This window comes from Magnolia sinica, chromosome 4 (genome assembly GCF_029962835.1).
Source record: "Magnolia sinica isolate HGM2019 chromosome 4, MsV1, whole genome shotgun sequence".
NCBI lineage: Eukaryota > Viridiplantae > Streptophyta > Magnoliopsida > Magnoliales > Magnoliaceae > Magnolia > Magnolia sinica.
Window position 1 is genome coordinate 35349962 of NC_080576.1, and position 144179 is coordinate 35494140.

General features: G+C 42.1%; 3 protein-coding genes across 6 annotated transcripts; 1 reads left to right on the forward strand and 2 right to left on the reverse strand.

Annotated features, from left to right (window-relative positions):
- Positions 1-57972: 57972 nt before the first annotated feature.
- Positions 57973-94345, forward strand: LOC131243007 (nascent polypeptide-associated complex subunit beta-like). Its single transcript, XM_058242050.1, has 6 exons — positions 57973-58092; positions 75428-75495; positions 80962-81110; positions 81196-81252; positions 81537-81575; positions 93910-94345. The coding sequence occupies exons 2-6, from the start codon at positions 75428-75430 to the stop codon at positions 94074-94076; spliced, it is 480 nt and encodes a 159-aa protein (XP_058098033.1). The 5' UTR covers positions 57973-58092; the 3' UTR covers positions 94077-94345.
- LOC131244111 (uncharacterized) lies at positions 62677-63609 on the reverse strand. Its single transcript, XM_058243768.1, has one exon. The coding sequence runs from the start codon at positions 63607-63609 to the stop codon at positions 62677-62679; it is 933 nt and encodes a 310-aa protein (XP_058099751.1).
- A 1214-nt stretch (positions 94346-95559) lies between the features above and the next one.
- On the reverse strand, positions 95560-105416 carry LOC131243008 (uncharacterized). 4 transcript variants are annotated; one of them, XM_058242052.1, is made up of 9 exons: positions 105152-105416; positions 104886-104944; positions 101287-101360; positions 101099-101155; positions 98417-98515; positions 98240-98333; positions 97657-97837; positions 95886-95966; positions 95560-95809 (listed from the first exon to the last, which is right to left on the reverse strand). In XM_058242052.1, the coding sequence occupies exons 4-8, from the start codon at positions 101117-101119 to the stop codon at positions 95891-95893; spliced, it is 471 nt and encodes a 156-aa protein (XP_058098035.1). In that variant the 5' UTR covers positions 101120-101155; positions 101287-101360; positions 104886-104944; positions 105152-105416; the 3' UTR covers positions 95560-95809; positions 95886-95890. The 4 variants fall into 4 exon arrangements, with proteins under 4 accessions (XP_058098035.1, XP_058098034.1, XP_058098037.1 ...); XM_058242051.1 differs by lacking the exon at positions 104886-104944; XM_058242054.1 differs by lacking the exon at positions 104886-104944 and having other exon boundaries at positions 95886-95906; positions 105152-105415.
- Positions 105417-144179: the final 38763 nt, after the last annotated feature.

Genomic DNA, 144179 nt, shown 5'->3' on the forward strand with positions numbered 1-144179 from the left:
TCCTGCTACTACTATGCTATGGCTGTTTCCTGGCGTCACCTGCACACATCAATCGTGCATAAGCTTACCGAAAGCTTAGAGGGTGGTGTAAGTGTGTGCGCAATATAAGCGTGCTCAGAATACAAGATCAGAGTAATGCGAAATCACGCTGATGAGTACATGAATGCAATCAGTCGTACCAAGCTATGTGGTGCAAGATAAGAATGCTATCGGTCATAACACGGCCATGCGATGCGAGATGCAACTCAAGCATACCAATCCTCATCATATATCAGTACAGTTCTCATTCTGGATAATCACCGGGGTTTAGTACACTCCAAGTGGCACTGTCGCTCTCCTAGCCACACAGTCCAAGTGAGTGTAAGAAACCTCACTATCCGCCTAGCCAATAGTCTGTTAATACCTATCCGGCATATCGATAGTAGACCTATTCACGAGCTGGTCAAACTCAGCCTAGTATTACCCCCACCCTCGAGCGAGTAAGGCCACACCCCTTTCCAATCGACCACGACACAGTGGGAGATGCGGCCTCCTGGTATTCGGCCCTCGTGCGCTCATATATCCACTCGGTCTCGATGTTGGAGTCATCCTCTGGTACCATTAGGTTAAGGGATTTTCACCCAGGGACATCTATGGCGCCTCGATGCTTAGTAATAATATTTTCGGTATCCAATCGAGCCACCCACGATGTGTCTATGGAGGCTATGGCCCTGATGTCACTAGGGCATACAGTAATCACAATCACACTAATGCAAGTGCATGAATCATACTATCAGACATGCAACAATCCTGCGCATACCGAGCACTCATGTGGGGCAACTCCACCTGTCAGGGAGCCCATAAACTATCTGCCCGAAGGCATATGCTATGATCAGTCACTTCTCATATCAGGCATACATATGATGCATATGATCATGAATCATGGATCTATACTATACATGTTATGTGGTGATGGGCTCCGATCAAAATGAAGATGGGCCTAGACGGCCTATATGATACAGGTATGGGCCTATTAATGGGTCCTAGGGAGAGAGTGATAATGCGGACATTTAACCAACATCATCCTTACAATGTGGACATCAAACCATCATTGCTCCCAAGGTATAACCCATTATAAAATTAACATATATATCATGGTAGGCCTCAACCCAAGGGCCCAAATACATCAAATGGGAGTCAAATCATGGACTCATATATCTCAAGTGGGCCTTAGTGGGCGGGCCATAAATACATTAAGATGGGCCCCATCAATGGCCTTAAAATAATCTCCAAAATGGTTAGACGGTTGGGATGAAACTCATGCATCATGGTAGGTCCCATAGGGATGGAAGGCATAGACAAATCACATACTCCATGGTGGAGTTCCACACTGATGAAGGGTGTGGACACGATACATACATAAGTGGGTTCTAAGTAGGACCCACCATAATGTTTATTTTCCACCCAACCTAGGGCCCAACATAATGTTTATTTTCAATCCAACTGTTCATAAGGCCACGTGGACCAAGGTAGGACCCACTGTAATTTTTATTTGCAATCCAATCTATTCATAAGGTCACGTGGACCTTAGGTAGGGCCCACTGTAATATTTATTTGCAATCCAATCTATTCATACAGTCACGTGGACCTTGGGTAGGGCCCACTGTAATATTTATTTGTAATCCAATCTATTCATAAGGTCACGTGGACCTGGGTAGGGCCCACTGTAATATTTATTTATCATACAACTTGTTTTAAGGTCACGTGGACCTGGGGGTGGGCCTGGGGCCCACCGTAATGTGGTTCACAAATCTAGTCCACCCATTATGTGTGTCCCACTTGACTGAGGGTTCAGACCAAGTTTCAGCCGCATCCAAATTTCAGGTAGGCCCCACCGAGTGATTTTATATGTTTTACGCATTTCCTCACATGATTTTAAATGGTATGGCCCACCTGAGTTCCGTATACGGCTGATTTTTGGCAAGGGGGCCACTACCCTAAGGGCCCACCCAATGCACAGCATTGATGTTTGAAACGCATCACGGTGGGGCCCACAGCTGGGGCCGTGAGGCCAACTCGTCCGTCCGCCCGCCCGGCCACTGACAGCGGCAGCAGTAGGCGCTGCTGCCTTACTTCATTTTCTTTTTTTTTAAACGGTAGTTTCGGTGGTTTTTGGTAGGTGGGGCCCGTCTCAGACAAATCTAACCTGGCCATTGGATTTTATGGCTCGATAAAAACGGATCGAGCCCAATATTGGATGGGTTTTGGCATACCGAAACTCAGGCAGTATTTTAATGGTGAAAATTCTATTACCCAAACTATGGCCCGCCAGGAAGACAAATCAGCCTCATGTTTCGACTCAACACCTAAAATGATCTGGGAGACGGGATAGACGGCTTGGATTAAGTACATACATCAAGGTGGTGCCTATATGGGCGCTCCACCCCAACTTTAAAAAGGAACCCATTTTTGTTGGCTGTTAGTACATGCCCATGTCAGTACACGCACTCCATGTTAGCCACTGTCTAGTGTCGAGGATGTTGGACGGCATGGATACACAACATTGTGGTGGGTCCCACGTGGACATGGCCCACACATCAAGGTGGGTCCCACATGAACGCGGCCCACCGGTTGGATCAACATGATATTTGTGTCTTCCTTCATCTTGGCCGTCTAACGGACCCACTACAAGGTGGGCCTCACGATCGGGCGGCCAAGATCGCCTTGCATATGGTGGCCACAAGACATCACACCCAAGAAGGAGAGAGAGAGAGAGAGAGAGAAAGAGAAAAATGAGCGGTGTAGATGGAGGGACCCCTCCACTATGGGTCCCTCATATGATTACAACACATACATCAAATTGGGTCCCACATAAATCATGAAATCAACGGTAGAAACTCAAGGATCACCCACCTCTAGGCCTTCTCCTTGCTTCCTTGGTCTTCTAGGCTCCTTATCTTCACTTTTGATGGTGGTAGATGATGAATGAACGGTTGAGATGGGAGATGAGAAGGTAGGGAAAGTGGGCCACACTTGGCATTTGGGAGGGAGAAGCTTGGACGTGTGAGAGTTGTTGCTTGGAGAGATTTTTTAGAAAATGAGGAAGAGAGAGAAGTGATGGGTGAAAAGGATGGGTGAGGTGTGATGGGTGATGGGTGGAGTGATGGGTTGTAAAAAAGGGATGGGTGGAGATTAGGTAGCTTGTGTAAGAGAGAGGTAAGGATAGGGTATGGGTTGCTTGTACTTGACCTGATGTGTGATGTGTACTTGATTGATGGGATTGATTGATTGATTGATGTGATAGGTCATAGAGATTCTCTCGGAATTCGTACGCTCGGCGTTTTCTTTGAATTGAACGTGGGCCTACATCTTCTACCCTGGGTATCAGTTCGGTGCGCGAGTCGCGGCGTTGGAACCGCGGCTACGGCGCTGTCGCCAAGTTAAAGGATTCAGTTTGAGCCGACTTCGGTAAGCGGGACTCGGCTTAGGATCGCGCGCAAACGTCTAATACGGGTCGAGGATTGCCAAAATTCGACCGGAAGGATCGCGGAAGCTAATGGAACGGTACGGACTAGGACATGGGTCTTACAATATAGGCTGTCCATCTATATGGGACCCACCATAATGCATGTGTTACATCCAAACCATCCAACCATGTTGGGAAGCTCATTTTAAGGCTTGAGTTCAAAAATGAGGCAGATCTAGGATTAGGTGGACCACACTATCAGAAACAGTGGGTTTGAACGTCCACCATTAAAACCCCTTTCAGGTCAGTGTGACCTTTTAATCAGATTGGATAGGAAATAAATGTTATCGTGAGCCTTGGGAATTTTAATGGTGGATATCACTATCACCACTTATCTTTAGGTATGGCCCATTTGATATACATGGGGCCCAATTGGTGTGGCCCATTTGATATACATATGGCCCAAGTGATGTGGCCCACTTGTCATATTTATGAGGCCATTGTTGAGGCCCACCTTGATGTGTATGAGGCCATTGTTGAGGCCCACCTTGATACGAATGTAAGGCCCATATTATGAGGCCCATTGTGATGTATTTAAGGCCCATAGGTTATGGCCCATTGCAATGTACATAAGGTCCATTGGTGCGGCCCATTAGTGCAGCCCACATGATCAATATAAGGCCCATGTGATGCGGCCCATTTGATGTATCTAAGGCCCATGGGTCGAGGCCCAACGGGATGTCCTGAGGGTCTATTACAATGTGTGATTCCCATGGTTTGTGTAATAATGTTTTATGGCGGGCCATGCCTTGGGAGCAATGTTGATTTGACGTCCACATTGTAAATATAATGTTAGTTAAATGTCTGCATTACGACTCTCCTTAGGACCCATTGATAGGCCCATACTTGTTGAATGTTCATCACCTTATAACACTCTTAGTGTAATTTCATGACTCATGCCATATGCATCATATGTATGCTTGATATGAAGAATGTTTGATCATAGCATAAGCCGTTAGGCTGAGACATTTATGGGACTCCTTATGAGATGGAGTGCCCCACATGAGCACGTGGTACGCGCAAGATTGCTGCATGACTGACGGTGTGACTCATGCATTTCGTATTGTGTGTCATGATCACTGCACACCCTAGCGACATTAGGATCGTGGCCTCCACAGGCACATCGTGGATGGTCGTATCGGATACCAAAAATATTGGCTCTAGCATTGTGGGCACTTAGGATGACCTTGGGTGAAAATCCCAGAACCTTTTTGGTACCAAGAAATGCTCTAACATCTAGATCGAATGGATACACGAGTGCCCGAGTGCCGAATACCAGTAGGCCGCATCTCCCACTATGTCGTGGTCGGTTGAAAGGGAGTGTGGCCTTATCTGCCGAAGTAAGGGAGCTATAAGCTAGGCTGAGTTTGACCAGCTCGCAAATGAGTCCGTTATTGACGAGCTAGGTAGGTATTGGTAGACTACTGGTCAGGCGAATAGTGTCGTCTCTTCGACTTGCTTGGTTATGCAGCTAGGGAAGAGGCAGTCAGTGTGAAGTGTATTAGACCTCAGTGATATCCAGAGAGGAAGTGTACTGATGAGGACTGGCATGCTTGCTTTGCATCTTGCATATGACATTTGGCTACATAGGCCTCGCACCGCATGGCCTTAGTATGGCCGATAGCATTCATGTCTTGCATCACATAACTTTGGTACAACTGATAGCATTCATGGACTTACCGCATATTTTCGCATTACTCTGATACTATGTACTTAGCGCTTACCTTGCGCGCACACTTACACCACCCTCTAAGCTTTTGTAAGCTTATGCACGATAGATGTGTGCAGGTGACGATAGGACGCAGTTGAGCTGGGGCAAGAGCGTGTGGCAGAGCTTCTGGAGATTTTATTATATACATGTATATCATTTTCAGTATTGTACTCAAATGATTATATTAGTAGATATGTGGTGATGATGTTGTCCTTGTGACTTGGTTATGCTTGTGGTTATGCTCCATTACAAAAAAAAATCATACTGAAAATCCTCTTTGTAGGATCGCAGGATCGGAATCGGGCATATGAGTGCCGGGATCCGAGAATGGGGCACTACAGAGGCTGTCGGCGCCAAATTCGGCGATCAGAAATTTTATGAGCTTGTTTTCTGAGTATGGGGCATGACAGTGAATCGATTGAAAACCATTGTAAAGGTTGATGGTGAACCTATAGAAAACCATTGAGATAGTGAAATATGAAAAACTCGAGTTTGAGTTCGTCATCCGGGAGTAAAGTAGGGATCTAGCTGAACCATTATATATCGTTATTTTTTCAATTGTTATTATGTATGCATTTTTTTTATGCTTGTGATTGGATTTATTTAATTCATATGGATGCATGAATAGATTATATGTTAGGAGTTTAATTCATTACACACACTAGATATATCTATCTCAACCCATAGACTACTTGCTTAATTTGTTATATCTCTATAGTCTATGATCTTGGACCCACTTAATTATATTAATTGCCAAATAATTGTAAATTGTCTTATTCACCCCATAAGACTTAACCATAATTCTAAGCTACGTAAGCTTATGTATCGCGGTATTCATATTAAATAACTGTAAATTTTCAATTAGTATTAAAGTGGGTTACACTTTAAGGACTTAACCATTTAGAGTTTGATATGTATGAGCTTTCTAATAATGTTTAACAATGAGGGGAGTTTCGTCTCACAACCACCATACTTTAATGAGTCTAATTATGCCTATTGGAAGGCTAGAATGAGGATATTCTTGAGATTCTTTCACCCTATGGTTTGGAAAATTATAGGCCTTGATGGCATTTACTGGTGTAACAAATTATACTAGACGATATCACCATCACCACTCCCAAAGATAAATCCAAATGGAGTGTTGATAAGAGAGATAGATATAGCTATGATGTCAAAGCTCTTAATGCGATTTATTATGACGTTTCCCCTAATGAATTTAACTGAATATGTACATGTGAGACTAGGAAGCAAGCGTGGGACATTTTGAAAACTACCCACGAAGGAAGTAACACAGTAAAGCGCTCCAAAATTCTGCTCTTAACCACCCAATTCGAAAGATTTACTCGCAAGATAACCTTTATAGAAGAGTGTAGAGACAGATAACATGAAAGTAGAAAAACTTATAGGTTCTGTAACAACCTTTTTTTTTAACGGTGGGTATTCCAAGTCCCATTGTTTCCTTTGGTTTGGCCCACTTGAACTTTGGATCGGCCCCATTTTTAGACTTATACCTTAATGTGGTTGGGTAAAATCGATGGATAACTTGGATTTATCATATCACCTCTATGGGGCCCACTGTGCTAAAAAACAAAATTAGTGACGTGCTACACATCACCCCATGAACTTAATCTCCTCTCCCTAACACTCTCTCTCACTCTCTTTCCTTCTTCTCCGCGATATAGTTACCGACGTGAACCCATCTGTACATGCATGTCATCATCAAGGTGGGGCCCACTTCTCAATCTAAATCATTCAATGGACTAGTCCCTCAAGTAACCCTAGCCCTTGATATCTTTTGCCTAAAAACCTTTGATGTGGCCCACTAGAGATTCGGATCTTCTTCGTTTCTTAAGCTCACAATCTATCCTTATCTTGCAAAACTGATGAACGACTTAGATCTCTCTCACCTTCACTAGAGGACTCCGCCTAGCCTATCCATTAAAGCTGAAAACTCGAGCATTCGACGCAAGTTCCATTCGAAGAGGAAAATCCTTCCATTTTCGCAGGCACGACTTTCCGTTTTCTCCCTAATAGCTTTTAATCTTCACCGTTCACAACCTTGAATTTAACCTACACCTAATGGTTCGTGATCCTCCAGCACTCCTCATTAACAAGCAACCAATCACTCTGTTCGATTCTCTGTTATCTTCTTTGTTATCTCGCAAAGAATGTGTAACAACCGAAACCCATGTATGTGTAAACCCACCAGCAAAACTAGCTTAGACCTTCGATCTTTGGGGCCCACAAGTTTCCAACAACCAATCCTCATCATCCACAAAGATCATAATGAAAGAAAAGGCATCGATCTAAAACCTACCATTAACGGACAATCATCTTCCACACCAAGAACCCACCACCAGCGGTTCTTTGTTAAGCTTCATTTTAGCATCCAAATCATCACGCCAGGCCCACCTTATTTGAATATGATCATCATATCCATCAGATCAATTTGTTGTTGGAGATAGACGATTCAAAAGTGCAACTCAGTTTCTTACGCGAGCCATCAAAGACTCATGTTACCACCCAACTCCAAAAACTTATAGCACCTGCGTGCATCCATTCAGGTCCTTTAGTAAGTCAAAGAAATAGAGAAAGAGAGAGAATGTAGAGAGAAAAAGAATAGGAACTAGGAAGTGAAATAGAGAAAGAGAGAGATTGATTCTAGCCAGCGAATCACTGACTAGTCGCCACCAATTTGTGAACTTGTAGCGTCCATTCCTAGAAATCAAGAAGGAAGAAGATCATATAAGAAGAGGAAGAAAGAAGGAAGAAGATGAGAAGAGACCAGAGAAAGAGAATTACGAGTAGGAAAAAGAAGGTGAAAGAACGAGAAGGAAGAAAGAAGAATCCTACCGAGTCGACCCGCTGATCCTCTAAACTGATTGTTTTCAAGTCTCATTTGGACCTTCCATATTTGTCAGGTACCAGGAAGTCCCTTGTCTAATCATTGAATTAGAAATAAACCATAGTAGTAGTTTTGATTGTATTGACTCACTGAGTTGAATTAATGAGCCAACGTGTAGTTTTTGCCGAAGACTTTAAAGATAATGGATATGTAATCAATAAGTACGGTTTTGCATGTAGATCTAATCGATTCATGTCAAAAAAGTTACCGAGTAACTTAAGTATAACCGAGTTGAACTATGTATAACTAGAATTGACCTTAGAGCATACGCATGTACTTCTAGCGATAGATCGAACCATTCGGCATCAAACCAAGTAGGTGATCTTCCCAGTTGAAAACCCTACGTTAGTATAGTTCCATTTCTTTTGATTATGTATTACATATTGTGGATTTAAATTATATAATTAATCGTTATGCATTGTAGATCAAATCAACTTGATTATTGTTACTTATAGTGGATGGAAATTATTTATTTGTCTATGTACCGTAGGTGGAATTCTTTTGTTTTTGTTGTGTTGTAAGGTGAATTTATTTGATTATTTCTACTTGTTATTTTGTTACGGGTGCTCTGCCCTAAAATGATCATTACATTATTTTGTTATGGGTGTTATGCCTAGGGTCATTTCCAAAAGAATCAGCACGATTGGTTTACCTAGGGTCATTCCTGAAAGGATCGACATGGGTGCTCTGTCTTGAGTATTTATCCTAAAAGTTTATTCATGGGTACTCTACCTAGGTTCATTCCCAAAAATGTTAACATTGATGCTCTGCCGATGGTCATTCCCGAAAGGGACAAACATACACGGGTACTCTGCCCTATATTGAACAAAAAAAGGATCGTGAATGATTGTCTTATCTTACTTTGTTCTATATTGTTACTATTGCCATGTGAAATCCCAATTCAATACTTTCAATCGATCTTGTTTAATTTATTACATTGGCACTAACATAGAATTTTTAATTTTGGAAATGATGTGACCATATGAGGCATCGTTCTCACACCCACGTAGATTGTTTTACAGGGTTTGTGTATGAAGAGCTAGTGGGGAAATATTGAAGACTTTCTTCTTATTCATTCGAAGAATAATTAAAATTTAATGTATTTTATTTTAATGTAATTAAGACTTGATGATAATTTAGTGAAACATTTGTTAATGGAAATGATATTAGTTTATCCCTTCTTAATTGCTCTGTTTGCCTTGAAAATGTGTGAAAATTTGGTGAGTTGCGATGTATATTCTATTTAAATAAAGCTTATAGTCTTGGAATTTGGATTCAGGCTTGGCCTACTTGAGTACCGAATATCGAGGTGTGACAGGTTTCCTACAAACATATGAACTGCACTTTAGAGAAACTCCCTTTAAAAAGAAATACAATGTCCTAAAATCTTCACATAGGCATAAGAAGAAGGAATCTGAAGATGATAGTGATGATAAAAATGAAGACGAAGAAATGACCTCAATCATTAAAGAATTTATGAGGTTCTTCAAGAAAAATAGATGAAAAAGTTGTGACATAAATGGTAAATCGGTTGAACCCAAGCACATAAGTAAATCTTTTAAGAAATCAAGAGATGTCAGAAGTTACAACTGTGAAGGTTATGATCATGTTGCCTTTGAATGTACTAGAAAATCAAGATCCAAATTGGAGGCTATGCCTGCAACATAGGATGATTCTAAGGAGTTCAAATCAAATTATGAGGACTCCCATAGTGATGAAGACCTAAGATCTCTACAAGTTCGATGGCCTCCACCACTACTTCTCTCCCTAAAGACTTAGGAGGAGATTCCGACCATAACACCTCGGAAGAAGAAAAAGAGATATCTTATGAAGAAGAAGAAGAAGAAGAAAATGGAGATGTCGGTTTGTAAGAAGCATATGACCAGCTATACACTAAGAGTTTGAAAATTAATAAAAAGTTAGGTCAGGTTAAGGAAGAAATGAATCAATTGATTGACCAACTTTTACAAGTAAAATCTGAAAATTTCTCCCTAACTCAAGCAAAGAAAAATCTTAACTCTGATCTTGATGAGACTTTGGGGAGTTATATAGGTCTTGAATTTGAACTTGAACAATTAAATCTGAAAATAAAGACCTAAGACTAAAAGTTAGCTAAATTAAATCTTCTCTTACTAAGTTTAAGGTTATTCAAGGAGGATATCAATTAGGAGAATCTTTTAAGTAAGGGTAAACAACCTGGAGATAAGAGAGGTCTTGAATTTGATAGTCACGCCTTTGTAACAACCTCTACCCTTTTAATGAGAAAAAATGACTCAATAGATTCTGGAAGTAGATCCTGAGCGTCTCTTATGTGCCACAATTATGAGGATGTTGGCTATATGAAATTTGAATGTTTAATCTCTAAGGGCATGCAATCCACCTTAATCCCAAGCTAAGTAGGAAAATTTGTAGTGATTGGGAAGATTGCACAACCAATGAAGAGTCTGAAATTACACGTGATATGCGTGGAAGCTTGGCAGAGCTATAGAATGATGGCTATGTCCTAGAGGGGGTCATTAGGACCAAATAAAATTTTAACCAATTAACATACAATTGCCTATTTAAATTAATATATCAATTAAACTAAGAAAATTAACTTTAAGGCTTCCAAGCCAATAGAGCTTCCAATCACATAGACTACAAAAGATATGTTAATCAGGCAACTAGTCTAACTATGATAGTGTACATGTGTGTGTGGAATATGCTAACTATCAACTCCTAACATTCATCTACTCATGCATACATATAATTCATCAATTAATCACATAAGTATAATTAAATAAGTAGTCAAAGATAATTTCAGACATAAGCATGTACAGTGGTTCGGTTTTTCTACTCCACTCCTAGCGAACGCACTCAGCTCATGAATGTACCAGATTTCACTATCGGAGATTTTAAATCGGGTTCACCTCTAAACTTTACAAGCATACACTCCCGTTAGAGGCCTACAAAAGGACTTACCCACGTACCCACCCATATTGGTGAACTACGTAAGGACTTACCATGCACACATCCGTGTTGGTTATGAGGCCCGTATCATAGTCCGTACCGTTCCGTAGGCTTCCACCGTCATTTCGGTCGAATTTCAACAACCCTCGACCTGTATCTGATGTTTGTGCGCGATCCTAAGTCAAGTCTTGCATATCAGAGTCGACTCGACTCGAAACTTGTACTCTAGCGACCGCGCCGTCATCACAGTTCCAACGCCATGACTCGTGCACCGATCCGATAACCAGGCTAGAAGAAATGGGCCTGCGTTCATTTCGAAGAAATGTCGCGCGTTACGAATTTAGAGAGAATCTCTGCAATATGTCACATCCATCAAGTCAAGTACACTACCATGCCACCTCACCCTACAACAAGTACAACACCCATCCCTCTTTTTTTCCACAAGTCAACTCTCTCTCCCCTACTCATCCCTCTTTTACAAAATTTCAAACCAAACCTTACTTATCCATCTCTTTTCCTTACAACCACCACTCCATCCATCCCTTCATCCATTATTTCTCTCTCTCCATTATTTCTATCTCTCTCCCTCATTTTCTCAAAACACTCTCCCAAGCAACAAAAATTCCATACGCCCAAGCCTCCCCAAACTTTTCCAAAACAACAAGTGTGGCCCACTTTTCCTACCCTCTCATCTCTCATCCCCACCATCAAAACTCCATCAACCACCATCAAAAGTGAAGGCAAGGAGCATAGGAGTCCAAGGGATCAAAGAGGAGTGCAATAGGTGGGTGATCTAACCGTCAATTTTGTTATTTGAGGGCCCACATATGGTGGGACCCATCTTGATGTATGCTTTGTATTTAGGGAGGGCCCATAGTGGCGGGGTCCCTCCCCTTCTCACCTATCTTTTTCTCTCTCTTTTGTAATGGGCGTGGCCCACTAGATCCACACCGATCGTGGACCCACCATGATGGATGTATTTTATCGATGTCGTCCATCTGTTTTATCCAGGCCATCCAGTGGGCCTGGATGATGAGAAAACACAAATATCAGACCCATCAGGTGGGCCACGTTCATGTGGGACCCACCTTGATGAAACATGGGTCACGTACCTATGGGACCCACCTTAATGCTTGTGTTATATCCATGTCGTCCAGCGTCCCTGGACGCTGGACAAGGTGCGGCTAACATGGAGTGCGTGTAATGACATGGGTGTGTACTAATAAGCTAACAACAAAAATAAAATAAAATAATATAATATATATTTATATATATTTGAGCTTTTGAGGTGGGCTACTCATGCAGGCACCACCCTAATGTACAAATTTAATCCACACCGTCCATCCCATTCCCCAGTTCATTTTAGGCGTTGAGCCGAAAAATGAAGTTAATCCGGATATCTGGCGGGTCGTATCCTAGAAGACAGTATTTTAACTGTTAAAATCCCCTCTGACGTTTCTACTTACCAAAACATGCTGCATATTGAGCTTGTTTGGTCGGTCTTGAGCCATGGAGTCCAATGGGTAGAGTGGATCCACCTGATGCAGGCCCCACGTGGGAAAAACCATCAGATAACATAAAAACAAATATATATAAGGGGGCAGCAGGCGCCGCTGCTGCTCGTCTGAAGGACGCTATAGTAGCATCCTGCTGCTGCGTGTGGATAGGAGGATGGGCAGGGGGTCCCAACCATGGGCCCCACCGTGATGTGGGTTGAACATTAACTCCGTGCATTTGGTAGGTCCCCTTTGGGACAGTGGGCCCCCCAAAAATCAGTTGTATGCTTAATTCAAGTAACCCACATGGCAGGAAATAGTGGCGAATGAGCGTATGCAATTGGAACCCTTTTTTGGGTGTCCCAGAAGTTTAGATCATTATGAAATTTGTTTTCCTCTTCATCCAGGGTTTGTGTGACCTTATCAATGGTTTGGATGGCAGATAACCATTATGGTGGGCCCCGCATGGGACCCACTAATGTAAGTGTTCTACCCACACCTTCCATGGGAGTGGGACTACTGGTATACCTCACTCTAGCTGATATGCAGCTGCTGTAGTGGCACCACCAAGTTTTGTGGGTCCCATCTACTTCATCTACGTCGTCCATCCATCTATGGGACCCACCATGATGCATGTGTGCATCTAAGCCGTCCAAACATTTTGAAAGCTTATTTTATGGCATGAGCTAAAGGATGAGACAGATCCATAGTTCAAGTGGACCCCCACCATCGAAAAATGTGGACAGTGATGTCCACCGTTCAAACTTCTAAGGGCCACATCAGTTTCTAATTAAGCTTATATTTTTATTTTCACTTCATCTATCACTATGATAACGTATGAATAGGTTGGATTTCAAATACATCACGGCGGGCCACATCGTGATGTGACCAGCCCTTTGATCAGGTGGACCACACCACAGAAATAGTGGAGGATTGAACGTCGATCATTTACACCCATGTGGGTCACAAAAGTCCTGGATCAATGGGGAATTGTCCCCCCTCTTAATCTAGGTCTTTAGGACCTTATGATTAGATTGGTTGGAAAATAAATTTTATAGTGGGCCTTGTGAATTGTTTTAACAGTGAAAATTATTACCTCCATTATCACTTGAGGTATGGTCTAAATGATCCTTCAATATGACTCATTTTTGAAAATTTATGAGGCCCGTTGTTGAGGCCCACCTTAATATATATGAGGCCCATGTTATGAGGCCCATTGTGATGTATGCAAGGCCCATGGGTTATGGCCCATTGCAATGTATGTAAGGCCCAATTGGTTCGGCCTATTCGATATAAATATGAGGCCCATGTGATTAGGCCCATCTTGATGTATGTGTCCTATATCCGCCCCCGTCCATCTGTTTAAGGCATGGCCCACCCCACACGTGTGGCACGTGTGGGAGTGGGACCCAACTTGATGTATTTATTTTATATCCACACCGTCCGTGCATGGACGTGCTGTGGGACCCCACCATTATATATGTGTTTTATTCAAGTATTTCGTCCATCCTGGATGGGTGGGGCCCATATTGATGTGCCTTGTATCCCCACCGTTCATTTGGACGGTGCTGAGTAGGGGGGCCCACCTCGATGGCATATGTATATTCACACCATCCATGCCTTTGATAGTGGTGGGGACCACCATGATGTATGTCTTATCCCTACTATCCATCCATGGAATGCACCATGGGGTATCTGTTTTATCATCGCCGTGTTGTATGTATTGTATATCTATGCCGGACCAGGTGATGCGGCCCACCTTAATGTATTTGGTAGCCCATTTGAGAGGCTCACTTTAATATACATGTGGCCGATCAAGATGTATCTTTGACCCATGAGCAGGTCCCACCTGTTGCGTATTTGAAGCCAGTGGGTCATGGCCCATTGTGATATGTTTTCGGCTCATATGTCGTGGCCATTTTGATGTATTTTCGGCCCATATGTTGTGGCCCATTGTGATGTGTTTCTAGCTGATATGTCGAGCCCATTGTGATGTATTTCCGGCCCATATGTTGTGGCCCATTGTGATATACTTTCGGCCCATTATGATGTATTTATGGCCCATCTGCCAAGGCCCATTGTGACGGATTCGAGGCCCATGGGTAAGGCCCATTGTGATATATTCGTGGCCTATAGGCAGGGCCCATTGTGATAGGTATTAAGCCCATGTTGCGTGGTCCATTTGTTGTATACTAGGCCCTTGTGTGAGGCCATGGGTCCTCTTTATGTTTAGCTCTATGTGGGCCACTCCTTGGGAGCAATGATGGTTAAATGGCCACATTGTTGGGCAATGATGGTTTAATATCCACATTGTGATCTTTCCTTAAGCCTTGTTTGACCGATTTCGATTGTTGAGGCCAATTATCAATGCTGGTTATCAATATCGATTATGAGTATATGACAGCATAGCATCATGATACATGCCCATACGCATCATCTGCATGTTTGTTATGAGATGTGGTTGACCATTGCATATGTCATTGGGCAGGTTGTTATGAAACTCCCTAATAGACGGAGATTGTCTCACATGAGTGCACGGTATGTGTAGGATTGATGCATGACTAGATTATATGACTCATGCATCTGACATTGTGTGTTGTGAATGTTGTATGCCTTAGCAACATCAGAATCGTAGCCTCCACAGGCATATCGTGGATAGCCAAATGGGACACCGAAAATATGTTATTAGCATCGAGCTGCTATAAATGGCCCTGAGTGAAAATTTCTAAACCCTCTTGGTACCAGAGGATGCCCTAACGTTGAGACCGAGTGGATATATATGAGCACATGAGGGCCGTATACCAGTAGGTCGCGTCTCCCACTATGTCGTGGTCGGTTGGGAGGGGGTGTGGCCATACCCGCCTGAGGGAGTAGGCATAGCTAGGCTGAGTTTGACCAGCTCGTGAATAGATCCGCTATCGACGTGCCGGGTAGAAATTGGCCGACTACTGGTCAGGCGGATAGTGAGGTCTTTTTCACTTACCCAGTTATACGCTTGATGGGGCTGCAAGCTGGTGTAGAGTGTGCTAGACCTCGATGATAATTTCAGAGATAAACAGTACTGATATGTGAACTCATTGAGCAGAAGTTGCATACTCATTCATTCATTCACTATCTGCTCGGGCTGGTGATGCATAACTATTTATTACATGTACATTCGCAATGGCCAAGATTTCGGTTGGGGCACGCGACTAACTTGAGATCAGGAGTTTACCATATTGAGACTGACTATCCAAATTAGGTATGGGACTAGTTTGGATAGAAGTCCCTTGTGATGGACCCCATAGCCTGCGATGCTACGTACTATCATCCCGACTTCACACTCCAGCATAGTTATACCATTCGCACAATATATTGCATTACATCCATTGCATATGGCATTTTGGGTTACTCTATGTCTGTATTTATATGACCTAGATAAGGCTGATGGTATTCGTAGCTCTCTTGAATTGCATATTTCATTGCATCCTCGATATCTGATATCTGATTCATTATTTTTCTGCATTACATATCCGATTTACATTACTTTCTCAGTATATGATATTGACTTATTATGTCTTTTCATCACATATCCTGGATGAGGTTGATGATATTCTTATGAACTTGCAGTATTTCCGCTTACTCTGATATCGTAAGATTCATGCCAGTAATTCTGATATTTTATGATTAAGGCGTTGTATTGAATGCTTGACACTTATCTTGTACACACACTTACACCACCCTCTAAGCTTTCTATAAGCTTATGCACGATAGATGCGTGCAGGTGATGTTAGGTTGCAGCAGCGTGGAGCTTGGAGCATGCAGCGACCTTCTGGAGAGTTTATTATATGCATGTATTTCCTTTTTAGTACTATACTCAAATGATTATATTAGTGGATATGTAATGATGATGTTGCTTTTGTGATTTGGGTAACTTATGGTTATGCCTCTTACGAGATAAATGCACGTTGAAAAAAAAAATCCTCCGTGTAGGATCCTAAGATCGAAACCTGGCATTTAGGTGATGGGAGCCGAGAATAGGGTACTACGGAAGTTATCAGCACCGGATTCAGTAATCGGAATTCCTGAGAATCCGATTTTTTGGTTTGGGGCATGACATTGGTGGCCTACACAAGGACTTACCCATGTATACACCCGAGTCGATGACCTACATAAGGACTTACACACGTACTCACCGTGTTGGTGGCGGTACAGTCCTACACAATAACCTACGCAAGTTTGGGTTACAAACTCTATACTCAATCCTATACAAGGAAGGAATGTGTGGACTCTTATAATTTAACAACCTACTTGTCGGATTGAGTCCCTTTTATAGCACCTTCTCAGGTTGCTGAATTGTTGCTCTCCCATGCTTCAATTAGATACCCTTGTGCTCTCTCGATTGTTGATGTCGATATTTTTTCAAGGCTCCAACTCTAAGATTAAATGCATGCAATGCTCCTTTGAAGTGACCAAAATGATGAGAGTTGGGTAAAATCTCCTACAACTAATAGAAAGTTGAACTCCTAAGGGATTCTCCTTAATGGACACTCTAAATGTTAATAGACACTAGGATTTGTCAATAGAATCGGTGTCTAAATACTAGAGAATGCTCGAGATCATGATATTCTTGTAGAGGAGTATGGAATGCTCATTAGAGTAAATAATCACTAAGAAGAAAGCATAAATCTCATTGGAATTGAGCCTAAGAGGTTTGGTAGAGCTTAGAATGCATCAGGGTCTCTAAAATGCCAAAATGTCAAAGTTGAACTATCGGGTCTAGAACTCAGCTAGACGTGTTTTGGATCATAGAACAAAGAAGAAAATAAAAGAGAGAGAGGAGAAAAGAAGAAGAAAGGAAAGAGAAGGAAGAAGCTACATGATCGAGTCAACTCGCCGAGTCGACCCAATACCTGATTGCATTCGAGCATACTTCGAGACTACAGCATACCCCATGCACATCACTGATAAAGTCAACCTCTCCCTTCACCTATGATTTGAAATGTAAACCCTAGATATCTCTTCTTATGCCATGACTCGGTGAGTCAACATGCAGATGAAGTCACATTCAAGTCTAGAATATCAAAAACCCTAGAATAAGTGGTGTAAAAAGCATATGTGATTTCATGTAGAGAAGCCCGCCAATTCGCATTAAAACCTACCAAATCACCTCTTGTATAGCTGAGTCCAAGTGAGTTTAAGAGGATTCAAACTCCAATCGAGTGTGCGTACTTTTCAGCAATAGATCAAACCCTTGTGCACTTTCTTAGGTAACTGATCTTTTACCTACTTTGTAAATTCTATGTTTATACATGTACGCTAAGCTTAGTTTATTATTAATTTTCTCATATGATGCTTAGTATTTCATTGATTCCAATTTATGCTTAACTTGTTGATTTAATTTTAAATTTTTTTCTTTTAAATTTGTGGCGAATGCAAGCTTACTTTTATTTACATGCTTAACTTGTGAAAAATCAATTATCGATTACTATGACTGTTAGATTATGTTACTTCATCGTATATTGTACTTAAACGGAAAATTAAATTGAATCATGGGTGCTCTACCGTAAGTCATTCTTGAAATGCTCATCACAACACCTATGCTTTGCCCTAGGTTAATCCCTAAAAACATGGGTGCTTTTCCTTGGGTTAATATTTAAAAGGCTCAACACAGGTGCCCTGTCTTGGGTCATTCCCTTAAAGAATCAATACATGGGTCTCTTCCTTGGGTCATTTCCTTAAAGAATCAATACATGGGTGATTTACCTTGGATTTCTCCAAAAATGATCATGTAAGAAATTATTATTAATTTGATTCATCATTTCTATGAAATTTCAAATGTTAAATACCTATGTGATTTAATGTCTCGATACATATGCTTTCATTTAAGTTTATTAATTTAATACGATGAGCTTATGTATGTATGAACTTAAAAATTCCAAATCTTGGATTAAAATGATCCCACTACGTCGTTGTGCTCTTCCCATTTAATTAACTATTTCAGGTACCGAGTTGAAGATCTACGAGTATAAAAGACTCCTCCATTAGTTCTTTAAATGTATTAGGCTAGTTTTATCTTCTATTATTAATGAAATAGAGACATTTGTATGTTAGTTATTAAATTCTTCAACACATTAGGGTAGCTTGATTTCCACTTGTTGATGCATCAGAAAACCATGGATATATACTTGGTATGTGAATGTTATTTTGGATTGAAATTATTTATTCTATTCTTACTTTTATCTGAAAATATTACTTAATATCAAAATAAAATAATTCACGGGCTTGCAATTCAGGTTTCAAGTAGCTTACTTGAATACCTGGATTTCCAGGTGTGACAATTACACTACTGAAAAAAGAAGAGGTCTTCCTTGTGATCCAGTGTTCGGTGTAAATAGAAAGTAATTACACTACTTGTAGTCTAAGTTCGTCTAGTCTAGCAGTATAGACGGATGAGATTATACTAGTCCTAGTCTAAGACTGGTCAAACATAGCAGTGTAGACAATTTGTGTTAAGCTAAGATAAAATAAGATAAAAGATAAAATTGATATGCAGCATTGTACTGTAGATTTGATATGTGTTGGGTTGGCGAGGGCCCAAAGCTCTTCGATCTTCTTTCTATGTATAGATTCTTGAAGTCAGTTGCAATGAGAGATCTTTGTAGCCATTTCTCTAGTTCGTTGATATGGAGATAACCGTTTGGACCAATAGACAGTCATGGACTATCAAACAATGATACATAAGTTGTTAGTCATGGGTTGGCCATTGTTACGTGCACGTTGTATCCTTGATATGTGGACGAGAGTTTCTCTTGAGCCGCTACGTGTGGTGATAGTTATCTGCTTCTCTACACAAATGTGAATAATACGTTATAATATTATGCCAAGTTAGACGAGAGTATCTCTTGGGCCGCTACGTGTGGTGATAGTTATCTGCTTCTCTGTATGAATGTGAATAATGCGCTGTAATATTAGGCGAGGTCAGCCCAATCACTACTTCGTGCCTTAAATGTCTTTGGTTGTAGGGATCATGCAACCCACCATGGTGGATCAGCCAAACTTGTCGCTGGTCGTAACCGTATTTCGGTCGAAACTCAACCTTGGTCATGAGGCCTTTATGGTGAACGACTAGCTTTTCCACATGTACTGGATGTACAACATGGTATCATTGTTGTAGCCAGTTGGCCTTTTTTACAGGCTACTCATGAATTTTCAAATTCTAATTTCTCTCGGTCGTCAAAGCGTTGGAAGAGATCTACAATTTTCCTCTCGTAGATATCTTGCTACCATGTGGCATCATCTAAGTCGTTGGGACTGAAGCGGTTAGATCTAACATGTAAATAGATATTGGTCCTCAATGTGGTGGGCCATAAATGTGATACAAGTATAAATGTAATGTACATGAAAGCCCTCTTCACTATATATCCCGTACTATTAGTTTGCGCGAAACAATGGGGCCATGCCTTCTCATCGTGTCTCTCCTTCAACAAATCTACATCCACGTGTCCTCGGCAATAGGGCATCTTACTCGGACCTAACGATGAGCACCACATGCTCCACCTATCCTTAGCAATAGGGTTCCTCAATGAGAATCAACACACGTCATCCTACTCGGCCTGACAATGAAGGGACGCATTTGTATGTCGCACTAGATGTCAACCCTATTTGGTCTCACATTAGGTATGCTCGTCACACCTCTCTCCACCGGTCCTCAGTAGTGGAGACTATTGTACAACTAGAATGCTCACCTAGGCTCGGACCCGACAATGAAGGACCCAATGCTAGGTATAATAACCACGATCAATCACAAGGTCTCACATATCCAACAATCATGACCAATCACAAGGTCTCAAGTATCCAGCAACCATGTAATCCAACCACCCCAAACTTTGCTCTAAATGCTCATGCATGAGTCATCATGGTGCATGGGTTTAAGATGTGTTCAATTTATGTCAAGTTCTCATATGATTCAATAATCAAAGATAATCAAAGTCAAAATATGGCATACTTGCATGGTGTCTATTTAGGCAATTACAATATGAATCTAATGGTATCAATTCACAATATTCATGAATATATGTGTCTGTACACTAAATTGTTTGCTAAAGTCTACCACGTCTCACTAGACCTCTTTAATGCAAGAGTCAATTAGTATGCTACAAAGGAATTTCAATAGAGTACTCGAACTAGGCTACTCGTACGCTAAATCGGTGTACATCGCATGAGTCAAATGTGTTATATAAGTATGCCCAAACAACGGTATGCATGCATATACTTGAACATGGGTTCTTGTGCACACCATATAGTGCACATCACATAAGTTAAGTATGCGTGTTTTCCTACATGTGCAAGCATCATCTCTAAGCATCATTGACTAAGTTCGGATGGACCTGTTTAGCCCTTAGTGCGTGCTTGAGTATGTTAGCCTAGGCTTAACAATCACAAAGTCAAGCCACTAATCTACGTGCCGTCCTCGTGGTTAATTGTCAATCTTAAGGGTCATTTGGCATCATGGATTTGGGAGGGTTTAAGGGGATTTCAAATCCCCTGGTATGTTTGGCACCATAAAGTAAATGGGGGTTTCAAACCCCTACAAAGAGAGAGTTTGAAATCAACAGTGATAGCTTGGATTACATCTAAAATCCTTCCAAGAGTTGCATGTGTAACACATGTGTCACAAGACTATTAATCTATTAGGCACATGGCCCACTAATGCTATCCCAAAACAATTAGATTATCAATTGCATCACTATAATTACATTGTGATGATTTGTGCCGTCCAAACATTATCCATGTAAATCAATGGTTAAAAATCGTTGTTAGTCAGTTGGATGTGATCTTGTGCTTGTGGCCCATCGAAGACTTTGAATTTCATCATTTTCAAGCAAAATATATATTACAACGGGCATGTTACAGACATACATACACTAATCAGAGATATTAGAGTTGATTTAGTAGTTAAATTCAAACCCCAGTAAACATACTACACATAGCTACTTTTGAATTAGAGGGGATTCTAAAGGATTCCAAATCCAGGGGGTTCCAAATCCAAGTGGTTCCAAATCCACACTCCCAAACAGGCCCTTAATTATCACTAAAAACATGGCTTCCAGCTTACCGGCCTCAACTGGTGGGCCTCACGGCCTAATGGGCCTCACAAAATGGGTGACGTGAAAGAAATCACATACAACCTGTGGCTCCACCCTGTGTGGATAAAACACATACATAACGGTGGGTCCGTTGCACGCATAAACACATACATCATGGTGGGCCCCACACTAGTGGCTGAACTGAGCGGATAAAACATATACAGCACAGCAAGCCCACTGAAAGCTCTTCAACGGCAGATAAACTTGTGGTGGACCCCTGAAAGTTCTTCAACGGTATGCATTCAATCTCTACTGTTTGTGGTGGGGCCCTGTTGAATTTTGAGTCTGCCTCACGTGTGGCTCCCCTACCCACGTGCAGCTCAATGAAGCCTTAACAACAGGTTTGATGGCTGATAAACGTACGTCACGGTGGACCCCTGGAAGGTTTCAACGGTAAGCATTCAATCTCCACTATTTTCGGTGGTGGGGCCCAGTTGAGTTTTGAATCTACCTCACGTGTGGGCCCTACCCACGTGAGGACCTACATGATCCGTGGGCAGGCCAAATGGTACTGCATAAACATTACAGGGCCCCACAGGATCATTTCAACAGTAGGTGGTAAGTCACCACCGGCCGTTTCCAATGGTGGGGCCCACAAAGCTTTTGGATCAAGGTGATATTTACGTTTTCACTTCAGTCCGGCCCAAATGGCCTCATGAACTGGTTGGATGGCAGGTATCAATCAGGGTGGGGCCCACAACAGCTTTTAACGGTGGACAACAACGACCGCTGTCTGCTGTAGTGGAGTCCAGTAAAGCTTTGCATCTGTGATCTGGTTCCTGCGCCCACACCCAGAAAGGATCTGGAAAAAGGATGCACGGTGTGGATATAATACATAGTTCACAGTAGGTCCCACCCACTGGATGGACGGCGTGAATATAATCCACATACATCACAGTGGGTCCCACCCACTGGATTGACAATGTGAATAAAACGCATGCATCACAGGGGGGGAACACATGTTTAATGGTGGGTCCTGCATAGAGATTTTCAACAGTGGACGCTCCAACACCACTGATTCCTACGGTGTCATCCATTCAAGCTTTGGGTTGGCCTCAATTTTAGGCCCTTGCCATATTCCCATCCGTCATAATTAGGAAATGGATGGTGTGGATATAGCATATGCGATACGGTGGCTCGATTAGAATTGGCTAGTAGGTTGCGGTATTTTTAACTCAATCAGCTTCGTTGCCACTACATGCCCTCCGTTTTCTCTTCTCTTTCTTTTCTTTCATTTGCTTGTCTTTTCTTTTCTTTCTTTTCTTCCTTTTTCTCTCTCTCTCTCTCTTTTTATTTTTTCCCTCTCTTTTCTCTCCTTTTTTGTTAAAGGGTTGAGAGTGAGAGAGATGTCAACATTGATCCATGTAGATCAATGATTATTGTGCAGGGATTTGTGTGTACATATGCGATGCACATATATGAGAGTAGGTACATGTGTGGGTTAGTGCACTTGTGCCAATAGTTCATCATATGCAAAAAGTACATATGAATAATAAATGTTCAACTCCAAGTATGTATATAAAAAATCAAGCCACGGTACATGTTTGCAAAAGAAAATTCACATTTAATATCAAAGTTTCAAGTACATCTTTAGCACTATACAAAAGAAAGGAAATGATTGCTAGAAACCTACTCCTTATCATCTCATTGATAATGTGTGGTGTCAGCATGTCGCTACCCACAAATCAAAAGCCTTGAGGGCATGTTTGGCCGGACCGATCCCATGGGATTAGGAGGGATGGAATGGATTTTAAGGTAATGATAGTGGTGTCAGTGGATGTCTGGTTATTCCATGGAATTGTACAGAGTCCAGGATGAGATCCATGGGTGTTTGGCCAGGAGGTGGGATTTGGTGTAGTCCATGAATTTCATTGGTCACCTGTTTGGAAAGGCATTGCATTGGTGTAATCCCATGCCTCTTCCATGTTTCATGCAACAGCCATCCGACTGCAGCCATCCACTTCCGGCCATTTTAGGTGGCCCCACTAACTACAGTGTATACGGTCCCACATTGTATAACAAGGGCTATAGATCAAACCCTGCGATCTGTTATGACTGATGGGGTAAGTTCTTGATCCACTTTATATAAGGTTCATAAGAGTTGTAAATCTAAAATGATCTCACACATTGTTCGCAAGAAATAGATCACGCCAAATTCAATAGCAGCATTGTGCCAAAATTTACCCACGTTGTCTATCCACAGGTTACCAATACGCCGAATCTACTACAACATTGTAGCAGTCGAATCCCATAGTGTTGAACCGAGTCTATCCATATCACGCTTGGGCAAACTGTGAGGTGGGGTTAGATGGTGACCCACTCATATCTAAGTCAATACGATGAAAGTGCTCTGGTTTGTCAATTAGCGTAAGTGTTAAGTCAGCAAGTCAAGTGAGCCCTACAGGAATATCATTCAAGCACCTGCCTCAACTGGATGTGTGCTACGAACTAGTTAAAGGTAAATTAAACCTCACATCCCATGTCCCAAAAACACCCAGGTATATAAAAACCTTAAAATGTGTAGAACAACATGGGTGTTTGAGTATGAGAACTTATCTTGCAAAACAAAAAAATGTCTAAGTTTTCAACCTTTCTCGATATATCGACATCACATCGATGTGATCGAACACCTGTTATCGATGTCCTCAGAAAGTACTCGATATCATCGAATTAAGGACATCTTGTGTCCAGCAACCAACTTGATCCTGGACAACATTCTCAATGAATCGATGGACTCTTTGATATCATCGAAATTCAAATACTAATAACATCGAGACAACTCAATATAATCAAATTCTGGCTAGTTTATGTCCAGCGTGCTGATAAAGCAAATCTCATATTTATCGATAACTCAAAGCAAGCCTCGATTCCATCGAAAATCAAATTCCGATGATATCGAGGGTCCTCCGATTTTATCGAATTAGGACTAAACTAGTCCAGCAAGCTCAATAGGAAAATCCTCTAGAAATGATCGAGGAATCAATGATGTCTCGATATGATTGTATTTAAATATCGATGAAATCGATATATGCTCGATATCATCGAAATGGATCAAAGATTGTCTATCAAGCTCTTTCAAAAATTATGTGGAAATGATCGATGTATCAAACAGATTGTCGATGAAATTGGAATTCAAACTCCGATGACATCGACGCTAGATCGATGGCATCGACCCTCCGGCAAAAAGTTTCAAGTATATATTTCAATGGAGTTTGTATCATCGAACCTTGCTTTGGTAGCATTAAAAGTATACGTTCGATGATATCGAACTCTGTCAGAATCTGACATCTTTATTACTGTTAGAACTTTTTGTCTATTTAAGGAGAGCTTGTTCTTAGTTGTTGCATTAAGAAAAGGAGAGAGCTTTGAGAGAGTAACTATATATCATTTAATCTAAGTCCTTTTTCTCATGGGAGTTCATTCCTCAATCCACCCTCTTCATTGACATTCAATAAAGTGGATTGGTGAATGAACTTCTGCATTCAAGGATCTTCCAGCTACCACCTTAATGGCAAATCATTGAGCTGGGATCCCTTGAATGCTGAAAATCTTAGAATTACTCTGTCTCTTCAATGATTATCATTTAATAGAGTAATTACCAACATAACCTTAACCCAACCCGTCACCATACATCGGAGCATCATCAATATTGCGGATCAAGGGAGCTAAAGATTCTTTGTCATCAAAGGAGGAGATCTTCATCAACGTGCTTAATAGAGCTCATCTACTTATTTGTAAGTCATTAGAGTCCAGAGACCCTACTGATCATTCTTTTGTGTAGGATTGGATCAGGTGATTCTCACCCTTTTCAAGTCCTCATAAGAGGCCTTCGACGAGAGAGTACGTATGGGTGCTGTGTGTTGACCCTTGCTCTTGTAAAGCATAAACTTAGGTTCTTAGTGTAGGTCCTTAGCTTGTGTAGCCTAAAACTTAGGTGTTGTGTGTTGACCTTTACTCTTGTGTAAGGCATAAACTCTAGATCTTTAGTGTAGGTCCTTGGTCTATGTGGCCTAAAACTTTGGTGCTATGTGTTGACTTTTGCTCTTGTGTACGGCATAAACTCTGGGTTCCTTGTGTGGATCATTTGCTCGTGTGTAGAGCATAAAACCCGGGTGCTGTATGTTGACCCTTGATCCTGTGTGGGGCATAAACTTGTGTCTCATGGAGACATGCCTAAGTTCCTTGTGTAGGTCCTAGAGTCGACCTTGTGTAGGTTGTGAAGGTTAGAGGTGAACTTGATTTAAAACCTCCTTTAGTGAGATCCGGTACACTCAAGGGTTGAGTGCGTCCGCCGGAAGTGGAGTAGGCATGTAGCCGAACCACTATAAACAACTGTGTTTGGGATTGATATTTTCACCTTACTAATTGTGTTTACTTTGAATGTTCTCATAAAGCATGCTAACATGATTATTTAGAATTGATAAGAATCACATCCCACACACACACACAGTCACATCGTTCATTCATCATAGACTAAGATTGCATACTATTTAAATACTGAATAGTCCTATGATTGAATCCTCTATTTGGTTTGGAAGCCATTAGAGTTAAATTGGGGTCATCTTGATAGTTGTTTGTTAAATCAGGATTCTGATAATGGGATTTTGAATCATCATATAATTTTATAAAGTCCTATTCACCCCCCTCTAGGACACTTTGACCTATTCCTACTTCTACTAAAGCGATCATTACCGCAATTTCATACGACCCGTAGCCAGTTTCAACCACAAAATGAGGGAAGATTTGTCTCCTCCTGTTTTACACATTCTAGGCTCACTTTTTAACTTATTTCATTGGAGCAAACAGAAGTAAAAAATGGCAAACAACATGAAGCATCATGTATTGCAGATCCTGAAATAAGTGTTAGTGGAGTTCGCAACGATGACTACATTGTTCATCAGAGAATAAACTAAAGTCTAATAATGATATACAGGACGAGGAACATAATCACGATTCCTATAATAAATGCAGCTACTCTCTCACCAATGGACATCTCGGTGTCATCCGTCGAAGTAGCCCGAGAAACCATGGCCCGTGATGTCTGTTGGGTTGACAACCAAGATGTTTTCCTTGTGTCAAGATGGTCAGAAGAGCTGGATACACATCCATTATATGTGGCACGTCCTAGAGCTGGTTGGGCAATTGTTTTGCCATAGTGACTTTCCCAAAAAGAAGACGCTTCTTTCCAGTTTTTAAAGGCTCGATGTCTACTCCCGCTGTAGCCTTCCACTTCTAATCTGGCCTCCTCCCAAAAGAGATATATTCCTGGTTGGCGACCAACGAGTACAACGTAGTATTTCTCTTTCCACATCTATAAATACAAGTAGAACAAACTCAGATAAGCATGAAGATATGCAATTCATAAAATAGAAAGCGTTATAGTATTTCATGTAAATTAGGAACTAAAACAAATTCAAACAGATATATTTGAGTACGATCAAATGAAGCGTTACTGGATCCAAGAGGTGTCATCAGTGTGTATATGCTAATTTGTTGAACAGTTATGATTATGTACCCTTGGAGTGGTGGATAGTAGCAGAACATCAAATTTATCAATTAACCATGATGTCCTTCGGCAATATCCAAATTACCAATCTGATCTGGGCATATTAATATAACTAAGATATGAATCTATAATAACAGAGATCATATTCCCCAACATATCTAACTTAAATAGTTTAATACATAATGTCTATTAAATTAAACATGTGACGAGGATGGTGGTGAATTAGGACTGTCTGAGTGAAAAGGCTATCCTCTTCATGTCAATAGTTCGTCCCTGCCTTCATCCAACTTGTTTCATCTAATATGCGAGACAATCAGAAAATTTTAAAAAAAAATTAAATATCGATGTTGAACAGGAAATAACCGAAAGCAACCGATGTTCAAATTAGAAACATGCAAAATCGATACACCTCCTTTCATTTAAGAAACCATTTCTATCTTCCTGTGATTCCAACATGCAGCTGAGAATCCACACTGTCCATATCAAAACTATTCGTACACCCACACAACACTCAAACCCATTAATGGCAACTCGAAGGTACTATTTTAACAAAATCCATCATACCCAAATGAAGGCAAACAATCGGACTTACCTACGATTACCGGAGCTTTCAACCTCCTCGCCGGTAGGGTAGAAGAAGATCAACCAAACTAGTCATGATGGGTTGAGGAGCTCAGAGAAACTATCTGCAACATCCCACCTTCTTCAATAGTCCTTAAATGGAGAACGCCTCCACTTCTGTCATAATGGAAATCCATCAGATGATGCTGCTGAGATGGCCGCCTATAAGACCCGATCATAGTCCGTACTGTTTCGTAGACTCTCGCGATCTTACCCGTCGAATTTTGACAACCTGCAACCTATAATCAACGTTTTGTAACGTCCTGGAAATCGGGGGTCGCGCATCCGCTCAACTCTCGAGTTCCCGAGAGTCACTATTAACAGATTTTCATTAATATGCATTTAATCTGTTTAGGTTGCGCAGCCTAAAATTCTCTGAACATGAAACATGAACATGTAAGTCTGCTGAAATGAAAGAGGTCTGACATATATATATATATACACAAATCCAAAACATAAATGGGTCGCACAAGGCGTTGCCCAACCCAAACATCAAAAGAATACTATGCCCTAAAAGAATAAGGCCGAGCCCACTGCCCAGCCATCCCAATCACGCTGATCAAGCTGGCGGAGAACCCTCCATCAGCTGGAAGTATGATAGCCCGTCCTCCTCGTCCAGGCTCGGCTCGCCAGGCTCCTCCAGTCCCGAGTCACCTGCATCTATGAAAGGGTCTGGTTGGTGTTTTGTAACACCGTCCCAGAGTGGGAGTGAGTGATCAACTCAGTGGGTGCTATTAGCCTTAAGTTATAACAGGCATCAATTATAATAAGAATTTAATGAAAAGCAATCAATCATAAATATCTATCTAGTCTTGTTAATGCGCATGCACACAGGATGATATGTTGTATGCCCTCACCACAACGCTCCCTCATGCGACACCATCTAACGATCGCCAATGCCAACACTCCCTCAGTGCGACCTCGACTGCCGAGTTGCCAACCTAGCTAATGTCATGCAATGATGATGTTAACCGCGTTCTTAGTTAAGTCCATTCATCCAGCAGATTTGAGAATCTGATACACCCCACGTATCAAATGCTCTGAACTAGTTGCCGTCAGTCCCTGGTAACGGCGCTAAAAACTTGTTCACTCCCCAAGTATAGGGTTGTGATGTAGTAATAAACTCGGTAAGCCCGAGGTCGAATCCACAGGGACTGAAACTTGTACGTTTCTTGAAACTAACTAGACTAAAATGTGATCTAAACCAAATAGAATTTAAGAAATAATTGTGGAATAATTATCTAAAACTTTAAGGAATTCAGAGGAAAGAAACTAGGGATTCAGAGGATCCACTTGTAGAGATCAGGGAGAACTTATGCGTGCTTCAGAAATCATGGAAATTAACTAGACTTCCTTTGATATAGTTTTCAAGAGGTGAAAGGTATATGAATTAGAATGGATTCCATCACCAAGCCATGCCCAGGAGACAAAGTAAACAACAGAATTAAACTAATTACCAACCAACCAACAATGTATGAGGATCAGGAAGGGTACTGTCATCCTACCATGCCCATGGGACAATGATGAACAACAAGGGTTCCTGACTTCATAAACATAAAAAGGGAAAAGAAATACTCAAAGCCATTGCAAACCCATTGTAATTTCAGTCACAACAGACCATAAAAGACTAAGAAAAATATTCCTTTAATAATCAATTATATCAAATTCAGTTTATGAATTAAAGGCACACAGTAAAATCTCCCATCTCGCTACAGGCTTCACCTCTTAGCCCTAGCTAAGAGCCACACATGAATGCGTTAAATTCAAAATCAACAACAGAAGAAGGAGAAAGGAAAAAGGAAAACAACCAGGTCCAGGTCCAGCCCAAGCCTTCAGCAGCCCCTCCTTCTAATGCTTCCTCCACATGTTCATCTCCAAAATCGAGCTCACGTGCTGCCAAGATCATGCCAAATTCCACGTTCCAAGCCCCAAACCTGTGCTCATGTTGCAGCAGCAAAACCACCTTCCTCTCCCATGGCCTCCAAACTGTTACAGCAGCAAACCACCTCCCGTTACACCAGAAAATCCCTTCAATCGTCCAAAAACGAGAGCTGCCCGGTTCCTCTTTCTGTTTTCCCTTATATCCTGGTCCCCTGCGAATCAAAGACTTCATGCCCAAGTCTGAGTTGTTGCGTAGGGAGAGAAGGATAGCTATTTACGCAGCCGCGTTCGCGTTCGCAGTGAAAACGCAAAATATCTTGCGTTTGGGTTGTATTTATGGCGCGATATCAAATTATCCGTCATTTCTGAGATCTTAGCTAGAATATTGGCCTCCCTGTTGACACATTGGACGGTATGGATCACTCAAATTATTGATGACCGTGGCCCACTATCCCCCGCTCATTCTTTAGTGTGTTTGCGGGAAAAGGGTCGATTCCGCTTCGTAATCGAGTTGGTGGGGCCCACTTTGATTTTCTTTTGAGAAATCCACTCTGTCCACCGAGTTTTTCGTGAAAAACCGGTAGATCAGAATCGGTTCTGGGTCTGTTTCAGTGTGGCCCATGTTATCTTTCAAGTCACCATCCATTTTCTGTTTGGACGATCAAAAACAATCTCCGATTATATTGTAAAATTTATCCACCTAGGCCTGAGTGGCATGGGCCATATGAATCTCATGGACGGTCCGGATTGGACCTTTTATGCATGGTGGTGGCCCACTGACGTCGACCGCAACTTCCTTGTTGAGAAGCAGGAAATCGGGTCAGCGTCTGCTGACCCGTCTCCCGATTCCAATGCGGCGTGGGCGCTGATGTGCATGATGTACATGCATCACGTACAGGGTCCACTGCGATGATTTTTCCCAATCCACTCCATCCATTCGTTTTGCCTCCCTACCTAAGAGGTTGATACCAAAATTGAAGCATATCCTGTTATCAAGTGGGCCCTAAATTGGAGTTTAATGGGCTGATCTATCCGTTAAGCCACTTTTATTGGGATCTGAGGGTTGAAATTTGATGTGTACGGTTAATTCATGGTCCTCAGGCCACGTATGAAGTTTCGAACTGATCAGATGGTGGGAACCCTATGATCTTGCATTTTGGACGTCTTTTAGGCCTGTTTAAAATGAGTGGCTGGAATTTATCTGATCTCTGACGTGTAAATCCTCGATTGTGGTCCCATGGGGCCCTGTCCAATGCCTTGGTGATGCCTGAGCTTTAAATCCATGCTTTTAGCATCCTTTCCAGTCCGTGCTCATAAATACGCTTTGCATCACAAACACGATTAAATCGGGCCATTAAACGGTATCATGCTTGTAAATCCATGCAATAACTGGGTCTGATATGCAATATTTGACCCTCAACACCGAGGCCCCGCGGTCCGCGATCCCATGGGTTCCTCATCCCCGACTTCAAGCACATGAGGAGTGCCAAGAGAAAGGGATCACTCGCGGTCACTATGGGGAGGCGCGGTACCCCAGCGTAGGCCGACAGCTCAGACATAGTGTCCCATTCCACCATGCCCGGCTCACGAGGCTGTGGACCAATTTCAAGTGGGTTATTAATGAGCTACAACGGTTGTAGGGTGTCCCAGGTTCCATACAAGTGTGAGCAAAGAGGGTTAACAATCATGGTTGGTCTGACAGTAGGCTAGGCCGCACGAGTCCAGGCAAGTATATGGCGGAACGACACCGGGTGCAAGCAACCCATGTAGTCTAACTACAGTCGCCCACACGCACTCGCCCAAATCCATGGGTTTAGCCTCAAGGCGGTCCTACCAACGGGACTGCCTTAACACTCCTTGGTTTCTTGACCAACCTTAGGGTTTGGATGGTGGTCCACAACATGTCAACAGACAGGGTTATCAACTAGCAAAATCATCATCCTGTTCTCACACCTCAACATATAATTCAGATTCCTCTATTATGCAAGCTAACACAATTTATGAGTAACGGTGCATGTGTGTTGTGCGTGTTGGTGAGGAAGTTGCTCACTTCCTACAACTCATAGAAACAATTACATGGGAATTAATAAGGCACGCATACTATAGGGCATCATCATGTGAGCAATCCGACAAGTCATCAACAAGCGATCATCAAATTTACACCAAGTCATGTAAGAAGCAAGAATAGCACCATGTGAGGAAATCAAATTGAACATACAATTCTATACCACTCTAAATAGACATAAATTCCTAGGTTTTCTCTATGCTCTCTAAATGCATCAACCAAGCAAGCAAAATCATTAAACTCATATTGAAATTGGTGTTTGGCCACCTAGGAGTAATAGTCCGCACCTATGGTTCGTTGGAGATCCGGAAAACGCCCTAGGAAGGAGGGCTTTCGGGTCGATCGGCCGGAATCCCTAAACCAAGCTCTTGCATGTTAGAATTCCAAACCAAACCCACCTTCCTACATAGATTTCATGAAGAATATATGAGAACCTTACCTAGGCAACCCACAGTCGGTCGTTGAAGTCAAGGAGGAGAGTTTCTCCTTGTAAGAGAGGTAAGGTGTTGGAAGGGTTGGCTCTCTTGGGGCCCCACTTTGATCTAGGGTCCACCTTGGATCTCCTCCTCCTCTCTTTCTCCTCTTTACTCTCCTTCACTCTCCTTCTCTCTTAGTGGTTGTAGCAAATGAGAGAGAGAGTTATGAGAGATAGGGTTTATCCCCTAGACTTGGGCCCTTTGGCCTTGAGTTTCCCCAAATTCCCAAAATAGCCTAATAGGTCTCCTTTTTCAAGTTAGAGTGGCCCTAACACTCCCTTGGCCACCAAATTCGGCGAGTAGGTGCCCTATGGCCCGATTAGGGCCCGTGTAAAATTTGGGAACGAACGGATGGACGATTGTGGGGTTTGAGTCAACAGTTCTGATCCTTAAATGGCCCTGAGGGGTCCATTCTGGTGATTGGAGTGATTCTGGTAGTCCTCTGGCTATGAAATTTCTAGGATAGGTGCTTCATGGCCCGATAAAGGGCCACGCAAAATTTGGGGACGATCGGACTTAGGGTTTAGTCGTATGGGTCCGATTTGTTATCGACGGTCACCAACCCACGATCGGGCCCCAGAGTTGGTGGACGGGTGTAGGAAAATCCATTGGACCTCCACCGTCAATATGGAAGAGATCCGATGGTTGGATAGCATGAAATCTCGGTTTCATTTGCAAGCGCCAGATTTTGGTCCTGGCATGGGTGGGGTGCATTTAATTAGTGCCAGATCCCACTTCTGGGTGTTCGCTGGGTCTGCGATCCGCAATGGTCCACAAGCCCAGTGAGTTCTATGGTTCCCTAAATTTTTAGATTTTTCTGACCTTCCGACGTCGCGGTATAGCCCGTACGGGCTGTTGCTCAGTGTAAATGGTCATCCGGCTTGGCGGCCCACACCTGGTCTTGTCATAGCCTGTCTGGTTCATTCAAATAGGCTAATCCTAGGTTAATTAGCTTATGGTACCCCCCCACGAATGTTTTAAACGTTCGATCCTGCGAAAGATCCTATGTGGACGCCCCAGGACACTGTACCGATTGGACGAGTTGTTACACGTTTGCGCACGATCCTAAGTCATATCCTATAGATTTGAGTTAGCTTAATCCGAGACTTGTACCATTGTGACAGCACCGTCGCCGCGGTTCCAACGTGGCATCGTGCATATCGATCCGATACCTTGACCAAGAGATGTGGGCCCGCGTTCAGTTCGAGGAAAACACCGCAAGTTTATAATCCCAAAAGAATCTCTACAACATATCCCATCAATCAATCACCTCATGTCAAGTACAAGAGCAACCCATGCTTTCTTTCTCCACAAGTCAAGCAACCTACCCCAAAAGTCAACAAGTCTCTCAACTCACCCATCACTCACCTCACATCCATCACCCATCACTCTCTCTCCTTACAACCCTCTCTCTCTCATTTCTCAAACACATTTTCCAAGCAAGGAAAAGTGATGGACATCCAAGCTTTCCCAAGAGAGAAAAGTGTTGTGTGGCCCACCTCCTCTCCCAAAATCATTCATCCTAGCCATTCATTTCTCATCATCTTCCATCAAAGTGAAGCACAAGGAACTTGGCATTCTATCGAACCAAGAAGATCGAACGATGGGTGCTTTATAGGCTAGAATTTCATGTTTTGATGATGGGCCAAGTGAGGCCTAACGATTGATGGTATGGATCTCATTTTGGACCCTAGGTGTGGCCGATGGCCCACCTTGATTCTCATGATCATTCCATGATGGGGCCATTCTCCATGGACCCCATCATGATGCTTATTTTTCCTTGCATGAATAGATGTCATCTAGACCTTCCATTTCGGTCAAGAAGGAATCTCCACCGTTGATCTTTGATTTGGAGGGCCCGCATGTATTGGGACCCACTTGATGTATGATTGAATGTAAGGGACGGCTCATAGTGGTGGAGCCCTCCATCACACATGTCCCTCTCTCTTTCTCTCTCTCTTTCCCTCTCTTTTTCATTTTTTTATATGTATGATAACATGGCCGTGTGCCCACTTGGATGGACCCCACCTTGGTGTACGTCTTATCCACACCATCCATGCATTTGGTGGCCCACCTTGTACATGTGTTATGCCCAGGGACGCTGGATGTGAATTGAAAACAAAAAAAAAAAAAAATCAGTTTAATTCAAAAGGTTTTGGGTGAGCCACTTGTGTAAGCCCCACCTTGATGTATGAACCTTATCCACGCCATCCATTCCCTTCCTTAGCTCGTTTTAGGCATTAAGCCAAAAAATGGAGCCAATCCGTTTATCTACCAGGCCATTTATTAGAAAACAGTGTTTTCTACTGTTGAAACCCACTCTGATGTTTTTATACACCAAAACATGCTCAATATTAGGCTTGATGGATCTGTTATGAACTGTAGAATCCAATGCATGAGGTGGATTCTTCTGGTGTGGGCCCCACCTGTGAAAAACCACAAAAAAACTTTTTTTAAAAAAATATAAGGCAACAACAGCTGCTGCTGCTGCTGCTGTCCATCAGAGGACGCCAGCAGCGTCCTACTGCGTAAGCGAGACGGGCAAGGACGTGGGTCCTATGTTTAGGCCCCACCGTGATGTGTGATGTACATCCACACCATGCATTAGGTGGGCCCCCTTCTAGCAGTGGGCCAACCCTAAAATCAGCCATATTTGGAACTCAGGTGGCCCACGTCACTGGAAATAGTGAGGGATCAAATGTCGGCCATTGAAATCCATTTAGATTTCACAGAAGCTTTAGATCATTATAAAATTTGTTTTTCCTCTACATCCAAGTCTGCGTGACCTTATGAACAGATTGGATGGCAGACAAATGTTATGGTGGGCCCTAAGTGGGACCCACAACGATGTATGTGTTTTATTCACACCGTCCACTGCCGTGGACGGTGGAACCTAGCATGGTGTATATGTTCTTTCCACACCGTTCACACCACTGGACGGTGGGACCCCCAAGGATGTATGTGTTCTCTCCACACCGTCCATCCTTATGGGACCCACCATGATGCATGTGTTGCATCCAAGTCGTCCAACATTTAGAAAGATAATTTGAAGGCTTGAGACTAAAAAAAATAAGACAGATCTATTTATCAAGTGGACCACACTCAGAGTGAGGATCGAACGTCAACTGTTAAAATCCCTCGGGAGTGCAGAAGTTCTGGGTCAATAGGAAATTTTTCTTCCTCTTAATTCAGGTCTGTGTGACCTTATGATCAGATTGGATGGGAAATATATATTATGGTGGGCCTTGGAAATTTTAATGGTGGAAATCATTATCACCACTTATATTTGGGTGTGGCCCATTTGATATACATATGGGGCCCATTGGTGTGGCCCATTTGATGCACATATGGCCCAGGTGATGTGGCCCACTTGCCATATAAGAGCCCATTGTGATGTATTTATGGTTGTCCATTAAGGCCCACCTTGGTATATATGTGAGGCCCATATGATTAGGCCCATCTTGATGTAGTTATGGCCCATCCGTTGAGGCCACCTTGATATATATGAGGCCCATATAATATGGCCCATTTGATATATCTAAGGCCCAATGGGATGTACACAGGCCCATTACAATGTGTGATTCTACCATGGTTTGTGTAATAATGTTTATGGCGATCATGCCTTGGGAGCAATGTTGGTTTAACGTCCACATTGTAAGGATAATGTTGGTTAAATGTCCGCATTGTATCTCTCCCTAGGGCCCATTGATAGGCCCATACTTGTTATGTGTAGGCCATCTAGGTCCATCTTCGTTGTGAGGATAGCTCATCACCTTATAACATGCTTAGTGTAGCTCCATGATTCATGCCCATACGCATCATATATATGCTTGATATACGGAATGTTTGATCATAGCATAAGTCGTTGGGCTAAGACATTTATAGGACTCCTTATGAGACGGAGTGCCCCACATGATCGTGCGGTACACGCAAGATTGTTGCATGACTGGACAGTGTGCTTCATGCATCTTGCATTTGTATGTCTTGATCATTATATGCCCTAGAGATATCAGGGTCGTGGCTCCACAGGCACATCGTGGATGGTCGTATCGGATACTGAAAATACTTGGTTCTAGCACTGTGGGCACTTAGAATGTCCTTGGGTGAAAGTCCCAGAATCTTTTTGGTACCAAGAGATGCTCCAACTTCTAGACCGAGTGGATATAAGAGCGCCCGAGTGCCGAATACCAATAGGCCGCGTCTCCTACTTTGTCGTGGTCGGTTGGAAGGGGGTGTGACCTATCCGCCCAAGTGAGGGGGCTATAAGCTAGGCTGAGTTTGACCAGCTCACAAATGAGTCCGCTATCGACGAGTCAGATAGGTATTGGCAGACTACTGGTCAGGTGAATAGTGAGGTCTATTCCGCTCGCTAGGCTGTGCAGCTAGGGAGGCGGCAGTCAGTGTGGAGTGTACTAGACCCCGGTGATATCCCAGAAAGAAACTGTACTGATATGTGTACTTGATGGGGACTGGCATTCTTGTTTTGCATCTTGTATATAACATTTAGCTACATAGGCCTCGCATCACAAGGCCTTAGTATGGCCAATAGCATTCATGCCTTGCATCACATAGCCTTGGTACGATTGGTTGTATTTATGGACTTATCCGCATATTTCCACATTACTCTAATATTGTATACTTGGTACTTGCCTTGCACACACACTTACACCACCCTCTAAGCTTTTGTAAGCTTATGCATGACCGTTGCGTGCAGGTGGCATTGGATCGCAGCAGCGCTGAGGCAGGAGTGTGTATCGGACCATTTTGAAGCTTTTTTATCACCTTGTATTTTCTCTTTCCGCATTATACTTAAAGTTTTTGATATAGTGGATATGTGGTGGTGTTGTTTTGTGACTTGGTTATGCTTGTGGTTATGCTCCATTACAAAAAAAATCATACTGAAAATTCTCCTTGTAGAGTCCTAGGATCGGAATCTGATGTATAAGCGCCGGGAGCCAAGAATGGGGCACTACGGAAGCTATCGGCGCTGGATTCGGCGATCAAAAATTTTGTGAGCCTGTTTTCTGAGTTTGGGGCGTGACAGAAGTTGGTACCAGAGCCTAACTTGGGAATACCTAAGGATCACATCACATATCTACTATAAACTTAGAATAAATAGGTTCCGAGTCCGCATAACTTAGCAATTTTTCGACATAGATCCTTAACGTTTATGCCTTTGAGAATTCTCAAGGCTGATAGGCCCTTGTTCCTTCCTGTAAGACATTATGCCTAGAAGAACGACCCAAGCGAATCCCGCTCCACCACTTACGACTCTCGCTCTACCACCTACGACTCCCACTCCACCACCGTATATTCCTACTTTCCAGCCTGAGGATGTCACTCCTCTACCTGACACCGGTGCGGATTCGACTATACCTGTGAGTGCCACCCAGCTGCAGCAGATGCTATAGGCGATAACCGCTATTCTTCAGGGGCAAGGCAGGCGTCCCACTGTTACGCCAGCCGAGGTCGAGCAGGAGGTGCGAGCGCCCTTCTCAAGGACTTTCGACAGCATGATCCTCCGCATTTCTGGGGTGAGCCAGACCCTACTGCTGCAGAGATATGGTGTTCTGAGGTGGAGAAGATATTCGACACCATGAGATATACGACCCAGCAGCGAGTCCCATTAGCTATATTTCTTCCCCAGGGTAAGGCTCAGCATTAGTGGGCATCTGTCGCCCGATCAGTAGCGACCGATTTCGAGTGGACCTGGGAGGACTTTGTAAACTGGTTTAACCGAAAGTTCTTTCCCGAGCATGTGCGGCAGTAGCGTGCATTAGAGTTTGAGACTCTAGTCTAGGGGGACATGACTGTGTCCCAGTATGAGGCACGTTTCATCACACTATCAAGATTCGTGACGTATCTTGTTAATGATAAGGGGCGGAAGGCCTGCCATTTTGAGAACGGTTTGCGTCCTACCCTTAGAAGCCGTGTGATTAGACACATGCTTCCGACGTTTGAGCAAATTGTGAAGAGGGCCCAGATCTACGAGTCAGATTGGGCCAGTTTGCAGAGAGCCCGTGACCTGAGGGGAGATCAGAAGAGGAAGGCGCCCTTAGGTAGCTCACAGCAGCAGTAGCATCGTCCACAGCAGCGACGCATGACCCGCCCAGCATTCCGAGCACCGGTCGCACCCCCAGCACTACCTCCGGGACCATTTTTAGGTACTTGCTTTGGATCCAGTAGGACCGGACATCGTAGGCACGAGTGTCCCCATCCACAACAGCAACAGCCGAAGACACCATGTCAGCCTCCGTGACAGCCCCCATAGCAGCAGCAGCGACCACAGCACCAGCCTCCGGGACCTCCCCTGCAGTAGCAGAGGCAGCAGATCAGGCCGCCACAGTGGCAGCAGCAGCAGATCAGGCCGCCACAGTGGCAGCAGCAGCAGTAGAGACCTCAGAGGGGACATGCAGCTCCCCAGCACGCCCAGGGCAGATTTTATGCCGCCCGGCAGGATCCTCAGTCATCAGGAGGAGGAGTCGAGGGTACTCTCCCTGTTTCTGCACGCATTGTACGTGTATTATTTGATTCTGGTGCATCGCATTCCTTTGTAGCCGATGATTTCTACCGATCGACCGGTTTGCCAATGGAGTCTGCCCGTGAGGGTTTATCAGTATCGACACCCTTAGGGAAGACTATAGTATTAAACCAATTTTACTCATCTTGCCCCATTCTGATTGGGGATATCTTTTTGCCTGCCGATCTGTTCGTATTGCCGATGTCCGAGTTTGATGTTATCTTGGGCATGGATTGGCTCGCCGAGTACCACGCCATATTGGACTGCTCCACGAGGACAGTCACATTCTGTATACCTGACATGTCAGAGTTCCAGTTTATTGTCGAGCCCAAAGGAGAACAGCTTTCTTGCCTGTTATCATGTGTCATTGAGGAGTCAGTTGCTTTGATTATTGACCAGCTGCCAGTCGTTTATGGTTTTTTCGATGTGTTTCAGGAGATTCCGGGTTACCACCTCGTCGGCACACCGAGTTCCAGATTGATCTCGTGCCCGGTACCTCGCCTATTTTGAAGGCCCCATATCGTATGGCACCGTTGGAGTTATGAGAACTGTAGAAGCAGTTGAACGAGTTACGTGAATTAAGCTTTATCCGTCCAAGTAGTTCACTGTGGGGAGCACCATTACTCTTCGTGAAGAAGAAGGATGGCTCGCTGAGGCTTTGCATAAATTACCGCGAGCTCAATAAGGTCATGATCAAGAACAAGTACCCGCTTCCGAGGATCGATGATTTGTTTGATCAGCTGCATGAGGCGCAGTTCTTTTCAAAGATAGACTTGCGATCCGGTTATCATCAGGTTTTGGTCCAAGATGAGGATATCCCGAAGACAGCCTTCAAGACGCGTTATAGTCATTTTGAGTTCCAAGTCTTGTCCTTCGGACTGACCAACGCGCCCGCAGTATTCATGCAGTTGATGAACGAAATCTTTCATCCGTATCTCGACCAGTTTGTTGTGGTGTTCATCGATGATATTTTGATATATTCGAGGACCCGTGAGGAGCATGAGCGGCATTTGGAGATTACCTTGCAGACCCTCCGTGCACACCGGCTTTATGCGAAGCTAGAGAAGTGCGAGTTCTGGCAGGAGGAGGTGAAGTTCCTCGGTCACATGGTGATGAGGTAGGGTGTCGCAGTGGACCCCTTGAAGACTAATGTTGTACGTCAGTGGGGCCAACCCACGAACACGTCGGAGATCCACAGTTTCCTTGGTTTGGCGGGCTACTACGGACGTTTCATTGAGGGATTCTCTCGTATTGTAGCCCTGATGACCAGGTTAACCCTGAAGGGTGCCGAGTTTATTTGGAGCGATACTTGTGACCAGGCATTTATGGAGCTGAAGCACCGCCTCACGTCCGCTCCTGTCCTTACTCTTCCCTCTGGGAGTGATGGATTTATTGTATTTACCGATGCCTCGCGAGTTGGCTTGGGTGCTATCCTAATGCAGCATGGGAAGTCGGTGACTTATGCGTCTCGCCAGCTCAAGGTCCATGGGTTGAACTACCCTACGCATGATTTGGAACTGGCAGCAGTGGTCTTTACACTGAAGGTGTGGAGGCACTATCTTTATGGGGTGAGGTTTGAGCTTTTCTCCGACCACAAGAGCTTGAAGTATCTGTTCTCTCAGTCCGAGCTGAACATGAGGCAGAGGCGTTGGATGGAGCTCCTGAAGGACTATGATTTTGATCTCTACTACCACTCTGGCAAGGCAAATGTGATGGCAGATGCCCTCAACCGTTAGCCACGAGGCCTGGTGGCACACATGATGATTCAGGAGTGGAGGATGCTCGAAGATATAGAAGAGTACAACTTCGAGTTTGATCTGCAGTCTTCTATCATTCAGCTATTGAGCCTGTCGATTCAACCCTCTCTTGTTGCAAGGGTGATCGAGGCTTAGCAGACAGATGAGTCATTACAGGATTACCAAGCAGAGGAAGTATCTGAGACTCAGTCAGATTGGCAGATTAGTTCTGATAGTGGACTTCACTTCAAAGGCCGATTATATGTCCCGGATATCTCTGAGTTGCGCCGGATCTTATGACCGAGGCCCATCGGTAGCGGTTCTCTATCCACCCTGACTCAACGAAGATGTATCACGATATGAGGCGTAGGTATTTTTAGGCAAGGATGAAGCGCCAAATAGCCAGTTTTGTGACACATGCCAGCATGTCAAGGCCGCTCATCAGAGACCCCCTGGTCTATTGCAGCCGTTGAGCGTCCCTATGTGGAAGTGGGAGCACATATCTACCAATTTTGTCATGGGTTTGCTGAGGACACAGCACGGTCATGACGCAATTTGGGTTGTTGTGGACCGTCTGACGAAGTCGGTACATTTTTTTACGATTCATAAGACTTGGCACGCAGACCGGCTTGCCAAGCTATTTGTTGATCGTAAGACTACACGGTGTTCCTGTCTTGATCGTTTCAGACCGAGACCCGAGGTTCACGTCTCAGTTTTGGAGGAGCTTCCAGATGGCGATGGGGTCTGATTTGCAGCTCAGCACCGTGTACCATCCGCAGACCGATGGCCATACTGAGAGGGTCAACCAGATCCTTGAGGATATACTTCGGGCCTGCGCGATTGATTTCTCGGGCAGTTGGGACGAGCACCTGCGATTAGCTGAGTTCGCGTACAACAATAGCTATCAGGACCATTGGCATGACTCCTTTTGAGGCATTATATGGCAGAACATGCAGATTTCTGAGTTGTTGGACCGAGATTGGAGAGCGGCATCTCCTAGGTCTCGAGCTTGTGCAGTAGATGTCAGATGTTATCGATATCATCAGGTGAAGGATGCGCACAGCTCAGAGCTGGTAGAAAAGTTTTGCTGACCATCGGTGTCATCCCTTAGAGTTTGCCGTTGGGGACCATGTATATCTCAAGGTTTCACCCATGAAGGGTGTGGTTCGATTTGGGGTGAAGGGCAAGCTTGCCCCGAGATTTATAAGACCTTTCGAGATCACCGAGGGCGTTGGCGTCGTGGCCTATCGGCTTGCCTTGCCATCTCAATTGTCTGGCGTCCACAACATTTTTTACGTCTCTATGTTGAGGAAGTGTGCGTCAGACATCGTTCCTATTATTGATTGGCAGCCGTTGGAGGTTCGTGAGGACGTTTCTTACATTAAGCAGCCAGTTTGTATCCTCGATCGGAAGGAGCAGGTCCTACAAACCAAGGTCATTCCCTTGGTGAAGGTGCAGTGGAGCCATTATAGTGTGGATGAGGCGTCTTGGGAGTGCGAGGCGAAGATTTGAAAGCGCTACCCCGATCTTTTCGATGTTTGATTGTATATTGTATTATGTTTTAATTATGCATGATGTTATGTTTCCTATTCCCTTATGAGTTATAATGAGCTGCGATGATAGTATAAATTTCGTGGATGAAATTTTTATTAGGTGGGGAGAGCTGTAAGACCCGTATCCTAGTCCGTACTGTTCGGTCCACTCCCGTGATCCTTTCCATCGAATTTCAGCAACCTGCGACCTATAATCAACGTTTGCGCGCGATCCTAAGTCATATCATGTAGATTTGAGTCGGCTTAATCTGAGACTTGTACCATTACGACCACACCATCGCCGCGGTTCTAACGTCGCATCTTACATACCGATCTGATACCCTGACTAGGAGATGTGGGCCCGCGTTTAGTTCAAGGAAAATACTACGCGTTTACAATTGCAAGAGAATCTCTACAACATGTCCCATCAATCAAACAAGCAATCAATCAATTAATCACCTCATGTCAAGTACAAGAGCAACCCATGCTTTCTTTCTCCACAAGTCAAGTAACCTACCCCGAAAGTCAACAAGTCTCTCACCTCACCCATCACTCACCTCACATCCATCACCCATCACTCTCTCTCTCCTTACAACCCTCTCTCTCTCATTTCTCAAACACATTTTCCAAGCAAGGAAAAGTGGTGGACATCCAAGCTTTCCCAAGAGAGAAAAGTGTTGTGTGTGGCCCACCTCCTCTCCCAAAATCCTTCATCCTAGCCATTCATTTCTCATCATCTTCCATCAAAGTGAAGCACAAGGAGCTCGGCGTTCCATCAGACCAAGAAGATCTAACGGTGGGTGCTTTATATGCTAGATTTTCATGCTTTATATGCTAGGCTGAGTTTGACCAGCTCACAAATGAGTCTGCTATTGATAAGCTGGGTAGGTATTGGCAGACTACTGATCAGGCGGATAGTGAGGTCTATTCCGTTCATTGGGCTGTGTGGCTAGGGAGACGGCAGTCAGTGTGGAGTGTACTAGACCCCAGTGATATCCCAGAGAGAAACTATACTGTTATGTATACTTGATGAGAACTGGCATGCTTATTTTGCATCTCGCATATGACATTTGGCTACATAGGCCTCGCATCGCATGGCCTTGGTATGGCCGATAGCATTCATGCCTTGCATCACATAGCCTTGGTATGGCTGGTTGTATTTATAGACTTACCCGCATATTTTCGCATTACTCTGATATTGTATACTTGGCACTTGCCATGCGCGCACACTTACACCACCCTCTAAGCTTTTGTAAGCTTTTGCACGCCCGTTGCGTGCAGGTGGCATTGGATTGCAGTAGCGCTAAGGCAAGAGTGCGTATCAAACCATTTTGGAACTTTTTGATCACCCTGTATTTTCCCTTTCCGCATTGTACTTAAAGTTTTTAATATAGTGGATATGTGGTGATGTTGCTTTGTGACTTAGTTATGCTTATGGTTATGCGTCATTACAAAAAAAATCATACTGAAAATCCTCCTTGTAGAGTCTCAGGATCGGAATCTGGCGTATAAGCACCGGGAGCCGAGAATGGGTCACTACGGAGGCTGTCGGCGTTGGATTCGGTGATCGAAAATTTTGTGAGCTCGTTTTCTGAGTTTGGGGCATGACACCACCCGAATCGTCCTTTCCCATCCCATCCCGTATCCCACAGAAGGTAATCCTGAGATGGGCGATATCCCATGGTGAGATCGCCCGAATCCCTCAAAGTCGCCAACACCGTTTACGAGGTCAGCTGAGATGAGACCCACCATCCATCCCAAACAGATGATTGGATGGGATAGCCTTCCATAGCTGACCTAACACACCCTAATCCCATCTAGCGCGACTATCCAAACACACCCTAAGATGTGTGACATGGGTGAAGAATGTACCTCTTCCCATACCTCCAGTACCACAGGGCATAAGATCAATCCCACATTGCCAGCTCCTTATCGTCGAAGCTGGCAAACCCAACCAAAAACTCATTTCCGGTCATGATATCCCATCAGGTATACTCTGAGGAGGAAGGGGTGCCCGGGGAATTTCAGTGAGCTGCTAGAAATGGCACTCCCTGTAATACCACTTTAGGGCAACCATGATCATGCAGTCGAAAGATACCTCAAAGATCACTTAGGTCTACATCTTACCAAAGACTTAAGATGAATGATAAAGATGTCGCGCCATGTGCACAAAAGAAGAATATCATGAGAAGGCAGTAAAAATGATCGGATCTAACTAGACAATTAAATCATACTCATATCGGAGGACATTACATTATCTAGCTAGGAGTGCTAAATATCATCCTCCATGGGTTGGAAATTTATCCGGTTTCATTCATCCCATCGAAAAAGCATACATCACTCTTAGCCACTCAATGCCTACGTAGTATATGATTGCTTATCCAATCCTCCTACTCACACAAATGGAGCCACTTAAGTAACTATTTGAGAAGCCGACACTGACAGGCGGAATAGCAAAATGGTAGTTGATGCTTTCCAAGTTCGACATCACATTTCACTCAGAAGGTGATCAAGGGGAAAGCACTGGTAGACCATCTCACGGCACACTCTTTGACCAACTATCGACCATTGTAGACTTTCTTTCCTGATAAGGACATCTTGTTCCTCGAAGGAAAATAAGGAGGAAAAAAACGAGTGGACTTTGACGGGGTCGCCAATGCTAGAGGAAGTAGAATGGGGGCAATTCTATATTCCCTTTACAACATTCATATCCCCATGTCAAAAAGGTTAGCCTTCAAACACACGAACAACATCATCGAATACGAAGCCTACATCACTGGTTTAAAGAAGCACTTTTCCTTGGCATAAAGAAGTTAAGAGTTTTCGGATACTCAACTTATCATTAATCAGACACGGGTGAATAGAGAACTAAAGATGAGAAGCTGATTTCATATCACGTCTACCTTAAAAATATCATCGACAAGTTCCATTAGGTCACTTTTACACACATGTTATGCACTAAGAACCAATTTGCTAATGTTCTAGCCACACTAGCATCCATGCTAGAGATTCTTCAAGGGGCACCCCAGTGAGATCTGACAATTGAGTTCTAAGAAGAACCTGTATTCTCCCTACTGAACGAAGAAGCCAAAATGCCATCTGAAAAAGCTACCCTAGGACACTGATATCAAGCAATACCTGGAGAGTTAGGTATTCCTTGAATGTGCCACGTTAATGGATTATTGCACGATCCAATGTCTTTCTATTCAATACATTATCAACAGCAACATCCTCTACAAGCAATCTTTCAATTAAGTCCCTCTACGATGTGCGAATGAAGTTGAGGTGGCAAAAATCATGACAAAAATCAATGATTGAATCCGCAAGCCACACATGAACGGGCACATAATGGCCAAGAAAATCCTACAGTCATGATATTTCTCGCTCACTATAGAATCAGATTGCTGTCAGCACATTAGAACATGCTTCAAATGTCAAGAGTACACAAACCAGATCCACGCCCATACTTCAGAATTATACAGCCGACAACACCATGGCCCTTCTTGATGTAGGGAATTGACATCATCTGCAAGATTAGCCCTAAATATCCAACAACCATGAATACATTCTGGTGGCAATCGATTACTTCACCAAGTGGGTGGAAGCAACATCATATACCATAGTTACAACCTCACATGTGGTGCGATTCCTAAAAAATAACATCAACAACAAGTATGGAATCCCTCAAGCTATCATTTCAAACAGCGGTACGCCCTTTGTAAATTAAAAGGTGGAGAAACTCCTCCATTAAGTCAAAATCAAGCTCCATCGATCATGCCCTTATCAACCTAGATCACGAAAGGGTTGAAGTTTCCAACAAAACACTCATGCGCATCCTCGAGAAAATGTTCAAGACCTATCACAATTGATTAGAAATGCTTCCATATGCACTCTGGCCATATTAAACATCCATACGTATTGCAACAAGTGCTACTCCATACGACCTCACATATGGAATGGAGGTTGTTCTACCAATTGAGGTAGAAATTCTTTCACTATGCATTTTGTTGAAAATCGAAGTTGAAAAGGGAGAGTGATTACAGGCTCGCTACGATCAGTTACATCTCACAGATGAAAAATGCATGTGAGCGTTATACCATTCTCAAACCTATCAGAAAAGGATCATTGTTGAGGGTCAAATATTGCATATTAGACCCCAGTTATTACCTGATTTTATGTACATGATAATGTTTAATGTCCCATTTTAATCATGTTTTTATTGCAAGGTGAATTTAGCTTGGATTGAAAAATGGTGCTAAAAGAATGGATTTAATGCTCAAGAATCACCAAGGCAAGGGATGGATCTTAAGAGGCCGAGATTGAAGAATTCACACACCAAAAATTCAAGAAAATCAAGTGATTGATGATAAAGAGGCCTGAAAATCGTCCTAAATGCAAGATCACAGGGTTCCCACCATCTGTTTTGGCTTGAAACTTTATATATAGTCTGAGAATCATAAATTAACTATAAAAATAAAATTTTACCCATTGGATCTTTGTGAAAGTGGCCCAACGGACAAGATTAGCCACAAAACCACCAATTTGGGGCCCACCTGATCTCTGGATATGCCTCAATTTTGGACTCCACTCCTTAAATTAGATGGGAAGACAGATGGATGGTATGGATTTTCGAAGAACATCACAGAGGGCCACACCCTACATTGTGCACGTGCACAGCACAAGTGTACCCGCTGTGCATCGAGCCAGAGAAATCGGTCAACAGACCACTGACCGACTCTTATTTTCAAATTTGGAAATTTTGCTTATCGGACGGACAACAGATCTGCAGACGGCCCTCGTGGGCCACCATCGTGATTCAACAATCCGAACCGGACCGACCATTTGGATCCCATAGGCCCTCTGATCAATGCCTAGATGACAAAATTCCAAGAGACAGCAAGGATCGGATTTCAACTGTTCAAATGCAGAATGGACGACTGAATAGAAAATCCATGGACTAGACGAAACCGATCTGAAACTGTCCATCCCCGACTGGTTTTTCGCCACGAATTCAATGAACGGAGTGGATTTTTCCGACGACACCAATCATAGACCCACCGAGCTTCACAGCGTAAGAGATTTCGCAAGCCTTGCGTCCAAGAAAACAGGCTGCTGTGGGCCGTTGTGCAATCGTGGTCACGATCGGACCAATAATCTAGACCGTCCAAAACCCTGTGAGATGGATTTCGATCACACTTAAGAAGTCAGATTGGATGGATTAGACGGTCAGCCACTCTAAATCTGGATTTTAAGCAAGCTTTTTACCGAGTTTTCGCCGCACCAAAATAGGGAGCTGCATAAACTCCTCACCGCCTCTTACTGCTTAAAGAGCCTTCGTAGGCAGTTTCTAAAAAACTCCCAGCCACCGACTCCCAGTGCCTATAAAAGAAAGAAGAGAATAGAGAGAGGGAGATCCATCAGACGTGGAAGAAAGAGATGAGAACGAGAGAGAGAGAGAGAGTGGACGGCCGGCCGCATCTTCTTCTCCTTATTCTTTAGTATTTTTTTTTATTCTTCTTCCTTTAATGCTTTCTTAAGAGATTTTTGTTAATCATGAGTATGGTTGGCTAAACCTCTTAGCTAGGGCTAAGAGGTGAATCTTGTAGTGTGATGGGATTATTTCTATGTCTTTGATTCATGTTTAAGTTGAATTATCTTTAGTTTTGGTTTGATTATATGGAATATTCACAGTTTTTAAGAGTTTGTTGTGACTTGAATTACAATAGATCTGCGATAGCTTTGAGTATATTCTGTGCATGTGTTGAGGTTGTGATCGTAAGAACCTTGTTGTTTACCATCGTCTCGTGGACATGGTTGGATGATGGAAACTTTCTAACGTTCATAACTCTCTCATATTGGATGTGGATTGGTTAAATTTTATTGTTTGCTTTGTCTCATGGGCATAGTTTTGTGATGGAATTAATTCTAATTCTCATACCTATCTTCTATTGAAAACTAAATCAAAGGAAGTTCAGAATTGAATTTTAATGAAATATCTTCCAACTGGATGAAGATGGGACTCTGATTCCAGTTGTGTTCTTGAATCAAGCATAGATCTCCTTGATCTCTACAAGTAGATCCTTGTAAACCCTTGTTTCTCACCTTTGAATTTTACAAGTTTTAGTTTAATAATTCACCATTATTCTCTTAAATTCTCCTGTTTAGATTACATCTTCTTCTAGTTCTAGTTCTAGTTACTTTCAGATTACGTACAAGGTTCAGTCCCTGTGAATTCGACCTCAGTCTTACCGAGTTTATTACTACATCGCGACCCTATACTTGGGGTAGTGAATAATTGCAAGGGCATATAACAAGAGGGTCTAAACTAGAACATTCCAGGTAGGAGACATAGTCATGAGAAGAATTTTACCTCCTCACCTCCCTGATCCAAGGGGAAAATTCATGCCAACATCGAAAGGTCCTTTAGTCGTTTGAGAAGTGCTCTTTGACGGCGCACTTTGCCTCACTAGCATGGAAGGCAAAGATCTTCCCAAGCTTATCAATGACGATTACATTAAGCTTAATTACAGTTAACACATTAGTACAGAATAAAAAGTTGTCCAAGTTTGGATCCCACATGTTCCCCACCTATTTGCCCTTGACAAAAAAAATTCACAAAAAAGACAATGTACAAAAAATCAACAAATAAAATTGCCTAGATTCTGGAAAATAATAAGGGCGTATATGTGTGTGTGTGTGCGCGCGTGCGCAAAAGAGAGAGAGAAGAGAAAAAAATATAGAAAAGAATGATTTGACGTAGATAAGGATGATTGTAGTTATTTTGAAGATAATAAACATATATCATTTTTTAAGGGTTGAGGTTGTGTATGTAAGGGTTTAGGTCGATAGTTGATGTTGTCGTATGTTAATGTTATGAGTCGTGGTTGTCATGTGTTAAGAGCTAAGGTTGTCATATGTTAAGGGTTTGGGTCGTAGTCATCATGTGTTAAGGGTTAAGGATGTCATGCGAAGGGTCGATATTGTTATGTACTAAGGATCTAGGTCATCATATTATAAGGGTCAATGTCGTGGTTATAATGTTTTAAGGATCGAAGTTGTTATGTTACGAGGGTCAAGGTCGTGGTTGTAATGTAGTAAGAGTCGAGGTTGTCATGTATTAAGGGTCTACGTTGGTTGTCATGTTATAAGGGTCGAGGTCGTGGTTGTAATGTGGTAAGGGTCGAGGTCGTCATGTTATAATGTTCGATGTTGTTGTTGTAATGTGTTAAGGGTCGAGGTTTTCATGTTATAAGGGTTAGGATCGTGGTTGTAATGTAATAAGGGTCGAGGTTGTAATGTGGTAAAGGTCGAGGTTATCATGTGAATAGTATATATTGTTATGTGATAAGGTTTGAGGTTGTCATGTTGTAAGGGTCAAGGTCGTCATGTTATAAGGGTCGAGGTTGTAGTTGTAATGAGTTAAGAGTTGAGGTTGTCATGTTATAAGGGTTGGGGTCATGATTGTAATGTGATAAGGGTTGAGGTTGTCATGTGCTAAGGGTCAAGGTTTTCATATTGGGGAGGTCATGGTTGCAATGTGGTAAGGGTCGAGGTCATCATGTTATAAGAGTCGAGGTCATCATGTTATAAGGGTCGAGGTCATGGTTGTAATATGTTAAGGGTCAAGGTTGTCATGTTATAGGGGTCGGGTCGCGTTTGTAACGTGGTTAGAGTCGATGTTATAATGTCGTAAGGGTCAAGGTTGTGGGTCCTGCCGTGGGTTATGTGTTGAATCCACTCCGTCCACTGGATTGAGAATTTAATTTAACGTCACATGCCAAAAAATGAGTTACATTTAAAAATTCTATGACCCCCAAAAAGTTTTCAATGGTAGGTTTTCAACCTCACTGCTTTCAATAGTGTGGTCCACATGAGCATTTGATATCCCTCATTTTTGGGTTCATGCCCTAAAATAACCTTTCAAAATGGATGGACAGCATGGATAAAACATATACATTACAGTGGGCCCACAGAACCATCCATATCTAGATAGGTGTAGTTATTCGATCTGCACATTACATTGACGGAGATTGAGAGAAGTTTTTTTAAGGCAATTTCTACTACCATAAGCTATGTTGGACCCACCATGATATTTGTGGGAAATCCACTCCATCCATTCATTTTGGAAGATAATGTTAAGACATAATACTAAAAATTATACATATTTGAAACTCAAGTGAACCACACGACTGGAAATAGTGGAAAAGAATTGCTTATCATTTAAACTTTTCTAGGCTCCACTATAATGTTTATATGCAATCCAAACTATTTATAAAGTGGCCCAAATATTCATAAACTCCCTACCATGGGGATGGATTAAAAGAATAAAAATATTAGCCTAATCCAAAGCTTCTGCAACCCCATGAATATTTCGACCGTGGGCGTATGACCTCCACTGTTTTTTGTTGTGTGGCTCACTCGAGCTTTGGATTTACCTCATTTTTGGGCTCATGTCATAAAATGATTTGATAAAACATGTGAACTGTGTGGATTTCTCACAAACACCATAGTGGACCCCACAATGTTTACCCCATGGGTAATTTTGTCTTAACATTTTTAAAAATGTATTATGACTAGGTAGGACATTTGTTTAACCCTTATAATATTTGGGGCATTTGGGAATACCATAATACTTTTTTGATCAAAATCCCTTACTTCAATCCACCCATCAACCACCAGTCGTACTATCCATAGAGTCCCACTAGAATGCTTCAGGGTTATACTTCATTAACAGTGGGCTCATAAATTAGACGGCTAGGATTCATAGATATGTTATGCCATATGACACTTGATGAGATGTCAACACCACCCGAATTCACTCTCGAAATGCGTTAGGTACCTACTAAGGTTAATTTCACAAGCTGACACCCTTACGAGTGGAGCTTTCATGAGATCTACTCCGTCCATCAGGTACTCTGTCTCTTGTTAACCCTTGAATCCAAAAATGACTATAATCCAAAAGACAGACATGCCACTACATAGAAAAATAGTTGGGATGGAACACCCACCAGTGAAAAACTTCATATGCACATTGTAATGTTTATTTGCGATCCAACCTATTGAGTAGTTCACACATTCTTGACCAAAAGGAAATTATGAATATTAACTTCATCAAAAAATTTTGTGGCACATTAAAAGTTTTTAATGACGAGTATTCAATCACCATTATTTCCTATGGTGTGGTTTAATCACCATTGTTTCCTATGGTGTAGTCCACTCGATGTTTGGATTTGCCTTATTTTTAGGCTCATGTGTAATAGCTCGAATTTTCACGGCTAGAGTATGTACTCGTGCTTGAGGGAATCAGGTGTTAATAATGTATAACTGGATGCTTTGAAATCGCACTCTTTTTTTTTTTTCGTTTGTTTACATCCAAATAGATTCATAAAGGTAACATTCATAAGAATAAAATCAACTGTATTGATTTTATATCATCAAAGTAAAAAGAATAATCAAGGCCTCATAATGGGAGGTTTATTATAACATCCGAGTTCACAGCGGAAATATAAAACTAAGTAAATAATTTGTCTTCATATTCTTTCAGTGTAATCTTCTTTAGGGAAGTAGTTCTTTAAGTCTTTAATCTATACGTCATCTGCATCAACTGTACGGTTGGGAGAGGGCCAATGCCCTACTCATAGTGAAGGTTATCCTTTAAGATTAACAATAATTCAAGAAATACATAATAGGTAAGGTAATGGTCTGATACGTCCCGCGCTCTACTAACACGAGGGTATCAGCATGTGCAACCAACCTACATGAGATGCATGCCTAGCAAAGTATGTGAGGCTCATCATACATAGTGATCATCACAATATGGAATCTGATTTATAGATAACCGGCTCGATCTGCACTCTTACTATATGGATATTCGCTGGCATGTCCAACGCTACCGTGGATTTACGAGAACACCTTAGAGCGCACAACACATGGGCTGAGTGATTTACGTGACACAATTTATTCATGGAGCAACTATTTACAAACATCCAATCCCGGGGTGATGTGGAACTACGTTAGAGAATTACCCACATCGAAATGTGCACCACTACCCGAAGGCTCAAGGACTTAAGTGCCCCAAGAGAGTCTACCTAGAGCGCATTACGTCCATGATAGAATATTTGAATCACTAGTTGTGATACATCTTACACATCACTTGCACTTACAAAGAATATAAACCGAATCATAACAAATATAATAGAATCTGAATAATAAACAATATCAACTGAATTATAGAGGTTTTGAAATGGCAAGACACATGCCCTAGCCGTAAAAATGGATAGCACGAGGCCAACATAATAAAAAGAAGAGTGACATTAGTCAACTCAACAAAAGTGGTAATGGCCAACATAATAAGAAAAGAGTGACAATGGTCAACTCTATAATGTAATATGAAGAGCGGCAATGGCCAACACAAATAAAGAGACGAGTGGCAGGGCCAACTCAATAAATTGATGAGGCAGGGGCAAGGTTTGCATCCATGACCTTACATAAATTAAGAGAAATCCCTTATAATTGACATCATGTCGTAAACCCAAAGAGCCAATAATTACAATGATAACGATGGAATCAATTGATAGGATAATTTCCAGAAAATATAAACATGAAAGGCATGATGAATTACATCATTAAAGGTATGAAAAGGCATGATAACTCTCATCATTAAAAGTATGGGAAGGCAAGATAATTCATATCATAAAATGCATGGAAAAGCAAAATAAATATAGTAACTTAAATTAGTGTAAGTTTAAAGGATAAAACCCTCACCTTTGGTTGTTTGATTGCCTAATACAAGATTAAATGCCGGGCTACACTCCTTAAGACCCGATCGTGTCCTAGTTCACATGATTAAGAATAAGCTAGATTCCATTGTTATACTAGGTGGGATTGATTCTAGAAGGAGATCTTGACTAAGGCCTGATTTAGACGCATTATATGACATGAAAACTAGATGATCCTTAATGTCCATACCTAGGGACTTCAACTTGTTCCTTTTTACTGAGTTGACTCGGTTTGACCAGGTGGGTTATTCCACGTCTAGCTATGTGAAAAAAAATAGAAAGAAAGAAATCTGGGAAAGGGAGGAGGTTGATCTTACCAAGATGTGGATCGAATTTTCTTAGAATTTTAAATCAAAAATTCTCAGCCAGAGCTGTCTCTTGTTGAAGAAACCGGAGTTGTTTTCCTCCACTCTCCCATTTCTCTCTCTTTCCCCTTCTTTTCCTGCTTCCGTTTCGTTATGGATGAGAGATGTTTTATAGGTTTAAAGGATTCTAGATCCTTCCTGCGTAAGATGGGTTTAAAGGATACTAGATCCTTCCCGTGTAAGATGGTTTTCGCATGCGAAAGGATTCTGTTTACGCATGGTGGCTTTTGCAACATATTGTGAGGTCCACTGTGATGTTAGATAAGAAATCTACTCCGTTCATTAGCTTTGCGAGGTGCCATTGTGCCATGGGCTAAAATCTGGGGTAGATCCGATGATATGGCGGCCCACATCAGAGGCGGTAAGATGGGATGAATCCTTTGACAACGCTTTCACCGCTCCTGTTACCGCGTGCGGGTGATTGCTATATGGGAGGGTTGTTTCGAAATAGGTGGTGTCCATTTGTGATTGACTTCTCCGAAGATCCACTCTGTTCACCACTTTTATATCGCTATGTTAGGACACAGGGTCAAATATGAGGCAATTTGGTTAGTTGAGTAGGCCGTACAGTGTGTCCAAGTAGCAGCCAATGCTCACCATTAAACCTTATGCATGAGAGACGTAGCTTGCTGTGACAATTTGAGATTTAATGGGAATTGGCTTCTTTTGTGACTTTACTATTAGTGGTTGTGTGATTCGCTCTGTTCATTACGTTTAACACGCTCTTTTTGGATAAGGGTCCAAAAATGAGATAGATCTGTTGATCGGGTGGGCCATACTATTCAATCGAGCATCACCGGTGGCATGTAATAGCATTGACTATTTACGATCTCGCTATCTATTTCTCAATCGGTGTCTAACACCCATTATGTCGAAATACACTGTCCGAATGTCTTGAAATTTGGTGAGTATTTGTCATTTTTTGTGCTCTTTCTATCGATCCAGTTTAGGTCTCGATCTCTCAAGGATGTTCAAGATGCTCTTTTAAATGGCTAACACACTCCTTAATTTAAAATAATGTTTGTACACATTTAATTAACGAGTCACCAAGTGGTTTAGGCCTATACCCTGAGATCTTCATAATGATCGGTTCACCACAATATTTGTGTGGCCCGTTTTGCGGATCCAATCATGAGGGATGGTGGTTAGCACTCTGACTATGTATGTAGGTGGATGTATGATTAGTTTCGTAAATGGATGGTCATAAAGCGGGTTGCTGGAGTGATTAGGGGTAAGACATGTATACCGTTAAATTCGAGTGACTTTTTATATGTGTAAGTTTCTTAGATTGTAATTCTAATGGTGGATTAAGCATATTCATATGGGGTGAACAACATGAACGGATCAGAATCTTGACTCGATAAGTGTACGAACGAATGTAAAGGTCAAGTAGCTAATTTACTACGATCTAAGGGCTGAAATTCGACGTGTACGCTTAATTTATGATAATTAGGGTTGGTATAAAATTTCACATGGAATGGATTGTGGGAACCATGCGATCTAGAATTCAGGGGTCTAGGTCAATGACATTTTCGTAATTATTGCTAATATGTAAGTTTTGGGAAATCCAATAGCTCCATGTGGTTATAGGCACGTTCTCTAAGTAATTATTATAAAAGAATGTATATCTAAATCATTACGGACAGGGAGTTATTCGTCGTGTTATTCATGGAAAAGTATTTACGTCAAATCACGTGATGGGTGGTCTTATCTTGAAATCAACTATCAAATGGTTGAATAAATTAAATGGAGGTAGTTCCCAACGGTTAAGTTTGTATTAGGGTGAGGATGTTAGGCTAAGATAGTTGGATTGGTATCGTACATGTGTACATACTAAATAAATTATTTGGTAACGCTCGAGAACTTTCAATAATCGGGTATTGAAAAGTTCGGGGTGTTACATCATGCCATAAAATGAATTGACAAAGTAAGTGATCACAATGGATAAAACACACACATCATGGTGGGAGTTCACATACCTTTTCTAGCATCGACCAAATCTTGACGTGTGTGTGGGTATTAGAGGACTCACTTCCTAATTTAAGTACCGTTGTAGAGCCCAACTGACTATTAGGTTGGCATGGTTTTGGGGCTCATAATGCTAGCAGGGCAAACCAAACCTGGGATGGTGATTTTTGTTATGGTCCAAGAGTTTAATGGCCCAACTTAGATGTATTCTATTTATTAGAGAACCTTTGGCATATTGATTAGGTTATTAACATTTTTTGAACTAGGATAAGACTGAGGCTATATTAAGTCTCAACATAAATATCAACAGTGGGTTCATAAATTAGACGGCTAGGATTCATGGATATGTTATGCCACATGACACTTGATGAGATGTCACCACCACCCGAATTCACTCTCGAAATGCGTTAGGTACCCACTAAGGTTAATTTCCCAAGCCGACCCCCTCATGAGTGAAGCTTTCATGAGATCTACTCGATCCATCAGGTACTCTGTCTCTTGTTAACCCTTGAATCCAAAAATGACTATAATCCAAAAGACAGACATGCCACCACATAGAAAAATAGTTGAGATGGAACACCTACCAGTAAAAAAACTTCATAGGCACATTGTAATGTTTATTTGTGATCCAACCTATTAAGTAGTTCACACATTCTTGACTGAAAGGAAATTATGAATATCAACTTCATCAAAAAATTTTGTGGCACATTAAAAGTTTTTAATGATGAGTATTTAATCACCATTATTTCCTATGGTGCGGTTTAATCACCATTGTTTCCTATGGTGTAGTCCACTCGATGTTTGGATTTGCCTTATTTTTAGCCTCATGCTCATGTTATAAAGTGAATTAAATGAATTGACAAAGTAAACAATCTTAATGGATAAAACACATACATCATGGTGGGAGTTCACATACCTTTTCTAGCATCGACCAAATCTTGACGTGTGTGTGGGTACCAGAGGACTCGCTACCTAATTTGAGTACCGTTGTAGAGCCCAACTGCTATTAGGCTGGCATGGTTTTGGGGCTCATAATGCTAGCGGGGCAAACCAAACATGGGATGGTGATTTCTGTTATGGTCCAAGAGTTTAATAGCCCAACATAGATGTATTTTATTTATTATAGAACTTTTGACATATTGATTAGGTTATTAACATTTTTTGAACTAAGATAAGATCGAAGCTATATTAAGTCTCGGCATAAATATCAAGAGGAGAAGGACACAAAGCTGGAGTTTGTGTTTAGGCACGACGTATCATGACCCAAGCCTATTTGCTTCGAACCAAATGGTCTACAACACAGCTAACTCTATAGGGCCACCACATTGTATAAGTAAAATCTAGTCTGTCCATCATGTGCTATCCTCAATGTTATTGCCGGGACAAAAAATAAGATAGATCCACAACTCTAGTGGGCCACATCATAAAAAAGGACAGGGATGACATGCCAACCATAGATTTGAGTGTGGGGACACAATGGTGGGATGCAGATTATCTACTGACAAGTTGATTAGTGAAACTCGCTACTAAAGTGATGTCACCAAGTTCTGTGAGCCCCACCATGATGTATGTTTTGTATCCATACCATTCATCCATTTGATTGGATTAGATTAAGGCATGACCTAAAGAATGAATAAGATCCAAAGCTCAAGTGGATTCCACGTAGAAAATAGTAGAGAGAGTAACCCCACCATTAAAAACTTCTAAAAGCTGCAAAAGTTTGTGATCAAGCTGATATTTGTGTTTTCTCTTCTTTCATGTGTGTTAACACATGAACAGGTGGTATCTCAAATAAACATAATGGTGGACCTTAGAAAGGTTTATACGGTGGGCGTCACTCTCCTCAATGTTTTATGTGGTGGAGTCCACTCCAGCTCAGGATCTGACTCGGAACAGGCCATGTCGTGGACCCAGGTAGACCTGGCCTATAGCATTGATGAATCACATTCGCTGATGAGAGTACCCTGTCGTTCCTCCCAATTCATTACTACCTTCCAGGCTGCACGACAGTTGATGAGTCACCACATGCACTGAAGTAATCTTGACCATCGAAAAACTCTCAGTCCTCATCATGGATGGAACCTATCCCAGAATTCATGGCTGACCGATCTTTATCACCTGATTTTGACTGTTGATCAGATTACTTAAATCCACCCACCAGTCATACGATCCACATCATCCCACCAGAATGCTTCTGGGTTATACATCATCATTAGTGGGCCCACAAATTGGACGGCTAGGATTGATGAATATGTTATGCCACGTGAACACTGGACGAGATGTCACCACCACATAGATTCACTCCCGTTACGCGCTAGTACCAACCAGGGTTAATTTCTCAAACTTAGAGCCACGTGGGTGGAGCTTTCATGAGATCCACTCCGTCCATCATCTACATTGTCTCTTCTGAGCCGTTGAATCCAAAAATCACCACAATAAAAATACAGATAGGACACGGCATAGGAAACCGTTGGGATGAAATGCTCACCATTAGTTTTCTGCAGGGTCCACCGTAGTGTTTATATACCATCTGATCCATTCATCTGATATACCTAATCAGGATGAAATAATTATAAGAAAATCAAAGCATTTCAAAACTCTTATCGGCCATATCACGTGAATTTAGAGGCTTTAGTTATAATATTTTTTAGAGTGGCCCACCTGAGAGTTTAATCAGCCTGGTTTTTGGGATGGAGGCCAACACAGGAAATGTGTACCTAATGGACGGCGTGGGTTTCATCAATTCATTTCACCCAAGCTATAAAGGTTACCGCGGTACCGCGAGTTACACAAGCTTTTTCCATTCACCTCCTACTGCAATATCCACGACCAAACATGGGCATTTTCGGTATTCCATAAACAGATAGACGTATAAATACCTCTTTACTCCTTCCTTCTTCAGCTCCCTGTTTCCTGCGGCGTTACCGTTCAGTCTCCAAACCCTACCAAGGTATTTTTTTTCCCCCAGAAATCTCCTTCCCTTCATCTTATATTTCCAGTCTTGCCCCTCTTCCTTCTGTCTGTCTTGGAAACCTCTCATTTCATGTTCTTTATCTTCTGGATTTCTAGGGTTTTAGCTGTTTTACTCAGTTCTCGAATCGTCTAGGGCTTCTTTGGAGGCCAGGTTTTTTTTGTTTTCTTTCTTCTAGTTATTATGTCTTTTTTTTGGCATTGGTTTGATGTTATAAACTGGCTTATATTTCCTGAATTGAATTTGTTATGGTTTGAAGGATGGGCTCAATACGACCTCCTTGATTTTGGTACTTGTGACGAGGTGTTTGTTTTTGTGTTTGTGTTTGTGTTGAATGCTTTTGTGATGTTCTTGGCATTTTCTTCCTTGGTGTTTTTTTTTTTTTTTTTTTTGAATTTGAAGTTCAGATATGCAATACAAGTTTGAAATGAGGGGTGGTGTGTTCTAGATGGTGAATGCGATGATGAATAGATGTACTTGGTTTACAGATTAGAAGAAAATTTTTAACTGTTGTTTGTTTCATCCACTTTTGATTTAGACGATCGGACCTTTTCTTTTCTGTTTGTTTTGCGGAGTAGGAAAATATGTTTTCTTTCCTTCGTGGAGCAAATGGCATTCATGTATGTATCATGTGAAATTGAAAGAGTTAGGGTTTGTTTGGATGAACCCTAGAATGGAATGGTACTGAACGAGGCCTGGCTTCACTGCATTTTGTGGAGCGAGGTGTTTGTTGTGTCCCTCGAATGTGGATATGGGATGCACTGAATGATATTGTCTGCAGAAAAGATGCTATGGTGTCAACGACTCAATCTTGTTCCGATTACATCCACATTTTGTGCACTGGATGATGGATCTGCCCTCATTGTTAGTTTGATATTGAGGAGCCCTATGAATACCAACATGAGTTTTTTTTTAAATTTTTTTTCCACTGCCCATTTACTACAGTATATCCTTATAAACGTCTTCATTGGGCACTTGCTTTTCATCTGGAATGGTGGAAAAGGGGTAAGGCATAGATGATGATGATGATATTTTAGTTGGGCTCTTGCCCTTCCTCATCATGGTTTTCTGGATTTGTGGGTAGAATGTGAAAAACCTCACAGACATTGATAATATTTAGATGAGCCAAATGAGGCCACCAATCTGTTTATTATTGTTGTCAATATTCTCTTGAAACAAGTAACATCCTCGCTTACTAATGTGCGGCATAAACTTGTTAAGATGCTTGCCACTTGCATGTGCAGAAATGGTGTAATGTGATCACAGGAGCTAGGAAACTCCATGCACTCTGTTTTGGTGTGTTACAAGTGAATGATGGCTATAGAGCCATATTGCAAAGCACCTTGTGGAAAATTTCAACTTTCCATTTGATGTGCTCGAGGGTGTTTTATTTCAATACATATTAGACGAGAGTGGGAAAAACTAGGAGCATGCATTAGGATGTGGGAGTGTTAGTATGTTGAAATTTGGTAGTCAATTTGCGTTTGGCATATTAAAAAATAACACTCATGCAAATGAGTTATATAGTTAAATAATTGCTTTTAGATCATGTGGGTCGACTAGGAAAACTGGAAAACCTTAGGGCCCGTTTGGGAGCATGGATTCCGAACCCCCTGGATTTGGAAACCCCTGGATTTGAAATCCTCTTATTGCGTTTGGCACCCTAGATTCAGAATCTACTTTAATCTAAAAGTAGCTATGCATAGTATATTTACAGGGGTTTAAATTTAATTACTAAATCAACTTTAATATCTCTAATTAGTGAGCGTATGAAATGTTTGACACAATGGTTGTAATAAGCCCGTTGACATATACACTGTGCCCGAAAATGATGAAATTCTAAGTCTCGGATGGGCCACAAGCACGAGATCACGTCCTAGTGACTAACCAACGATTTTTAATGGTTGATTTACATGAACAATGTTTGGACGGCGTTGATCATCGTATTAAAGTAATTATAGTGATGCAATTGATAATCTAATTATTTCGGGATATCGTTAGTGGGCCATGTGTCCAATAGATTAATAGTCTAGTGACACACGCGTTACACATGCAACTCTTGGAAATATTTTAGATGTAATCGAAGCTTTCACCGTGGATTTCAAACCCCCTGTTTGAGGGGATTTGAAACCCCCCGTTGCTTTATGGTGCCAAACAACCAGGTGATTTGAAACCCCCTCAAATCCCCTCAAATCCCCCCAAATCAATGGTGCCAAATGACCCCTTAGGTTAGCATGTGTATGGGGTTTTCTTTTTCAATGTAAGGGCCTGTTTGATTTTCATCTTTTTTTTTTCCCAAAGATAACGATAATATATTAAACGGAAACAGGAATACAAAAGATAAATCTGCTGAGATAGCAGAAGAAGAGAATAAAAAAACTAAAAACCTAAAAAAAGCAGATCGCAATGGTTGAACCCTTTGATGTAAACCACCCATTCTGTAATCATTTTTTTAGCCCTTGCCCAAACTACTTGAATCGTAGACTGATTATCATTAAAGCATCTTTCATTTCTTTCCTCCCAAATGGACCACCAAATGGCGAGGATCGCCATCCTCCAAAGCCGAGTTTTGACTTTTCAAGTTTAAAACCATGCCACGAAACCATCGTATTGGAGCTAGAATTCGGAATACACCCGTTGACATTGAATCTCTTGAAGAATTCAGCCCAAATCTGAGATATGAATGGGCAGTGAAGCAGTAAATGATCCATCGACTCTTCATCCTGCATGCAGCAAAGACATATTAACTAGCTGCATTCCCCTTTTTCTTAAGTTATCGACTATTAGGATCCGGTTTTTGGCAGCCAGCCAAGCAGAACATATGTATTTGGGAGGAGCAGGATATTTCTAGATGAAAGGAAGGGCCGAAGAAGATGATATGGGAGGAGGGGTGAGGATGGAGTAAAAAGACCTGACTGAGAACACGTTAGATTTGTCTCTGTTCCAAATCAAACCGTCAGCAGTAGAGGAGTCCGGCACTATCCCAGAGTTGCATTCTAACAGATCCATGTATTCAGCAATCTCCCGATCGTGCAGGTTTCTGGTGCACTTAACTTCCCAAACGATGTTGGAGGCCATCCCAATGAAGCAGCTGGCAACAGAGATGTGTTTATCAGGGGCGAGGCGGTAGATACGGGGAAATCTGATTTTAAGGGGTTCCTCACCCACCCACCGGTTCTCCCAAAATCTGATGGTAGTTCTGTTGCCCAGACTGAAGTTGATATTGTCCGTCACCGCCTTCTTGGATCGCAGAATCCCTCTCCAGATGTACGAGGCTCTGTATGCGGTGGAGTCCTTGGTCCACCAACCTCCAGGGGAGCTGCCAGACTTGCCTTTAACGATGGAAGCCCATAAGGAGTTGCGTTTATTGCCCAACCTCTATGTCCACTTTCCCAAAAGAGCCCTATTCATAATTTTCAGTTTCCTGATACTAGCACCCCCTTCCTGAAAATGTTTACAAACTTGTTGCCAGTCCAGAAGATGCAGCTTCTTCTGGTTATCTTTTTCGCACCAAAGGAAATCACGACGAAGATTATCGGTTTTTTGCAACACTGATTGGGGACATTTGAAAAGCGTCATGAAGTAGACAGGGAGATTAGAGAGAGCTGATTTGATCAGAGTCAATCGACAGATAACGACACTTCCATCTGGCTAAATACTTCTGAAATTTGCTGACGATCTTGTCCCACATGGATTTTGGAGGGGGGCCAATGGATAGGGGAAGGCCCGCAGAAGTGGAGGGGAAAACATCAGCTGGACATCCAAGGGAATCGGCGAAGGATGTGAGCTCGTTGTTGGGGAGGTTTATACCGAATATTTTAGATTTGGCCAGATTTACTCTCAGCCCTGACACCGCCTCGAAACAGAGAAGAGTCGTGTGAAGATTTTCAATAAAAACCAGATCTGCTTTCGAGAGAATGAGAGTATTGTCAGCAAATTGGATGTGGGTAGTAGGCGTATGCACTCCCGGCATTTTGATACCTTTAAGAATCCCCGTTGCCTGACCATGGAGCAACATTTGTGAAAGAGCCTTGCCGATCCAAAGAAAGAGAAGAGGTGAGAGAGGATCACCCTGCCGAATGCCCCTGTAGCTATTGAAAAAACCTTTAGGGGTCTCGTTGAGTAAGATAGAAAAGTGTGCCGATCTAACACACTCGATAATCCTGCTCCTCCACTTCGCTCCGAATCCCATACGGCCCATCATATAGTGGAGGAAATTCCACTCCACATGATCGTATGCCTTTTCGATATCTAAATTGCAGAAAATACCCTTCAGTTTGTCTTTGTGACACGTATGGAGGCACTCGTTTGCGATCAGCGCACCATCCACGATTTGTCTTCCCCTGATGAATGCATTCTGATTTTTGGATATTAACTTCCCCATCACCTTTGATAACCTATTCGCCAGGATTTTGGCGAGAATTTTGTATGGACCCCCAATCAAGCTGATAGGCCGAAATTCGGCAAAAGAACTCGCACTAGCTACCTTCGGGATAAGGGCAATAGAAGATGCTCCAAGGCTTTTGGATAATCTACCCCTGAGATGAAATTCATGCAGAAAGTCTAAGATATCTTGGCAGACATTCTCCCAAAAGGTTTGAAAAAACACCATGGGGAAACCATCTGGGCCAGGGGAATTATCACTCCCAGCGAAGCCATAGACTCTTTAACTTCTTCAGAAAACGGGACCTCGAGGAGACTCGCCTCTGTGTCTTCCAGCTGATCGAAAGAGATGCCGTCAAGGGTGGGTCTGCTCCAACCTTCAGAGGACAGAAGAGATTGGAAATGACGGATAGCTTGCTCAGCTATTTCCTGTTTATCATCTATCTGAGTACCGTCGACATTGATGCTTTTGGCACGAGCTTGCATGTTGGCAATGTAATGGAAACGACGGGTGTTCCTGTCTCCTTCTGAAATCCATCTGACCCTAGATTTCAGTTTCCAAGAGACTTCGTCCTCCAAAGCTCTGGCTGACAAGGATTGGATAATTTGAATGCACCTGGACAATCTTTTAATATATATGGAACCACCTTTGGCTTCCTCGTCGAGACGTTGGAGCTCAAAGAACAAAGCTTCAGTGTCAGCATGACGCTTGCGAAGTTCCCCTTCTTTCCATTCCTTTAACCTTTCCTTGAGAAGTCTGAGCTTGCACAACAACCTATGCCAAGCAAAGCCATCAACTTGGAAGATGGACCACCATTCCACAATTTTTTGATGAAATCCGTCAATCTGGAGCCACGCCGAATTAAATCTGAGAGGCTTAGGACCCCAATTATCTTCTTCCGTGGATAACATAATCGGACAGTGATCCGATGTGGTCCTGGGAAGAGCCAGTTGAGAGGAGGTAGGGAAACCCTCCAGCCAGTCCGTCGAAAGGAGTCTATCCAATCTCGATTGGATTTGATCCCTGCGCCCATTAGTCCTAGTATATGTAGCTCCAAACAGGGGTAAGTCTACCAACTCCTGATTTTGGATCCAGTCCGAGAAGGCTTCCATAGCTACCGAAATTCTTCTACGGCAAGAATGTTCCGTAGCAAGACGAACCACATTAAAATCGCCTACAAAACAACAAGGACTAGTAAATGATTGTCTGGAAGCAGACAATTCATCCTAGAAGTTTGGTCTGATAGAATTCTCATTAGGACCATACACAGAGGAAATGAGACAACGGAAGTTAGAAGACTTATCTAAGGATAATTGACACCGAAAAGTTCCCGACGAATGTCGCCTGAATGTCCCAATTAGACGATTTCCAGGCAATTAGAATTCCACCCGACGAGCCGGAAGCATCTAACGTAGCTCGCGCAGCATCTTTGGCTTCCCATAGCGAAGCCAACAGTCTCTTCGTAAGAACTTTAGTTTCCTGGAGGCAAATGACGTCCAGATTTTTTCTCCCGATAGATTTCTTGATTAAGCACCTTTTCTGCTTCAATCGCACCCCCTGCACATTCCATGATAGGATTCTCATTGGGGCACTGAACTTCCCCGGTTCCCCTTACAGCCTTGTTTAGCTCTGGAGGCTGCAAGGAGTCCAGGGCTCGGTTGCAGATTTTGGAGTTCCCTGTTGCTAATTGATTTGGTTACTAGTTTGATTGGAGTTCTGGTGGTAGGGAGAGGTCTTCCTCTGTTTTCAATATATTGGAACAACAACGATTGAATGGGCAGGGCTTGTAAATATTTTCCATGGTTATGATCTCTCCTTTCTATGTTGTTAGGTTTTCTGCTACCTCAGCAGAGGCCTCTTTCCATTTGTACCTGTTCTCTTTTTAATATATTATTCCAGTTATCCTTAAAAAAAAAATATATTGGAACAACGCGGTATAATCTTCATCTCTATCTTCGAACGATAAACCGAGAGATCTACCGACATGGCTAACCGCATCTTCGATCCATCTCTTATTATGGATCGATTCGAATAATTCTTCTCTAGATTTATCTTCTTTGGAATCTTGTTCGGCAGATTCCTGCTGATGATGTAGATGGTCCCCCCGCATCTGCAGAGGCTCAGCTTCGATCACGTCACCTGGTAAGGCTTCCTGAAATAAGGTGATAGGGCTCAAGTCAGCCCAATCCCGAGACTGAGGCACGGACGTAACATGGGATGAGGGAAGCGAGGAAACAGTTTGGGACTCGGAAAATCGGCACTCAGAATCATCGGCTCTGGAGAACTCGTCTTCCATGAGTGAGGGACACTGATGTGAAAGTAGAGGGGGAGGTAGAGGAGTATACAATGGGGCAGAGCTGTGGAGATGGGTGAAGATATTATCTTGAATGGACGGTGGACGGGATAGGATTGATAGGTTGGGGACTTGAGTCGGGAGTGAATGATCGGGATCGGGTGTGGGTATTCGGGTAGAGGTCTTGAGGGGGTGTTGGATCCGGGTCGGGAGCCGACCCAAAACTTTCGTCCCGATGTCAATAAGGGAAGTAAGGCGCGGACTGCCCGATGTTGAAAACACGTGGATGGATGGTTGCTCATCTTCTCGGAAGTTGGTTGCCATGCGTCCGCATCTCCGGGTCTTTGAGATATGAAATCCCGTACGACTCGAGAGGAGCTACAGAGGGGGGAGACGTGGCACCATCTGGTTCGTAGTAGACACGTTCTTAGCCGAGCCATCGCTTCGAGTTGCCGTCGCCCGAGTCGCATTAAACACATGCAGTCCACGTGTCGCAATCTGCATCTCTCTCGGAGACTTATCTTGGAAGAAAGGAGAAGCGTCTACGAAACGCCTCACCGAAGCTTCTGAGGGTCCGTCACGTATATCCTTGGCGATCGAGGCGCCGACCCTATCATAATTATCTGCAGAGTGATTGACAGGAGGCTGTTCTGGTGGTTCGCTGGAGTATTGAAACCGAACTCCATCTTGCGACGACTCTGATTTAGGTTTTGACGATTGTAGGGTGGGGTCTTTAGCTCTCCAAATGTCTCCCCAACGGGGATACGAGGCACTAGGCATCTCCCTTACCACTGGCAACGTCAGTTGGCGGTCTGGTGCATTTAACAGAATATGTGAGGGCATGGGGGCTCCCTTCATCCTCCTAACATGAGCTCTAATGACTCCCACTTCTACTCCTAGTTTCGTTTTGGAATCCAATTCCAGCAAAAATCCCAAACATGAGGCTACTGATATTAGAAACTCGTCATACCAACATTCTAATGGGATATTCCATATAAGAACCCACACATTCTCCATCCCAAACAGAGAGTATTCATCCCAGGTCATGACTCTAACCATTGACCATAAGAGTGGAGGTGGCCGGCCATGGTCAGCATCTCATGGTTGAGACTAGGACAAACCTTGAACCATAGCTCGTTGTATCCCAGGGGCTTCAAAACGTAATTACCAGGGTGAAACCCAGTGCAATCCTTGATCCACTCCTTTACCTACGTCATCGAGGCTCCTTCTTTGGTGGTAATGACCATCGTCTTCTCCAACTTTGTCTTAGCTTGGGAGAAACTTTCCAGATTGACAGAGATAACAGGCTTCGTCTGGAATTCCTTGTCTTCTACCTTATCTTCTTCCTGGACCTGTCCCGACGAGGCGGTGGGACCAGTGTTAGGATGATCTTGGATATTTGAAGGCTCGTTAGGGGCTGGGATAGGAGCTGAGTTACCCAAGAGAAGAACATATCTGAAAGATTGTAATGCAGGGGCATTTTCACACTGGGCTCGAGTGGCGTCGCCTGTGGGATGCAGGGGCACACTCGGGGTGGGTGACCATGCAATTTGGGGCCCACGGGGGAGGTCTCGTGTTCGAGACTCCTTACCAGGGGTGATTAATGCACATTTCACACCGGGCTCGAGTGGGGTAGCCCGTGGGATACGGGGACACACTCGGGGTGGGCGGCCCATATGATTTAGGGCCCACGAAGGCAGGGTATCCCAAATTGGTTACATAACGGCCGATACGTAACAGTAACGGTGGGGCCCGTTATGCGATACGGGGGGGTAACGGGCGATGGGCCGATATTGTAACCGTAACGCCCGTTACGGGCCATAATGGCCGTTATGGACCCGTAATGGCTGTTACGGGCCTTGAAAAAAAGAAAAAGAAAAAACATACCTTTTTCCTTTCTTTTCTTCTTCTTCTTCTCTTTCTTCTTCTTCTTCTTCTTCTTCTTCTTCTTCCTCTTCTCGGACAGCTGCGGCTGCAGCCTTCGTTTTCTTCTTCTTCCTCCTCTTCTCGGACAGCTGCGGCTGCAGCCTTCGTTTTCTTCTTCTTCTTCTCTCTCTCTCTCTCCCTTTCTGTTCTTTCCCTCTTTCCCTCTTTTTTCTTCTCTCTTCTTTCCCTCTTTTTTCTTTTCGGTTTCCCTCTCCTTTTTTTCTTTTTTTTTTTTGCATGTGTACCACACACCAGCTTAGCTGCTGTAGGTACGTGTCACCCTAAGATGAGCGCTGACACTCCTCGATCTCCGAGTTGTACAAACGGTTCAAAGGATATCAAAGTTATATGGGCTCCACAGTGATGTATTTATTATATCTACACCGTTCATCTATTTTTAAATATCATTTTAGAGCATTACCCAAAAAATGAATTGTATCCAAAGATCGTCTGGACCACACCAAAAATAACAACGGAGATGATGATTTTCACCGTTAAACAATTTGTAGGCCCACCATAACATTTATTTTCCATCCAATCTGTTCATAGGGTCAAAAAGACCTAAATGAAGAGGAAAAACAAATTTCATATTGATCCAAAAGTTCTATGATCCCAAAAAAGGTTTCAATGGTAGACGTTCAATCGGCCACTGTTTTTTGCAGTGTGGTCCACTTGATAATTAGATCTGTATTATTTTTCGTGTCAAGCCTTAAGACGATCTCGTCAAATGAATGGACGGTTTAGATATAACACATTCATCACGGGTGGGGCCCAAAAAACTTTGACACGTGTGCTACACTTCACAATCTGAGTCCCGCCTAATTCGAGCCCTTAAAAAATTGTACACGAGACATATATTAACTTAAAATTTACCAATTAAATTATGAACTGCAATTGCTAACTCACAATGCCAAAATCAAATTATTTGAATAGTTTTTTTAATTGTTATTTTGGGGACTTTTATTTTTTAAAATAGGGCGTTTTGGTTTTTTTCATGATTCACTATCCAATAAATGTCCACCAATACATAAGTGGGATAATGGCAATAAATTGCATGAATTTGAGGCTAATTTGGAGCATAGATTGGTCCTCCAAGTCAGTGGCAACGCCATCTACTTGAATTTAATTTCATTTTTTTAGAGAACTATTGGGAGAAAGATATTAAATTATTAAGTATATAAATTAGATATTTAGAAAATTAAATATATCAATTTTGTAGTCAAATTCAGGTTACCTGGTTCAAAAATTAATCAGACAGTCCGATACAACTTCTCACCAAGGAGTGGACCGTTACACCACCATAAACATGTTCCAATTTATAAATGAATGCATATTTGGAATGCTTATAATATTCCGGATTTAATCCATATTTTTTCATATTTTTTTGGCAAAAAAAATAATTTGCGCCGTTACGGGCTGTTATGCCCCCGTATCGCCGTTACCCCCCATATCCGTATTGGTTTTGGAGGGCACCGTTACGCCAACCGATACCGATATGGGATACCTTGCACGAGAGGGGTTCAGCTGAGGTCCTAACCTATGAGATGTGGAGCCTGGGCTATGAGATAAAGGGATTTATTCGCCATACTTTAACAGTTTGAGCTTTTAGAGCAAGTGGTTAATTGTCACACATCAAATTGGTATCAGAGTGGGAGGTCTTGTGTTCGAGACACCTCACCGGGGGTAATTAATGTAGGGGCATTTTCACACTGGGCTCGAGTGGGGTTGCCCGTGGGATGTAGGGGCACACTCGGGGTGGGTGACCCATGCGATTTGGGGCCCACGGGAGAGGTCTCGTGCTCGAGACTCCTTACCAGGGGTGATTAATGCGCATTTCACACTGGGCTAGAGTGGGGTCGCCCGTGGGATGCGGGGACACACTTGGGGTGGGCGGCCCATGTGATTTGGGGCCCACAAAGGGGGTTCGGCCGAGGTCCTAACCCATGAGATGTGGGGCCTGGGCTATGAGATAAAGGGATTAATTCGCCATACTTTAACAGTTCGAGCTATTAGAGCAAGTGGTTAATTGTCCTACATCAGATTGGCCTTCCTGTCCCACTGAAAGGGAACTGGTGGGGGCATTAAAGGCCGCCTTTGGGAGGTCTGCTGAAGTGAGTTTTTTTTTACTGAAGATCAGTTGGAGGGCCTAAATCAATTTCTCTGCACCAGCATTGGGACCCCCGCAAGCTTCACCCCGTGTAACATTTCATTCGCCCTGGCGAGCTCAGCTTCTGAGCCCATACGAACAAGGGTAAAGCCACGATAGGTACCATTACTTTTGTCTCTTGGCATTACCACATCCATAACGGCCCCTGCCCAACCAAAAATCCTGGAAATGTTAATCGGTAGCCATCCGGGTGGATAGCCTCTAACGAAGAGGGTAGGGTAGGAAAATCTCTTTCTTCCTGCATGGCTTGTAAACTTTTGGTTCTACTTCTTGCTTGAAACCACTCTCCATTTACTGGTTCCGCCGTCGTCCGATTCGACTTTGTCTTGCTCAACTTCGTCAGGAGTGGTCAAGCTTTCTAACCCTTTGCCTCTAACTAAATCGCCTCTTCCCAATTTCATTCAGGTTCCTTCTGATCTCGTATCATTGTTACGAGTATCACGTCGCATGCCGCCGCCGCCGCCGCCGTCGGAGATCAGGTCAAACTTTTAGAAAGGTCCTTGGCAAACATGTTTTTTACCTATTCCTTTTAAGGAAGGTCCTTGGCAAACATGTTTTTTACTTGTTTGATTTTCATCTTTACAGGTAAATAGCCTGCAAATAGATCATTATTACTTTTTTTCACTAGTTTGGTTTTTTGGAGTAATTACTTCATCGAAAATCATGATGAATATGTTATATCCACACTGTTCATCATTTCCACACTCATTTTAGGGCATGCATAAAAAAAGACAGGCAAATCCACAATTCAAATGGATCACACCACATGAAATAGTGGTCCTTTAGGACCTCATCTGTTGAAGGTCAATACCTTCATAAGGCCCACACTAATGTTTATTTGTCATCCAACCTGTTCATAAGATCATACAAATATGGATAAAGGGAAAAACATAAAAATTAGCTTGATCCAAAATTTCCGCGGACCCCAAGCAATTATCAACAATAAGCATTTAATTCCCACTGTTTAATGTGGTGTGATTCACTTGAGCTTTAGATCTGCGTCATTTTTGGGTTCATGCCCTAAAATGAGCTGGCGGAGCAGATGGACGGCATGGATATGACCTATACATCGCCGTGGGCCCCATGATTTTTTGCATCCAAAATATATTCCTGCCTCTTATTTGCCCCAAAATATTTTTCTTGTCAATGTCAACCTTGATCCAAAAGATGGAAATACAAGGGGAAGTAATGATTACTAATTTACAATGCATTTGCATTGCAATTTGGAAATCAAATAGGCCCTAAGAGGAAGTCTATATGCAAGATCCTAATCCCCTATGCAATATATGCTTGTGATATGATGCTTGGATCTTTCAACAAATAGGAGTTTCCGATTTGGATACTTGGATGGTTGCTTTTATCTGGAACTCCAAATCTACGTGGGTTTGAACTCATCTAGATGGTTATTTTGAATTTACAACGAGCTGTATCAGCAAGGGAATATGGTGTATAGAGGATTTCCCATGCATGTTTGATTCTTCTCATAGTCTATACCTAGAGAGCCCAGCACTGACAACTATTTTTAGGCCTAGAGAATTGAGCGCTGACAACTGTTTGTAGGTTAACCTACTACCCTCTTCTACAAGTCTTTTATTTTTAAATAAAAACTCTAAAGGCAGCGTTGGGCAATCTAAAGTCAACATGAGCACTGAGTAGGGTTGAAGGGATGCCAGTGTCAGTTGGATGTGTGGGAGGACTAGGAAAGAGAAAATTAGGAACTAGGTCATATGAAGCAACGGAGTAGTCCTCGTAAGAAATGAAATGATGATGAGAAAATGAAGATGGTTTGTGTGCTGTAAGGCCCCATCCCTTCCGCACCCTTTCATCTTGTGAGTGCACGATATCCGGTGCCCTTGGCGGGTTCTGGACTAGCCGTGCGCAGTGCGCACCCAAGGGACCGGAATCCCGAGACCCTGTCATATCAACATCCCATTGCCGCAGTCACGGAGGTACTAGCGCGTCTGCGCGGCGTCCTATTGGTGAGATACGCCACGAAGAACCCGTTGTATTTCATGCGTGCACAACGTCGCATATCCCATATCCACGCATGTATGCCACACTTACCTTTCACATATGCACCACACCCCACGTGGGAAAGAGAATCTCTATCCATGTGCATGATGTCACTATCCCATACAACCCCTCTCATGTGTGGTAAAAGTTAACTCTCTCCTTATCTCTCCATACCTCATCTCTCTCCTCCCCATACCCATGACTTAATCAACCTATGCCCCATGTTCCCCCATTTAATCCTAAATTAGTCTTTAATCATGGATTAGCTACACTAACCCCACCTTAATCCCAACCATGGTTATAATTCTAACCTTTACCCAACCTTACTCTTCTACCTTGGTTAAGTCTCCATAAATCCCCCTCCCTTAGCCAATTTTCATGGAGAGTGAGTGATTGTGTTAGAGTGATCTTGCTGGGCCACCATTAATCTCTACCTTCCATCTCAACTGTTGATCAAGACCCTCATGCGAGTACACGCCCTCACATTCCCTTTTATTTGTTTCCTTGTCTTCTTTCCTAGTGATGTAGGTGTAGGACCCACTGATGTGGGACTCACTTTGAGGATTACATGCCGTCCACACTGTTCACAACATCCAATGGTTTGAATGAAGGGAGAAATACAAAGTTCAGCTTGATCCCGGCCTCTTTTGGGACCCACTGACCGTGAGCCCCATTGTGATATGTACAACATCCAACCTGTTATTAAGCTCATAAAGACTTGGATGAAGGGTATACACAAAGGTCGGCGTGATCAGGGATTGGTGGGCCTCACCATGGGCCCACTATGATGTTTACATGTAATAAAAATCGTCCATCATGTGGCCCCCTTTGAGGTGATTGGCCCCTCACACTGCATGAACACACTCACGTGTGTACAACAAAAAAAACAAAAACAAAAACGAAAAAAGAAACAAATCAACGTCAAGGGACCTGTAGTAGTGGCATCCTTGTTGCCTTTGGGAGAGGATGTTGTGGGCCCCACAACAGGCCCCACCATGATGTGAATCATTAATAAAATATATTTAAAAAATGAAATATAGAAATTTTACAACTAATTGAAGACAGTCGGGATGATGATGAAGCAGAAGTCGATCAATCATAGGGAGCAAGGTTTTCTTTCTGGTGGTGATTAGAGTACTTGATTGGTGTTGGTGGTATGTATCACACAAATGGTGTACTGTAAACTATTACTTTATGATAATAATATTATTTTTTAGTTTCTTTCTCTGGGGGATGCCCGTTACGGGCTACATTTCTGTTACGGAATACCTTGCTTAGAGCTTGGGATGTGCAATTCATAATCAGTGGCTTCTATGCAATTTGGTTCAGTGCAATTCATAATCAGTGGCTTCTATGCAATTTGGTTCAGTGCAATTCTACAGTTAATTGAAGATTGTCAGGTTCATAAAAATCGATAGACAGGTCGAGACGACATTCTCACCAGAGAGTGGATCGTTACGCCATCATAAACATGTTGAGAATCAATACATATTTGCATTCCTCTAATTAAATGGGTTTTTCCCCATATATATATATATATTTCAAATTTTCTGGGGAAAAAATTGAACTATTATGGGGGGTTTAACAGCCATTACGCCCCCATAACGGCCGTTACTTGTAAGTTTGTAACGGTAAAGGCAGTGTGCCCGTTACGGGCTTCATTACTGTTACGGAATACCTTGCTTAGAGCTTGGGATGTGCAATTCATAATCAGTGGCTTCTATGCAATTTGGTTCACTGTTTTAAATGACGTTGCTACGTGGCATAGCCTACAAGCTACGTACATTGCGAAAATAGCAGATATCCCCTATAGCGTATGCTACAAGGCCTGTAGTATACGTTACAAGGAGCCATAGCATATGGTACAAGCTATGTAGTGCATGAAGTGTACGTTGTGCCTTACTTAATTTTTTTGTAATTAAAAAAGAGATTTTATATGTTGTTTGTTCAACAACCAATGTAAAACGGTGGTGACCCATCCTTCTCACATGTGGCAATGATGTAGAGCCAACTAAACCATCCAAATAGTGTCCTATTGTAGATGGAGATTTCTTTGTACATGTACCTGTATTAGACAATCCTAACCATTTATAAAAGGGCCTCCACGTATAAGGTTGAGGACTTATGACTATTGCAAATGATGTAAAACTCACATTTAAGCAAAATGTCTTAAAACTTGATGGTTTCGAAAAACCCTCTTTCAAACCTTAAAACTTGACGGCAAGCACCCCTCTGCCTCAAAATTTGAATTTTCGGTTCTCTTGTTCCACACCTGTTGAAGAGGAGGTTTTGGCTGATCAATCAGCCTTACAAGACGGTCCGATTGCGGCATTTTCAAGAAGTATTGGAGCCCAAGCGAAGGAAGAAATCAAAATTTCCCCTTTTCGTGTTTGTGTGGGTGCGGAGCTCAAAATTTTAGTTTTTTTGCTTTTATCTTTCAATTATTGATTAAATCTCTTTTCGAGCTTGATTAAGGTATGTTCTTGCCCCTTAATATCTCTTAGTGAGTTATTTTTCATTTAGGATAAAGATTTATGGTTATTTTTGGGATTTTTTCAATTTTTTTCGTTTTAGGAAGCTGGTTGCTATACAATGTTGTAGGATAGGATTGGTCTACAACAATTTTCTGTGTAGGACCTGTTGTGGTGTCAGTATGCCATGCATGCATCCCATCCAACCACACGTGGGCCACCATACTTAAGTGGAGTTGTTTGGGTGGTTGTGAATCATTTTTCTATGGCGTTGCGCATGTGATGGTTGGATAGCCTTGATTTTCCTAGTTGGATCCCAGGTGGCTATTGTTTCTTTGGTGTGCTCACCGCCCAGTCCAGCAAGATGATCCGTTTTTTTTTTTTTTTTTTTTGGGGGGGGGGGGGGGGGGGCGGTAGGTTTTTCTTCAACATTTGTTGCATGGGGCCCACTATGGTGTGTGTATGACATAGAATCCAACCTCTGCAGTCCACCACTCTATAGTGGTGGTTGTTTTTTAGTGCCCATTTGTCTAGTGTGGCATCTAGTTTCCATGACTCCAAGTGATGACGATCTACTAGATGATAAAGATGACCTCTAGTGCTTAAGGTTGTTCTTCAACATTTGTTGCATGGCGCCCACTATGTTGTGTGTATGACATAGAATCCAACCTCTCCAGTCCATCATGTGGGCCACCACTCTATAGTGGTGGTTGTTTTTTAGTGCCCATTTGTCTAGTGTGGCATCTAGTTTCCATGACTCCAAGTGATGACGATCTACTAGATGATGAAGATGACCTTTGGTGCTTAAGATTTAGTGTGATTTGAAATTTGAGATTTTAAGAAATGTGACATTTGTACATAATAATCTTAAGCTTGTGGGATTTTATAATTGTGACTTTTGGTTTCAATTAGACTTTTTTATTTAGTCGGCTTGGACAGTTGTCGATGTGATGATGATTTGCTTTGGTTTAAATATAAGTGGATTGGCTTTTGATAAATGATTATTAATACCTTGTTTTGAACATGCCTTTACTTGAAAAAATGAAGCCTCTTTTAGGCATTTTTTGAATTTTTTATATTTATTCATACTATTTATCATATTTTTCTATTTTAATTAAAAAATAGAAGTATTTACACTCGTCGTAACTCACGCAACATGCTATGGAGGCCTGAACGCTATGCAATACACTATGTGCTTCAAGACACTGATTTGGATACTGACATGTGCTGACATAGAATGCGAGTGTCAAGGGTTGGACCCTGATTTCTAAAAGAATTTGATTGGTTGAGAAGTCAAATAGTCAATATAAATATACTAAGATATTTGTAATTGTTTATATACAATAACACCCCCAAAACTATAAATAGTAAAAAGATGGACAATATTGTTTTAGATTGAGCTGTCTTGGATGTTTGACATAGCACAAAACCTACCAAGTGCTATTGCCCCATTATGTAGGTGTCTACAGTTTCCAAGAGACTGGACCACAAATTGTCAGTGGAATGTTCTTGCTGATGTTGTTTTGCATGGGAGTCATGCCTTCACCAGAAAAAACAAATCATTGTTGGAGGAAATTATCACATGGACAATGGTGGCATGATACATCAGTCCGTCCTCGTGAAAATAAGTCAACAGAGGAGAATATGCGGTCCATAGTACTGAGGCAATTATCCTTAAAAAAAAAAAGAAGTACCGAGACAATTGTCATGGATTTTCTTTCTTTCACATTTTCTTAATTCTTAGGCTTTATTTCTCGAAAGAAAAAGGAGCCTAATTGTCCTTGGTTCTCAGTGTGCTGCAAGTCTCTGCTAAGTGCCAGATGCTTGATCCTGTTAATCTCCCGACTTTTCAACTCTGCCAGCGATGTGATCTATGAAATGATTTTCTGATACGCTGTTGATAATTTTGACCCTTAATTTTGGGAGGTTCATTATTTTAATTGTTCTTATATCCTTTTACAAATTTTATATTTGTTTTATGTGCTTGGGATTTTGACTGTTCAAATAATTGTGACGAATTGTTGTTGGCTTTCCTTACTCAATTGTTCTTTTGCGCGCAGATGAATCGGGAGAAGCTCATGAAGATGGCCGGTGCAGTTCGCACTGGTGGAAAGGGGAGCATGAGAAGGTGCCGAATTTTCTCCCACTCACTTGTTGAGAAACTATTTTGTTTGGAGTTGGATGCAAATTGTCCCTTTCTAAGTTTAGTATGTAGCCAAACTAACATATTATTTTACAATTCTAATAAGATATGATTGATTCTTTATATGGTCCTACACTTTTTAACATTAATAGAGCCAAAAAACTTAGGTCTTGAGCAGTGTTTTAAATAGCTACGCTACGTAGCATAGCTTAACCTTAACGCTACGTAGCTCATGAAAAAAGCTCAAGTCACATGTAGTCTATGCTACATGATAATTTGCATACACTACACGCTATGTAGCTCACATTACCAGTTATTTTTCACTACATTAAAATCAATTAATGTTTTTAATGATTGTTGCCTTCTTCTATTTTTAATAAAAATTAGTTAATCTTTTCAATACTTTTAGTAAAAATAATATAAGTAATAATATTAAATCAGTTTCGTTGCTCTTTTTTTACCTTTATACTTAACGATTACCTTTTCCTATTACTTTAGGTTGTGCTTAGTCGCACCAAATATTATGAAATTTTGTTGACCTTCATTATTAAGCAGTCTAATTTGGCGAATATCACGAAATTGGTGCAACCAAGTGCAACCTTGATTAAAAATCTAGAAGTAGCATGTAGCTTATGCTACACACTATTTAGCTTACACCGCACTCTTCAGAGGGGCAAACGCTATACTACACGCTATTCGCTATTTAAAACACTGGTCTTGAGTCTCTTGACTCGGTTGCATGAACCTTCTACTCAGTTGCATGAACCTTCTACCTAGGTCTCTCTGGCTTTGAATCGCACATTGGACTTGTGCTCCTTCCCCAATTTGTAGCAATTTTTACTTGCTAATACTTTAAAGCAGTATTCTAGGACTTCTTGACCTATGGTCTAAATGAAATTATGGCCCTCAAGAGAATGGAATGCAGAACAGGACTCTTGTAGCTGGCCCCAATTGGTTTGGATAAGGCTTAGCTGATGATGATGGTGGTCATGATGATGATTTTCAAATAGATACTTCCCCACTCACATCCGTGGCTGCTTCCCTTCATGCTTTTGGCAAGTTAGGTCTTGGTGCTTTGATTGTAGCGCCACTGCATGCGGAATGATGGCATGCTCATGAAATAATAAATGAAAATGGCTTTGATTAGCCTCTGTTTGGGTTGGGGATCCTACAAAGACAACATTAAACATAATCCTGATTTTGACGGGCTCCATACTCTCCATGTTGGTTTAGCGTTGTGGAAATTTTCATCTGCTTAATAACAAAATTAGGGTTTTCAATAAAATTAAACAGTTTGAAAATTATGATTAAGCAAAAGAAACTGCTGTGCTGCAATGGTATGGGGTGCCAAAAAACGAGATTACTTTTTTTCGTCCGCTTGATAACAATGATTAAGCAGAAGAAATTGCAATACAAACATAACATGGATGGTATGGGGTGCCAAAAAGCAAAATTAGTTTTCATTGTGATTTTCTGGGATGCTCTACCCAATGTTTCCATTGTCGACGAAAAATCGAATATCGCCGATATTATCGGTGTCGCTGGACCGGCGATACCGAAACACCAAAAATTCGTCTCTTCCTAATGTTGACGAAATATTAGCGATATTTTCGATTTTATCGGAAAAAAAATAGTTATGAGCGACAACTCTCCCTATTATTTCGAAAAAACAATATAGATACAGAAAAAAAAAAATCTCTTACCATTTTTTTCTCAAAATCTGCCTACGGGAGTGGCTTTCGGATGGATTTGGTGGGCCAATCACGGTCGATAGCGCCGGATTTTCAGAGGTAAGAAATCTCCCTTTTTTTTTCTTTGAAAAGAATAGATTCGAAAGAAACCCAATTTCGGCGAGGTTGAAGGGGATTTGGGTTAGGATTTGAAAATGAGAGAAGTTTCGGGAAAGATATTTGAGAATTTTTATTTTTTTTATGCGGATAAAACGATTGAGGTTTTCCGGAGAAGATGAGACGAATGGGAAGAGATTGACTGGTGTATACACCAGCGTGGGTACGTGTCATGCGATGACGACCGCTGACGCTCCTCGAGCTCCTAGTTGTACGAACGGTTCAAGGGAGATCAAAGTTAAATGGGCCCCAAAATGATTTATTTATTACATCCATACCGTTCATCCATTTTTCAAGATGATTTTAGAGCTCGAGTCAAAAAATAAATCATATCCAAAGCTCAAATGGACCACCCCAGAAATAGCTCAAATGGACCACCCCAGAAATAGTAGTGGGTAATGATTTTCACCGTTAAAACATTCGTAGGGCCCACCATAAAGTTTATTTTCAATCCAATCTGTTCATAAGGTCAAAAATACCTGGATTAAGAGGAAAAACAAATATAATATTGATCTAAAACTTCTGTGACCCCCAAAAGGGTTTCAATGGTATACGTTCAATCCCCCACTGCTTTTTTCAGTGTGGTCCACTTGATCTTTATATCTGTCTTATTTTTTGGCTCAAGCCTTACTACGAGCTCATAAAATAAATGGACGGTTTGGATATAACACATACCTCATGATGGGACCCACAGAACTTGCTAACATCAATGCACCCAGCTACTTGGTACGCTAGCCAAGATGAAAGCTCTCTTTTGAGAGTGTGAACTTGGTGCAATTACGCTTTAAAAACGATGGTGCGGCTCTCACGGCGGGGCCCACCTTGATGTATTTATTTTTTTATCCATGTTGACCATAGGTTTTTCTAGATCATTATAGAACGCTAGCCCAAAAATGAAGCAGATAGAAATCTAAGCTGGGCCATATTTTAAGAAAGAGCGGTGGTTGAACCTCCACCATTAAAAACTTCTTCAAGCCCACATTAATGTTTTCGTAATGTTTATTTGTCATCCAACCCATTAATAAGGTCACGTAAACCTTTATGAATGGAAAAGAACAAATATCAGGTTGGTTCAAAACTTTTGTAACCCATGAAAAGGTTTGAATGGTCAATCACCACTGTTTCTTATGTAAAGGTCCACCAAAGATTTGAATCTGCTTCAATTTTGAGATTATACCCTAAATTGATTTTTTAAAATAGATGAACAGGATAGATATACAATAAATATATCAAGGTGGCCCCACCATAAGTGTTGTCTTGTCTTACGTCAGGCTAAGGTTGCACATAATCCACTCTACTCCCTTGCACCACTAAGTGGGTGGGAGTCAGTACGCCGGGGTATTATTTATTTATTTACTTATTATTATTATTATTATTATTATTATTATTATTTTCAATTCATCCCAGCAGGAATGGGACCATGAACAGTTTGAATGTATATAAACATTACGGTGGACTAGGGAGGTTTATTTGTCATCCAAGTTGTTTATAAGATCACACGGAGATAGATGAAGGTAAAATACAAAAATGACATGGATCCAAAACTTTTGTGGCCCCTAATGATTTTTCAACCGTAGGCATGTTCAATTCACATTGTTTCCTATGGTGTGGTCCATTTGAGCATTGGATATGCTTCATCTTTGGGATCAAGCCTTAAAATTATCTTGTAAAATGGATGGATGGGGTGGATAAAATACATAAATCACAATGGGCCCCACACAGTTGACTCAGTACGATAAGCATACTGATTTATACGGTGCGCATGTGTCACTTGTTTGTATCTTTGGATTGATGGGTCGATGTTCTGTAGGGGCATCATAATAATAAATATTTTATCAATGTCGTCCATTTATTTTGATAGATAATTTTAAGGCATGAGTCGAAAATGAGACAGATTTGCATCTCAGGTGGACCACACTAAGGGATACAATGGTGATTAAATGCCCACCATTAAAAACAGTGGTATGGCCCACCACCAGATTTTTGGATCTGCCTAACTTTTAGAACATTGTCCTATTGTGGCCTTTCAAAACAGATGGTAGGAGTGGATTTGTGACGTACATCTCTATCATGCAAAAACCACACTAATTGGATAATCCAATCCATCCTTGATTTGGCATCTTTGAGTTCATTCACTTTTACATGTCTTAATTACTGTATGCCAGCTGCATTTGTAATATATAAACTCATTTTGGTTGCTATTAAAGTGATTTTTTATGGCATCGCATGCTTTTTGTGTCCCATTAAATGAAAACTTATTATGTAATGCATTTTTTTTTTTGCAATTTTCTCATTCATGAATATGTAAATATGTGTATTCATGCATGTCCTGAAGTTTCACTGAAAAATTCCACCATTTTCTCCATGTTTCCCCCTTTTTTCCTGCATTTCCGGTTATCGGCGATAACGATATTATATCTTTATCTCTGGCCAGCGAAACTTGTAGCGATACCGACAACTCAAACACTGGCTCTACCCAAATGGAGATTTATCTGCACTGTATCAAAACTAGAAAAAGTCACATGTTCGACACACATACCATGTGTATTGCTTAGGCATTCTAAGCTCAGCAGTTTGTGCTCGTCCTTGTTCCTACAAATGCATTTTGTACAGTTGACATATGTGCGACCCAAGCTGTCCAAATCACCTGTGTCAGCATAGATGGGACTTAGATTTCAGATAGGTTATTCCTGACTCTTATTATTGCACACTTATTTGTTGAATTTGGATCATGTAGAGTTTTCATTTTAACCGATCATGTAAAGTTTTCATTTTAACCATTCATATGAGGGCTATCTCTCAGACATCAGGTCTGATGGTTCATGGAAATAGGGCGAACACTGTCTAAATTGAGGTACCTATATGGAACTTGTCTAGTGGCATTGTCCATGCGTATAGATCACCACACTCTGACGGAGTACAATAGCCTGCTTTTACCTTTTACTTTCTAGTGGTGTAGTGGATAGCATCCTACCACTACATGTCCTGGGCTAATTATGAAAATGCACTTTACATCCGCTCTAGGGAATCTTTGTTTCCAAACTGATTTATCATTTGAATAGTTAATTACGTGAGCATTTTTGCCCCACAACTCTCATTATAGTGTGTAGTTTAGATGACAATCTTGATTTTAAAGATACTATGCAATATCCTTTTAAAGAGAAAAGGGTAGCTGCTTCCAATAAGTGGATGGCTTCTTAGTTATGAGGACCATGCTTTTCCAAACATTAAATTGCATTTTATTGGAAACTGGCTGAAATAGTTCTAAGATAAGCAAAGTAGATCCTTTGGCATTGCTATAACTAAGATGGCTTCTTAGTTATGAGAACCATGCATTTCCAAACATTAAATTGTATTTTCTTGGAAACTGGCTGAAATAGTTCTAAGATAAGCAAAGTAGGTCCTTTGGCATTGCTATAACTGTATTGAAAATAAAGGGGTGTTTTAATGAACATCATGGATACAATCCATACCTTTTAATGCATGATTTTCAATATTATGGTTACGCTTCTTTTTCCAGCTGTTTAATGTATGGTTAAGCATGATTCTATGTACTATCCTAATCTATTGTTCATTCCTTTGATATTATGTTGGATTTGACCAGAAAGAAGAAGGCCGTCCACAAGACCACGACCACTGATGATAAAAGGCTTCAGAGCACACTGAAAAGAATAGGGGTGAATGCAATCCCAGCCATTGAAGAAGTCAACATCTTTAAAGATGACCATGTCATCCAGTTCCAAAACCCAAAAGGTAAACCACTCATCAGACCAACACACAATACACAAGACTGATATGTTGGCTGGTCATTGTTTGCTAACAACCTTTTCTTTTGCAGTGCAAGCTTCGATTGCTGCCAATACTTGGGTTGTTAGTGGTTCTCCTCAGACAAAGAGTACTCTCTCTCTCTCTGTTGATTACATTATAAAGGACTGATCACTAACAACTGATTGTAGGTTGACCTAGAACTCATTTCCTCCTCCAATCTGCCCTTGAGAATATCTAATATTTTGACGGGCGAAGTTGGTAGCCAAAAAAAAAATGGAGGTAAAGAAGAAGAGGAAAAAGGGTGGTACTGTACAGCCAGTTTGTAGATGGTTACTTCTTTATATTATTAAGTAACACCATAATGTCACTGATAGATGGGAACTTATGCATGAACTTGTATTAATGTTTCAGAGCTGCAGGATCTGTTACCTGGGATCATCAATCAGCTAGGTATGTACTGCTTTTCTCATTCTGACACCCACCTGCATTATTTTCATTGAAACCTTTCAATAGATTTAGTCTTTGAGACAACCTATGACTAGACCTCTCAAACTACTAGATTCTCTCATGGCCATCAGCTGATTTGTCTTGTTTGTTCATTGTTCTAGAAAAGTAGTTTGCGTGGTTTGTGGTGGATGTGTTCTTAAATAGTTTGTTTTGGATATGTTCTTCTTGGGAGGGGGGAGGGTTTTCTTTGAAGCCTTGGGGTTGAGACTACTAATGCTCCCTCTTCATCTATGAAAGCTTGTCAAGACTACTAGTGCTCCAAGCCTCTATGTGCTTCAAACTAATAGATTTAAGGTTGTGGTGGGTGTCTTTTTTTCTTTTATTTTCTTTTTTGAACATTCAGTTCTGGCGGTTATCATTTGATTGGACTTTCTATCCTTCAGTGATTCTTTTTTCTTCTTGGTTTGATTCTTAATTGACAACCATGTGATGCTGGCCATTATTTTGGGATGGCGATGCTGATTGTATGGCCTATATGAAATGTGATCATTGTTCATCAAATTAATGTGGGAAGCGTTCGTTGATTGGGCATGCAAGATTGTGGACTGGGCTAGGATGGTGCATTGTGGGATTTGTGGGCAAGATTGACCACAAATAAATGATATTCAAAGGACTTAGCGGGCCATATTGTCTAGATTGCCACCATTGCTATGTGAAAACAATGGCCAAGATCAAGGCCTTGTGTTGAATGAAGGTGGTGAGCACGGGAAGAAGAGGCCTGGGAAGAAGTTGCAGTCGAACCCTTTGAAGAATGGCTTGTTAGAGCCTTAGTATGAAGTTGAGGCACCAACTTCCAGGTTGAAGTTGCTGATTTCCATGTCAGATGCAGCCAGATGAATTTGTTGACTAGAAGAGCAATTCATCAAATGGAAGGAACTCTCAAATGAGTGAAAAGTGAAGTTTGTCGCCATCAGAATATTCTGTAACGGTAATGGTGGCCATAATGGCCACCACTGTTGCCTTTATGATACAGGCTGTAACGGCTGTTATGGCTCCCGTAACGGCCATTACAGTCTCTCTCTCTCTCTCTCTCATTGAAAAAACCCGAAAAACCTGTATCGGCCCCGTAATGGACCGATATGGCCTTTACGGATGCCGTAACGGGCTGTTATGGGGGGCTGTAATGGCTGTTACAGGTCCCTTTTTTTTTTTTTTCTGTAATGGCCAACGTATAACGGTTGCCACTGTTATCTTTATGTTTATGGCTGTTAGGACACACCATGGTTGCCATGAAATTGGGAGGACATGCACTGTTATGGTGGGAGTACACCTAGATTGGTTGACAACATAATTGGAAGTTCATATGAATGTTGGTTTCTTTTTATGATTATACCCAGACATTTTATGCTCATCTATTACATTTGAGGCAGGGATTTAAGACTGCAAGAGTATACTGAAGAGTTCTTTAAGTTGGTTTGGAACAACATAAAGGATAATGAAGAGCATATTGTCATGCATTGTTATGGTGGGAGTACACACCCAGATTGATCGACAACATAATTGGAAGTTCATATGAATGTTGGTTTCTTTTTATGATTATACCCAGACGTTTTATGCTCATCTATTACAGTTGAGGCGGGGATTTAAGGCTGCAAGAGTATACTGAAGAGTTCTTTAAGTTGGTTTGGAACAAACATAAAGGATAATGAAGAGCATATTGTCATAAGGTATATCGATAGTTTATGCCAGAATATCTATGACTAGGTGATGTTGCATCCTAGTGAATGAGTTGATGATGCATATTAGCTTGCTTTGAAGGCTGAAGAATAGTTGATGTAGAATTTGTTTTAAGCATGGTATGCCAAAACGGTTACGTAACGGCTGTTGTGTAATGGCAACGATGCTAACTGCTATGCGTTATGGGGCTGAAATGGCTGATATAGAAGAAAATGACCCCTAGAGGCCCTGTAACGGTCCTCAAAGTATTATTTGATGCAATATGGATGACGTGGTGTATATGGACCCATGGCATCTACTGGGTTGACCGTGCACTACGATGGATTGACGATGAGAACATTTAAGTAACCAGAATGACCTCCTTACGGTGCATGAATTGGTAAATGGAAGGAAAGAACCCGATTTTGTATGTATTGGTCAGAAAAGATGGTCCTGTGCATGTACAGCCAACAATTCCTTTTTATGATGTTGTTCCTAAGGAGTCAACATTTAATTTGCCTCTCATGAGAGATTTCTGGCATCATATTGATTTGATACTTGCCTTGCCGAATCTAACACAGTACATGAGTCCACAGGAACTTGTAGAATCATGACTTCTACTAGAAGAATCATTATAGAAGGTTTGGGAGTATGAGGCCATGTGCAATAAATACGAAGTCTTTTGATGCTTAAGAAAAACAGTTCATGGCGGATGTGAATGGATAGTCTCACCATAAATAAGACTATAGTCAAGTGTTGCTTCCTTGTTCCCCAATAGGATGACACGTTGGATATGCATATTTGGTTTGGATTTATGAATGCTCTAAGCATTTTCACGAGTCTCATGAACTATGTTCTTTGACCCTTCATTGGAGAGTTTTATTGTGGTTTATTTCAATGATATTCTTATTTACAACATTTATTCCAGACCATATCATTCATGTACGTCAAGTGTGCAAATTTCAAGGGAAAGCAATTGTGATGCAATAAAGTGCACATTCATGTCAAATAACCTTATTTTTCTTGTATATGTTGTTTCTGTGGATGGTTTGGAAGCTGATATGGAAAAGGTGAAAGCGATTACAGATTGGCCTACTAACACAATTGGAAAAGGCCATAGTTTCCATGGTTTAGCCATATTCCATAGTCTATTTATTCACAATTTCAACACTCCTGTTGCATAGATGATGAATTGTATTTGGAAAGGAGAGTTTTGTTGGACGAAAAGCAGATAAAAGCTTTCATCTTATCAAACAAAGATGATGATGCTCTATTTCTAGCACTAACTCTTTGAGGTTGATTGTGATGCATTACATGTGGGCATAGGGGGCTGCCGTTAGGAGGGCAGACACATCACTTGTTTTAGTGAAAAATCTTGGTTAAGTATTTTGCATATGATGTAGAGTTCAGAGCAATTCTGCAAGCATTGAAGCATTGGTGTCGTTATCTGATTCAACCAGACTTTGTGAACATGAGGCGTTACAAGATCTCAATTCTCAGAGGGTTGAGTCATCAACATGCTCTTTCTATGGTAGTACATTTCTGTACTCATGCACAAAGTTGGAGTCGGGAATAAAGTGAAGGATGCAACTAGCAGGGTGAACTTTTTGATTGGCATGTTGATTTATATAGTAACGGGCTTCTATATCATCAGAGACCCAGTGTCATGGTAATCCGCACTTCAGGTCTATATGGGAAGATTGCAGGGATGGTAAGTTCTGGTACGCAGTATGTGTTTACAAAATTTGTATTAATTCTATGCATTCAAGAGGGATCTCTTACGGAGAGTGTCATGATAGAGCCGCATGGACTTGGTGGGTATTTCAGTAAAGCTAAGACAATTGCATGGGTCGAGGACTGCTACTTCTGAAGTGTTATGTGGAGCATCGTTAGGGTTTGGAGAACCCTATTTAAATACTCCTCTACAAGTGGCCATGCGTATTGTGAGAGGCAAGGTATTTAATAATAGTCACGACTGGCCATTCAACTGTTATGATTATTGGCCACAATGGTCGTTACAACCCCATGATGCCCTGCCCCCCCCCCCGTTTTTTTAAATAAAAAATAAAAAATCTGAAATAAGTGGATTCCAAATATGCATTCTTTTATGGTCTCGAACATGTTTGTGATAGTGTAATGGGCCATTCTTTGGTAAGAATGTCATCTTGGGTTGCCTAATGATTTTATTAACATGAGAGGTTTAGATTGACTACAAAATTTCTACATTTAATTTTCTAAATGTCTAATATTAATGATTCAATATAAAAATATATATATATATATGAACATGAACCTAATGATGAGACAATTATATTTTTATATATAATCAGTTTACCACAAACAATCATAGTATAGTTGTATAGGTCCACAAGAAGTTAATGTATGAAGTGAACTCATAACCAATAAAGTGATGTCAAATGACAAACAAATATAAAAAAACACTTCCCAAGAAAGAGGAGAAGAGGTGCTTTGGATATACATACTTGGAAAGATCATCAAGTATAGGATTATAGATGTAACCTCTGGTTACTACTATGATTTGGCGTGTTGAATTTACGAGTGTTCTCATTTCGCCAGGTATTTGTGGCTTGACGTTTATCCATCCTCGAATACCTTTTCACCCATTCAATTGTCATGTTCTTTATGTAAGTCCTCATGATGTATTTAGTAGGATGTGATGTATTCAGTCCTTATGATGGAATTTGCAGTTTTGCAAACTATTCCCATAGAGACCAAACACGCCATGTTTGCAATGAAATTATAGAGAAGATAAATTTTAAAAAGTAGTGGGTAAATTATGATTTTCATGTTACCTAAGTACACGTACAATGATTATTATTATTATTATTATTATTATTATTATTGTGATAGATACCTAATTTCTACTCTTCTTTTCTTTCTTTCTTTCTTTCTTTCTTTTCTTTTCCTTTTTTTTTTTTTTGTTGCATTTTCTTCCCATGAATGGGAATCATCCATCTCCCATTCCCCACTCCCTTTTATATAGTCTCCCCCTCTCTTCCCCTGTCACTTTTTCTTAGAGAGAACAAGAGAGAAGACTAAAAGAAAGAGAGAAAGAAGGGGAAATGAGAGAAAGGGTGTGGCCATCTGTCATGTAGTTTGATCTATGTTGTTACGGTCTGAACTGAATTATGAAAGATTTGGTTCAATCTAGAGCAATGACCAAATCGTAATTACATATTGTTCTTACATCCATTGGAATTCCTATTTGAAAGGAACATAAGTCCCTCAATATGGCTGTTAAGGACAAATTGGTCATTTCCAATTTATTGGACAAGTTATTGCTATATGAGTTGGTAAGGCTCTCAACTGCACCCTTTAGTCTATGCATGGATGCTCGATTTGAATAGAAGCACAAGAATTAAACATAGAGAGCTGAAATTATGGGTTTCGATGTCATTATGAATTTCATCGTTGCCATTGCCACTTTGGTCATTTCCTCTATATTGAATTGAATGCATCCAATTCACTTTGATTGAGTATCCAAACACACTCTTAGAATGCGCTTGGATGCAAAACTCGACTGATTTATGAAAATTCAGTTGAGTAAAGAGGCAATGGCTGGTTTTATTGGAATCCATATGGCTTAATTAGTTGGGGTGCCCTTTCTCCAATCGATTCTTATGATACCCAGGGTAGCAATATCAAGTTGATTATATGTTTGGCACCATCAAATTGCAGGAAATTGGTTTTCAAGCTATCTATTAGGAAGTGCAACACGTTAAGATATGCTCGGCTCTCTCTAATCCTTCCTTGGTAAGTTGGTAGTTGCGCGTCGAGGCTAAAGCCTCTAGAATTCGTTTGTTTGAGACAAATGTCTTTTGATGGTTTGGGTTTGGAGAGAACATCTTGACATTTTCTTAGTTGCTAGCCGTTAGGCATCTCGTGTAGTCGAGGTTTTCATGGATTTGACTATTAGAGGTGATGATGTTAGATAGTCGATTAGCCAACAAGGCGTGAGAAAGCCAATGTTTGATGGGTATGAGTTTGTTATTCTTTGTTTACATTAAGGAATTGTTGTTTTCATTGGAGAGTCATTGAGTATTTAAATTCTACTTATGGGTCATGCAATGCATAATGATGTGCATCCGATGTAATTCATGCTGAGTGACTTTCATTAGTACCGGGAGCAATTACATTCTAGTCTACAATCTGGCATAGGTCCTTAATTAAATCATTAGGAAAACCTTGATTGAAAGGTAAAACTAAAGTAGTTGTTTTGTTGCGTGGTACATAACACTATTAGTCTTTGGTTCTTTGTCGTTAGTGTGTTTGGAACTTTGATGTGGACGAGACTTGTGATAGTTGTGGCGTACATTAGTGGTAGTCCTGATATTGTTATGGGGGCTCACATTTCGAGGACGTATGGAAAGTGCTTCTTTGGTTCCCATCATCTGGTGATCGGATCCTCCATGCCGAGCACTTACAATGAAGAGGTTTGCGCCTAGCTTATGGACTAGGTTGTGCGAGAGATCCATTGTGGGTTGTATGTACCCATAGCCATAGTCCTTTAATGGGCCGAAGGAGAGCTTCGTGCCTTGGTGCAATGCTGTGATAACATTCGATGCATGGTGGTAGAGCTTGTATCCGGAAGGTCCCAGCGCATGGCGCAATGCCCTCTCCAATGAGGGCCTTGGCACATGGTGTAGGGTCCTCCCAGCGAGGGGTGGAATGTTCGGGAAAGTGAGGCTTACCTTGGGAGTGTGAGCATGAAATTCCTTGCCTTTTTCGAAAATTTCAAAAGTCACCTGCTTGCGTCTATTTGTCTCTCTCAAAATGGGTGTCAGAGTATTTATAGGTTGGTGAGTTTGAGTTTCCTAGCACTTTGAGGTGAGAATCTCTATGCTTGCCTTAGCAGTATGTGGTACAGGGGTCTGCTGTTGGTTTTCTGCTTCCTCGTCGTGACATGATGACGTTATCTTTCTGTGCTGAGTAGCCAAAGCTCAGTTGAGGTGGAACAAAGATGCCACGATTGCGTGAGGGGTGGGTGGGAATCCACATGATGGATGGTCTAGATCAATGATTCAACTACTTTGTAGATGTGGTCAGCATGGATTGGGTCACATGTGTGAGTTGGATGGATGAGCCACAACTCAGCAGTGTGGTCCCATGAGCTCGTAAGTAAGGAACGCTATATAGGGTTCCAATCAATAAAGGTGATGTGGTCAATCTGTGATGGGTAGAGTTCGATGAGGTTGGAGGGATATGAGAGAGCAATGTCCACATGGTAAATATTCTACATCGAGCAAAAGATATGATTGGGGTTCTGTACAGACTAGACGAAGTTGAAGATCTCACCATTGAGTCTCAGCATGATTGAAAGTATGTGTAGGGTTTTTTGATAACGTCAAATTCAAGGCTATAGATATAACATTCATTGAGCAAGTCTTTTCCAACGACAACAAGGTGAGAAGCATCACGAGGGTTGAATTTCACAGGTTTATAAGAGAAATTTCCATTGAAAGATCATGTTGATGATGGAGCCAACAATTCTTGTTCTTCAATTAGAACGATTGAGTTTTCCTCCCATATCTTGGTTTTGGATGTTTTGAAATGTTGTCTTGGCTGAAAATTTAGTGCGCATTTGGCATCTCTAATAATAAGAACTCGTTAGGCTTATTGCTGAAATAATAAGTCTTATTGCTAAAATAGACTGTTTGGTAAACATTGATTATTGGCACTTATTTTTTTTAGAAACAAGTAAAAAAGCTCTTAAACGATATGTAAAGGAGGAGTTACTTTATTAATAAGAGTTTATTTGGCTTTTGCAGGAAGAGGTTTTGAGGTTTTATTTTATTTTTATTTTTAATTTCAAAATTATCCTCCTTACAATTTCTCTCTCCCTCTCGTGGCTTTTCCTCTCCCTCATTGCTTCTCTCCTATCTCTTCCCCTCTCCCGTTGCTTCTCTCTCTCTCTCTCTCATCATCCCTCCCGCCTGCTGCTATCCCTCTTGCCTGTGCTTTTTGGTGCCAGGTACAACTCATGGCTTTTCCTCTCCCTCTTGCCCGCCAGCAATCACTACTGCTGCCATAGTCGGCCACCATGGCCATGGTGCGGGTGATGGGTAAATAACCGTGCAATTCAAGAACCCTATCCATTTGATCAAGAGTGTGGCGTGTTTGTGTTGATAGGGCCCACGAAAGTTCCACATGTCAACACTTCTGGTGGACACGGATTAGATACTACCCCTTTATGGGTTTATCAACACCATCCATCCATTTTATCATATCATTTTAGGGTATAAGACAAAAAATGAGGTAGTTTCAAAGCTCAAGTGGACCACACAATGTGGATTAAACAACTACTATTGAAAACTTTTTTGGGGCTACAAAATTTTTGGATTAAGTTGATATTTGTGTTTTGCCTTAATCTAGGTCTGTGACCTTATGAACAGGTTGAGTGGCAAATAAACATCACAGTGGGCCCTTGGAAAGTTTCAACGGTGGGAGTCATTACTACCACTGCTTCCTATGGTGTGGTCCACGTGAGACTTGGATCTGCCTCATTTTTGGGGTTGTGCCCCCAAAATGATATGGAAAAATGGATAGTCTTTGTAGGTAAACCCATAAATCACAGTGGCCTCTAAGAGCCCCATCATGTTCCGAGCTCGGGACAGGCAGTGTAGTACCTAATCTGCGCCCACTTCCGGTTTCCTTCTCTCTTGGAATGCATTGCACCAAACAGTGAGCAACAGAATATCTTGACGTGTGGAATTTACGTGGGCCCACGATGTGTTTCTTAGATCTACACCGTCCATTCGTTTTTTAAGATCATTCTAGGATATGGGCTGAAAAACAAGGCGGATTCTAAGCTCAAGTAAACCACACCATAGGAAACAACATGAATTGATGCCCACTGTTGGAAACTTCTTGGGGCCACAGAAGGCTCTGATCAAGTTGATATTTGTTTCTTCCCTTAATCCAGGTCTGTGTAACCGTATGAATAGGTTAGATTGCAAATAAACCACACGGTTAGCCCTAGGAAGGTTTCAACGGTAGTTCATTCAATACCCACTGCTTTCTATGGTGTGGTTCACTTGAGCTTTGGATGTGCCTCATTTTTGGGCTCATTCTCTAGAATGATTTGAAAAAAATTGACGAGCGATGTGGATCTAACACAAATCATGGTGGGGCTAGAGAAGTTCCACACAGTAGAAGTTTTGTCGTGTAGTGCGTTAGGGAGAGAATCGGCGTGTTTTGTGAGCTGTTGTGATCGGCAATGACGTGTAGGAATTCCCTATGCCTTCAACACAGACGATCGCACTCTTTGATCAATAGATTTTTCTTTTTTTAATGGGAATGATTAGAATTATTCATAGATGATTCCAACTTGACAAAGTTGGTGACCTAAAGAGATCCTACCATGAACGTGTGAGATCCACAAAAAAGGGCCCTAAGACTGAGGCCATGACTCTTGAACGTGTAGGAGAGGTATGTGGATTAGGAGAGGTATGTGGATGTTGCAACCTTTTTAACGTGTGAGATCCACCAAAAAAACTATTTGGATAGCTTTTATGATATAGTTAATGTAATTTTTTAAAAATGACATCAAATGCCCCGACAATAAGCTCTTATTTGAATGTTTTACGAAACATGCTTATTTCAAATAAGAGTTTTTTTCTCTTAAAAAAGTGATTTTACCAAACAAGCTTATTGTAAATAGGAGCTTTTTCTATAAGAGCTTATTAGAGTACCTCTTATTGGATTAGATAAGAGACGCCAAACGGGCCCTTATTGGTTTGATCGAAATTGGAATAGGAATGTGGGATTACTATTATTTGATTTTTGAATGGAAACCGTTCTTGAAATGTAAATGTTGGTATTTTCCAGTCTTGGTTTTGGTTTTAAATGGATGTGCTTACTACCGCCAATAGAAATTTCTTCTTGTGGACGAAAGCTACATGGGACCCTAGGTGAAAGTTATGTTAGAAAGAAAAGATTGGTGTTTAATTGCATTCATTGTAAATGCACCTATGCATGGACTTTCTTCACATAAACATCTTGTCGGAAAAATAATCTCATTTCAACTCCATGTTTTCCAAGTTTCCAAACATTAATAAGCAACTCTAATTCACTTCTAATAAATGACTGAATGGACTCTGAATTCCTCATATCACCAGAGAAGTGATATTATAAACAATGGGGATGGAAACTCATCATATCATTGAAACCTTCCCGTGGTCCACCGTGTTGTTTATATGCCATCTAAACCATTCATAATGTCATTCCCACCGGGATGAATTGAAAACACATATTAGCCTGATCCAGAACTTGTCACCCTGAATGTTTCAATGGTGGACTTTCAATTCCCATGGTTTCCTATCATGTGGCCCACTAGAGTTTTAAATTTGCCTCATTTTTTGGGCTTATGTCGTAATATGAGCTAACAAAACTGATGGACGAGATGGATTTCTCACAAACATCATAGTGGGTCCCATGTTGTGCTTATAGGAAGAAATTTTGATGGACGGTAAGCATATATCCATGTAAAACCAAACCAAAAACTGTGGAAAATACTGAAGTCGACATTTAAAAAAATGACTTCCATTCATAACAAAAAATTAATAACCCACCGTTTTTAGACCAATTTCAATCTAAACCAAGAAATTTCAAAAGATTCAAAACATCCGTGGAGGAAAACCCAATCGTTCTCATCGAAGAACAAGAATTGTTGGCGCCAACATCAACATGGCATCCTTCAACGAAAATTTCCCTAGTAATTCTATGAAATTCAGCTCCCGTGAATCCGTGATGCTTTTCGTTGTCATTAGAAAATACTCACTCAACTAAGGTTGTTTCTACAACATTGACTTCGACATCATCTAAAAGCCTTACACACTCTCTGATCATGTAGAATCCTGATGGTGAGATATTCGACTTTGCCTGGTCTGAACTCTAATCACATGAACTTCTACTCAATGCAGAACATTTACCTTGTGGACGTTGCTTTCCCCGTCCGTCCCTCCAACCTCATCGGGCTTTACTCAGAGCATACTGATTGTACCACTTCTATTGACTGGAACCCCATAGATCATTCATTCCTTTTGGGCCCGTGGGACTGCATCGTTAAGTTGTGGCTCATTCATTCAACTTGCACTGGCCATCCATGCTGACTATATTTACGAAATGGCTGAATCATTGATCTAGACCACCCACCACCCATCATATAGAATCTCAACCACCACCACGCATCCGATGGCATCTTTGTGCCATCTTAACTCAGTTCCAATTGCTCTACGTCGAAAACTGATGTCATCACGCTACGATGAGGAAGCAGAAAATCAATAAAGACCCCAACGCCACATAGACTACTAAGGCAGGCACAGAGGTTCCTGCTTCAAGGTGCTGGGAAAATTGGACCCATTTTCTTATAAATACTCCAACACCCATTTCGAGACATATACAGAGATAGACGCAAACATAAGACTTAAGAAGTCAATGAATCAGGTATACCTGATGCTCTCAAGTGGTATTGGATGGAGCTCTGCACAAACTTGTCACAGCATCATGCCAAGGTGCGGTGTCTCCTTCAGCCCACTAAAGGACTATGTGTGCATACAATGACTCTTTGCTGCACGTGGATTGATGAAGCGCCTAGTTCTGATCCCCGAATAATATTAGATTTGCAGATTTCATGACTCATGAGTTCAATGCGAAAAGAGTCAAGTTCTTCCCAAGCAGGGAAGAATAGTGTGGTCCAAGAACTTTGGTGGACTTGCATGACTTTTCTACCCGTCAGATCTGAATTTGCAAGAACTTTGGTGGACTTGCATGACTTTTCTTCCCATCAGATCTGAGTTTGCATTGTTGGATTGCTCTATCTAACTTCAGATCTGATAAACGGTTGGGATATGGTGGTCATGGAGTTCAGATGTGAGCATCAATGGCACAAGGACGATAGCTTCATTGGGGAAACAGTTTTTTTTTTTTTTTTTTTTTTTTTAAAATTTAAATTTTAATTTTAATTCTTTGAATGTGTTTTTCTTTGGAGGGTTTCTATTTTTTATTTCCTTCTCTTCCTTTTTTTTTTTTTAATGGTTGAGGCTAGTGCTGCACTCCCTTTTCATCTATTGATGCTTGTGGAGACGCTTGTGGAGACTACTAGAGCTCTAAATCTGTGCCCTTCAAAACTATTGGATTTAAGATTCTGGTGGATGTGATTTAGTTGTATTTCCTACCTGTGAGTGATTCTTCTCTTTTTCTAATTTACTCTTAATTGAAAAGTATGATGTAATTCATTGCACTTCCTATCTGTGGAGGATTCTTCTGTTCTTCTTAGATTTATTCTTAATTGAAATCCATGATCCTGGCCTTATTTTAGGTTTCTGGTGATGATTCTATGGCTGTCTGGAATGTGAATATTGCTGTACAAATTAATGTGGGCATCTTTTGGTAACCAAGGCTACTTTGATGGGGGTGTTTGATACCAGATCTCGATCAACCTGTGTTGATTGATGTCTGTACATTGAGTATCATTTTTAACTGTCAAGTTTTTGGCCTGACGGTCATCGTCGATGGTTGAGATTATGACATTTTGGCAGAAGGAAAAATCACCCCGAGTTATGTTGTGTTGATTGATTGAATGGGGTTTGGTTCTTTTCAGGGCCTGATAACTTGGACAATCTGAGAAGGCTTGCAGAACAGTTTCAGAAGCAGGCACCGGCTGCAGGTGCTGCCACGCAGGAGGATGATGATGATGACGGTGATGTCCCAGAGCTTGTTCCTGGAGAGACATTTGAAGCGGCTGCAAATGAGGGTCAGGCTTCTTAGGGAAGGGAAGTTTTTCATTTCCATTTTTTTTTTTCTGAAAGTTTTTTTTTTTTTTGTTGTTGGTTGTTTAAATCAGTGTTTCTTATTTTGTGACATACTGAAAAGGCAGGTTTTTTCGTTGTCATCAGTAGGGGAAAAAAAACCAGAGTTACCTTTTATTTCGCTTGCATGTATGTGAGATCCATCATCATGAAAGAGTTAGTGTTGGCATGATGAGGGTTAGGGTATCCTCTTTCATTTATTCGCCTATGAAATTACAAATTTGTTCCCTCTTCTGGGCGCACCCCCCCCCCCCCCCCCCCCGGATGTCTGCTTGTGGCCATGCACGCCGATTGTTAAGTGGGCTGTGGATGGGGGCCATTCTGCCAGTTTTGTTCATGGGACGAGTAGTTTGCAAAGGACTGGAACACTCCTGTCTGTGACTGGATATGTACATCTGTTGCTGGAGATAAAATGTAGGAAGTTGGATACATTAGTCTTGTGCGTGGTCTTTGCAATGAGGAGGGGTCCACTCCATAGAGATGGTCCAAACACAGGTATTCCATTAGCAGGAGGATGCATAATAAATACATGTACTGTGTGGCTGACTATTTTTACACATGGTGTTGTAATTCTGTATTTTGTCAGTCCATTTTCAACTGCGGAACAATGCAGAAGAGTTAGCTTTTCCAGAGTTAGTGAGAAAAATGAAGTGTGGCATCCAGTTGCCATCTTTCCATCAGCGACCACAATGGATGAAGGGTGAAATATAAGAACCACCATCAATTCCACTTGAGGGCTTTTTTAGGATACCACCAACACTAGGGGCGTTTGACACCTACACCCTGTTTTCTATCAAATCCTTTCTGTGTTACCTCAACTTTTTCAAACCCCGTTTGATCCCACACCCCCCATCGGCACCAAACGGCTCACTTGCCAAAAATCGATAGGAAATCCACCCACAAAGTCAGTACAGACTTGCTTTGATGGGGAAATCCACCCGCAATGGGATCCATGGAAGACAATTCTCTTGTGGCTACCAAGCCATTGTATCCCATCTCAAGTGTCCAAGAAAATCAAAAGATATACCTTAAAAACCCATAAAAACATGTTTTACAAGAATTAACTAAAAGATAAAATGCATGATGCCAATAAATCAAAGTCTAATAACATTGGCTTTTCGGGGCACAACCCCAACAATTATGATGTGGTTGTGCCATAAAAATGAGTTATTCCACTTTTCTTTTATTTTTTGGTACACCCCACGTGAGCACTGGATCCCATGATCTCTGTGTTGAAACAAAGTATGTCTACCAATGAGCTATTCCATTCATCAGGTGGGCCAGATATTTAAGTTAAACGAGGACCACATCATATCAACTTCCTTGTCCAATTTTATATTCGTGGCCCACCTGATGACTGTACTAGCCTATTCTTTCCCTCCAGAACACAATAGGATATGTGACAAGCCTAATGTACGGCCAAGATCTCACGGTGCCACATCTGCACACATACCCGCATGAGCAGGTAGGATAATTAAGACTCATCGAAAGTAAAAGAGATCCAACAATACCCAGCATATATACACCTGGAAAGATCAAAATTTCCCAAAAACAAAGTATAAAGGAATGGTGCAATGAATGCAGTTCATTACAAAATAAATGCAGGTCAACTTCATTGCTGGAGAGAAAAGCGTTGCAGTCTTGAGCTTTGGCAGATGGGCAAATTCTTCTCTCCAAAGTATGCCAGGGAGACTGCATTTTGATGGGCACCGAAGAAGGGTGAGAGAGAGAGAGATAGAGAGGGAGAGCTTTTGGGTTGTTTACGTACCCTTTTCAAGCTGCACTCCTTCTGCCAATGGCAAGAGTGAAGTAGATGAGCATCAATGTCCCCATGCTAGACCTGCAAAATCTATAATTATGTGGGTCCCTCTTAAGAAGCTTTTTGACTCTTTTACAAAATTACAGGGAGAGATCTGGTCCACCTAATTGTCATCCCATGTCTATATTGTATACGTGGCATGTGTATGACAACCCAAATCGTTCATTGATGGTGAGGCTTAAGAAGCGACCATATACATATATATGTAACTAGCTCTCTTCCCACTCTATACTATCTATAGTCCCAAAATGAAGAAGAATTTTGTATTTCCATCCAAATAGAGTTATTACTTCCACCCAAGAAGGTTAATTTTGGTAACTGGAGATAGTGGGTATGCACTATATACCCAAGTTTTCATGTTGTGCAAGTAGGGCCCATGGTTCACTGATCCAGACCATTGCTCTGTTGGGTCCACCTGCCCCAGATTGGACGATTCCAGCCACAACTGTTGGGCCTTTTTTCAGTCGAGTGTGAAAAGCTGGTCAATTTATGTTCCCAAATGTCTATTTGCTGGCCAGTGGCCAAAATTTGACAGGTTAGGATTGTCCTAATGAGATCTTTGGGCCGTGTTCCATTCATGGTGGGATGCAAAATATCTATATCACTGACTCATGGGACCCCCTTGTATGAACTGAACTAACGCATAGGTCCCACCTCGTATGTGGAACATTGCAGCACTCCAAGAGGGTGGCCCCACCATGTAGATGCCCTGGCTCAAACATCATGCCAGTCCACTCATCAGGTGGGCCAATGTATGAAGCAGATGGATGATAAAACTAAACTTGTCACCTCATCAGGCGAGCCAATGAATGAAAAAGGATAGAAAAATAAATTTGGCCTGACTTTTTTGGTCTAGGGCATCCACAGTTGGACCGGACCCACCTGTTGGAAAGCTCAGACATTGAACACAAGCACTGTATTGGTACGTGCCGCATCCACAGTGGGACCCACCTGTTGGAAAGCTCAGACATCGAACACAAGTGCCGTATTGGTACGTGCCGTCCCACCTATGGTTATGAGCTGTAAGCCCCTGTGCAGTTAGCATACCTTTGAAAAGGCAAGGGGGTGAAATTTCTTTATGTAAACAAACTAGCCGAAGATTCTGTTTATGGTAAAAAAGAACAATCCTATGCAATAATGACCTTGGACTTATGGTATCATGTACATGGAGCTTTGCTATGCACACATGTGATTGAATAAAGCTTGTGTACGTGCCGCACATGTGCTAGCATGGGACATATGATTGAGATCTAATCCATCCATCAGGTTGGTCCAATGATGTACCTGTTTTCCCAAAATGAAATCTGGTCCAATCAACATGTGAGCCCCAATATTAGAAACAGTTCAGATGGGTTAGAAAACTTCAACCAGGTTTTTCAGAGCTGTACATTTGTTTTGCAAACTGTCTCCCACCTGACCGGTGGATCAACCAGATTCTTGGGTTGGGGCATCAACATAATAGCACCATTCCAATGAATCGAATGGATCTCAGATCTATCATGCCATGGTGGCACATGAGTGGCATGTACATGAGCTTTATTCCACATGTGTGTGGCTTAACAAAGCTCCATGTAGTGATCTATACTTGTATACCATGGATGAAAATAATATTTAAAAAAAAAAAAAACCAAAAAAAAGAAGATAAAAATCAGGGCAACTTGGAATGGTGATTCATGGAGTAGGATCTTCTTTGGGTGGATGAAAAAATCAGGGAACTTACAGCGTCGCGAAGATGAGAAGGATCTTCTTTGGATGGATGGCACCAAAACGATTGAACCTTTTACTCCTTACATCAGGGGCATCAGAGGTGCTGGATCCATTGACAGCCATTGTCGTCACCAAGATCAACGGTTTAGTAGATATCAGTGGCTGTTTTAATGGTTCCATCTGCGAATTTGCTACTGCAAGAGAGGAGATATTGATCATCATCATCACACGGGCTTTGCTGTCTTTAAGTTTTGTCATGCTTCTATGTAACAAAGAAACATCGACTAATACAGTGCACAAATTACACAGAATCATTTGTATTCTAATTGCCAAGATTGCATTATAACCTACACAGAATTTCATGTTCAACCCGTCCGTCTGGCTAGCAGTGTATGAGATCTAAACTGTACAAATCTTGAGTTGATGGCTGTTGCATGTGGGGCCTGCAACCTACTAAGGTAGGGGCCCAACAATATATTTGGCTTCAGGTTCTTATTGATGACACACAACTTGTTGCATTACTCCACTGCATCATTCCCTCCTAAATATAACAGAGGTGGAAAGGAGAGGGGGGATGTCGGGAAGAAATTCCATACCTTTTACTACGAGCTTCCTAGATGATTCTTCCACTTCCTGCTCCTCACTGTTTCTTCTTTCAATTCGTGAAGACCCTTTACGAGAGAGAGCTTTCTACAGAGAAAAAAAGGAGGAAAGCGGGCTTGAAATATCGAATAGAGATAACTAAGTGTAAGAAACTGTATGAAAATCCTTACAGTCATTTTTGGACTGCCCGAGCTTTTATCAGAGGATTGCGCCAGGCTCTCAATATCCAAGACCACATTGGCAGATTTATCCATGGCAGTAATTTGGCTCTGCAAAAGAGCAGGGAATTAACAGATAATCCAGGAATTCCTATTTCTAATATGATTAGCAAATCACAGTTCATAAAATCGAACCCAAATAGCATGGAAAAAACAAAAATAAGACACATAGTGTCCTTCGCCAACCTCCTTAACCTCATTCGCCTTTTTTTAAAATAACTGAATAAAACCCACATGGGCTTTCTTTTTTTTTTTTTTAATAATTTTTTTGTTCAATGGTATTGGGAAAGGTCCTTTCAAACTTTGCTTGTTTGCCCCACAAAGGGCCTTTCAGAGGTGGAAAACAATATGCCGCAGTTATACATATTTCTCCTTACTAAAATGCAAATTACATGAAAAAGAGAAGCAAGAAAAACTCGGCAATTGAAAAACCAAGGCTCCGATGAATCAAAACAGTAGCTTGGCAGTTTTTTGTATTTATTCATAAACAAGACAAGCCAACTTTTTAAGTATACTTGGCTAAGTAATAAACAAACAGTATCATACAAACATGTAATTGAGTTTCCATTAAAAAAAGTGGCACATTCAACTAAAAATGCAAGTGGAATGTTCGAAGTCGCCAACCTAGAGACATGAGTGGATGTACTTTGAATTATAATTTTACTGAGGAATGCCACAGCAACATTTGCAAAGAGAGATTAATGGTGTGAATCACTGCACACGGGCCAACATGGCAAACTTGTATATGGGGTAACTTGCCCTGGCCCATAAAACGAGCGAACTCACTCATTAGGCAGGCCACACTTTTTTGAGTAAAACGGATGGGCAAAAGACCACCAATGGTCTACATTGAACTTACACATGTTGCACCAGATGACCAGACCGGCCTGGTTCATGGGCCAGGGCATATTCCCTTTGAGTCCAACATGAATTCCACGCTCTCTATTTTGTTAGTACATTGTGTTGGTTTTCACCGAACGGTGTGGTGCTCAGTGAGGATTTTTTTTTAAATTTTTTGAAGACACAGTGCTCGGTGAGGATTTTCTTGGTCAATTGGTAGAAATCCAAGAGCTCGTGATTTGCCTGTGCGAATCTCAATGATAAATTACATCTTTTAATGGAGCTAAAGGGTTCTTATTAGATGCCATACCTAGAGAAAATTATAGTTAAGGAGCACCTAGTGGGCCAAAAAGCTAGTTAGATTAGTGACAATCCGGCTTAGTGGAGAGGGTATCAAGCTATTTTTTTCCTTGGAATCATCGTTTTTGCATTTCTTAAAGACCATATCACGTAAATTTGCACGCCTGACAACACGTACCATGTATTAATCTTATTATATTGCAGAATTGGAAATTTCAACATATTTTATTAGATATTTGCTAAGCCCCCACGCATGTGCAATAAAGCTAATGTACACACCACACATGTGCCATCATGGTATGATAGGTCCAAGATCCAATCCATCTGTTAGAACAGCACAACTATATTGATGCCCCAGCCCAAGAATCAGGTTCATCCACAGGTCAGGTGGGTCACAGTTTGCAAAACAAGTGTACAGCTCCAAAAAAAAATTGGCTGCAGTTTTTTAAACTCTTCCACCTGTCATTGAGGCCCACATGCTGAGTGGACCAGATCTGTTTTTTTGGGAAAACATGTAGGTCAGACCAACCCGTTGGATGGATTGGATCTTGCACCTCTGTGTCATGTTGGCATGCGTCGCACGTATGTGAGCTTAGCAAAGCTCATGTTATTGCTCTTTTTTCCCATAATGCCCCCACATTAGATTGCAAAATTTGCAATCCTAATTCCAAGAATGCCCACTTGGAAAATGATATACAGGGAAACATGCTAGCTTTTCACAAAGAGGGGACCACATGAAGCCAGCTCCACAGCCTTATCTGTTTTGGTTGCTTTCTTCTCTGTGGGTCCCATTGTATAGGTTCAATCACACATTGGTGGATAATATCATTTCTTTCAGTTTTTGAGCACTTTGTATTTTACTTTCCTAGACATTTACACCAATTATTCCCAAAATGCCCCCAGCTACTAGTTTTACATATATACAACATGAGAATTAGTGGAGAAGTGCTTTTTCCTGCTTAATCACAATGTATAAAGAAATCTGAATGTGGGCAATATGGGACCATACTGCCACAATCCCATTTCTCCCAAAATGCCACTGGCATTGGCCTTCAAATTTTATTCCATATTTGAACACAATTTCCCACAATGACCCCACTAACTTGATAACTCTATTTATTAGATTGCAGTGGATTATCGCAACATTCATTCCTGAAACGCCTGCGACATGTGTTTAAATTGCAACGTTACAACCTAATTTTACCATCTCTTACGTGATCCAACACTCTTTAAGTAGTAAAATGGGACACAAACAACATGTGTAGCAAACTCCTTATAAATGCTTTAACTAGTAGCTAGTAACGGGCCTGATGCAAGTAGGGTAAACATACTCAAGACAAATTCAACAGCATCAATGACCATCAATCTTGTGGGCCCAGCAAACAATCCTAACCATCCAATGATAAAAGGACATTTTGATCATAATGTGGATTGGACGGTTAAGATCGTAGTGATACAAACAAGGACAATAATCTTGACAGAGTTCCTACTTACCTGTATCAAAATTTCTTCCATTTCAATGGTGTATAAGATGCCGATGGTCACAAAAAACTACAAAGACCATTAAAAAAAATGATTAGCAGCGCATACAAACAAGCAGGCAATGTCAATTCGAGAGGAGGGGCACTTTCCTCACAAACAAAAAAAAAAAAAAAAAAAAAAAACTGGCCAAATTTCGTTACCTTTCACTTCTGAACATTTGTCAAAACAACACTTTCAGCTTTCACTCGACCAAAACACCCTTGTAACAACTAACCTGAATAATGAAGGTACACAATGTCAAATTAAGAAAAGAAGGGGCATTTCAGTAATTCAAAACCCAATCGATACCTAGTAAAACCAGTCGTCAACATATGTAGGCATTTTTTCACTGCAATTTTCTTTTGCAGATGATAGCTTGAAAAAGGAAAATTGAGGAGAAATGGTAGAAATGAGTCCACACAGTAAGCTGTAACATGGACATACAACCATTTCATTCACACCAGCATATCACATTTGTCAAAGGTGGGGCACACGTGATGGATGATCCATTCAATGGGTGGGCCATCTATATATATGTGTGTGTGTGTGTGCGTGTGAGTGTGAAAGTTCCAAAACAGTAGCTGTATTGGATCATTTCACTTTTGTTTTTCAGCATCCCATTTGATGGCTACCAGCTAGAAAGTTAATGTCAGCTGTCCACAATAACTATGAGGGTTTTGGAGTTTCAGTTTTTACAGATAGGACCAAGGGTTTAGTGATCCAGACCCTTGATCATTTGGCCTCACTGTGAATGGACCATAGTAAAAAAATTTCCCAGGTTGAACGATCATAGCCACCAATCTTGGACCTTTTCAGTTGACTGTTGTTGCACTCATGTTCTTGACCGTATATTGTCAGCTACAAATCCAATTGTTATGATTGACCCATGGAGGGAATTTTTGGTGAATGGTCCATCCACAATTTTCACAATCTATCAATGGTCTGGACCACTAAGGTCCTTATTCATGGCTCAGTGGTTGACAGTGTGTGTTTCATGGGTCCGAGAACCCATGTGGCGTGCGTGGGTGCGTGTTTGAAAAAGAAGTAAAAAATGGTCTGGACCACTGAACCATGACCCCGGCTCGTACAAAATGAAAACCCAACTAAAAAAAGGGACCAGACGCCTTTGTCCCAAAGTATCACTACGTGGAAACTCATCCATCTGATACATTCCCACAATCCAGGGCCCAGTATGGATGGAAAGTTCAACGAAATTGCACCCACTGGATAATCCTCACCGTAGGATTGATGGCCATTGGACAATAAAGAAGACATTGTTGATGGCCCAAATACAACTAGCCAAATTGGGCCATCAGGATTATCTGATCAGTGTCATTTATGGCCTAGTGTCCATCAATGGTGGGGAACATGTTTGATGGCCTGGATTGGCATGCACGTATAAATCATGTATCCCCAATAACTTATAACACACTAATACTTTGTGATTAATTCCTACGTTGTAAGGTGGGCATGGGGCATCCAGTCTCTGTATCAGCTAGGACACTTCATGTAGATTAACGGTTAAAAAATTCATGCCTGGCAACTGTGAGATAGTCTAGACAAGAACAGCAATCATCTAAACCGTTTGTGATGCCAGCCATACACAAGTTGACAGGTTGTGAATTGCAATATCCTGAAGACCTTTGGGTCATAGTCAATCTACGATAAGATCAAATAATCCAATGGCCCAAATCAATTAAAGCAGCATACCCCACTTACACTATCCGTAGCCTCGGAATGAGGATCATACATACCATTGATATGATGACCAATCATAGGCCTTTTTTTTTATATATATAGTTGAATGTAAACCTTTATTTATTATTCCCTTTTCCGCCGTTAATTTTCAGGCGATCCAGCAGACCTTTTGGGGACCATCAATACAAACGGTAGGGATGAAAGAATCATGGCCCCACATGCGCAGCGAAAAAACCCAACTATAAAGTGAATATCCTTGGACACGATTTCCTACGGCAATAGGGAATCCGTGAAACCAAAAAGATCTGTGGGGCCCACCGATTGTGTCTGCGACATCAGCTTTGTCCACCGTTTGCACCAGCTCACGTTAGCACGTGAGCACAAAAACCAAAAAGCTCTGTGGGGCCCACCGCGAGAGTTTGCCACGTAAGCTCCGTAAGGTATTTTCCAGCCCCTCGTATGGAAACAGATTGTGCCTGGACACCCGACCACAGGAAAGAGGTGCCGCCATGCGTGGGACGGGGATTTCCTGCTAAAGCCTTTCGCGGGCAGTTCCTGCGCTGGAAACTGAGATGTAGCCCACCGTGATGTTTGTAAGGAATCCACTCCGTCCATCCGTTTTCTGAGCTCATTTTCGGTTATCAAACCAAAATTGATCAGGATTCAAGACTCAAGTGGGCCGCACTAAAAGAGAAGGTGGTTAGGAAAATTCCTACCGTTGAAACCTTCCTGGGGTCGACAGTGATGTTTACATGCCATCTATACCGTTCATAACCTCATTCCTACTGGGATTAACTGAAAACACAAATATTAACATGATTCAAAACTTCTGTAGCCCCACAAATATTTCAACTGTGGACGTTCAATTCTCGTCATCGGCCCACTTAAGTAATGGATCCGGTTCAATTTTTTTCCTAATATCCTAAAATTAACACAAAAAACGGATGAACGGGGTGGATTTCTCATAAACATCGCAGTGGGCCCCACCTGGGTTCCCACCGCAGGAACTTCCTGCGAAAGGCCTTCGCAGGAAATCCGCGTCCCCATGCGTGATTTTTTTTGAGAAATCCACACCGTTCATCCATTTTGCAAGCTCATATTAGGACATGAGATTCAAGTGGGCCACACGACATGAAACTTTCATGGGGGCCACCAATCCTCACATGAGCTCATAGGCGTCCGCATTTTTGGATCTGCCTGATTTTATTTTTTTTTGGCTGACGCAGCAAATGGACGGAGCAGATGATACACACATCTTGGTGGGCCCCAAAAGATTTTGTTCCACAGGAGGAAAATTCGCACGAATATCCTCCTGTCGAGGATCACATCTTTCCTCCCAGAGAAAATAGAGTTTATCCATCGAAAAGAAAAGTTCCAAAGTTAAAAGTCAAAAAGGACGGAGCCTTAACTTTCCAACACGTGGCATACTGATCTGGCATTCATCTACTTTCCTGTAGGTGTGGGCATCCCATGATGCTACAAAAACCATACAATTAGATGATCCTAGCCATCGATTGGAGAATCTCAACCGTTGAATGGGCATTCTCCGCAGATGTCCATTTGTAGCAATCCAATCAGTGGCTAGGATCACCCTACTAGTGTGATTTACGAGGCACGTCCTATCCAATTGTAGGACCGGAAGTCAATAGATGAGAAGAATGGTTCTCGTACGTGTAATGACATTTGATTCCTTGCTGGAGGATAATTTATAAATGACGAAAATACCCACTCACAGATTCAATGAGATTTTTCAAGGTCAGATTTTTAAGAATCACAGAATGCCGAGAAAAGAAATGTTTTTAATTTCTACTAAAAGCAAAAGAATAAAAAAATCGGACTTTCTATCAACGCATGCGGAAAACATCGGAGATTTTAATAAGCGAAATCAGCGAAAATTGCAAAAAAGAAGAAGAAATTAGAATACATATACACACTATGAAAAATGAGACCGAAAGATAAAAAATCAGAGCTTACAATCAGCAATTTTAAAGAATTCGACGGGAATGTCAGAATCAAAGAAATCCAACACAAAAAGCAGAGGAAAAAAATTCACAAAATCTACCTTTGGACGATGAATTTCTGAGGAAATCGAGTTGAAATTGATCTTTTTCTCAATCCAATCTTCACCAATGCAAAAAACCCATTTCGGCACGTTTGAGATAAACCCAAAAAGAGGAGAAAAAAAGGAAGATAGAAAAGGCAAAGAAAACACAGCAGCTCTCAATCTGTCATTAAAACTCCTCAGATTTCGAAGCGGCTCCGCTTCGAAAACAGCGATTTTTCTGCAAAGCATTTAATAATCCAATGAAGAAAGAAAAGGAAGGGTACCTCTTTCCAAGGAAGCGATTTCTAGCCCTTTCGAAGCGGAGAAAATCCCATTACCCTCCTCTCATTCGATCCAGATTTTTCTTTTTTAACTGAGAAAATGCAGACTGGGATCCGTAAAGAGGCAGTTTGGGAAGAAAAATTGAGAAATTTCTTCCTTCTTTTGCACCTGGGATGTTCGCTTTTACAGTGCTGAGATTTCTCCTACAAGGAAATGGCAGAAAGACTCAGCTGCAATGCAGAGAAAGAGGCAGTTTCTCTGCCGCGCTGTAACCTCTGCTGGGTTTTGGTAGGAGGTTATAGTAGTTAGATAAATGCCCCTCATTATATTGATAATTACGAAGTTGCCATTTTGTGAAGTATTTTTACGGACGCCGATTAGGTACTTCCCCAGCCTGTCCCGAGAACAGGCTAGGGCGCTGAGGGGCCCACCATGATGTATGTATTCATCAAAACCGTCCATCTATTTTTCCATATAATTTTAGTATGAATTAACAAAAACTAGGAAAATCCAAGTCTCAAATGGATCACACCACAGGAAGTAACGATGATAATTACGTCTACTGTTGAAGCCTTTCTAGAGTCCAGTGTGATATTTATTTGTCATCTAACCTGTTGATAAGGTCACACAGACATGGATGAAGGTGAAATACAAATATCACCTTGATCCAAAACTCCTGCGGCTCACAAGGAGTTTTTAGTAACAGGAATTTAATCCCCAATGTGTGGTCCACTTGAGATTTTAATCTGCCTCATTTTTAAGGCATGTATCTTAAAATTATATAAGAAAATGGACGGACGGTGTTGATAAACTAATACATCACGGTGGGCCCCTCAGAGCCCCAGTCTGTTACGATCTTGGGATAGACGGGATAGTACCTAATCCGCGTCCGATTTTTGTTAGCTCGACCGGGGAGAATATGCAAAGCTAATTTTAGATTTATGTCGAGTCGCAGTAGCGTAACTCGCGCTAGGTACCTAGCGCACCCATGGCCACTTGGGTGGAACTTTCATGAGATCCATACCGTCCATCAGGTTCCATGTCTCATAATTAATTTAGAACTCTAAAATAATGATAATATAGAAGTTAGATAGGCCATACCTTAGGTAAAAGTTGGTATGGTATACAACATTAGTTTTGTTTGGGCCCACCGTGCTGTGAATACAAAAATCCAATTCATTCATGTGTCTAGTAAAAGTCAGGTGGGCCAGTGAATTTAGATGTTTTTGATATAATTTTATGAGGTGGCACATCTAAGTAATCTAAGTGTTGACTCATCCTTAGCGACCCCTCATTGCTTAGAACGGGCGCGGACTGGGTACTACCGCTCCCAGTACCTAGCTAGAGAGGACGGTCCATTCAAGAAACCTGTAGGCCCACCATTATGCATATGTTTTTATCGATGCTGTCCATTCACTTAGAAAGATCGTTTTAATACTTAAGCCGAAAAAAGATGCAGATTGAACGCTAAGTGGACCACACCACGGGAACCAGTGGAAATTGAATTCCTACTGTTTAAGCCCAGAAAGAATGCAGATTGAATGCTCAAGTGGACCACACTACAGAACCAGTGGAGATTGAATTCCTACGGTTGGAAACTTCCTAAGGCCCACCGTAATGTTTATTTCCAGTTCATTAGGTAACATTAACTTCTATGAATGGAAAACTAAATATCAGCTTAATCCATAATTTCAACACCTTTTTAAGAATTTTCCAATGGTATGAATTCGATACCAGTACTTCCCCTGTCAACCTGTCCCCTTTTTGGGCTCATGCTTTGAAATGAGCTGTAAAAAATGAATGAACCGAATGGATAAAATGTATACATCATGGCGGGCCACGGTGATGTTTATTTTCAGTTCATACGGTAACACTAACTTCTATAAATGGAAAACTAAATATCAGCTTAATCCAAAACTTCAACACCTTCTTGAGAATTTTCCAACAGTATGAATTCAATTCCAGTGCTTCCCCAGTCAACCTGTCCCCTTTTTGGGTTCATGCTTTGAAACTAGCAGTAAAAAATGAATGAACGGCATGGATAAAATGTATACATCATGGCGGGCCTCATGTATCCCCTAATAAGACCGGCCATCTCTAGCTAGGTCCTGATGGGAGTAGAGGTGTACACGAACCGAGCTAGCTCGGTTAGCTCGACTCAAAAAAGTACGATTTGAGTTGTTTCAAAGCTGAGTTCGAGCCTGAGTCAAGCTGATATTTTGAATTTGAAAATGACTTCGAGCTGGCCCTAGCTCGATTCGACTTGGATCGAACCCAGCTCGAATCGAACTCGGATCGAACCAGTTCGGTGACTCGGTTACTTTGATATTGATGTTGCTCACCAAGTGTTTGATGAAATGACTCAACGAAGTGTGGCTGGTGGCAAGGAAGTTATGTATATGAAACGAATATCATTTTTTTCTTGATTTTTATGGTTCTTGGAAGGTGTTTGATAAAATACCTAAAAAACCTTTGCTGTTGGTTTACATACAGTGGGTTTTTGAAGGTGCAGTCCAAGTGTTTGTGGAAATACTGCACAGGCGAACTTGCTCGATCTTGGCTCGAACTGGCTCTAGCTACTGACCGAACCGAGCTGAGCTAGCTAGCCAAGCTCGAGGACTGAGCCGAGCTGAGATCAGCTAGTGGCCGAGCCGAGTTGAGCTGAGGCCAGCTCAACTCGGTTTGACTCGATGTACACCCCTAAATGGGAGCAGTAGTACCCAGTAAACGTTAGAAATTGCTTCGCTATATTACTATATTCCTTAAATGTAATAAAAATGTACAACACTTGTCTCCTAAAAATAAATAAATTAATTTCAAACTTTGGATAAGCATTGAAAACTTGTAATGATAATATTTTTACATTATTTCAACAACTCGGGTAAATGGTAACCCAATCTAATCCGAGCTAAGTCAGCCTCCTTGAGGGATGGCCTCACGGGACCTCTCTCCTCTTCCGTATCTTCCTTAGGGGATTCATGTAACTCCCTCTTAATGGGCAGATCGTGCTCTACCCTAATTGGCCACTCTACTAGGGATGTCTCTAGCACTCGTGACGATTGTGATACTCGAAAATTGGCGTCGCTCATCATCACTAATGGCGACGGTGTGTTCGACATCGGGAAAAGATTACTTGCCCCATTATCGCCGCCGGAGGCCCCCTCCCATGAGCTTAGTGAATCTGACATGACAGTTAACTCAACAAATGCCAGGAGTAGGTAATGAAGAAAAAAAGAAGAAAGGGAGGGGGAGAGTTGAAGAACAGGGCTCACCATAAGGAGGATATCGCCCTGTCGCCGATAACTTTGCAAAACTAAGTCATCGGAAATCGCCTCTGTACGTAGCAACTAAGGATTCAAATACAAAAGAGGAATAAGCAGAGGGGAAATGCAAACAGACTCGACCAAGGGTTGGGGTTTTACTTATATAGGGGAGCCACGTAGCAGCATTTAAACGCCCTCATTATTGCGAATCCCGTACGGTGCCCTCTCGACTACCCTATCTCGACACTCGACCCTATTACCGAAAAATAGAGCAGCATTTAAACGCCCTCATTATTGCGAATCCCGTACGGCGCCCTCTCGACTACCCTATCTCGACACTCGACCCTATTACCGAAAAATAGCCACGCAATGCTCTCTCATTGGTCAGATACCGAAAAGACGGCCTGACAAGTCACGTGGCTTCGAGCAACGACACGCCACCTCGACTACACCATATATGATTACTGACACGCCTCAACTCTCATGCTAGCCGCCATACTCAGTATTTATTGTGGAACAATTCGACCCAGGTGCTTCCGACCTACTTTTCGAGTCTGTGCAACCGACTTGAAAGTAGGGGGGCTTATTGTTATAGGAAAAATGGGGTGACCCATTAAAAAAGGTCGAACCAACAACCAGCACAAACTAATAGGCCAAGCTACTCAAAAGATAATTACTGTCAAAGAAGGGCCGACTATAAGATAGGTTGGCACAACCACAAGTCGGCACGAGCTCCGACGAGCTTTCCAGAAGAAGAACTTAAATAGGGTTGTCAGACCTAGCAAAGGAAGCGAAGAACTACTAGAGTCAATAATCACAAGGACATTGCAAGCTTGCTTGGTTGGTATTATCATCGGAGTTATACCGACCTACTGATAGCTCGGTATCATCTATCTCCAAGGCACCGTCTGCCTCTACTGTTTGATCTTATCTATGGGTCGGATGAGTTTATTAGCTTTCAACCGACGTTCGATCTTATCCAAAGCATACGATCCGAAGGTCTCCCCTAAGATCTTGGGGGATTGGATTGGAATCCCAGATATCTCGGATGTCAAAAATCTCGGGAAGATGTCCAATATATCAGGAGTCCTAAGCAGAAAAGATCTCCAACAATGTGATTTTCCTCTGACAGAAAACATCTTCCAACTGTGTGATCTTCCCTCTATTATAAATAGGGAAGGCCCCTAAATGGTGACAGGTACACATAAAAATACAACTCAAAAACTTTCACACGCTAATGATTCTTTTCCTTTAAGATCATTTCTACAAAGACCCATATCCTTAACTTTGGCATTGAAGGGTCCCTTACATGAGCCAGAGTCTTTCTTGTTTGTTTTATATGCAGGCACCCAAGGTTCTAAGAAGAAACGGGCCCCAAATACATCAATATATATATATATATATATATATATATATATATATATATATATATATATATATATCGGTGAAGAATAATAATATTGTAGAATATATACATGATAAACGTACAACACTAACATACATTCACTCAGAAATTGTATATGCGTCGTGTGTGTGTGTGTATTATATATATATATATATATATATATATATATATATATATATATATATATATATATATATATATATATATATATATATATATATGTTGATGCAGTTTTGAGAAGGTCGAGCTATACGTCCTAGAGGGGGGGTTAAGAATATGCCAAATTAAAAATTAAATGTGGAATTGAAAGAAAGATAGCACAATCAAATAATAATTAAGCACTAGTAAATAAGAACCTCTAAAGTACGAGTATTGAGAGGTTAATGCAAACTTAATTCTAAGGATAACTTAACACCAAAAACCAAAGGCTTATGGCAGGACAACCTTACTAGAACGTTTGTAAGTATCAAAAACCCAAACCAATAAAGAAGTAAAGGAAATGACAAATAAAATAAACTAAGTTATTACAACATTCCCACAAGTGCATAAAATAAATTATACCATTCATCACAAATGCTTAAAATAAATTACAACATTCACAAACATAAGCACATTCAATCATCCACCACAACTCTAGGAATTATAGTGGTTCGCTTGTGTGTACACCAACTGTTAGGGCATTGACTTCGTTAGGGTGTCCCAGTTTACCCAAAATTGCTAGATGAATGAATAATTAAACACTTAACTAATATATTCTTCATCGCATAGTTAAGTTGGCGACTCAGTAGTCGAGGTCGGGTTGAGGGAGTGTTGGGCATTGCGAACGTAAGATGGTGTCGCTCGAGGGAGTATTGGATGGCGAAGGCATGCATCATATCATAATGACATGCATATGCATTAAAAAGAGAAATTAAGAACTTTGTATTTGATGCTTTTTATTAATTACGCTTAAGGAATTGATAACTTGTGTAAGCCCCGTATCCTAGACCGTACCATTCCATAGACTTCCGCGGTCTTTCCGGTCGAATTTCGGCAACTTTCGACCCTTAACCGGTATTTGCGCGTGATCCTGATTCACATGCCGTCAACCTGAATCGACTCAACCCAAGACTTGTACCTTAGCGACCGCGTCATCGCAGCGGTTCCAATGCCGCGACTCGCGCGCCAAGGCGATATCGTGGTTAGGAGATATGGGCCAGCGTTCGGTGCGAGAAAAATACCGCGCGTGCTAATTTCGAGAGAATCTCTACAAGATGTCACATCAATCCTATCATGTCAAGTATACATCATCCATCCCATATAACATGTTTAGTTCCATGATTCATGATCATATGCATCATACGTATGCTTGATGTGAGAAATGACTGATCATCGCATATGCCTTCGGGCAGATTGTTTAGGGGCTTCCGGATAGGGGGTGTTGCCCTACATGAGCGCACGATACGCGCAGGACTGTTGCATGACTGGATAGTGTGATTCATGCATTCGCATTGTGTGATATGGTACTGTACGCCCTAGCGACATTAGGGCCGTAGCCTCCACAGGCATATCGTGGTTGGCAGGATTGGATACCGAAAATCTTATTCTACATGGGGTGCTATAGATATCCCTGGGTGAAAGTCCCTAAACCCTTATGGTACCAAGAAGTTGCTCCAACGTCTAGACCGAGTGGGTGCATGAGCGCCGAGTGCCGATTACTAGACGATTGCGCTTTTCACTGTGTCATGGTCGGTTGGAAGGGGGTGCGGCCTTACCCGCCTGAGAGTAGGGGCAATGCTAGGCTGAGTCTGACCAGCTCGAGGAATAGGTCCGCTATGGGGCGGCAATCTGGCTTGGAGTGTACTAGACCCCGGTGATATTCCAGATTTTGAGCTGTATCGATATGTGGACTTAGATGAGGATTTCTATGCTTGAGTTGCATTTCGCATTGCATGGCCTTGATATGGTCGACATCATTCTTTGCACCGGATGGCCTTGGTACGGCTAATGGTATTCTTGGCATTCATTAGCATGTTCCGCAATACTCTAATACTGCATAACTGCATTACCACCTTGAGCATACACTTTCACCACCCTCTAAGCTTTCTATAAGCTTATGCACGATTGTTGCGTGCAGGTGACGTTGGATCGCAGCAGCGCTGAGGCTTGGGTACGTGGCAGATCATTTTGGAGTTTTGTTAATCTTCATTGTATTTCCCTTTATGCTCATTGTACTTGTAAAGTTTTTGATCATAGTGAAAATGTGATGGAGTTTTTGGTTGTTGTTTGTGGGTTATGCCTTTGGTTATGCTTATTACGAATCAAACTGATATTAAAAAAAATAAAAAATTCTCCTCGTAGCATCCCAGGATCAGAACCTGGTGAATGGGCGTTGGGAGCCGAGAATGGTGTTCTACGGAAGCTGTCGGCGCCGGATTCGGCAATCGAAAATTTTGTGAACCCGGTTTCTGAGTTTGAGGCCTGACAGAAGTTGGTATCAGAGCATAACTCGGGAATAACTAAGAACAACATTACATGTCTGCTATGAATGATTTAAGTCCTAAGTTCGGATAGCCTAACGATCTTTTATTACCGACCCTTAACGTGCGTGCCTTCGCAAGCCTTTAAGTTGATAGGCACCTTCGCTCTTTCCTGTAGGACATGCCTCGCAGGAGAGTGACCCGATCGACTCCCGCACCACCACCTGAGACTCCGGCTCCACCACATGCGGCTCCCGCACTACCACCTACGATCCCTACTCCACCACCAGAGATTCCTACTGCTCAGCCTGAGGATGCCACTCCTCTACCAGAGATTCATACTGTCCATCCTGTGGATGCTACTTCTCCACCAGAGACCGGTACAGATCCGACCTTATCCGTGAGTGCTTTCCAGTTACAGCAGATGCTGTAGGATGTGACGGCCGCACTTCAGGGGCAGGGCAGACACCATGTCGTTTCACCAGCGCAGGCAGAGCAAGAGCGCGCGAGTGCCCTCCTTCGAGAGTTCCGACGACTCGATCCCCCGCATTTTCAGGGTGAGCCAGACCCGGCGGTAGCTGAGAGATGGCGCGCCGATGTGGAGAAGATATTTGAGACGATGGGATGCACGACTGAGTGGCGAGTCCGATTAGCCGTATTTCTCCTCCATGGTGAGGCTGAGCACTGGTGGGCGTCAGTCTCCCGAGCAGCAGGCACTGATTTTGTATGGACTTGGGAGGATTTTGTAGATCGGTTTGACTGACAGTATTTTCTTGATCACATCTGACGACAGCGAGCGTTGGAGTTTGAGGCGTTGGTGCAGGGCGATATGACAGTGGCTCAGTATGCCGCTCGTTTTGTAGCACTATCCAGATTTGCACCATACTTAGTAGATGATGAGGAGTGGAGAGCCCACCGATTTGAGGGCGGCTTGCGTTACGGTCTTCGAGGCTGTGTTATTGGACATGAGCTCCCAACTTTCGAGGGAGCGGTAAGGAAAGCCCAGATTTTTGAGGCTGAGTTGGACGGTTCTCAGTCTGATCGCGGTCAGAGGAGAGACCGGAAGAGGCAGGCTCCTTCCAGTGATACCCAGCAGGGTCGACCATAGCAGAGGGGCATAGGTTGCCCAACCTTCCGAGCACTAGCAGCACCTCTAGCACCACCTCCAAGACAGTTTACCGGCACTTATTTTATGTGCGGTGCGGCAGGACACCGTATGTGAGAGTGTCCTCGCCCCCAGCAGCAGCAGCAGAGAGGTCCACAGCCGCCCCCACCACCGCAGCAGCAGCAGTGACAGTAGCCCCCACCACCGAGGCCACCTCAGCAGCAGCATCAGCACCAGCCTCCGAGGCCACAGCAGCAGAGGTAGCAGTTTCGACCACCTCAGCGACAGCAGCAGCAGCAGCACGCTCAGAGGGGACAGGCACCTCCCCAGCCAGCTCAGGCTAGATTCTATGTGGCCCAACAAGATCCTCAGTCATCTGGAGGAGTCGTTGAGGGTATACTTCCAGTATCTGCATGCATTGCACGTGTGTTGTTTGATTCTGGTGCATCTCATTCTTTTGTGGCCGAGAGTTTTTGCCGATCGACTGGTTTGCCATTGGAGTCTGCTCGTGAGGGGTTGACTGTATCGACTCCCTTGGGGAAGACTGCAGTGTTGGGCCGATTTTGCTCGTCTTACCCCGTTCTGGTTGGGGATATCTTTTTGCCTGCCGATCTGTTTGCATTGCCGATGTCCGAGTTCGACATCATCCTGGGTATGGATTGGCTTGCCGAGTACCACGCCATATTGGATTGCTCCGCGAGGACAGTCACGTTTTGTATACCTGGCTTGCCGCAGTTCCAGTTCATTGCTGAGCCCAGAGGAGAGTCGTTGTCTTATTTGATGTCATGTGCCATAGAGGAGGCTATAGCGGTGAGCATCGACCAGTTGCCTGTGGTTTGCGATTTTTTCGATGTGTTTCAGGAGATTCCGGGATTACCACCTCGTCAACTCACCGAGTTTCAGATTGATCTTGTGTTCGATACTGCACCTATTTCAAAGGCCTCATATCGTATGACACCATTGGAGTTGAAGGAACTGCAGAAGCAGTTGGACGAATTGCGCGAGTTGGGCTTTATCCGGTCGAGCAGTTCACCGTGGGGAGCGCCGGTACTCTTCGTGAAGAAGAAGGATGACACGTTGAGGCTCTACGTAGATTACCGCGAGATCAATAAGGTCACGATTAAGAACAAGTACCCGCTCCCGAGGATTGATGATTTGTTTGATCAGCTGAAGGGTGCACAGTTCTTTTCAAAGATTGACTTGCATTTCGGTTATCATCAGATTCGGGTCCGAGAGGAGGACATTTCGAAGACAGCATTCAGGACGCGTTATGGTCATTTCGAGTTTCAGGTCATGTCCTTCGGACTCACCAATGCGCCAGAAGTGTTCATGCAGTTGATGAACGAGGTCTTCCGTCCGTATCTCGATCAGTTTGTTGTAGTCTTCATCGATGACATTCTGATCTATTCGAGGACCCGTGAGGAGCACGAGCAGCATTTGGAGGTTACGTTGCAGACCCTCCCCGCACACCAGTTGTATGCGAAGCTGGAGAAGTGCGAGTTTTGGCAGGAGGAGGTGCAGTTCCTCGGTCACATGGTGATGAGGGAGGGTGTCGCAGTGGACCCCTCGAAGGTTGAGGCAGTGCGTCAGTGAGGCCAGCCCACGACTGCATCCGAAATATGTAGTTTTCTTGGTTTAGCGGGCTACTACCGGCATTTCATTGAGGGCTTCTCTCGTATTGCAGCCCCGTTGACCAGGTTGACCTGGAAGGGTGCAGAGTTTATTTGGAGTGACACCTGCGAGCGAGCATTTACGGAGTTAAAGGACCGTCTGACGTCCGCTCCTGTCCTCACTCTTCCCTCTGGGAGTGACGGATTTATTGTATTTACTGATGCCTAGCATATTGGTTTGGGTGCTGTCCTGATGCAGCATGGGAGACCAGTGGCCTTCGCGTCTCGCCAGCTCAAGGTCCATGAGCTGAACTACCCCACGCATGATTTAGAGTTGGCTACAATTGTCTTCGCACTAAAAGTGTGGAGACACTATCTCTATGAGGTTAGGTTCGAGCTCTTTTCTGACCACAAGAGCTTGAAGTACCTCTTCTCGCAGTCTGAGTTGAACATGAGGCAGAGGCGCTGGATGGAGCTCCTGAAGGACTATGATTTCGATCTCCAGTACCACCTGGGTAAGGCGAACGTGGTGGCGGATGCCCTCAGCCGTCAGCCACGAGGCCTGGTGGCACATATGATGATTTAGGAGTGGCGGATGCTCGAGGATATAGTAAAGTACAACTTTGAGTTTGGCTTGCAGTCTTCTATTGTGTAGTTATCGAGCCTGTCGATTCAACCCTCTCTTGTCGCAAGGGTGATCTAGGCTCAGCAGGCAGACGAGTCGTTACAGGATTACCGAGCAGAGGCAGCATCTGAGAGTCAGGCAGATTGGCAGATTGGTTCAGATGGTGGACTTCGCTTCAGATGCCGATTATGTGTCCCGGATATTCCTTAGCTACGTAGAGATCTTATGACCGAGGTACATCGATCGTGGTTTTCTATCCATCCTGGCTTGACGAAGATATACCGTGACATGAGGAGACAGTATTTTTGGCAGGGATGAAGCGCCTGATCACCAGTTTTGTGGTCGAGTGTGACACATGCCAGCGTGTCAAGGCCGATCATCAAAGACTCCCTGGTCTATTGCAGCCGTTGAGTGTCCCGATGTGGAAGTGAGATCAGGTGTCGACAGATTTCATTATGGGCTTGCCGAGGACTCAGCGCGGTCATGACGCCATCTAGGTTGTTGTTGATCGTCTGACGAAGTCGGCACATTTTATTGTGATTCGTGCAACTTGGCCTTTGGACCGGCTTGCGAGATTATTCATCGAGGATATTGTGAGACTGCATGGCGTTCCAGTCTCGATCGTTTCTGACAGAGACCCGAGGTTCACGTCTCAGTTTTGGGAGAGCTTCCAGAGAGCGATGGGTTCTGATTTGCAGATCAGCACCGCGTACCATCCGCAGACTGATGGCCAGACCGAGAGGGTCAATCAAGTCCTTGAGGATATGCTTCGGGCCTGTGCGATTGATTTCGGAGGTAGTTGGGATGAGCATCTGCGATTGGTTGAGTTCGTATACAATAACAGCTATCAGGCGACCATCGGCATGGCTCCTTTTGAGGTACTATATGGCAGACCATGCAGATCACCAAGTTGTTGGACCGAGGTTGGAGAGCGTCGTCTCCTAGGTCCCGAGCTCGTGCAGGAGACGTCAGAGGCTATTGATATCATCAGGCAGAGGATGCGCACAGCTCAGAGCTGGCAGAAGAGTTTTGCTGATCGTCGGCGTCGTCCCTTGGAGTTTGATGTAGGAGACCATATGTATCTCAAGGTCTCGCCCATGAAGGGCGTAGTTCGATTTGGAGCGAAGGGCAAGCTTGCCCCGAGATTCATAGGACCTTTTGAGATCACTGGGCGCTTTGGCGTCGTGGCCTATCGGCTTGCCTTGCCATCCCAGTTGTCTGACGTCCACAATATTTTTTATATCTCTATGTTGAGGAAGTGTGGGTCAGACATCGTTCTTGTTATCGACTGGCAACCGTTAGAGGTTCGTGAAGACGCTTCCTATATTGAGCAGCCAGTCTTTATCCTTGATCGGAAGGAGCAGGTCCTCCGGACTAAGATCATTCCGTTGGTGAAGGTTCAGTGGGGTCACCATTCTGTTGAGGAGGCTTCTTGGGAGCGCGAGGCTGAGATTCGAGAGTGTTATCCCCATCTTTTTTATGATTGATCATGTGTTGTATTTTGTATGTTATCTCTGATGTTATATGATGATGAGTATGTTTCTTCTTCCTTATGAGTTCTGCTTAGTTGCGATGATGATGTAAATTTTGAGGATGAAATTTTTATTAGGAGGGGAGAGCTGTAAGCTCCATATCCTAGACCGTACCATTCCATAGACTTCTGCGGTTTTTTCGGTCGAATTCCGATAACCTTCGACCCTTAACCAGTATTTGCGCGCGACCCTGATTCACATGCCGTCAACCTGAATCGACTCAACCCAGGACTTGTACCTTAGCGACCGCGTCGTCGCCGCGGTTCCGATGCCGCGACTCGCTCATCAAGGCGATATCGTGGTTAGGAGATGTGGGCCAGCGTTTGGTGCGAGAAAAACACCGTGCATGCGAATTCTGAGAGAATCTCTACAAGATGTCACATCAATCAATCAACCCATTAATCCCATCATGTCAAGTATAAATCATCCATCTCATATAACATGTTTAGTTCCATGATTCATGATCATATGCATCATACGTATGATTGATATGAGAAATGATTGATCATCGCATATGCCTTCGGGCAGATTGTTTAGGAGCTCCCGGATAGGGGGTGTTGCCCTACATGAGCGCACGATACGCGCAGGACTGCTGCATGACTGGATAGTGTGATTGTGTGATATGGTACTGTATGCCCTAGTAACATTAGGACCGTAGCCTCCACAGGTGTATCGTGGTTTGTAGGATTGGATACCAAAAATCTTGTTCTACATGGGGTGCTATAGATATCCCTGGGTGAAAGTGTAAGACCCGTATCCTAGCTCGTACCGTTTCGTATGCCTCTGCGGTCCTCCCGGTCGAATTCTGGCGACCCGCGACCTGTAGATTTCATTTGCACTTGACCGCGAGTCACACCCTATTCACCCAAGTCGGTTCGACCCGAGACCTATGCCATTACCACCATGTCATCGTTACGATTCTGATGCCACGTCTCGTGCGTCAATCCGACGTCTAGATCCCAAGATATGATCCGTGTACGATCATAGCGGTGGACCGCACGTTGCGGGCCATGGTGTACACGTTTCCCCATAATCATAATGAGGATGATGTCATCTTAGGGATGACATCACCCTATTCTACAACCTAACCTACCCCCCTACCTAGCCTACCCCATAAATGCTCTCTTTTTTTCAAAACTCATTATTACACCTCTTACAACCCATCATTTCACTCTCTCTATCCTCTCACTTTCTCTCTCTTCTTCTTCACTTCCATTGCTAGCCATGGACGTCCTAAGCAAGCTCCATTTCTAACCATCTTACCTCTAGATCCCTCCTAATCTAACCCTTAGAAGCCCATCTCCACCATTGGAAGGAGTCCTGGAAGGCTTATGAACCCATGGGAAGAAGAAGAAGGAGAAGATCAAGTGGGTGTTTTTTTTTTTCTCTCTCTCTATCCCTCTCTCTCCCTCTCTTGTTCATTTGTTTTGTGTATGAAGATGTGATTGTGTGGCCCACTTAATGAGTTGTGAATGTCCAAACCGCTCATCAAATGGAGCTCACTATGATGTGTGTATTACCCACATCATTCAACTATTTGGGTGACCCACCTGGACAACATGTCCGTAGGTGGGGCCCACCTTAAAATGCATGTCTTAGACAACCGTCCAGCGTCCAGGGACGCTGGACGTTGCCACTGTGAAGTATGAGGACAGTGGGTGTACTATCGTCCAGAGAAAAAAAAAAGAGGGGCTTTTGGGATGGGCTGTTGATGCAGGCCCCACCTTGGTGTATGTATAAAATCCACGCCGTCCATTTCGTTTCTCGGCCCATTTTAGACGTTGATCCAAAATATGAGGCTGATCTGACAATCAAGCGGGCCATACCATAGGAAATAGTAGTGGTTACCGTTAAAGAAACCATCTTGATGTTTTTATTTGCCAAATATGCTGTATATTGGTCTTGTTTGGCTTGTCTTGAGCGGTAGAAGCTAATGGGCGGGACGGATTTCCCTGATTAGGGCCCCACCTATAAAATTTCCCAAAATCATAAAAAAATTAAAAAAAGAAAGAAAGAAAGGTAAAGTAGCAGCAGCTGCTACTGTCAGAGCACGCAGCAGGCGCTGCCTGTGGCTGACGGATTGGCGGACGGGCTGGGGCTCACGGCCCTAGCTGTGGGCCCCACCGTGATGCGTTTCGACCATCAACATCATGAATTTGATGGGTCCCTACAAACCAGGTGTCCATCCCAAAAATCAGCCTTATACGGAACTCAGGCGGGCCACACCATCTAAACTCATGTGAAAACATGCTTAAATATATAAAATCATTTAGTGGGGCCTACCTGAGTTTTGGATGTGATTGAAACTTGGTTTGGACCTCTAATTTTATGGGATACATATAATGGACGGAGTAGATCTGGTTAATGTGGGTCCCACCTAGGAAAAAAAAAGAAAAAAAATAATAAATATACATGTATATACCTTGATGTCCAGAGGAGTCTGGACGTCCAACGTTAAATAGGGAGGGTCCCCTTGGCCCCAATTGTGGACCCTACCATGATGTATGTTCTACATCCATGCCGTTCATTTAATAGGTCCCCTTTTATGATGCGTTGGTTCCAAAAATCAGTCATAAAAAGTTCTCGGATGGCCCACACCATCACCTTTCATGCGGTGGTATGCCAAGCCACATGGAATCAACTGCTGGGGTCCACATGCAGCTTGGATCCACCTGAAACTCGGTTTGGACCCTTAAATTGGTGGGACACACACAATGAATGGGTTGGATTTGTGAACTACATCATGGTGGACCCCAGGACCACATAACCGTACCAAAAGTTTGGTGGACAAATAAACAGTATAGTGGCTCTGTCCACGTGACCTTATAAACAGGTTGTATGGCAAGTAAACATTGCAGTGGGCCCCTGGCCCATGTAACTTTATCAACAGATTGGATGCAAGTAAACATTGCAGTGGGTTCCATGATCGTGTGACCCCATCAACAGGTTGGAAGAAAAATAAATATTGTAGTGGGCCCCAGGTCTATAAGACCTTATCAACAGGTTGGATGCAAATAGATATTATAGTAGCCCAGGTTGGATGATAAATAAATATTATGGTGGGCCCAAGGTCCACGCGACCTTATGAATAGATTGGATTGCAAATAAATATTACAGTGGGCCCTAGGCCCATGTGACCCTATGACTAGTTTGGATGGAAGATAAATATCATGTTGGCCCCAGTTTGGATGGACAGTATGTTGGGCCCTAGATTGGGTGGAAAATAAACATTTTGGTGGGTCTTACTTAAGACCTATTTATGTATGTGTTGTGTCCACAATTGTGGACCTCCATCATGGAACATGTGACTTATCTATACCTTCCACCCCTATGAGACCCACCATGATGCATTGTTTCATCCAACCGTCCAACCATTTTTGGAAAATGATCTTTTTTTTTGGTTTGGGACGAAAATAAGACAGATTTATTTATCAAGTGGACCATAGTGCATGGTGAGGATTGAACGGCTATCTTTGAAATCTTGAGACCTTATGATTAGATTAGATGGGAAATAAATGTTATGGCGGGCCTTGAAAATTTTAGTAGTGGAAATCATTATCACCACTTATATTTGAGTGTGACCCATTTGATATACATGAGGCCCATTGGTGTGGCCCATTTGATGTATGTATGACCATGTTATGAGGCCTACTTTGATGTATGTTGTGGCCCATTTGTCAGGCCCACTTTAATGTATTTTTATCCACGCCATCCAGGGTAGGCACCCCATTATAATATATATCAGGGCTCATGGGTCGAGGCCCATTAGTGCTGCCTATTTAATACAACCCACTTGATGTGTACGAGGCTCATTAGTGCGACACATTGATGTAAGGCCTATTGTGACATGTATTGGGCCTATGACGCGTGACCCATTTGATGCGTATAAGACCCATGGGTAGGGCCTACATATTATGTATTTGAAGCCCATGAGCAGGGCCCACCTGAGGTTTATATATGGGCCCCATTAATGTGGCCCACTTGTATTTGAGGCCCACGGGTTGCGGCCCATGGGTCGTGGCCCATTGTGATATATACTCGGCCCATACGTCGTGGCCCATTGAGATGTGTTTCCGACCCATTTAGTGAGGCCATTGTGAAATATTCCTACTCATGTGATGAGGCCCATCGAGATGTATTTATGGCTCATTGATGCGGCCCATTTGTTGGATTGACGCCCATTGATGCGACCCACCGTGATGTGCATATTAGGCTAATGGTGCGGCCCAATGTATCGACCCACGGTGATGCGTAGGCCCACGTGCTGCGTGTGTAAGGCCCACCTGTGATGACTATTTGACTCTACATGGGCCACTACTTGGGAGCAATGTTGGTTAAATGTCCACTTTGATGGGCGATGATGGTTGAATGTTCATATTGTGACCTTCCCATAGGCCATGTTCGACCAATCAACGAGGCTGATTATTGATCGATTCTAATTGACGTGACTGATTTACCGATTCTGATTATCGACTATTGATTATGATTGTTGTGGTCGATTGGCCGATTGTGATGTATATTTTGCCCGTAGGTTGAGGCCCACTATGATGTATAAAGGCCCATGGACGTGGCCTATTGTGATGTATATGTAGCCCATGTGATGCGTATTAGCCCCATGTGACGCTGCCCATTATGATTGTACGAAGCCCATTGTGGTGTGTTTGAGGGCTAGGCTATGGAGCCATTGTGATGTATGTTAGGCCCATGTGAAAGGCCCATCGTGATATGTATTAAGCTCTTGAGTAAGGCCCATGGTGTTCTAATTTGGCCCTTGTGTGAGGTCATGGGTCCACTATATGTTAGCATCCATGAGGGCCATTCCTTGGGGGGCAATGTTGGTTAAATGTCCACAATGTTGAGGTCGATTGTCGATGCCGGTTGCTGATACCGATTATGAGTATGTGACAGCATAGCATCATGATACATGCCCATACACATCATCTTCATGTTTGTTATGAGATGTGGTTGATCATTGCATATGTCCTTGAGCATGTTGTTATGAGACTCCCTGATAGGAGGAGGTTATCTCACATGAGCACGCGGTGTGCGCAGGATTGATGCATGACTGGATTGTATGACTCATGCATCTCGCATTATGATTACTATACGCCCTAATGACATCAGGGTTGTAGCCTCCACAGGCATATCGTGGATGGCCAAATGGGACACCGAAAATGTTTGGTTCTAGCATACGGGCGCCATAGATGTCCCTGGGTGAAAATTCCTAAACTTTCGTGGCCAGGAGACGCCCCAACGTCGAGACCAAGTGGATATATGAGCGCCCGAGTGCCGAATACCAGGAGGTCGCGTCTCCCACTGTGTCGTGGTCGGTTGGGAGGGGGTGTGGCCTTACCCGCCCGAGGGTAGGGGGCAATACTAGGCTGAGTTTGACCAGCTCGTGAATGGGTCCACTATCGACATGCCGGATAGGTATTGGCAGACTATTGGTCAGGCGGATAGTGAGGTTTCTTACGCTCACTTGGACTGTGCGGCTGGGAGAGAGGCAGTGCCATTTGGAGTGTACTAAATCCCGGTGATGATCCCAGAGATGAACCGTACTGATATGTGGACTTAGTGAGTAGGAGTTGCATACTCATTCATCATTCACTATCCACTCGGGCTGGTGGTGTGCAACTATTTGTTACGTGTACCTTCGCAATGGCCAGGATTTCAGTTGGGGCGCGCGACTAACCTGAGATCAGGAGTTTACCACATTGGGTCTGACCATCCAAATTAGGTATGAGACTAGTTTGGATAGAAGTCCATTGTGATGGACCCCATAGCCTGTGATACTACGTACTACCATACCGACTTCACACTCCAGCATGGTCATTCCATTTGCACTGTATGTTGCATTACATCCGCAGTATATGGTATGGTTGACGCTATTCATTTTACTTATCAGGAATGTATATTGCATTGAATCCTCTACATCTGATATTTAACTCTCTACGACTCTTCATTTGCATACTGATTTGTATTGTGTATTTTAATATTGTATGATTTATGCACTTATCAATATTTCCGCTTACTCTGTTATCGTGTGATTTATGACTTTGTCAGTATTTCTGTTTACTCTGATAATTCCTGCTCTTGTCAATATTTCTACTTACTCTGATAATTCATGATCTTGTCAGTATTTCTGCTTACTCTGATAATTCATGATCTTGTCAGTATTTCTGCTTATTCTGATTATGTACGATTTATGGATTACTAGTATTTCCGGTATTGTATGATGATGGCATTGTATTGAATACTTGACACTTACCTTGTGCACACACTTTCACCACCTTCTAAGCTTTCTATAAGCTTATGCACGATAGATGCGTGTAGGTGTTATTAGGTTGCAGCAGTGTTGAGCTTGGAGTGTGCAGTTGTATTCTGGAGCTTTGATTTCGATATATGTATTTTCCCTCTCAACATTGTACTCAAATGATTATATTAGTGGATATGTGATGATGATGTTGCCTTTATGAATTGGGTAATCTTGTGGTTATGCTTATTATGAGTTAAATATATAAAAAAAATCCTCCTTGTAGGATCCCAGGATCGGAATCTATCGTATGGACGCTAGGACCCGAGAATAGGGTACTACGGAGGCTGTCGACACCGGATTCGGTGATCGGGATTCCTGCGAATCCGATTTCCGGGCTTGGGGCGTGACAGAAAGTCCCTAAACCCTTATGGTACTAAGAGGTTGCTCCAACGTCTAGACCGAGTGGGTGCATGAGCGCCGAGTGCCGAGTACCAGACGGTTGAGCTTTCCACTGTGTCGTGGTCGGTTGGAAGCGGGTGCGGCCTTACCCGCCCGAGAGTAGGGGCAATACTAGGCTGAGTCTGACCAGCTCGAGGAATGGGTCCGCTATTGACGAGCCGAGCCCGATATTGGCAGGCGAATAGTGAGGTCTTTTCCACTCACTTTATTGCGCGCGATGGGGCGGCAATCTGGCTTAAAGTGTACTAGACCCCGGTGATATTTCAGATTTTGAGCTATATCGATATGTGGAATTAGATGAGGATTTGTATGCTTGAGTTGCATTTCACATTGCATGGCCTTGGTATGGCCAACATCATTCTTTGCACCGCATGGCCTTGGTACGGCTAATGGTATTCTTGGTATTCATCAGCATGTTCCGCATTACTCTGATACTGCATAACTGCATTACCACCTTGAGCATACACTTTCACCACCCTCTAAGCTTTCTATAAGCTTATGCACGACCGTAACGTGCAGGTGACGTTGGATCGCAGCAGCGCTGAGGCTTGGGCACGTGGCAGATCATTTTGGAGTTTTGTTAATCTTCATTGTATTTCCCTTTATGCTCATTGTACTTGTAAAGTTTTTGATTATAGTGAAAATGTGATGGAGTTTTTGGTTGTTGTTTGTGGGTTATGCCTTTGGTTATGCTTATTACGAATCAAATTGATATTAAAAAAAAAAATCCTCCTCGTAGCATCCCGGGATCGGAACCTGGCGAATGGGCGCTGGGAGCTGAGAATGGGGTTCTACGGAGGCTGTCGGCGCCGGATTCGGTAATCGAAAATTTTGTGAGCCCAGTTTCCGAGTTTGGGGCGTAACAACTTGTGTAACTTATTGCTAATGGAACCCACTGAGTTAATCACTCACTCCCACTCTAGGACAGTGTTTTAAAACACCAACCAGATTCTACCTTAGATGCAGGTGTTATGGAGCTCGACGCGCTGGATGGGGTGAGTATAGATGAGGAGGAGCTCTCTAACTTTTAGCTTTTGGGCAGATCACCATAAGCTGTCCTATGACTAGTGAGGGGGCCTTAGGGCAAGGTGACATTTGCACATTCTTTTGGACCATATATTTTATTAGGACATTGTCCTGTATATCACGCATACTATTTCATTTTACTAATCATACATTTTATTAGTTGCGCTTTAATTCAGTAATTTAGTCATGGCTTATGTCGCATGATCTGTTTAATTTCTCAATTGCTCATGTATCAATTAGATTATACTCTCGTTTTGTCAATCCGTAATACATAAGTGGCACCCGGGATGTCGGGAATCGAGCATCTACTCAGCCCCCAAAATCCGAGGCGTTACACTTTTGTTTGGGGGTAAAAGGCTATTATATTTGAGTTGAGGCACCACTAACCAATTATTACGATTCTACAATCAGTTAGACCCTATATAAATGCTTAAGATTGAGAACCCAAAGATCCTAAACCATAAGATGACTCATGAGTTATATTCCAGAAATTCCAAGGGACCATGGTTACAGAGAGGGAAAGTGTTTGGCACACACTTGCCCATACAGACATACGGTCTTTACTTCACAAGATCTGACTAATTTATGAGCAATAAAGTTATCTCGCATGTAGAAATGTAATGCGATGCAATAGCAGTGATGATTGGCTGATCTGAATTTCTAATGGGCAAGATTTGACTATATCGGCAAGTCGCAGAGCATTCATTTGAAATGATCAAGTGCAAGGTGTAAAGTATGTATGCATGAGATGTCTGATGTTGTATGGATGCTTATTATAAAATGACGGCCAACCGACTAAGGTTTCTGGTGGACCAACTTTGATTATATCGGTAAGCCTCGTAGCATAAGCCAGCTAATCGGATACGAGAAAATGATGGAATGCAATATATATGTTAAAATGACGACTAACTGGCTATGGTTTCTGGTAAGAAAAATTCAATTATATCGGCAAACCTCAGAGCATACGCTCACTAGTCAAATGTGAGAAAATGATGAAATGCACTATGATGCTAATTGTCACGCCCCAAACTTGGAAACCGGGCTCACAAAATTCCCGATCACCGAATCCGGCGCCGACAACCTCCATATTACCCCATTCTCGGCTCCCGGCACCCATACACCAGGTTCCGATCCTGGGATCCTACAATGAGGATTTCTAATATCAATTTGATTCGTAATAAGCATAACCCACGAACAATAACCACAAGAATACCATCACAAAATCCACTATGAAAAAAAACTTTAAGTACAATGCGTATGAAAAGGAAATACAATATAATGAAAGTAACAAAAACTCCATAAGCTCGGTTGTACGCTCTTGCTACTACTATGACCTGAAACTCAAAATGACCGTAACGCATTCTGAAAGCTGTCTTCGGAATGTCCTCCTCTCGGACACGAATCTAATGATAACCGGAATGCAGGTCAATCTTCGAAAAGAACTGTGCACTCTCCAGCTGATCAAATAAATTGTCTATCTACGGAAGCGGGTACTTGTTCTTGATTGTGACCCGGTTGAGCTCGCGATAGTCCACGCAGAGCCTCAACGAGCTATCCTTCTTCCTAACGAAGAGTACCGGCGGTCCCCAACTCACGCAACTCGTCCAACTGTCGCTGCAGCTCACGCAACTACATCGGTGTCATACTGTACGGGGCCTTCAAGATAGCGTGGTACCGGGCATGAGATCAATCTGGAACTCAATATGCCGACGCGGCGGTAATCCCAGAATCTCTTGGAACACATCGAAAAAATTACAGACAATTGGTCATTGATCAATACAAGCGGCAATAGGCTCCTCAACAGCATAGGACATCAAGCAAGATAATGGCTCTCCTCGGGGCTCGGCAACAAACTGAAACTGCGGCAAGCCTGGTATGCAGAACGTGACTGTCCTCGCGGAATAGAACAAGATGGCATGGTACTTGGTAAGCCAATCCATGCCTAAGATAACGTCGAAATCTGTCATCGGCAGCACAAATAAGTCAGTGGGTAAAAAGATATCACCGACCAGAACAGGGCAAGACGAACAGAAACGGCTTAATACTGTAGTCTTCCCCAAGGGCGTCGATACGGTCAATCCCTCACTAGAAGACTCTGTCAGAAATCCAGTCGATCGGTAAAAATCCTCAGACATGAATGAGTGCGAAGCACCGAAATCAGATAATACTCGGGCGATGCATGAAGAGACTGGAAGTATACCCTCAACGACTCCTTCGGATGACTGCGGGTCCTACTGAGCTGCATAAAATCTAGCCTGAGCTGGTTAGGGAGGTTCCTGTCCCCTCTGAGGTCCCTGGTGCTACTGATGCCTCTGCGGCGCCCTGCACTACTGTCTCTGCTGCTGCTAGGGCCTCGATGGCTGAGGTGGTTGCGGTCGCTGCTGATGGGGTCGCAACTGTGCTAGAGGCTGCTGCTGAGGTCGCTGCTGCGCTGGAGGCTTCGACTACTACAAATGAGGGCGGGGACACTCAGACAGGCGGTGCCCTGTCCCACTACATCCAAAACAGGTCCCTACAAATGGCTACTGGGTGGCACTGGAGGTACTGTTGTGGATGCTAGTGCTCTAGTAGGTGGGTGACTCTTGTACCTCTGTGGGCGTCGATGCTGCTGGAAGCTACTGGAAGGGGCCTGCCTCTTCCGACCTCTCCTCTGATCTCCATCGCCCTATGAGTCGGCTCACTCAGTCTCGTAAATCTGAGCCTTCCGCACTACCGCTTGGAAAGTCAGGAGCTCATGCCTAATTACACGGCCTTGAAGACCGTAACGTAAGCCGTTCTCGAAACGGCGGGCCTTCCACCCCTCATCATCAACCATATATGGCGCGAACCTTGATAGCGTCACAAAAACGGGCCGCGTACTGCGCCACGGTCATGTCCCTCTGCACCAGAGTCTCGAACTCTAGTGCTCGATGACGTCGAATGTGGTCAGAGAAGTACTGCTCATCGAATCGGTCGATAAAGTCATCCCATGTCCAGACATGATCAGGTCCTGCGACGCAGGTAACGGAGGTCCACCATGCTTGGTCTCTCCCTGGAGAAGAAATACAGCCAATCGGACTTGCTACTGGGTCGTATATGCTATAATATCAAAAATCTTCTCCACATCGGAGCGCCATCTCTCAGCTGCTGTCGGATCTGGCTCGCCCTGGAAATGCGGAGGATCGAGTTGTCGAAACTCACGAAGAAGGGCGCTTGCGCGCTCCTGCTCTGCCTGGGCTGGTAAAACAACTGGACGTCTGCCCTGTCCCTGAAGTACAGCCGTTACGCCCTGCAACATCTGCTGTAACTGCGAGGCACTCACAGGCACGGTCGGATCCGCACCGACATCAGGTGGGGGAACGTCATCCTCAGGCAGGGGAGCAGGGATCTCTGGAGGTGGAATGAGAGGCGCAGGTGGTAATACTGGAGCCTCAGGTGGTGGAGCGGGAGTCAATCGGATCACTCTCCTGCGCGGCATGTCCTATAGAAAAGAATAAGAGCACCTATCAATCCTTGAAAACTCTCGAAGGCACGTTAGGGAATTAAATCGAAAGGTTACGCACTCGGAACTTAATCATCCTAAACTCATAGCAAACATGTGATGTTGTTCCTGGTTATTCCTAAGTTATGCTTTGATACTAACTTCTGTCACGCCTCAAACTCGGAAACCGGGTTCACAAAATTTCCGATCGCCGAATTCGGCGCCGCAAGGCTCCGTATTACCCCATTCACAGCTTCCGGCACCCATACACCAAGTTCCAATCCTGGGATCCTACAAGGAGGATTTCTAATATCAATTTGATTCGTAATGAGCATAACCACAAGCATAACCCACGAACAATAACCACAAGAACACCATCATAAAATCCACTATGATAAAAAACTTTAAGTACAATGTGTATGAAAGGGAAATACAATATAATAAAAGTAACAAAAACTCCAGAAGCTCGACTGTACGCTCCTGCTGCTACTATGCTACGACTGCGTCCTTGTGTCACCTACACGCATCAATCGTGCATAAGCTTATAAAAAGCTTAGAGGGTGGTGTAAGTATGTGCGCAATATAAGCGTGCTCAGAATGCAAGGTCAGAGTAATGCAGAATCATGTTGATAAGTACATGAATGCAAGCAGTTGTACCAAGGCTATGCAGTGCAGGATATGAATACTATCGGCCATAACAAGGCCATGCGATGCGAGATGTAACTCAAGCATGTCAATCCTCATCATATATTAGTATAGTTCTCATTCTAGATAATTACCGGGGTTCAGTATACTCCAAATGGCACTGCCGCTCTCCTAGCCGCACAGTCCAAGTGAGCGTAAGAAACCTCACTACCCGCTTGGCTAATAATCTGCCAATACCTATCCGGCACGTCGATAGTGGACCCATTCACGAGCTGGTCAAACTCAGCCTAGTATTGCCCCCTAGTCTCGGGCGAGTAAGGCCACACCCCTTTCCAACCACCACGACACAGTGGGAGACGCGGGTATTCAGCCCTCATGCGCTCATATATCAACTCGTTCTTGACGTTGGAGTCATTCTTTGGTACCATCGGGTTTAAGGATTTTCACCCAAGGACATCTATGGCGCCCCGATGCTTAGTAACAATATTTTCAGTATCCATTTAGCCACCCACGATGTGTCTGTGGAGGCTATGGCCCTGATGTCGCTAGGGCATACAATAATCACAACCACACAAATGCAAGTGCATGAATCACACTACCAGTCATGCAACAATCCTGCGTGTACCACACGCTCATGTAGGGCAACTCCGCCTATCAGGGAGTTTATAAACAATCTACCCGAAGGCATGTGCTATGATCAGTCACTCCTCACATCAGGCATACAAATGATGCGTATGATCATGAATCATGGATCTATACTAAACATGTTATGTGGTGATGGGCTCTATTCATAACGAAGATGGGCCTAGAAGGCCTACGTGCTACAAGTATGGGCCTATCAATAGGCCCTAGGGAGAGTCGTAATGCGGACATTTAACCAACATTATCCTTACAATGTGGACATCAAACCAACATTACTCCCAAGGCATGACCTGCTATGAATCACACATTGCAATGGGCCTTATGTACATCCTGTTGGGCCTCGACCTAAGGGCCTCTAATACATCAGATGGGCCGTATGACATGGGCCTCATATATATCTAAGTGGGCCTCAACAACAGGCCATAAATGCCTCAAGGTGGGCCTAATCACATAGGCCTCATATATATCAAAGTGGGCCTCAACCACGGGTCACAAACGCATCAAGATGGGCCTATCAAATGGGCTAAATCAATGGGCCAAATCAAATGGGACAGTTTAATTGGGCTTCATGTATATTAAATAGGCCGCACCGATGGGCCCCATGCACATCAAACCGGGCCCACCCTTATGTATTTGAGACTTGACCAATTTATAAGTTAACATAGAGTTAAATAAAGTGAAAGCCAAATATTAGCTTGAGGGGGAATCACAGTTGCTCCTAAGAAGTTTAAGTGGTGGATGCCACTGTACCCCACTATCATTGCAATTGGTGGGGTCCATTTGAACTACAGATCTAACTCATTTTTTTGTCTCGAACCTTAGAATAGGCTTCCAAAACGGTTGGACGGTTGGATGCAACACATGCATTATGGTAGATCCCATAGGGATGGGAAGGATGGACGGCATATATGAGGTACATACCTCATAGTGGGGCCCACACTAATGGAAGGTGTGGATCACAATACATACATCAGTGGGTCCCATGTGGGGCCCACCATAATGTTTACTTTCCATCTGACCCATGGATAAGGTCACTCAGACCTGGGGGCCCACTGTACCGTTTATATGACATCCAAACTATTGATAAGGTCAGTCAGACCCGAGGCCCACCGTGCTGTTTATTTAACATCCAAACTGTTCATAAGGTCACGTGGACCAGGGGCCCACCATAATGTTTATTTTCCACCCAACCGGTTGATGAGGTCACATGGACTTGGGTTGAGGAGGAAAAACAAATTTCATATTGATCCAAAACTCCTAGCCCGAAAAAGGGTTTCAATGGCAGACGTTCAATCTTCACTGTTCTCTGTGATGTGGGCCACCTGAGCATCACATGTGGCTGATTTTTGGGAGGGGGCCACTGTTAGAAGGGACCTAACAAATGTACGATGTTGATCATCAACACACATCAGGGTGGGGCCCATGGCTGGGGCCGTGGGTCCCTGCTCCATTGTCATACGCAGCGTCTGCTGCTCCCTCTTTTTCTTTTTTTTTCTTTTTACATATTTTTGGGATTTTTCCTAGTTGGGGCCCACAGTAGGGAAATCCGCCCCACCCATTGGTCTTTTTGGGCTCACTACAAACCCATTAAGTCCAATATTGGATGGGTTTTGATGTACGAAAATATCGGGGTGTATTTCAACGGTAGAAAACTTTGTTTGCTATGCTATGGCCCACCAGAAACTCGGATTGAGTTCATTTTTTTGGCTCAACGCCTAAAATGATCTGAGGAGAAGGATGGACAGCTTGGATTAAGTACATACATCAAGGTGGGGCTGCATGAGTGGCCCACCATTTCCTTCCCTTTTTTTTTTGGTTAGCTCGTTAGTACACTCCCATGTCAGTACACGCACTCCATGTTAGCCGCCCTTATCACGTCCAGTGTCCAGAGACATTGGATGGCATGGATAAACAGGGACACCATGGTGGGTCCCATATGCACGTGGCCCACCTTTTGGACCACCTGATATTTATGTTTTCCTTCCATTCGGGCCCGTTAATGGGCTGGGTGGCGTAGATCCAACACATTCATCCGATGGGTCCCTCATGAAATATGTAATTCATGGTGGGCCACACTCACCCCTTCATCATCATCACCATTCCGAGAGAGAGAGAGATGGTGATGGAGGGACCTCGCCACTATGGGGCCCTTATGGATACAACACATACATCAAATGGGTCCCACAACAAGTGGGCCCTTAAAAATTAAAATTAACGGAGGATCACCCACCTCTAGGCCTCCTCCTTGCTCTCTTAGGTTCCTATGCTCCTTAGCTTACCTTTTGATGGAAGTTGATGGGGTTTTGATGGTAGTAGATGATGATTGGAAGGTTGAGATGGAAGATGAGAAGGTGGGAAGAGTGGGCACACTTGGAGTTGGGAGTGAGGAGCTTGGACGTATGGAGTTTAGGTTGCTTGGGAGATATGAGAAATGAGAGAGAGAGAGTGAGGTGATGGGAATGATAAGAAGTGATGGAGTGATGGGTTTGTTTGAAAATTTTATAAAAGAGATATGGTTGTATTTGAATTTTGGAAAAAGAGGAATGGGTAGGGAGAGAGAGGGTTGACTTGTGGAAAAAGAGAGATGGGTTGTTGTACTTGAGGTATGATTGTACTTGACATTGATTGATTAATTGATTGATGAGACATGTTGTAGGGATTCTTTCGAAGTTCACAACGCGCGACGTTTTCCTTGAAATGAACGTGGGCCCACATCTTCTGACCTGGGTATCGGTTCGGTGCGTGAGTCGCAGCGTTGGAACCGCGGCGACAACGCGATCGCTAAGATATAAGTTTCGATTCGAGCTGACTTCGGTATGCGGGACCCGGCTTAGGATGGTGTGCAAACTTCGGATATGGGTCGAGGATTGCCGGAATTCGACTGGAAGGACCGCGGAAGCCTACTAAGTGTTTTACATTGTTCCCATTTTTGTGGCCCGTCTAAGTGTTTATTATGTGGATGATATTTTGAATGTATGGTTCATGCAAGGGTTTTCACTTGATGGGCGGAGCGGATTTACATATACAACATGTTGGGCCCACAAGATTTAAACTTGAGAGACCACCGTGATGTATTGTCTTATCCACGCCTTCCATCAGCTTTTCAGCTCATTTTAGGGTGTGAGCCTAAAAATAAAGCATATCAAAAAATCAAGTGGACCACACCACATGGATAATGAGTCTTACCATTGAAACCTTCCTAAGGCCCACCTTAATTTTTATTTATCATCCAACCTGTTAATAAGGTCACACAGACATAGATAAAGAGAAAACACAAATATCATCTTGACCCAAAACTTCTAATGGCCCAAGAAAGTTTTCCATGGTAGCCATTCAATTCCCACTGCTTCCTGTCATGTGATCTATTTGAGCTTTTTATATACTTCAATTTTTGGCCAATGTCTTAATATCCTAAAATAAACTAGGAAAGCAGATGAACGTATACATACAATGTGGTTGGCCCAACGAAGTTTTCCCCAGCTTGTGACCGGAATTTGACGACATGGTCGCCGAAATAAAACGTTCTCCGGGCCCACAAATAGCAGGAAGAAACCCAAACTTAAAGGCTGTCATTAAATAATGATGGATGCTAGCCACTGCTGGGCTTTCTAACCACGTACCCCACGGGCAACTAAGTTATTCTCTGCCTACCACTAAAATGCCCCTTCTTTTCCACGAATTTACCAAAATGCTTCTAATTTTCTTACCGAAGAGATGTACACAAAGCAAGGTTTTCAGTTTGTGACTTCGGGCAAATTGGGAGCGGATCAGGGTGTCAACCAGCTAACACAGCAGTGAGTGTTTCCCTAACTGTGGGGCACATCTTGATGTATTTGTTGTATATCCATACCATCCATCAGTTTTTTCAGCTCATTTTAGGGCATGATCCCAAAAAAAAAAAGAAAAAAAAGAAATGGACCACATCACAGGAAACGGTGGTGATTGACCATTAAAAACTTATCATGGGCCATAAAAGTTTTGGATTGATCTGGTATTTGTGTTTTAACTCCATTCAAGTATGTGTGACCTTATCAAGGAGTTTGAATGGCAAATGACAATTATAGTGTGCCATAAGAAGTTTTCAATGGTAGGCGTTCAATGAACACTTTTTCCTGTGGTGTAGTTCACTTGAGATTTGGATCTCTATCATTTTTAGCATTATTCCATAAAATAAATGGGGAAAATTAATGGACGGCATGGATATACAGTACATACACCAAGTAGGCCCACGGTCGGAGAAACCCCCACTAGGTGTTACCCTTATCAGCTCCCTCATGGTTGGGGATCCGGACCTCTGATCCGTGGGTCCTCCCATGGATGGACCACGCCTACTAAACGAATAGGATAATCCTAGCCTTTCAATTCACGGTCCAAGTGATGTTTATTTTCCATCCAACCTGTTCATTAGGTTTTACAGATCCGGGTGAAGGGAAAACAAAAATATCAACTTGATCCCAAACTTCTGTAGCCTCAAAAAGTTTTTGATGGTAGACGTTCGTTCACTACGTTTCCTGTGGTGTGGTCCACATGAGATTTGGATCTGCCTATTTTCTGAGTAGTTGCTATAAAATAAGCTGGAAAAATGGATGGATGGCATGGATAAAACACGTACACGATTGTAGGGCCCACAGCACCGAATCCGAATCCGCACCAAACATCACTCTGTAAGAGTGGGCTCCCTTGTACTACTTTCTTTCTCTTCATGAACTAGCGTACCCCTGCCCCCACTCCTCACGTGCGTTGCACGTGGCGATGGAGCATTGCTAACCGTACGCATGCATGGAGTAAATTAGCCGAGTCATGCATTTACTACGCCGCAACCTGTCGGAATCCGGACATCTATGTAGTTACTTTGTAACATCCTATTCGTTTTTAGTAGGCGTGGTCCATCCATGGAAGGACCCACGGACCAGAGGTCCGGATCCCCAACCATGAGGGAGCTGATAAGGGTAACACCTAGTGGGTGTTTCTCCGACCGTGGGCCTACTCAGGTGTATGCACCGTATATCCATGCCGTCCATTAATTTTCCCCACTTATTTTATGGAATAATGCTAAAAATGAAACAGATTCAAATCTCAAGTGAACTATACCACAGGAAATTAAATGCCTACCATTGAAAACTTCTTATGGCACACCATAATTTTCATTTGCCAGTCAAACTCCTCGATAAGGTCAGACATACTTGAATGGAGTTAAAACACAAATACCAGCTCAATCCAAAACTTTTATGGGCCATGATAAGTTTTTAATGGTCAATCACCACCGTTTCCTGTGATGTGATCCATTTCTTTTTTGTCTTTTTTTTTTGGGATCATGCCTTAAAATGAGCTGAAAAAACTGATGGATGGTATAGATATATAACAAATACATCAAGATGGGCCCCACAGTTAGGAAACACTCACTGCTGTGTTAGCTGGATGACACCTGATCCGCTCCCGATTTGCACGAAGTCACGAACTGAAAACCTGGCTTTGTGTACATCTCTTTAGTAAGAAAATGAGAAGCATTTTGGTAAATTCGTGGAAAAGAAGGGGCATTTTAGTAGTAGGCAGAGAAGAGCGTAGTTGCACGTGGGGTACGTGGTTACAAAGCCGAGCAGCGGCCAACATCCATCATTATTTAATGACAGCCTTTAAGTTTGGATTTCTTCCTGCTATTTGTGGGCCCGGAGAGCGTCTTATTCCGGGGACCACGTCGTCAGATTCCGGCCACAAGCTGGGGAAAACGTACGGGATTGCCTACTCAGCACCCTAGAACAAACTAAGTTGGGCCAACCACATTGCATGTATTTTATCCACTACGTTCATCGGTTTTCTTAATTTATTTTAGGATATTAGGTGGCCTAAAATCGAAGTATATAAAAAGTTCAAATAGAGCACATAATAGGAAGCATTGGGAATTGAATGGCTACCCTGGGAAACTTTCTTAGGCCATTAGAGGTTTTGGGTCAACCTGATATTTGTGTTTTCTCCTTATGCATGTCTGTGTGACCTTATTCAGGTTGGATGATAAATAACAATTAAAGTGAGCCTTAGGAAGGTTTCAATGGCAGGCCTCATTATCGGTGTGGTGTGGTCCACTTGATTTTTTGATATGCTTTATTTTTAGGCTCACACCCTAAAATGAGCTGGAAAATTGATGGAGGGCGTGGATGTGACAATACATCACAGTAGACTCTCAAGTTTAAATCATATGGGCGCAGCATGTTGTATATGTAAATCCGCTCCGCCAATCAAGTGAAAACCCTTGCATGAACCATACATTCAAAATATCATCCACGTAATAAACACTTAGATGGGCCACAAAAATGGGAACAATGTAAAATTACCCTTCATAAGTTTCCATCAAGCTGATTTTTGTATCTTACATTCATCTTTGTGATTTACACTTGATTAACGAGTCTGATGAAATCAACAGACCATCATGGTGACCCCATACAAAAATCTATGGTTGTTACCTTATCTCATGGTTTCCCGTGGTGTGGCCCACCTAAGTTGTGGATCATGTTAATTATTTTTCCCCAGGACTAGAATCGAAAATGGAACCTGATAGATGGAGTGGATTTTACATATTTATAAGGTGGGCCCAACAGAGCTGGGTGTTTTACCCCTGCTTTAAAAAAAAGTTGTCACAGAGTATTTCGATCTGCTGGAATCTGACGACCGGCATGCCTCTAACAACGTAAGATACGTTGGGTGCTTCTCCTGCCTGTAAAGGCAAAAATAAAAAATAAAACGCTTGTCGTACCCTGCCTTTGGTAAATAGCAGTTGGGTGCTTTTCCTGCCTGTAAAGTAAAAAAATGCTTGTCGTACCTTGCCTTTGGTAAAAAGCAGGGTTACTTCCTCTAACGGGAAGAAATGATTCAAAGTGCATGAAATCCTCAGGTACATCACCCTCTTCTATGGCCTTGATCCCAAAAAAATCATGCTGATTCAGGCTCGCATGAGCAACTTCAAACAAATTATACTTAAACCTTCTAAATTCACATGACATGGCCCACTTGAGTTTTGGAATTTATAAATTTTGATTTAGTATTTTATCATGCGTGGTAAGGAAAATCAGATGAACGGATTGGATTAGCATATAAATACTATGTTGGACGCTAAACAAAACTAATGCCGAGCACACGATCACAACTGTTTCCTATCTTGTAGCTTATTTTAGTTTTCCATTATCGTGATTTTTTAGTTCAATGGTTAAGATGAGACGGCGTACATGATGTACAGCCTGGATCTCATAAAAGTTTGACGTGGCTCTTAGTTTGCGTAACTAAACATTGGTGAGTTCCTAGGAAGAAGCATGCTTAGGCAATTCATATGAAAATCATGATAAAAGTAGATGGCATTCCTTGAGAAACTTTATTTCCAAACTCTAAAAAAAAGAAACATTGTTTTCCTCCATTAATTTTTAATAAAACTTTTCATAAAAATTTAGAATTTATTTTTAAGTTTGTTGTTTGTTAAAATTATTATTATTATTTTTTTTAAATCTTGAATTTTTTTTAGATAGTTGCTAACACGTGCTTGCCAAATCAACACACATGGCACATGTGGTATACTTTGAGATGAACATTGGCACATGTGGCATATATGGCATATGCGGGAACTTGAAGTTGAATTGTAACAAGCCTCATAAATATGAGGTGCTTGAAATTGTATGGTGGAACATGTGACACAAAATATGGATTGACAATTGACACGTGGGCGCTAAAGTTACGTGGCAACTCTCATGCACATTGGCACCATTAGCACATGGCAATTTGGAGGATTGAAGATGGACCATGACAAGTATGGCACATTGGTACATAAGAGGTATTTTGCACATGGGGGGCACAAGTAAGATGAATTAAGTACATGTGGCATATAACACATGTGGGGCACAAAATAAGATAGATGGCGACACATGTAGCACATTAGTATGTTAAGGTATCTTTACATGTGAGGCGCAAGATAAGATGGAAGGTGACACATGTGGAGCATGACCGAAGATGGACAATTTCGCATTTGGCACAGTGTAACACGTGTGAGGTATGACCAAAGATGGACAATTTCTCATCTGGCAAAATGTAGCACATGTGGTACATGTGAGGTGATTGAACATGGATGGTGACGTATTTGGGCTTTAGCCCTTGCGAAATTCATTTTCCTTCCATAATGGGAAAATACATTTATTAGAAGTGGAGATCCGAAAATAAATTCAGCAAAGATAAAAAGTGGGAAATATTGTTTCTCACAAATTTTTATAAAGAATGGCTTAACAAATAACAGAAAGCGAGTTTCATGAGAAACATCTTTTCATTTTCCTTGCTTTCCATGAACCTATTTTAATCGATGAATTCGGTACACGCGGAATAAGTGCGAGGGTTGCGTGCGTGCCAGAAGTGATCGGGTTCAATTCAAACCGTGATCAGCGACCAATGGTGTCGACATAAAGCGAGGTTCGGTCGTGGCTTGACTGTTCATCTATTTAGCCAATTGTTGTACACTCGTTACTTAGGTGACTGGTGGAGGTTGGGTCTCTTCCTCTAAATTAGCTCTTTTTTTACTTGGAGATCCAAGGACTTATGAAGGTACAACAGTTGTATAGTTGGAATGAAAATGAGAAAAGATAAATGCAGAAAGAAGATGCAAATAAGTTACTACTATGAAAGGATTGCCCACCTGGCAGAGAGCAGCAGGATGATTCCAAGAGCAGCGTGCTAATAAGTGAAGTAAAGGCAATGCCGAAAATTAAAACTATAGTACTTTAAGCGTAAGAGCGTAGGAAGATGTGTTCCTAAGCTACTATCTTCCTTTATATCCGGCATGCATGCGTAGATGGAAATGAATTACAACTATTGTCTAAGACCTAAGTCGGTCCAATACATGCACAATGACTGATTGAACCTAATTCTATGTTAATGGTCTGTTGTTACTGATGAGAAGGGAGAGATTAAACCCATATGAATAATGTTGCAATGAAGTGATATTTGTGTTTGTTGTTGGGTTTGGAGAGACATTCTTACTAGATCTACTTTTGATATTTATAACCTTCGGGAAGAAAGACGGGAGAATAATCATCCATCCACGTGACTTCATCATGTGTAATCAGTTGGAAAAAGATTAGTTATAGTACTTTATCGACCATGATTTTATTTATGAGAATGTGCTTTGAGGTTGAGGTGGCTGGAGTAACCATTCATCTTTATCCGGAAGAACTATAATGTCAAAAATGCCCAAAGACAAGCCAATCCCTGAATCCATGCTATATGTCTCTTATATATCTTTTGTTCTACGTGGCAACATATCCGATCTACACAAATTTTAATACAAACACCCAAACAAGCCATAAATGTTAATACTAATGTAAAACTAAATTTAAAATATTTGACAAAAAGGAAAATGTGCATAGGAAGCCCACGCCTATTATATAGATCTTTGCAATTAGTACGATTATATCAATGTTGGATCAAGGCATGTATGTGTCGCTATCTTTAGATAGTTCACGCCCCTCGTGATAGAGTACCAGTGCAAAAGGTCTCCGACGCTGTTATCTCCCAGGATGCAACTCCCCAACAATGTTTCCATGGAAGGTGCACTCGCTAATAGAAAATCAATACTAGTAGGACACCACACAACATTATAAAGTCTTTTCTTTTACCTACAAAGAAGCTGATTTTTGCTTATAAGATGAAAATCGAGAAGAACATCTTAGAGAAGAAAAGTGGCTTTTTTTTTCCTTTCCGGTAATACAGAAACTATAACCTCAATCCTTCCTTTTAAAGCTTTAGAGCCATGTCTTGAAAAAGGACCGTTAAAGAAAAACGGTCGTGATGTTTTACGTACTCGAATAATGGAGGCACGTTTCACACTATGGAAACGGCCCTATCAAGTGGGCAACATCCAACAACCATTCAAGTTGCTTTATATATATATATATTATATATATATATATATATATATATATATATATATATATATATATATATATATATATATATATATATATTATTCTCTTCCAATTCATCATTTAAGAATGTAGTTTTAACATCTGTTTAGTGAATTAAAAGATTATTCACTAATGCAATAACAATTAAAATTTAAATTAATGTCATTTTTGAAACAAAAGAATAAGTATCAAAATGGTCAACATATTCCTTTTGTTTAAACCCCTTAGCTACTAATCAACCATTAGCTCTTCTTTTCTTTTTTAATATCCATTTATAACTTAAGATTTTTGTCTCAGGAGGTAAGTCAACTAATTTACAAGTGTTATTAAATATAATAAAATCTATTTTATCTTTGATTACTTTCTTCCAAAAAGTAACATCATAAAAGGACATCACCTCTCGAAATGTTACCAGATTACTTTCTAGTTAAGTTTAAAACACTTAGAAATAAGGACTAAAGTCCTTAACAATCTTTGTTCATTTACTTCTACTTATCTTAGGTTCAGATTCAAGATCTTCTAAGTCTTTAGGGTGAGAGCAAGAAGATTTATCTATGTTTACAGAAGTGGAACCCCCACTAGTTTGGCCCCGCTGTTCTTTAATTTATATGGAAAAACACTTTCATAAAATTTCACATCTCTAGATTCGATCATGATATTTTCACGAATATATAAGATTATATAAACTTTAGTATGAGATACACACCCAACGACTACACACATGAAAGTTCTACGTCATTATTTAGGTCTTTTAGGATTAATAAGCCCAACATAAGCAAGGCAACCCCAAACTCTAAGATAGTTTAGATTTGGTTTTCTACCCTTCCATAATTCGTATGGTATTATTTTATATTTAGTTGTAAGTACTCTGTTTAGAATATAGTAGGCTGAATATAAGGCTTCTTCCCAAAGACTTAAAGTAAGGTATGATCTGAACAGTATAGCGTTCACCATATTAATAAGAATCATATTTTTATGTTTTGTTACCCATTCTGTTGTAGAGAATAAGTTACAGTAATATCATGAATTATGCCATTAGATTCACAAAAATAATTAAAATTATTTGAGGTGTATTCATTACCTCTATCACTCCTGAGGGTTTTGATTTTCTTGTTTAATTAATTTTCTACTTCATTTTTAAAAATAATAAACTTAAAAAATGCTATATCCATTGATTTTAACATATATACATAAGTGTATCTGAAATTATCATATATAAAAGTAACAAAGTATTTCTTACCTGCTCTGGTAAGATTCACCTTAAGATCACAAATATTAGAGTGTATTAAACCTAACAACTCTGAATTTCTTGTAACACTGGGGAATCGTTTTCTAATTACATTCGACTGTGAGAACATTATTCACATTTTTCAAATCCACTATTTTCTAAATGAGATATTCTACCACTAACAAATATATTTCTAATAGAATTAGTATTCACATGACCTAGTCTACCATGTCATAATGAAATGGTGCACAACATGTACGCAGAAATAGAACCTTTATTGGATTCAATATTCAGTTTAAACATACCATGACCATGATCAACATGACTTTTATCAAAAAAGGAGCAAATTTTTATTATTATAATTTGGTTAGACTCAATAACCCGCCTCAGAACAACTTAGTTCAAAAGATAACCCGAAACAAGGTTTTTACGCATATCTGACACATGAAGAACATTAGACAGAGTAATGGTCTTCCTAGAGATGAACATAAATTCAATATTTCCTTATCTAATAACGTTTGTTGTGGCAGAATTCCCCATTTGGACTTTTCTGTCAGTAGTAATCTTCTCATATTTCTTGTCAGGTGTGATCGTAATACACATGTATGCTAGCAACTATGTCAATTCACCAACAGTAATACAATTTTATTGAAATCATATTGACTTCTTTGAGCATAATCACAATTTCAAGTTCTTCCGTCACATTTACTTGAGGCGCAAGAGTTGGCTTCCTTTTGCGCTTATAGCACTCTATTGCAAAGTGACCTGATTTGTCACACATATAGCAACAAGATGATTTTTCATGATCATTGTTTTTCTAATTATTAGCCTTAAGATTAAGTTTCTTTTTTAACTATTTTTTTTCGGTTTAAGATTATTGGGTTTAGGCTTTCCTTTTTATTGATTCTAGTTATGCTTTTTATTAACCATCGAAACTTTGGATACATCAGATTTCTTCTCTTCTATAAAGTCCTGGAGTCTTGATTCTTCCTTTATTCAAAGACGAACAATCAATTGTTTCATCAATAATTCTTTGATTTTATATTGAAGGGAGTTTTTTAAGTTTCTTCATGTGAGTAGCAGTTTTTCAATAACAGCGATCACCTAAAATTGTTCATCTAACACGTGCAAGGGTTGTGGGCGTGTTAGAAACAATTGGGTTTGATTCAAACCGTGATCACTGACCACTGGCGTCGAGATAAAGTGAGGTTCGGTTGTAACTCAACCGTTCATCTATCCAGCTAATTGTCATTCACTCATTACTTAGGCGATTGGAGGAGGTTGGGGCTCTTCCTCTAAATGAGTTTTTTTTTTGCCTTCGAGATATACGAACTTATGAAAGTGCAACAGTTGTATAGTTGGAACGAAAAAATAGAAAAAATAGATATAGTAAGATACGAATAAATTACCACTATGAAAAGATATCCCACATTGCTTAGATCAACAGGATGCTTACAAGAGCAGTGTGTTGATGAGCGAAGTAAAGGCAATGCCGAAAATTAAAACTATGGTTGGCCTAGCATAGGAGTGTAGGAAGACAAGTTCCTGAGCTACTGTCTTCCTTCAAATCCGGCATGCATTTGCAGATGGAAATGAATTGCAACTACTCACTAAGACCTAAGTCGGTCCAATGCGTGCGCAAGGACATATTGAAGTTAATTCTATGTTAAGGGTCCACTGCATTGAGCAGGTCGATACTAAACCTAGATAAACAGCGTTGCGCTGGATTGATAGTTGTGTTTGTTGTTGGGTTCAGAGAGACATCCATCTTAAATTTGCTTATGATATTTATAACCTTCAAGAAGAAAGACGAGAGAATAATCGTCCATCCACGGGACTTCATCGTGTGTAACCATTTGGGAAAAAAGCGGTTATACTTTATCGACCATGATTTCATCTATGAGGATGCACATTGAGGCTGACGTGTTTAGAGTAATCGTTCATCTTTATTCGGGAAAACTATAATATTAAAAATGGCCAAAGACGAGCCAATTCCTGAATCCATATTATATGTCTCTCGCATATGTTTCGTGCTACATGACGACATCAACGTCATCTATCCGATCCGCACAGATTTTATTACAAATACCTAAACAAGCCCTAAATGTTAATACTACTGCAAAATTAAACTTGAAATATTTAATGAAAAGGAATTTGTGCTTAGGAACCCTACACTTGTTATGCAGATCTTTACAGTTAGCACGATCAGATCAACGCTAGGTCAAGGCATTTACATGTCGCTATCTTTGAGATGGTTCGCCCCCCTTGATGTAGAGTATCGGTACAAAAGGTCGTCGACGCTGCTATCTCTCAGGATACAACTCCCCGACAATGTTTCCATACAGTAGGCACTCACTGGTAGAAAATCAATACTAGTAAGACACCACACAAAGAAGCTAGTATTACAGTCTTTTCTTTTATCTATAAAGAAGCCGATTTTTACTTCTAAGATGAAAATCAAAAGAAGATTTTGGAGAACGTAGGAGGATTTTTTTTCCTTTTTGGCGATGCAGATATCCTAACACTAATCCCTCCTTACTGCCGCAGTATTTTACATGCCCGAGTAATGGAGACATGTTTCGCACTATGGAAACGACCTTACCAAGTAGCCCACATAAAAGAAAAGATTTTACAAAATTCGATAAAACCTAGCCCATCAAGACTCTAATCAAGGAAGTCATCTAGGGTCCAATCGCATCTCCCTTCCGCCGCTGCGCGTGAGTATAGGCAGGTGTGCATTTATGCACATGCCCGATTAAAGGTTTTCAGGTTAGATTTTCCACCGGCTGCACCCCTACATGCACATATGGACCTGGGCATATTTCAACATAATTGACGAGAGTCTATATTGAGCAAAGATATATAAGCTATTTTTTTCTCTCATTCTATTTAATACGGGAATAAAGAAAAGCACAAATTGACAAAAAATCAAACCAATACATTAACTTTTTAACAAGACTCCTAAATTTATTGAAATACATATAATATTAAAAATACAATGAAATAAAGAAATTGCAAATATGGCATCAGGAGTAATTCAAATCATGAGTCCCAATGTAGATGTACCAGGAAGACATTAAAGATCAATGGCACGCAAAAAATTCAAATCATGGGTCTCAGTATATAGACATCAACTACTAAAATTTAAAAGCCTATTTATTTCATCAATTACCATAATAATGTAAAATTAGTATACAATAATTATAAAGTACTTTGCCCGTCTCTAATTAACATTGCATTTAACATTTTTGTATTTGACTTATCCACAATAAAATTGTAATGATGACATTTATATTATTTTAATGTTAAATTATCACGAAAATACACTAATATAGTTGTTTAGATTTAAAATTTTCTAGTAATGCCATGAAAAAATACAATAATTA

What these genes read in the sequence shown, in the direction of transcription:
- LOC131243008 (XM_058242051.1), bottom strand. Translation starts at nt 101,119, where the DNA reads ATGGAAGAAATTTTGATACAG. An exon ending in TGGAAGAAATTTTGATACAG is followed by an intron (nt 98,516 to 101,098) that starts GTAAGTAGGAAC and finishes GCTCTTTTGCAG; the next exon opens with AGCCAAATTACTGCCATGGA. An exon ending in TAGGAAGCTCGTAGTAAAAG is followed by an intron (nt 97,838 to 98,239) that starts GTATGGAATTTC and finishes CCTCTCTTGCAG; the next exon opens with TAGCAAATTCGCAGATGGAA.
- LOC131244111 (XM_058243768.1), bottom strand. Translation starts at nt 63,609, where the DNA reads ATGGAAGCCTTCTCGGACTGGATCCAAAATCAGGAGTTGGTAGACTTA.
- LOC131243007 (XM_058242050.1), top strand. Translation starts at nt 75,428, where the DNA reads ATGAATCGGGAGAAGCTCATGAAGATGGCCGGTGCAGTTCGCACTGGT. An exon ending in CCAGTTCCAAAACCCAAAAG is followed by an intron (nt 81,111 to 81,195) that starts GTAAACCACTCA and finishes TTTCTTTTGCAG; the next exon opens with TGCAAGCTTCGATTGCTGCC. An exon ending in TGGTTCTCCTCAGACAAAGA is followed by an intron (nt 81,253 to 81,536) that starts GTACTCTCTCTC and finishes TTAATGTTTCAG; the next exon opens with AGCTGCAGGATCTGTTACCT.